Raw genomic sequence first — 144,179 nt, 5'->3', positions numbered from 1 at the left:
TTAACTCCCGAAGGCCATGAAAACCCTAATTTTGATCCGACTTTCGAACAGGTTGAAATCAATGTCATTGAAAATATTATTGAATTCCTTTTCAAACAACCATTCACAGGTCAAAATCAGAGTCAAAGCAATCGAGATATCTTGAAAACCGTGCTAGGTGCATCAACCTATTTCCTAGGACCATAACTTTTACTCCAACTATTGGATTTCAATGTTCTTTAGCTTTCCAAAAACTACACATCCAGAAATTTCCAGGGACACCAATATCGACCCAATCCAAGCTCGGGAAGGCCTCCATCAAGCCATTAGAACGCGGCGGCTACTAAGTGGCCGCCGAAGCTGAAGAGTCACAAAATCATTATAAATACTCCTAGACCCCCTCAGATCATAAAAAGAAGAAAAATTGGGCATTTTGGAGCTGGGTTCTAGTCAGATTCTCTCTCTTTTCTCTACATTTCTATCCCAAAAACACATAAAGAAAAAAAAAAAAAAAAAAAAAAAACCTTTGATTTCTCTCTTTTTCCTCCCCTTGGCTTTATCTTGCTTTATAATATGCTTTATTTCTTTCCCTAACATTTTCTTGCTTCCTATCATGTTCTATAGCTTTCCTAGCATGTCTCCTTACATTTTACCATGTTTTAATGCTTTGATGATGTTGGTGTAGCCTTTTTAGGCTAGGATATGCCTAAATATTGTGTTTGTGCTTAGATCCATGTGCGTAGATTTCTTTTAGCATGCTTATGCTCAGATCCATGTGTTTATGTACTCCTTGCCATATTTTTGCTCACTATATCTTTGTGTGCTCCCTGCCATGTTCATGTGTCTAGATCTACATGTTGGTTGCTATGCCATGTGCTTCTGAAACCTTTCTATCTCTTGTTATCTACTTTTTCTTGTGTTTTGGCCCTTTTGGTAGGGTGTAGATCTAGATCTTGTGGTCTCGGCATACATCCATACACCTAGGCCTATATCAAAGGGTTTGGATCTTTTCCTTTATGCATCTCTATGTTTGTTTGCTTGCTTCTATTCTTAATCTCGATGTTTACCTTTCTAGATCTAGGCTTTGCCATGCTTTGTGCCCTCCGTGGGCTTGTGCTTGTTAGTCTTTGGGGCCACTTGCTTGTGTGGTTACATTCGTCCCTCCTAGGGCTTGTTTGGGTGTAACCACTTGTGAGATACACCTCCATGGTGTTGGTATGCTTGATACACCCCTTTCTCCACTCCATGCAATGTTGATATGCTTGTCTTGCTCGCTTTGTGCCACCCATTTGGCTTACTTCGCTTTTTTGCATCTTTGCACACTTGCCTACATGTTCATGCATGAGTCTATGTGTCATCCATACTCCAACCTCATGGAACTATGGACACCCAATCCAAACCTATATTTGTCCTCCTAGGACACCCCCTTTTTGTTTGATAACATGTTTGTTTGCCCTTTCGTGTGCTTAACATGTTTGTTTGCCCCCGTTTGGCATCTTCTACTAGCTTGTCTTTTAGCATGCTTTCTTCTATTTTTTTTTCTTTTCTTGTCTACTGGCTTGTTTCTTTGTCATTGCATGTACACGCATTGAGCATGGACACTTAAAGCAAGGGTGCAACCTTCTAGGCGCAAGCAAAAAGGGCAAGGACACAAGCAAGAAGATGCAAGCCCATAAAGGGCAATGTTCAGTAGATTAGGGGGCCTAGCCCCTCCAAAATGGTTTTCTCTCTCTCTCTCTCTCTCTAAGCCTCTTCTCTAGAGCATGTATTAGGATTCCTCTTCTCCTTGAACCCTTACTTTTCCTGCTCTTTGCTTGGGCCACATTCCCTGGGTATGGAAATGTCTATTTTACATTTCTTGTACCTTCTTGGGCCATACCCTTGGAATGTTGGTAATGTCTGTATTACTTTCCTTGCTCTGTGTGATAGCATTGTGCATGATGTATGTGTATATATATATATATATATATATTTGCTTGCGTGTGTGTGGGTGATCGTGCACTTTGTATGATGGGCTCTCGTAGCTACGTGAGCGACCCTCTCTAGCCATGAGTGCTCTGGACCTTGTGAAATGAGTATGTGCTCAATGCGACTGCTGTAGGTGCATATTCATGTCGTACTTGTGTGCATAGTCACCATGGTGTGAGCATCATTATCCATGTCACCAAGTGACATTAGTTTCTCCGTGTATGCCACACGTATCAACATGCTTAATGCTTTAAGGGGCTCTGGCTTGTCCTAGCACAAGCATGTTCGCACACGCCATATACACAGGCATGAAACCTTGCCGATAATATGAAACTTTGCCGAATTTTCACCGTGAAAATGGGGCATCCCTATTGCCATATTCTCATGTCGAAAGCTTGGTGAGAATAGCATTTTGTGCGCTATAACGCACCTAAGGCGAAGCACTGTCAGATTTCCGCCATGAAAATAAGGCGAAATGCTACCGGATTTTCACTGTGGAAATTTGGCAACAATTCCAAACACACTTGGGAAGTATCGATTGAGACTACACCTTTTCCGAATCCAAACCTCAAAGCCCAATTCACTTAAAGCCTCAAAAGCTAATGCCAATAACTCATTTTCAACTACCAATGTCCTTATATTATGATTTTACCAAAACAAAGGACTATTTACGGACAGGCGTTGTGGGGTGCCTAACACCTTCCCTACACGTAACCAGATTTCTGAACTCAAGAATCAAGATTTTTTACCCATCTACATTAGATTAGGAAAGATGATCTTTTTCTTAGCCAATGATTGGTAATAAAATCAAATAGAGTCAGGTGACCAATCACACTTTAGAAAAACCCAATGATTGATGGTGACTTCAATTACCCTTGGTAATTTCCTTAAAATAGACTCATATTCTAGTCACACACCCGAGGTACGACATTCCTCCACAGAAGTGTGTGAGCATCGCCAAAATGGGTGGTCAAGCAACCACGAAGCATCGAAAGACTGGCGACTTTGCTGTGGACACTTAGAGAGTTTAGCCTTTAGAACTTTTTATGAGATCCTAATCTTTGGACATTGGCTTTCAAAAATATTGAAATTGGCATTCGCCTCAAGGGTTTTCCTTTTGAAAAATGCTTTTACTATATCCTAATAAACTATTTTCAAAACTCAAAAATATTTTCCAAAAATGTTTTTCAAATGGTTTTCCAAAAACTAGCTTTGAGGTATTTTCGTATGTGTGAAGCTTTACTGCTTTCCTAAATCATGCTTTATTGCTTTCCTTCACATGTGTGAACCTAGGGTAGTAAGATTTAATTTCGGCTACACCTTTATCTGTGCATATATCTGTTATGCTTCGAAAATCTTTCCTCTTTCATTTGAAAATGCATGACATCACCCCACATTGAGTCGAACTCGGGCTCAACGTTGAAGGCGATAGTCGGATGTGCAATTTAGTTAGTTACTGAGTGCCAATTTGTAGGTACTTCTAGGTCCATGGGTGGATAAGAGTAGCTGAAAAAGCCCCCTTGATCTACTCCATCCCACAACTTCTATAAAGGGAAGGATTAGATGATTGAGGTCCCCCCTAATCTAATCTTCCATTTTAATCCATTTTTAGACTTGTAAATGCTTGGGTTTTGTTGTGCGTTGGGTTTAGATGAAAACCTGATGCCTTAGGAAGGGTAGGAATATGTTTCAGATAAGCTTTGATAAAAAGTTGGTCGAAATATCGAGAGGCTCTCTCTGTCTAAGTCCATGTGTCGGGCATGCATGCGTAGCCTGTATTAATGCGTAAGTATGCTACATTCATGTGTACATGTTCGTGTTCATCAATTCATACGGATGCATGGTCCAACATGCATGCGCATGTAGTGACCCTACGCATGTGATAGTTTTTAGACCCCTTAAAAACACAATTGGATTAACCTAGGTAAAGCCAAGTTGTTACTTAGTCCAAATTCCAAATCTAGGTTATCACAATCAAACAATCATATCATGTAAAGCAGTAGAAAGATAAATAAGACAAAGATATGATCACCCAGGAAACCAAACCGGTAAAAACCTGGGGAGAATTTAACCTAACTATCCTCAAGGTAAACCTGAATCCACTATGAAAGAATCGAAGTTGTTCAACAGGACTTAGACTACTAACATCCTATTGTTACCCACCAGTAGAAACTTACTGACACGACCACGTGTAAGCTCCAAAACCACGAACTCCTTCTTTCTTGGATTCTCCAGCAAGTACAAGCACACCCGCTTATGTTTCTTTAAGTTCTTATGGCAGCAACTGAATGATCATCAAGCTCTTAAAGAAATCTCCTTCTTGATAATCCTAAGCTTGTGTAAAGGAAAATTCCTCACAGATCTCACAAGAGATTTACACAAACAGCAATATGAGCAATACAAAAACGTGGCTAGGGTTTGCCTTATATACCTAGGGAAAATTAGAAAACTCTAAACATTTTAAAACAAAACTAAGGCTGAGTTGGAATTCTGCAGAAAACGCATCTGATACAATTTTCGATTGATCGAGCCTAAGTTTCGATCGATTGAACCAGGTCGAGAAGCATAAATGATTCCTACATCAGCTTATTCCAACTTTACATAAATGAACCAATTTTGAGCAAGTCTAAACACGACTAAACATCTTGTTTTGATCATGGTTTGCCAATAACACATTAGAGTTCTAAATACATAAAATCCTAAGTCTTTAGAACCTAACAAACTCCCCCTTTGGCAATCCGTGACAAAACACAACTAAAGGCTCAAAGTTTACAAAGAAAAGCCCTTTAAAAAAATAATGCTCATAAAAACAAATTCAATCCTAACTACTATCCATTAGTTGCAAGTGTAGACAGCAGCTCAATTGAATCAATCTGTATATTTCCTGAAACACTAAACAAAATGCATAACCGCATATGTGGAAAATACAAGTAAACAAAATAATTTCTTGATTTCAAACAACACACAATAAAGACATATATCAATGAAAAACTCATAAATATAAATCAATAAGCAGTTGAAACAAGAAACATAAAAAGAAATAAAAGTATCTCCCCCTAACATGAATAGCCCAACAAAAAGTATGGCAAGAGCTAAAAAGGTAAAATACAATGTGAAGCACTTAGATACAATCTAAACTCCACAAGCTCCAACCAACCAAAAATGCTCTCCCCCTGAAAATAAAAACTCTACAAGCTCAAAAATGTACTCCCCCTTTTTGTGACGAATGCCAAAGGGTAATCAAAATCCATCATCAAAAGGAGGTGGTGGTGAAGATCGTTGAAACTGTGCCAACTCTGCGCACAAAGCACAGATCTCATCGAGCACGTCCACCAAAATCTGTCCATGAGCCGCCTGAACGGTCAAGACATGATCCCACGTACGTCAAATGTCTGAATCATCTGAAGTAGGCAATGGAGGAACATCAGCATCAGCAGCAGTAGCACCAGACGCCTCAGTCGTATCAGCACCTGTAAAAAAGGGAAGAGGAGGAACAACACCAGATGACACACCTCTAGGATGCGTAGGACCAACTCTCAAGTGAGCAGCCCTTTGCCTAAGGAAAGTGGCACTTATGGAAGCAATGACATGAACGGGCTCACCGGAAGGAAAATCAGCTAGACCAAGAAACAACAAAATCCTATGAATGAAAATAGGATGAATAAGAGCATGCGCTATGGTAGAATTCCTATGAACTTCGTTCAAAGAATGAAGAAATAGATGAGGAAAGCTGATAGACACACCAGAACAAAAGTGTACAAAAACACACATCGCTCAAGAAAGATGGTGTGGAGATGAGAAATAGGCCACAAAGAATGACATGCTATCCTAAAGAAAAGATAGGTAGTCTCAATAAGCTCAGCAGACGTGATCCGAGGATCAGAACTCCACTGGATAGAAGACCTAGTGATGTATGACATGACATCATCTAAGGGTGGAGACTCCTCATAGGGATAGACAGGCTCCCTAACGACCGGAACCCCAAGAGCATCAGCCACTACCTGAGGAGTAATGGTGAACTCAACACCTCGTATCCAACTCCCAACAAGGGTGTTGGAATCATAGACGTGGCAAGAGAGATTTGAGAAGAACTCTCTAATCAAGGCAGTTGGGGGTGAATGATCTATCTCTAATAGGGACAACCAACCTCTAGTCTCAAGGTTTGCCCTAATGGCCGGATCAACCTCATCTAATACCACAGAACGCTCAGCCCAAATCTTACGCTTACAGTTTAGTTTCTTATAAACCTCTCTGTTTTTGTGATTCTTAAACACCTCACTCCTAGAGGGAGACTCAGAGGAAGTGGAGGGGGTCTTATGGGCTCTAGTCTTCCTAGGCATGGTGCTAAGATAAGGACAAAGACATAAAGTAGAAAAAAAAAAAAAAAAAAAAAAAAAAAAAAACAACAACAACAACAACCAAGGGCAGAATACAAGTTAGCACAAAAAAATATAGAACAAAAATCTATATGATGCATGAACAGATTAAATGTCATGATGCATGCCTAATGCAGTGAAATTAAGTTCAAGTTCACAAAATTGGCTTAAGCATAGAGTTTCTAAAAAATACCCCAAAAATTTGAAAAACCACTTGTTCAATTTGTAAAAAATTGACCAATTGATCATCACACAAGATAGATTACATAAAATAATGATCAATTACATCAATTCAACAAGCCAATTTCATCAATTAATCAAATTGACCATTATAGATCATGAATATATCAATATAGCAACAAAACCCATTGATCAAATTCACAAGACAAGACTTGATTAATCAAAAATCCCGATTTATGCATAGTCCGAAAATTTACCCAAAAACCATGAAATAATGCATGAAAACATGAAAAACAATGCAAAAGCAAGGGTAATAAGGACATACCGGCTTATGGAGAGAGAAACCTTGCAAGATATTTGAAGGAAAACGACAAAAAAATCGTTGTGGAGCCTTGCCGAGTCGAAGAGAGAGAAAAAGTTTTGAAAATGTTGGTTTGAACAAGTCAAATCTGATTTTTTAAAAACCTGATTCACGAGTTTCGATTGATCGAAACGAATAGAGGCTTTGTTTAAAATTTTAAAACAATTTTGATTGATCGAAAAACAAATTGGATCAATCGAACCAAACAAAGGCTTTCTTAAGACTTTTTAAAACATTTTTGATTGATCGAAAAAACAAATTGGATCAATCGAATTAGACAGAGGCTCACAAAATTTTTGAGAAAAAACAATTATGAAAATAACAAAGACACATTTTAGAAATACCTCAAAGCATTGAAATAGATGAACAAAATGCATGAGTATGTGATGCAATGTATTTCAAAGACAAAGTTTTAAACCCAATTTTCCCAAAGTTAAAATTTCTTGCATTCTCCATAAATTTTCAAGCATCAAATCAGTTTTGCATAAAATTCAAAGTATTTGCAAACTTGGTTGGTCAGACCAAAGACACACACAATAACATGTACAATGTTTAGCAAAGAGTAACTTGTGTAGTGTATGCAACTAGTAAAAGCTTGAGAAACATATGAGGTGATATGTGAACAGCAATTAAATACAAGGTCTACAAAATTCATCACATAGAATTTGAACGAGACTATTACCAAAAAAGTTACATCATATAACTCCCACATCTCCTAAATCATAAGCTTGCAATCATGTAAGTTTCTTGATTTTGTCTCATATTGTACACACAAATTTTAATTATTCAGAAATTTATTAAAATAGTCGGGATAATGTACACACCAATTTTATTTGATTGATTTAACATTCAGTCCAATAATGTACACACCAATTTTAGCATTCAAACCGAGACTACACATTATGTTCTTTTTGTGCATGTGCTACACTTTCTCGAGTACAAAATCTTACGATATGCACTAAGGTATTCATGATTGGCTAGTGAACAGTGGTGAGATGGTTATTTATGCCTTTCTCTAAAGGTTTAAGTCTGACAGTCAAAGACATGTGACTTTAAGATCAAGACAAAGTATTCAAAACCGTAAACATCTTTCGCACACAACATGCACTTTTTAGCTTCAACTAGTAAAGTGCAATAAGTAAGCTCATCAAGGCTAAACAAGGTACAAAAGACATGTTATGTGAAAATAAATTGACCAACCTTGTTTTCAAAAACCAAGAAAATAGTGCAAAACATAATTTGGTTCCTTTTTCCTTTTTTTTTTTTTTAATTTGAAAAAAATAAACAAAAACAACCTAGAATGAAATGCATGAATATTATGCAATGCAAATCCTAGAAACAGAGAAAACAAAAGCCAAAGAACAGCGGTCACAAAGAATAGCAATGAAACACAAGGACCATGTCAGAAGGACTCAATTAAATTGAGCCATTTGCATCCAAAACTTCTTAGATGCACCACAAGCATTAGAGTTCTTATTCACATGGGAATTATTACCAACTCCAGGATTGGAATAAAGGTTTAGAGCCTTTACCAATTCACCAATGAATACCATAGGATCTTGTGCTTGAGGTACAAGTACTTTTGGTTTGTTTGCTCTCTTAGCAGCTTGCAGCTTGTAACAGTTTGGACGAATGTGTCCAGACTTTCCACAAAAATGACAAACCCATGCAGGCTTATCATGTGACTTGTCAATAGAAAGGGTAGGCTGCTTAGGTTTAGACTCTTTCAGATCAACCTTAATCTTCCTAGAAGATGTAACTTCTAAGGGCTTGACAACCTCACTCACAACCTCACTCACAGGGGGTTTAGAAGAAGATGAAGGAACAAAGATAGTGGAATTGGGTGCAGACACATTGATGCTTTCTACAAAACCTAACCCAGTTTTGTCAGAATGAGACTTTTGAACACTCAGCATATGATCAAGTTTGGAACTAGTAGGCCTATTAGATTGTTCTCTAGCAACAGAAAGCTCATGTTCCAAATTCTTAACTTTATCAATTAAAAGCATGTTCTTAGTCTTCACATTATTCAAAAGTTCAGTAGCATCAAACAGTTTAACAAGCAAATTTTTCTTATTAAGCTCAAAAGATGCAATTTTCTTCAAGCCTAATTCAACATTCATAGCATCCTTTGCAGCAACTTTGCAAAGTTTATTATAGGCTTCTTGAAGATCTGCGTCCTCAGAGAGTTCTCCATCAGAAGGGTTCTCTTCAGCAGATATGCTTTCATTGACTACAGCAATAGCAATGAAAACAATGAAGTTTCCATCCTCGTCACAACCAGACTTATCATCAGAAACTTCATCATCACTAAGGGTTACAGCCATAACCTTACCCTTAGACTTCAAGTAGGTAGGACATTCAGATTTCATGTGACCATACCCTTGACATCCAAAGCACTGAAGACCCATAGAATTATTTGAAGATTGACCTACTTTTTCTTTAGGTTTATCAGTATTATTAACCTTAGTGGGATCATTCTTCCTAAAGTTTCTAGGTTCAGTAGTGTTTTTATCTCTTACCCTTCTGTTGTTGTTTCTAAGGAAATTACTAAAGTTCTTGGCAAGGTAAGCAATCTCTGTAGTAGAGAGCTCATCATTAAATCCACTAACATCAACATCATCAACTGACTTAAGAGCCATTGATTTAGATTTGCTAGTCTTAGGTAAGTCCAACTCATAGGATTGAAGAGATCCTACAAGTTCATCAACAGGGATGGAGTCCACATCATTGCTCTCAGTGATGGCAGTCACCTTGAGTCTAAAATCTTCAGTCAAAGATCTAAGAATCTTCCTAACAATTTTAGGCTGATCATAGATTTCACCCAAGTTATATGCAAAATTAACAATATCATTAACTTTAGCATAGAATTCATCAAACGATTCATCATCAGACATCCTAATGCTTTCAAATTTAGAAGTTAATTGCTGCAATTTGTTGATTTTGACAACCTTTATGCCTTCATGCACAATCTGGAGGATATTTCAAGCAGTATGAGCAACCTCCACATTAGATATTCTCTTAAATTCCTCTATAGAAACAGCGATAAAGATAGCATTCATAACTTTGCTATTAAACGCGACTGCTTCTTTTTGAAAAGTTTCCCACTCACTAACAGGAGTAGTGGGCTTCTCCCATCCGTATTCGACGGAGTTCCAAACTCTCTCATCAATTGATTTCAGGAATGCTTTCATCCTTACTTTCCAATAAACATAGTTATTCCCATCAAAGTGAGGAGGAATACAAGAGAATATCCGTGTTCCGTGACAACAGGGGTCAAGGATCAGCTCAGTGATCAAAAGATCAACAACAAGAGAGCAACCCACTCTGATACCACTTGATAGTTTTTTGACCCCTTAAAAACACAATTGAATTAACCTAAGTAAAGCCAAGTTGTTACTTAGTCCAAATTCCAAATCTAGGTTATCACAATCAAACAATCATATCATACAAAGCAGTGGAAAGATAAATAAGACAAAGATATGATCACCCAAGAAACCAAACCGGTAAAAATTTGGGGAGGATTTAACCTAGCTATCCTCAAGGTAAACCTGAATCCACTATGAAAGAATCGAAATTGTTCAATAGGACTTAGACCACTAACATCCTATTGTTACCCACCAGTAAAAACTTACTGACACGACCACGTGCAAGCTCCAAAACCATGGACTCCTTCTTTCTTGGATTCTCCAGCAAGTACAAGCACACCCGCTTATGTTTCTTTAAGTTCTTATGGCAGCAACTGAATGATCATCAAGCTCTTGAAGAAATTTCCTTTTTGATAATCCTAAGCTTGTGTAAAGGAAAGCTCCTCATAGATCTTACAAGTGATTTACACAAACAGCAATATGAGCAACATAAAAACGTGGCTAGGGTTTGCTTTATATACCTAGGGCAAATTAGAAAACCCTAAATGTTTTAAAACAAAACTAGGGCTGAGTTGGAATTCTGCAAAAAACGCATCTGACCCGATTTTCGATTGATTGAGCTTAAGTTTCGATCAATCGAACCAGGCCGAGAAGCATAAATGATTCCTGCATCAGCTTATTCCAACTTTACATAAATGAACCAACTTTTAGCAAGTCTAAACACAACTAAACATATTGTTTTGATCATGGTTAGCCAACAATACACATTAGAGTTCTAAATACATAAAACCCTAAGTCTTTAGAACCTAACAGCATGCATGCGTGGACCTGCATGCGCAAGCTGGCACTCAGAAACCTTAATTTTCATTATTTTGACTATGTTTCTCCTATTTCTTTATCCAATAACAATTCTCATGTTCTCTTTTCATCTTTCTGAAAGTCTCGCCCCCTTTTTCAAGCAAGGGTAGCACTAGTCACATCTGTTCTTGGTACAGGGCCTTAACAGACTACACAAAGGCCTTGGTGCGTGTGGCCGGCTTCGAGCCCATCCTCCATTTGCTCCTGGAGAGTTCTACTAGTGCCATCTTGACAGGCTCTCTTCTATGACTTCGGGGAAGCTCAGAAGGCTATCTGGGGCCAAGCTTGTCTTGCCTATCTATACTCATCCCTTAACACACTCAGCCAAGGGACTCTACGCCAACTGTTTGGACCTTGGAAGCTCCTTGAGGTCAACTCTTTCTTCCTTTTCTTTTTGTAACTCCTTACCAACATGTACTTCATGCATTTGCAAACTATGTTCATCCATATGCCATCTAAGTTTACCAAATTGCATCTCATGCTCTTGCAAACTTTCATCCATATGCAATCTTTCATCTTGCAAACTGTACCTTGTCCTTTTAGTGTTAGGCCATGAAATACGGACTCATTGCTCATGGAGCGAAAGTAGACTTGAGGAGCTTTTCTTCGGTTAGGGCTCACTTTAATGGGCTTTCTCTAGAAGAGGTTAGCAAAAATTCTACCTTTTCTTGTTACTTTATTTTGCATGTTTCCTAGGGTTCCCTTTCTAACCCTAAGTGTTGTCATAGGTTATATGGAATCCCTCGGCTAGTGTTCCTCCTATTGCATACACTGACTTGGAAGCGGTTGCCATCATGAATTTTAGGATTACACAGTCCTTGGAAGGTGCTGATCTAAGGGTGCTCTACCTGGCTGAAAGGGTCTGTTACCAGCTAGTAGGCGCAGATGCGCCATGGGTTCTGATGGATCCTCCACAGTTCATGCTTGCCCTACTTTCCATGACTAATGATGAGTACCAGCTATGGAGGAGCAGCATTCCCTATGCCGAGTGGCTCGTGGATGATCTAGACTATGCCAAGTTCAGCGAGATTCGTCTCATGCCCTCCCTCTCTGCAGAAGTATGTATTCTTTCTTTTTCACTTCCCTTCTCTTCTCTCATACTTTCTTGCACATGGTGATACTCAACTATAATGATTATGTTAGGGTGCAGCTAGTCTTGCTAGTGGTGGCCTTATTGACCCTCCTCGTCTACCTTGGTCAGTCTAAGCTTATTGCCCTGGTGGTTTTGCTCGGGAGCGTCCTTTAGGGCGAAACCCAAATGTCATAAGTTACCCTTTCCTTGATGGCACACAAGTAGTGAGCTCTCTTTCATCTTTGGCTTGTCTCTTCTTTTCTTGCGTCTCTGAAGACCTATTCTAACACTGTCTTCATTTCAAATTCAGCCCACTGTGGAGGAGCATGAAGAGCTTGTTTGGCTTGCTGGGAACCTCAAGCTGGAGTATTCCAAGCAAATCTATGGTCCTGGAGGGTTTGTCCACCCAGGGGATGATGATGATGATGGTGATGACCTTGAGACGACTTCAAGCTACCGCCCGAGGAAAAGGCATCATCGGTGATGATCCTGCAATTCAAACAAACAAACACAAACACAAACACATAGAAAATTTCTAGTTTTATTTCCATTTTTCTTTTTATTAGCATGTATTTTTGCACTTTAGCTTTTATTTGAGACATTGGGATGTATTTAAGAACATCTTTTACATTTCTACTTTTGTTTAGGACATATGCTTATTTTACAACTTATAGGAACTTTTTATATTGTCTTGCTTTTCTCTTTCATTGATGCTTGAAAATTTGAGTTTGAGCATGCCTTGAGTAATCCTTTGGGTCGTAAGAATCATGAGGGAATCCTTGGTGGAGGAACCATACTCAAAAGAGGTTAGTTTCTATCTTTTTTCTCTTGTAGTTCATGCATTCTCATTCTTATAGTCATACAACCACATGCCATATAGGTTAGGACCATGTACTATACTCCTGCTAACTGCATTCATACCCATATCTTGCAAACTATTCTCCTACAAACTGCCAATCTATCTCTTGCAAAATGTACCATATCTGAACCTCGCAAACTATCATCTTGCAAACTGTACCATAATATCTTGCAAACTGTCATCTTGCAAATTATTATTTCTGAATCTTGCACACTATCATCTTGCAAAATGCTATTTTTGAATCTTGCACACTGTCATCTTGCAAACTATCATCTTGCAAACTGTTCTTTTTTGAACCTTGTACACCACCATTTTTTAGCATTCGATCGTGGTGCACGATCCCATTACTAGTGGAGCACCCATTCATCCTTTTAATAATCAGGTCATAGATGAGTCAGATTACAAGGAGTTTAGTGGGACTTGCCTCATGCTTTCCCTCACCATTTTGGTATGTGTTCTTGCTCTTCTTATTTTCCTTTAATCAGTCATCATCTGCATTCTTGTACACTAGTAACACTCAAATGAAACACTTGTGTCAAGAGGGCCTTGCTATAGGTGCTATCATTGATCCTCCTCACTTGCCTTGGTCGGTCTATGCTTATGACCCTGACGGCTTTGCTTAGGAGTGCCCTATTGGCCGCAATACAAATTTCACGAGCTAGCCCTTTCTTGAAGGCACCCGGGCGGTGATTTCTCTTTCATCCTTGTTCTTTTTCCTTTCTATTCTTGCATCTAAATACATGTTCTAACAACTTTTCCTTCAAAATTCAGCTTACTATCCAAGAGGGTGAGGAGCTCATCTTGCTTACGAGAAACCTCAAGCTAGAGTTGACAAGGTATTCCCGACAGCTATATGGAGGTGGGGATGACGAGGGTGATGATGATGGTAGTGGTGGCGGCGGTGGTGGTGGCGGTGCAGGAGGTTTGGAGTCAACTCCAAGCCATTAGCTGAGGAAGAGGCGCTTTCGATGATCCTACAAACAGACAAACATAGACACAGACAGCATAGCATAGCAAACTTTTTTTCTTTTGTTTCTTTTATTACTTTTCTCTTTCTTAGCATACATGCCTGCACTTTAGATTCGGTTTGAGACAATGGGTTGTATTTTAAGAACACCTTTTACATATATGCCTTTATTTGGGACATATACTTAAATTACAAACTTGTGGGAACTTTATGTCATTATGTTGTTCTTGGAAACTTTGTGCTTGAATTGTGCCTTGAGTAGGCCCTTTAGTCTCTCCCTTGTACCTTTCCATATCACTAAATTAAAATGAATGAAATTTTCTTTCTCTCAATCCCTAATTTTTGCCTAGGTCTTTGACCTAGCGAGATTCCTCTAACTTTTGCATGGATTGCCTTTCGATTTTCAACCCATCGAGGCTCCTTGTATCATCTTTGAACTTATTATTATTTCTCTCTCTCTCTCTCTCTCTCTCTCTCTCTCTCTCTCTCTCTCTCTCTCTCTCTTTTCCAAACATGGTCATATGAGATGCTCCAATCACTTCATCTAACTTTAGGATATAAAAATTGACTTAGGGTTGTCATCAAGTGGGTTCACATAGCTGAAAAAGCTTATAAAAGTCCAATCAAAGGAAAGAAAGACTAACCGACCACCTTCATATGCCCCAAATTTTACTTTTCTACACTTTATGATTCTCATGTCTTTTCTTATGAATTTAATAAAGAGTTGGAATGTCCCACATCCCCTATAAAAACAATTTATCATCTTTTAATTTAAGCAATGAGAGAACCACCCATTTATTATCTTTGCAAGAAATTTTGTAATGCAAGTTCGGATGTTCTTTTCAACATTTTCATTAAGATGAATTATGATTTGACTTATTTTGATGTGTCCTATAACATTGAAATTTTGCACTTCAATGATTTTAGTGAATTTGAAAATGAAATTAATAAACAATTGAAAAAGAAAATTGAACCTATGGAACTAACTTTTGAAACTCTTAATTTGGGCAATGATGAGTATCCACGCTTAATTAAAATTGGCTCAACCTTAAATAAAGAAGAAAGAAAAGGTCTCCAAGAACTACTTACAGAATTCCAAGAGGTCATTGCATGGTCTTATGAAGATATGTCAGGTATTGATCCTGAGATAGCTCAATACCACATTGATACCCATGCTCACATGGTGCCCGTTAAGCAGAAGTTGAGGCGTATGAGAACCAAATGGCTCCTTAAGATCAAATAAGAGGTTACAAAACAGTTGCAAGTAGGGTTCATAAAACCCATGCACCAAGCTCAATGGATAGCCAATGTTGTGCCTGTACCCAAGAAGAATGGAAAAGTAAGGATGTGCGTGGATTTTAGAGACCTACACAAAGCTTGCCCTAAGGATGATTTTCCTCTTCCTCATGTAGATGTCTTAGTGGATAATACCGCCAATAGTGCCTTGATGTCTTTTATGGATGGTTTCTCAGGATATAACCAAATCAAGATGGCTCCTAAGGAAATGACCAAGACCACCTTCACCACCGAATGGGGGATTTATTGCTATACGGTAATGCCGTTTGGGCTCCAGAATGTGGGCGCGACCTATCAAAGAATGGCTACAACCCTACTACATGATATGATGCACAATGAAGTTAAAGTATATATTGATGACATGAAAATGAAATCCAAGGATAGAGGGGGGCATATAACCAACCTTAGGAAGTTTTTTGAAAGGATTAAGGAGTATAGACTAAGATTGAACCCACAAAAGTGCACCTTTTGGGTAACTGTAGGAAAATTGCAAGGCTTTTTGGTAAGTGATAGAAGGATAGGGGTTGACCCATTAAAGATTAAAGCCATCCTGGATATGCCTCCACCCAAGAGTGAGAAAGAGATAAGAGGATTATTAGGCCGGTTACAGTAATCAACCAATTCATCACCAAGCTCATCTTTACTTGTGAGCCCATCTTCTAGCTCTTAAGAAAGAATGAACCCCATGTATGGAATGATGAGTGTTAGAGAGCCTTCGAGCTCATTAAGGAGTATCTTCTCCATCCACCCATCCTAGTACCCCCAAACTCCTTTATCTCTCAATCATAGAAGACACAGTTAGGAGTATGCTTGCACAAAAGGATGAGAGCCTTCTATTACTTAAGCAAGAGGTTCCATGATTATAAGACTAGATACAAGCCTATAGAAAAGTCATGCTTTGCTCTCATATGGGCCATGCAAAAATTGAGACACATCATCCTACCATGCCAAATATGGATAGTATCCAGAATGGACCCACTGTTGTATTTGTTTAAGAAGCCCGCCCTAAACGGAAGGTTATCAAGATGGTTAATCCTATTGGTAGAATTTGATTTGAAGAATATGGTTAGAAAAACCATCAAAGGAAGCATCGTGATAGAATTTTGTGCTGAGAACCCTATAGAAGGAGTCATGACAAAATTTTGTGCCAAGAACCCTATAGAAGGAGAAAATGGTAAAGAAAATTTCCCAAATAAGGATATTTTAGACGTCGAACGAGGGGCATGGAAGATATATATGGAGCAAACAATATGGAAATTGGATAGGAGTACTTTTGATTACCCCTAATGCATCTCACATACCTTTGGCAGTCCAATTGAATTTCGAGGCAACCAACAACATGGCTTAATATGAGGCTTGTATTGCCAAAATGGAAACTCTTTGAGAGTTAGGGGTAAAGGAGGCAGAAGTTCTTGGAGACTAAGCACAGAAATTATGGAAGGTGAAGGAAGAACACTTGAAACCTTATCAACAATATTTAGAGGATCTGACCAAAATCTTTGACAGAATACAACATCATCCCCAGAGCTCAAAATCAATTTGTAGATGCTTTGGCTACCTTGGCCTCAATGGTTGAAATACCCGAGGGAGTATAGACACAACCCTTGGAAATCGAGCAGAGCTATGAGTTGGTATACAAGGAGAAGGCAGAGTCTTCAGTTTTGGCTATAGAAGAGGAAGGAGTCCCTTGGTATTAGACATCATGAAATTCCTGGAATTGGGAGTGTATCCCGACGCTGCCAATAAGAGGGAACGTCGTTCAGTTAGGATGATGGCAATGCAATACATCTTATGTGCAGGTTAGCTTTATAGGATGTCCTATGATGGCATACGCCTTCATTGTCTAAAGAAAGAAGAAGCCAAAAAAGTCATAGAAGAAGTCCATCAAGGGATTTATGGTCCTCACGTGAATGGGAGAATGTTGGCCAAGAAGATCCTAAGGATTGCTATCGGAATACAATGGAAATTGATTGCGTGAATTTCGTAAGTGGTTGCCATGATTACCAAACACACCCAAATTTGAACTATGTACCACCTAGTGAGCTATACAGCATGACCTCTCCATGACCTTTCTCAGCATGGGGCATAGACGTGATTGGAAGAATAACCCCTAAAACCTCAAATGGACACGAGTACATCCTAGTGGCAATTGACTATTTCACCAAGAGGGTAAAGGTAGCCTCCTACTTTGTATTGAAAGCCAAACATGTGGCTCGATTCATAGAGAACAACATCATCTGTCAGTTTGGGGTAACACAAGAGATCATCTTAGACAATGGTTCCCACTTTGAGGTAGAGTTTAGAAGGATCATGGAGTCGTACAACACTGAGCATCATAAGTCTTCACCATATCGTCCATAAATTAATGGAGCCGTAGAAGTAGCCAATAAGAACATCAAGAATATCCTAGCCAAGATGGTAGTGACATACAACGATTGGGCCGAAAAGCTTCTGTTTGCCTTATGGAGTTAGAGAACTTCTATCCGTTCATCAACTGGGGCGACACCCTACTCTGTGGTTTATAGGAGTGAAGTGGTACTTTCCATTGAGGTGGAGATATAATCTTTGAGGGTTTTGGTAGAAACCAAAGTCCTAGAAGAAGACTAGATGAGAGAAAGATATGAACAGTTGGCTCTAATAGATGAGAAGAGAGCTAGAGCATAGTACCATGCACAAGGTTATCAAAAGAGGATTGCTAAAGCATTTAACAAAGAGGTAAAACCTAGAAACCTTAAGGAATGAGATCTAGTCCTAAAGGTACTTAGAGATGAGACTTTAGATCCAAGAGAAAAGATGAAACCAAGATGGTCTTTGTGCCTTACTACCGTTTCTCTCTCAGATTTATATCTTAAAATGCATAAATCTTACACCACCACCACAATTGGTCTCCAACCACTGAAAATCTGGCCTCCAACTACCGCCAATACTTTGGAACTGTCACCATTAATTTTTCCAACCAGTAAAAAACTGGCTTCCCACAGCCGTCATACTGTTGGAACCTTCACGAGTATTTTATTTTTGTTTTTTCAAATTGAGCATTAAGTATGATTTATGTTTGGGTATTTGGATGGATTTAGGTATTTGGGTTATATTTGGTTTTGATTCAGGTATTTGGATTAGAAACTTAGAATTTGTTTTGTTTGAGTATTTGTTTTTGTTTTGGATATTAGGAATTGAATTGGTTTTGCGTTTGTTCTATAATTAATTTTACAATCTGCATGGTGAGGCAACGAGAGAATTCAAAGCGTGGCCAATGTTGCCAATCATATCTTCTTTGCTGGATACCGCTTCTCTGTCTACAACAATCTGTCACTAAACATGTATTTATACATTTATGTCTTTCTTATTAGAGTTAATCTGTACTTTTTCCTATTTATTTATAGGTCATCTATTGGATGTTTCTTTCCATATATCTTATTCTAATTTTTTAAAAATATAATTGCTTAAGTGTATATTGCCATGATCAACACAAAGATTAATTAATCTTTCAAATGACTCATGGAAGTAGTGAATCCAACTCTTAATATTTGTGTTTCTCCTCAAAAAATCTAAACATGTGCACATTCTCATGGATTGATTCATTTATGTACAACTCTGCCCAATTTTGAAACTCACTGATAAATAAGGATACAGTAGTGTTTGGTAATAGATGATTTTTATATAGTTCTTGACATTTTTTTTTTTAGTTCCATTGACACTTATAATAGGATGAAAAATGAAATAGTTGGGTATATTTCTAATCAATTAGCTATAGGAAAACAAATTTGATTAATTCTTTCCAATTTAGTGGTATCATCTTAATACCTTTTGGTTAATTTTTTGTTTATAGTTTGTGAAATTTCTATTGCTAAAGATCTATATAGTAGTAGTATGTTTGCTTATTGCTTTAACATGAACTTGCAATTCTTTCATATGAATTTTAATTTTACTTCAATATCACAAGCTTTCGAATTTATGTACTGGTATAGATTGCAATTATAAACTATCTGTTTAGAATTGTTCCTTAAATAATTCTTCAAAATTTATATATGCAGTTATAGAACACAACTTCTTACTTGAGTATCTATTTTTCCATCTAAGAAATTGTTGCCTCTATATCTACCAATAATTGAAGCTGGTTAAGAGAACTTTTAAAACTATTTTATATGTCCCAAGCCTTGCAATTAAGTCCCACCCCTTGCAATGTTGAATGGTTATGATTTGCATGATCACTTACTTTAATAATGATATCTTGATTGTGGATGCAAGCTAATGATAATCTGGTATTGCATGCTTTCTTGACATTTGGTTTTGATCGATGCTAATTTCTATGTTCATTAATTCTTGAGCATATTATTTACAACCTAATCTTGGAATGGTGTATCCTGAATACTTGGACTATTAGCTCCAGGTGTTTAGTGATCTTTATATGATTTAAGGTTCTAATGTTGCATATATTTTACTCTTTTTATAGGGTGGGCAGAAGTCACTTCCATGCAACTTTGAAGGCATCATGCATGAGAGACTATATAAGATTCCAATTGAACCTCAACATAAAACTTCAGATGAAAGTGCAGTAAAAGTGTGTTATTATTTTTAGCCCCTCTTTTTTAAGTATCATTTGCCATCTGCTCTACTTTGCACTATGTTCTGTTTCTTCTCTGCAAAACCTTCCCAATGTCAGCATAGCTTTACCATGCTTGCTTTTTCTATTCAAATTACCATCTAACCTTTTCAGTATGTCTATATTTAAAATAAATAAATAAATAATAAAAAACTGCTGAATGAGAGGGTTTTTCTTGGATTATTATTGTTAATTGATGGGTTGATTCTCTTTCTTGGGATGCTTTTGTTTTAATTACCGTGGTTTGTTTTCATACAACTACAGGATAACTTATGTACCTTAAATTTGGTTTTCTACCATCTATTTGTTTGGTTATATGGTATTGGCCTTAACTCATCATCTATATACAAATTCTTGCCAATAATTGAATATAAAAATCAAGTTATCCTGCACATAGTGCGGGTTGAAGGCTAGTTTATTTAATTGTTGAGGTTGAAAGTTTTGTTTTTCAACTCTCAATCTTGATCATCCAAAACTATTGCATCCGGTGCTAAACTTCTCAATCCTTGCTTATCTACCTTAGATGCTTTACGTCAGTCAAACCTCAGATCTCACATTTGTTTTAATTCCCTACACATATGCCAGCCTATTACATCACATGGATATTCAGATTGATCTCTGTAGTCTGTATCATTCAATCGTAATCTGATGTTCTTAAAGAAAAGGATTTTTTTTTTTTTTTTTTTTTTTTTTGAGAATCTAAAGAAAAGGATATTGAGATTGATTTCCACGATGATATTCATAATCTCACAACATTTTTTTTTCCCGAATGAATACCATTGAAATGTCATTCACATATATAATTAAAAAACCCCAAAGACTAGTTAACTAATATTGGTAAGAGCAATCTCAGCAAAAAAAATATATACATATTGGTAAGAGCAATATTAGCATGGCTATGTATTTCTTAACTCAATCAAACAAAAAAAAAAAAATGTAATTCGCATAAGACTTTTTTCCACTTCCAGAAATCTGTGCAGGTGCAGAAGTAGTACATCAGTACTCTAGAACTAACCACATTTTTGGAAGAACAGAAACTTTTTACCAACTTTAGATGTTTTCATGACCAGGTGGAAACCTTCCCTGGTTAAAATCATATAGTTTCTAACGGTCATTAGCAATGGGGATGTAAAAAAAAAATGCATATTTTATATCCTTCAACACTATTTTATCTATTTTATCAACACATCTAACAATACAACTAACATCCCGGTTTTTATTTTTATATACAATCCAATAAAATAATATAAACTACCCTATCAACTCATTCTCTCTCTTCTCTCCCATCTCTCTTTCATCTTTTTTGTACTTTCATGTACTTTTATATTTACTTTTATGTTTAGCAACCATGAATAGTAGGTTATATATAACATTGGGAGGTGTAAACACCCCGGTTGTTATTTTACAATCCAAGATGTCATAAACTCATTTCATCCGAGATTGTAAACTTAAAAATATTTGCAACCTTGCTACAATAAGAGCACTAGCATCCGGGGATGCAGAAACCTATTTTGCATCCTCAAACATTACTTTATCTATTTTATCAACCCATTTTGTAATTCACCCTACATCCCAGTTTTTATTTTTACATATAACCCAATAAAATTCTATAAATTAACTAATAATATAATAAAGGTGTAAATGCTCTTTTTGTCCCTACATTTTGGGGTCATTTTTATTTTGGTCCCTACATTTCTATTTTACTACTTTTAGTCCTTAATCCAATTAACGCTTGTTATTTTAGTCCTTTCCGTCACTCAACAAACAGAAAAAGCTGACGTGGCAAACGGAGTGCACTGTTGACACAGTAAATGCTAACGTAGCGAATAAAATAATAATAAAAAAATTATTTATTATTTAATAAATGCCACGTCAGCATAAAATAATAACAAATGTCATCCATGTCAGTTTAGAATTTTAAATTTTAATTGATCAATTTAAAAAAAAAAAAACAGAATTAAAAATAAGAAACACATGAATTTGGATCTACTATCCTCTTCATCAAGAACACAGAAGAGCACAACCCAGAAAAAATCATACAAACCCAGAATATCAAACACAAAGAACACAAGAAAATCAAACTCAGAAAAATCATAAATGAATATTGTACAAAACAAAAACCAAACTGACTGTAAGACCAAATGTACAAAATTAACTGACTACCCAAATTAAGAAACTTCACAAAAAATGAAAAAACCCAACAATCCTTAACCATTTGAAATTACATTAAAACACACACACACACACAAAAACTCAAACTACAAACAGAATATACAAAGTTTAGGATTATTGTAAAAAAATTTCAAAATTTTGAAAAAAAAAAAACCCAGTAAGGTTCAAGATCGGATCTTTTCTCATCCACCGCAATGACTTGCACTGTCGAAACCGGACCCGCCTCGTCTTTTTCTGGTCTGGGTCGGTCCTCAACAAAACTTTCAACGCCATCGCTCTCTTTATCGGACATGAACCCATTAGGCTGAAAGGTCTCGAGCTCTTCACCGGGTTCAAATACTACCAAATCGGAGCCTCCACAGTACTCTTCTTCTTTTCCGTCGAATCCAGCGACCAAGCTGCCAAGGCGGTCCGGGAAGGCTCGGCGGGCTATGTCGGGAATAGGAAGCGGAAGCTTGAGCTTGATTTTGAGCATGGTGGTGATAGTAGGTGAGTTGGGGGTGAGTCAAGGGAGGTGAATCGGGCGAGTTGAGTTGGTGGGTGTGTGATAATATTCCATTGAAGTTGGGAAGAAAAGAAGGGTGTGTTGGTTTTTCTTGCCTAATCCAATCCTGAAAAAATGTGGATTGATTTTGTTTTGTACAATATTCATTTATGATTTTTCTAGTTTGATTTTCTTGTGTTCTTTGTGTTTGATATTCTGGATTTGTATGATTTTTTCTGGGTTGTGTTCTTCGTGTTCTTGATGAAGAGGATGTTAGATCCAAATTCATGTGTTTTTTATTTTTAATTGTTTTTTTATGCTGACGTGGTATTTATTAAATAATAAATAATTTTTTTATTATTATTTTATTCGCCACATCAGCATTTACTGTGTCAACAGTGCATTCCGTTTGCCATGTTAGCTTTTTCTGTTAGTTGAGTGACGGAAAGAACTAAAATAACAAGCGTTAATTGGATTAAGGACTAAAAGTGGTAAAATAGAAATGTAGGAACCAAAATAGAAATGACCCCAAAATGTAAGGACGAAAAGAACATTTACGCCTATAATAAAAAGTATTCTCCTCTTTCTCTTTCCTCTCATTATCTTTTTCTCTTCACACAAAACAAGAAGATTAAATATAATTTTTTTTTCTTTACAACTTATGAATAGTGAGCATTAGTTTTGGGGGTGTAAAACCCCCCAAGTTGCTATTTTACCCACCAAATCCACAAAAACAAACTCCAACCAGGTTGCTATTTGCAACCCAGCTACAGTGGGGCTGTATTTTTACAACTCCACTGTAGCAATTGCTTGCCTTTTTTAATTATTTTTTTCTTCTCACTTTCCCCTCTCTACTTCTCTCATTGGCTACCTCCCTTTCTTGTCAACTTTTCTCCTCTCTTCTCTCTCATAAAGTAGTCTTTATATTATTTTATTAAGTTGTATGTAAAAATAAAAAATGAGATGTAAGATAAGTTGTAAATGTATTGGTAAAATAGATAAAAGTGGTGTTTGTGGATGTAGAATACGGCTTGCTTTTTTTTTTTTTTTTGTATCCTCAGATGTTAGTGCTCTAAGGTTGCATATATGCAATCTTACTATTCATATGTTGCAATTTTTTTTAAGTATACAAACCCGGATGGAGTGGGTTTTGACCATCTTAGGTTGTAAAATAGCAATTGGGGATGGGGAGTGTTTACACCCCCAATGCTAGTGCTCTAAGATTGCATATGTGCAACCTAACCTTTTTTTTTTTTTTGAGAAGGGCAACCTCAATGTACATAGGTTGTAAAGAAAAAAAAAATTTAATCTTGTGATTGTGTGTGAAGAGAAAAAGAGTGGGAGAAGAGTTCTTTTTATTATTTTATTGGGTTGTATATAAAAATAAAAACTGAGATGTAAAGTGAATTGTAAAATGAGTTGGTAAAATAGATAAAGTGATGTTTGAAGATGCAAAACAAGATTTTTTTTTTTTTTTTTTTTGGCATCCCCAAATGCTAGTGCTCTTACTATTCATGATTGCTAAAATTTTTTAGCAACCCACACCCGGGTGAAGTTCAATTTGAGCGGACGGGTTGCTAAAATAGCAACGCGAGGTTTTACACCCCCAATGCTAATGCTCAAATAACGATTTAGCATGTTGTAGGGTTGTAGGCATTTAGTAAGATTGTCAACAAGTTAACATTGTTTCAGGTCTTGACTTACACAATAAGCAGACTAGCTGAAAACAACACTTAAAATTTATGCACAAATTCACTAGAATTCTCAGGTGACTACTATGGTCGTAATTGGTAAGTGATCACTTTCAAACCAATGTTGTCTTTTCCTCGTTGCAAATGATAAGGGACCCAATTCCATTAACGATTTTGAACCAATTTACAATACAAATTTGATCCGTATTATAAACTAAAATATCACAGTGCATGTTGTCAGCACTTGAGTTCGATAGCACTTGTTGAGTATTCACATGGTAGAAGCCTTAGCAAAACCCGAAAATCTCGAGAACTTATCTTGTAGGAGAACCTGTGGGTTACCCTGTTCAACCTATGTGAGGGCAGGGAACAAGATTTTAGTAGGTTAATGAAATACAAAGTCAAAAAAGAAATATATAACCAAAGACTAATAATTAGCTAAAACACTAGATGGCATTTTAAGGATATAATCAAATTCATAAAAGATTTGTAAAGTACATACTGAAACTATATATCGACTCTCGATTGTGGGGAAGAATAAAGAGACAGGTCCGTAAATTTGATCACCAATTTGGTTGAAGAGGGCAGTAGAGATATAAGTCAAGCTGCCACTGAGCCACAAGGCTCTTGGCAAGGTTACTAACTTTGATATTAAGGCATAGTACACACAAATTTGTTTACCAATTTTTTAGATGTATTTTAAATCCAGATACCTAATATCTGTACTGAAACTTCTTAATAGAAGATTTCATTGATAAATGATTAATCTACTTTGGATATTTCTACATAATGTAGTGTAAATATTTTTTATTAACAAAAAATTTAATTAACAATGATTAGGTAAGAATTCCAACAACATTAACCAAGAAAATTAATAAATAGATAGAAAAACTATCGCAGTAAACCTGTGACCTAATCCTCACTAAGCAAGTTTTGTACTTGATTTCAGGGAGATATAATGTCTATATACCAGTTGGTCAGAGATACCAAAGCTAGTTTTATCTAATCTCCCCTGATGCATCCCTATAAGACAGCAAATTGAGTCATCAAAGAACTAATAAAAGTTGTTAAAAAGAGAGCCTACTTTCTTCATATCTTCCTCGATTTTAGTAAGGGAATATGAAAACCAACTGTCTTCTTTGAGTGCAATCAAAAAATTTGGTTCATTAAATCCAATAAATTTGTAGTTTCAACCCAGAAGTAGAAAGGAAATATTATGTGTCCAGTTGAGTTCTTAGTTGAACCTAGTCTCATCATTCATAAGCTGCTATCATAGTTGACTCCACAAGATAATGTTACCTAAATTCTAGCATTACAAATAGAGTTGCTGGGTAGAAAACAAATGAATCTGACAATAAATAAATAAAAAACAAACATACAGAGTACACTGACAAATACAGAGATAGAACAAAATGAGTATACCAGGATCCCACGGTCAAGAATCAGGATGTTGTCCATGTTCAATACCATGGAAATGCGGTGAGCAATTGTGATCACTGTCATGCCTCTGCATTCAGTAGATATGGCATTTTGTATTACTGAAGCGGTTTGAGTGTCAACACTAGCTGTGCACTCGTCCAAACACAGTACCTGTAAATCTTAATATTGTCAGTATTTCTCTACATATTATTCTCCTCATCCAACAAAAATATAAAGACACACACACACATGCATAAGCACCATGATTAAGCAATATGAGTGCTCCCACCCTTCCCCCTCCACCACAAACTCTTCCTGTGGTTCCCAATACAATTCCCATCACCATCATTCCCTTCTTTCCCACAACATCCTCTAGCACCACCTTGTCCAAATGCACAAGCCTTCCCTTCCTATGCTCCCCCAAATTTTCTCCCCACCCCACAATATTTCTTCCCTCCTCATCCTATCCCTCTCCAACAACCTTTCTACTGGCCAAGTCAGTTTGGTCAGTACATACCTCACTATACACCGGCCCAACCCTCCCTACCCTTATAAGATTTGAACCCCAAACCTTCTTTGTTACAGCATCCACCAAAAGCTCTTCCCAATCCCCATTCTACACAAGCTAAGCCTTCTCCTAAAACAGGGGGGGACAGTGCAGAACTCTGCATCGCAGAACTCTGCATCTTTTTGCAATGACTCAAAGGCATTCTTCTTGGCTTTTGATGGGAGTCGTATGGATTCATATTCCATCAGTGAAAAATGAGGCAAGCATCATGGTTCTATGTCGTTGGGATTTTAGCAAGCAACATTTTTCAAACGGTTTTATTAGACTTATAAAATCTTGGAGTTTTCAAGTAGGTCGAACACAGGTGGTATTTTGGTGGAAATATCAGAGTATCATAATTGGGCAAGATGTGGTTGTGTGCATGTCCCAGAGAGATTTAATAAGGGAGGCTGACTTTTCTTGAAGTGAATTTACGAGATTTTTTTCTTGAGAAAATCAGCTTCTAGGCCAGGGAAGGAGGTAACTGCTGGTGGTGGTGGGTTTGGAAAATCTACATGCAATCCAAGGAATCAAGTTTGGGAAGAATTTAATAGGCATGTGAAATCAGGAAGTGATTTATGTTTGGAGAAGCAGTTTCCAAATCTTTTTGGCAATATAAATCAGAAGGAAAGATTTGAGGGATTTGATTTTATTCAAAAATAAAATTTTCCAACTCACTTCAAATCTGGGCGCCCCATGCATGTAACATTTGTTAAATGGACCTAGGCCCATTTTTCTTTAAAAACTTCTACACCTTTAGAAGGAGTAGGCCGACGTATGGTTAGTTGGGCCAATTTTGTCCAACCCAAAAATGCAAAGAATGGCCAAGTCTTTAAACCACTGGGCTTGGGCCTACTGTTAATCAAGACCAACATGAGCAACGGGCCAAAACCCAACAGGCCCTACCCGGTGTTTTTTAAATGCTTGGAGAAATAGAACCTTCTAAAAGCTCATATTGGGACAATTTCATGGGTTCAATGGGATCCTAATGGGGGTCTGGATTTAATAACAGAGGAGGCTGACTCTTTTGCGGGGTATGACTTGGAAGCTTCAGTTTACGTGAGAAGGATGATTAAGAGCATTGATAAATTCGTGGGTTTTTCTATTGATACCAGAGAGAGGCAGCGTATTTCTTTCTTTAAACAACTTGAGAAAGTGTGGGAAAGACATGCTGCTGCAGGTAGTCTTTGTTGTACTTTTTCTTCAAATAAAAAAGGTATAAGGGAATTAAGGAATTTAGTTTCTACTATTAATTATGATGAGCAATCTGGTAGACAAACCAAAGGAATGTGAATTCCATTGGGATGGGCTCAGATCGTTGTCCATGAACTTGAAACTCTTATCTTGGAATGTGAGAGGATTAAACAATCCTCATAAAAGGGATACTGTGAAGAATTTACTCAAGGAGTGGAAGTGTGATGTCGTGTGTTTTCATGAAACTAAATTGGACTATACCAATTCTTCTGTTATGAAAAGTTTTTGGGGTAGCCCTTTGGTAGATTGGGTAGCTTTGGATGCTATTCACAAAACAGGGGGAGTTCTCTTGAATTGGGATAAAAGGGTGTATGAGAAAATTGATTACATGATTGGTAGTTTTTCTGTTTCTATCTTGTTAAGGGGTGTATCAGATGGGTTTGTTTAGATTTGAACTAGTGTATGGTCCAACTGTTGCTGGACTTAGGAACGCTTTATGGGCAGAACTTGATAAAGTGAGAGCGAGGTGGAGTTCGGCTTGGTGTGGCTTTGGTGATTTCAACATCATCAGGTATAAAGTAGAGTGACTTGGTTGTATTTCTTTTAGTCCAGCCATGTTCAAATTCTTGAACTTTATTGAGAGGAATTTTTTGGTTGATCTACCTTTGGTGGGGGTGAGTTTATATGGTTTTGAGACTTTGAGAATCCTTCTATGTTTAGAATTGATAGAGTTTTGGTGTCAGCTGACTGGGAGGATCACCTTGGATCTTTACCCAAAGGCCTCTCCCTCGTGTGGTATCAAATCATTGTCCTCTTCTTGTGGAAGCAGGTGGTATGTTGAGGGGGAAGAGTTCCTTTAAAATTGAAAATATGTAGCTTAAAGTGGAGGGTTTTGTGGATCGAGTTCAGTGTTGGTGGAATGGATATCATTTTGTGGGGCCTCCTAGTTATGTTCTAGCCTGTATATTCAAGGCTCTTAAAGGAGACTTAAAACATTGGAATAAACATGTTTTTGGGGACGTTTCTTTTAGGAAAAAATGTTTGTTGTCTAAGCTTCTGGTTCTAGATTCAAGAGAAGTGATGCAAGGTTTGTCTCCGGTAAATAGAACAAGAAGAACTGAGGTCAAGGCCGATATCGCATATTTAGCTTCCTTGGAGGAGATTTCATGGAGGTAGAAATCGAAGGGTCTGTTTTTAAAAGTGGGGATCATAATACAGGGTTTTTTCATAGATGAGCACTAATACTATAAGGGGTGTGGAGGTTAAGGGCATTATGTTTGAGGTTAAGTAAGATATTCAAGATCAAGTGGTGAGTTTTTATAAGAATTTATATTAGGAGTTTGAATCTTGGAGGCCCACTGTTGATGGGTTAAAGTTTGCTAGTTTGGATGATTCCGATCAACTTTCACTAGAAAGGGAGTTTGAAAAGAAGGATATCATTGCAGCTCTTCGAGACGCTGAGGGTGATAAGGCTCCTAGTCTTGATGGCTTTACCATGGCTTTCTTTCAAAAGTGTTGGTGTGTGCTTGAGAGAAATGTTATAGCTTTCTTTGCAGACTTTCACAGACAATGCATCTTTGAGAAATCTCTCAATGCCACCTTTCTATGTTTAATACCCAAGAAGATCAATGCATTTAATATTAAAGACTTTCGTCCTATTAGCCTTGTGGGCAATTTGTACAAACGTTTGTCAATGGTGTTGGCTCATAAACTATGATGTGTTGGATAAACTTATATCCAACTCCTAGAATTCCTTTGTTGGGGGAAGACAGATTCTTGACTCTGTTCTCATCGCAAACGAATGCTTGGATAGTAAATTGAAAAGTGGTATCCCAGGTTTGATTATCAAGTTGGATATTGAGAAGGCTTAGGATCATGTGAATTGGAGTGCTTTGTTTTACCTTATGGAGAGGATGGGTTTTGGGGAGAAGTGGGGGCAATGGATGAAGGCGTGTATTTCTATAATACATTTTTTAGTGCTTATTAATGGGACTCCAGCTGTTTTTTTGGCAATTCTCACAGTCTTCATCAAAGGGACCCTTTATCTCCACTCCTTTTCCAATTGGTGATGGAGGTGCTAAGTAAGCTACAAAAGAGGACAAAAGAGGGAGTTTTATTAGTGGTTTCCAAGCAAGACCTAATGAGCGAGGAGGTTTGCTTATTTCTCATCTTTTGTTTGCTAACTATACTTTTTTGTGAGGCATCCTTGAGAGCAATTATTATATATTCGGATGGTGTTGATTTTCTTTGAAGCTATCACAGGCTTGAAAGTAAATTTTGGTAAGAGTGAGATTGTGCTAGTTGGTGAGGTTGGAAATTTGGATGCTCTGGCTCATATTTTATGTTGTAAGGTTGGTTGTTTGCCCATGACTTACTTGGGTATGCCTATTTGGAACCCTATTATAGAAAAGATGGAGAAAAAGATCTCAGGTTAGAAGCAGTCATTTTTGTCAAAAGGCAGTAGGCTTACTTTATTGAAGTGCTTACTTTATTGAAAAGCACTCTATCAAGCCTTCCCACTTATTATTTTTCTTTGTTTACTATTCAATAACATGTGGCGGACAGATTAGAGAGGATTCAGAGGAATTTCCTTTGGGGGAGATCTACTGAAGTTTTTAGATATCCGCTTGTTGTTTGGGAAAAGGTTGTTTGGCTAGTGGAGGTAGGTGGTTTGGGAATCCGAAGGTTTGGGCTGTTTAACCAAGCTTTGCTTGGGAAGTGGCTATGGTGTTTTGGGAATGAAGTCACCCATATGGAGAGGCTAGTGGAGGTTGGTGCACTAGAGTTGTAGAGGGTCTCATGGCTATGGGATGTGGAAGAACATTAGGAAAGGTGCAGAGAGTTTCTTTGGTCATGTGGTGTATGTGGCAGAAGAGGGTAATCGCATTCGGTTCTGGTACAACTCTTGGAGCGGTCCTGTTTCTTTGAAAGATTTGTATCCAAAGTTGTTTGCTAGTGTCCTAGCTCAAGAAGCTCGGATTTCTGACTTGGTTTTTACTACACCAGATGGGGGAGGTAGGAACCAAAAGATTTGATAAGGAAGCACTAATGAAGAAAACTCAATTACGTTTAACATGACCCTCAAGTACACAGAATTATTGCAAATGAATGCATCAAAAAAGAAAAAGAAAAAAGGAAATAACCAAAAACTCTGGAATTAGCAATTGAATTGAAGCTATCATTTTTCCAGGCTGGGGACAGCCATCTAGGAGACATGGAAACCAAATTTAGTTCTCAATATTATTTTAAATCATACAGGAATGGGGTATACTATCAAGAAAGACTTGGCATAGCCAATCAGAAAAGAAAAATGCTAGGACCACAACAAAGTTCACCACTTTTGCCACAACTCACCAAATGGTGAGTTGTGAGTGGTGGAGAAAGTGGTGGGTCCACACTTCCACCACTCACAACTCACCATGTGACGAGCTGTGACAAAAGTTGTGTAAATAGTTGACGCCCTAACATTGTTCATCAAAAAAATATGACCTTTGTAGACTTGAGAAGTGCTCGTGCAAGGCAAAGTAGCTGCCGCTGCCCAACAGAAAATGATGTCCCAGCTCCCTTTACATGAATATCTAGCCCACCAGCTGCTTCTACATCATCCTTGACATGGCATTTCTCCAGAACCTCCCAAATTTTGAAGTCATTGCTTACCCGGAATGGATCTAGATTATCCCTAGAAATTCGCAAGAAAACAATGGTTGCTATTATCAAATGATAATGAAACCACAACATAAATAATAGGGAAAAATGTAAAAACATCCCCTTAATATTTGGTCAAAATCAAATAGACCCCAAACCTTTTAATTTGAAATTAGAAACCATTGAACATTTGAAACTAAAAACCTCTGAACTTCGATAATTGTACAAAGAGGTTAAATTTTGTAAGGATTTGGTGTAAAACCCATATTTTATCCCTCCAATCTCAACTTGCCACATCATCTTATCATATATTTAAAAATAAGCACAACCACACCCAATTAATTCTAATACTCATATAAATCTAACCAAATTGGGAGTTTATTGAGATGTTATTAAGTGTAGTAGGATAGATTGAATTTTATGTAAAATGTTGATATGACAATCTCTTATTAAATGGTGTAAAACATGGGTTTTACAACCCATCCTTACCAAATTCAGACTCTTGTACAAAATGACATTTCTGTTACTATTAGTACTCCATTACCATCACATGGAAAATGCTATGTGCGAACATAGCATGCAACAAAAATCTAATAAAAAACTATTTTAAAATTTGTTTTTTTTTTCAAGTTGTTTTTAAACTCATTAAATAAAAATTCCCCTTTAATCCCTCTCCCTTATCTTTCTCCTCTTTCCCTCTCATTCCCCCCGCCACCACACAAGCGCACCATAACCACCAACTCCCAGCCAAATTGCCATCTACCATAAAACCCACAGAACCCATAAATCTGGCGCAAACAGTGGACTCATTCAATTATAGTGATGGGGATGGTGTGACACAATAAGTAGCCATGTTTACTACAAAACTACTTGCCAAGGTTCAGAAAAATAGATGGAAAAACAATTACAATTCATGGGAATATTGAGCAACAAAGCTGAAGAAAATCCTGATATTTTCAACTGAAACAGAGTCAAGCTACATTAATGTGATCTTTCAGTGGTTCTTGTTCACCATGGTTGTGTTGGGGGCTTTGAAGTTTTCTCGGGATGGCTGAGGACTGTGAAAAGCAGATTTGATGATGTAAGGGTTTGATTTGGAGTTTTCAGGTTTGCTAGTTTGATTTGTGGGTTTTGTGGGTCTTATAGTTGAGGAGGATTTGGCTGCAGGCTGGAATTGCTGGTTTGGGTGTGGTTGTATGGCGGTGGGACAAAAAGAGAGGGAGAGAGGAAAAAAAATTCATGAGTTTTAAAACAATTTTTTCAGTTAAATTTTAATTAACATGCTATCACATGCAAACCGTCCGTTACATTAACAGGGTGGTAGCAGAAGGATTGATTTGAACCATTAATGAAATTCAGAAGTTTCAAATTGCAAACTAAAAGGACAAGGTTTATTTCATTTGACCAAAATTTCAGGGTTTTTTTTTTTTTTTTTTTTGCATTTTTCTCCAATAAATATAAATATATCTGAAACAGAGAACAACATCCAAGGAACTAAATCAAACAAACAAATGATCAACAAAATTGAATGAAAGGTATGGTAACATTTTTCCAGATTACCTCACTGAACCTTCAAATAAGAATGGACTCTGAGGCACAACAGAAAAATGTGTACGGAGTTCTCTAACAGGAACATCAGCTATGTTTATCCCATCCACCAAAATATATCCTGTACATATTGGGGTAAGACGGAAAAGGGCATTCAAGACACTAGATTTTCCAGCACCTGTTCTTCCAATGATTCCAACCTGAAAAAAGATCAAAGGAAAAGTATAACATCTTGGTAAGAATAATTTTAGTAAAAGGATTTGCGCTTTTTAACTGAAATTAGTTACTAAATCCAAATCCTGCATAAAATTAAATCATCAAGATCTAGTTGGGTATATGATTCTGACCTGCATCCCCTCCCCAACTGTAAAATTAATATCACAAAGTGCAGCCGGAAGAGATGGCAAGTATCTCAATGTAACATTGTGAAATTCAATTACTCCTTGATGTGGCCAATCTGGATTTAAGGTTTGGCATCCATGCAATTCCTCTTGAGGAATGTCCATATACTACAGAATACAATCAAACGTAAGTTGTCAGAAAGAAAGTATCTAATAAAGGAGATCTACCCTAGTACCTCAAGAGCTCTTTCAACAGAAACCATTTCCTTCTCTGTTTCAGTAAAACTTGTTAAAAAGCTCCCCAACAAAGACACAAGTGGAGCTGCATAGGAGAGAGCCAATCCTACCTGTAAAAGAACATAGCATTTTCAATTCTTTGTGGCCTCACAACGTATGGAAATAATTCCAGTACAACACTAATAATTATAGGCTCTAAAAATAAAATAATAATAAAACAGAATATTATAGGTACAAGGAATTGAATTGTAAAAGGACAAGTTGAAGAATTATGAGGGGCAGAAGAACATACCAGTCCTGGGGTGCCAAAACTAATTGGTAAACCACGATGAGATCCAATAACAGCCATCAGGGCAACAAATGAGATGATAGATGCTGCTAACAACTGGAAGAAGATGACCGGTCACATATTAGTCTATTATCCCACCACCAAGCAACATTGCATGAAAATTTTCCTTTTCTATTTTAATTGTCTCATGTTTTTTGAAAAGTCAATCGCAAGTTATAACTATCATTCTACACCACATGATTGAGATCCTCTAGAATTCTTAATTCCACCATAGACTTTTTAAAATCCTAACCGTTCTTCATTAAATAAGTGGGTTAGATTTTACCACATCATCAATAACTTAAGTAAGTACCAAAATAGTATCGATTAATGTTTGCTTAAATGCCAACGTCTAGACAAGGTCTAAACCACGCATTTAACAATGAATGTTTACAATTTATGAGCTCTATGGTTGAATTATCCTAGGAACTCTAGAAGATCCTACTCTTACACAAAAAGCATATATTTCTCTCTAATTATTCCTCCAGCCATTCTTAAGTTACAGCTATGGCAGGTATTCAAAAGATAAAGCAGGAGAAGCCAGTCTTAAAGCATTTATTACAATCTCCATAATTATTGACTTTCTGAAAGAGAAAAACTGCCATGGGACAGAGGGAGTATTATATAGGACAAAAAGCTTCAGTTTATGGATGAAGTCTCTAATGAATACAGATTCAGAGTAAATAAGATTTTGACCTTATTCTACCAGGGGGTATTCCTTTGATGTGAGATAGAAGGGTAGTGGATAAGATGGAGGAAGCTGTGGGTCAATTTTCAAATATCTTGTAGATTAAAAAATGGTGAATCAATTCAAATGGGCATTTATGGATTTATGGGCCTAATACATATAGGGATAGGAGGTTTCTTTGGGAGGAAATGTCTGGATTAATTAGTTGGTGGAACGTATCATGGTGTGTTGGAGGTGATTTCAATGTGATTTTCTTTCCTACGGAACCACTGGGAACTGAGAATTATTCTCAAGCTATGTTTGATTTTTCTGATTTCATCTTAGCTCATGGTCTAATTGATTTACCTTTGGAAGGAGACTCTTTCACTTGGTCTAATACCCCCTAGGATGCATGGACATAGACACGATACGACACAGTGACACAAGTAATTTCTAAAAACTTATAACATGAAATAGCCGGTACTACACCGGTATGACAAGAACACGACACAAGTACGGCACCCTAAATGAAGTATCCATGCTTCCTAGAATACCCCTGCACAGGTCTCAAGATCTAGAATTAACCGCTTTCGTTCTCAACAGATTGGGAGGTTCAATTGCCCAATGTTTATCAATGAAGGCTGCCCAACCTTATGTCTGACCACTTTCCAATTCTCTTGGATTGTGGTAGTTTCCAAAGAAGCTACCGTCCTTTCAGATTTGAAAACATGTGGCTCAAGGCTGAGGGTTTCATGGAGAAAGTAATATCCAGAACTGAAGATGTTTTTTCTTACTTCTCTATTTTCTTGGCTGCATTCATTGGGTTTTTATTCTTTTTCTTCTCTTGTAGATTTCATTGATCATTGTACTCTACACCATGATTATGTTGGTCTCTAGTATACGTCCTGTATACATTGCTTTTTTTTTTCCTCCCATAAATTATGTTATTTATATAAAAAAAATAAATGAAGTCATTTCAAAATCTTATGATATACCTGAAGGCGCAGGGAAAGCCACAAACTTGCGGTTAATTCTGAGTATGAAGTTTGCTGATACATCAATACATGCTGAGTGAAAGTGGCCAAGAAAAAGTCCTGTCCAAAAACCAGCATTGATTGGTTTTGAAATTCAATTAATTGTGATCATCATAAAGAATCACTCATCAATAATCCATATGAATAAATTTGAAAACAAGATTTGCATAATAAATTAATAAAATACAGGGCCATTATCTGCTTTACTAAGAAGAATAAGAAAAAAGGAATAAAAAAACCATTTAGTACTCTTGGCATTTTTATAATTGTTAGCATTAGTGGTTACTTTATAATTGGCTTGTTATTCTTATATTAGCTTAAGGATATTCTTGTAATTGTGTCATATCAGGCTAATATAAACAAACTACAGTGATTCAGCGAAGGGACAAAACAATTAAGTCATAAACCTTTCTAGTTTTTTTTTCTCCCCTTTCAGTATTCTCTCTCTCTCTCTCTCTCCTGATTATTTTTCCGTCCTAGTGACTGTTCACTACATGATGTCATTAGATATACAATTTGAAAAAAATATATAAATATCTACCTCTGACTTGAATGCCCTTATAGTTGATGACCCATCGAGTGTCTCTGTGAAGGATGCATATATAGGAGAACGAGAAACACTGTCCAGCCTCCGCAGTTCTCGTGATGTTGACCTGTAGAAGAACTGAAGAATTTCTACTAAGCAGACAAATCATTAGTCTAAGTTTTAATCTTTCCTTGTACGGATGGCCAATGCTAATGTCGTTTTTTGATATGTATGGCCAATAATAATATCATAAAATTCAACCATCACAAAACATACAATTCTTTTCCTATTATTTAAATTTAACAAGCTATACAAGTAGATCAATATTCCAGCCACTGATATATCAATTCCTATGGATTCAAGTATGCTACATCTAATTCTCATTCTCAATAACTCAACTGTGCAGCAGCAACCAATATGCTTACGTAAGAAAGCAACATTAGAATGCATCTCCTATAGTCATAATCTCGTATATTGAAAACCTTCTAGTAAATCAGAATTACAAAGTGAAGTGCAACATCTATTAATATTAGTGGGCTATAATATACTTCTACGCCCATTAGAAAACATGCTGGTTTCAATGTTTTTATCATTTATCCTACGTAGTCCCAAATATATATTCCCTACAAAGCTTGTAAGAATTTACAATCACTGATGTAAATAATATTTTTTTTCTTTTTTTCTCCTAGTCCTGTTTTTAGGGTTCCCCACCAAATCCTCATAAGTAATACTTGGTGGTAAAAAGATCACAAGGGATTAAGCCAACAAACTCTACCTCAAATGACACCTCCTCTTGTAGCAGCAAGGTCATGGGTAAGGTTGTGGGTTTAAAAATAAAAAATAAAATAATAATAATAATAAACTCACAGGATTAAAATGACAAATATATAAAACTTGTTGGATACCATGTGAAAAGCTTTAAATGTTTATCAAACATTCAAAATTTCAGATTTTGTGGAGGCAATGTACTCTACACAATTTTATAAAAATTTGGGTAAATTGCATAATTCCTGCTGGAAATCAGCCTACATTTTGGGCCGATTTCCATTTTGGTCCCCACTTTTTTTTTTCCTAAATGCAGTCCCTAAAATCAAAAAATCATTCTCATTTTAGTCCCTACCATAATCTCACTAACAAAATTGTCTACGTGGCAAACGAAGTGCACTTAGACACACTAAATGCTGAAGTGGCTATTAATATAATATTAAATTTTTTTATTTAAGCATCTAGGTCAGCATATAATTTAAAAAATAAATTTCTCAATTTTAACAAAATAAAAAAAATAAATAAATAAGAATACATAAGAACACAAACCCAGATTTAAACACAAACACAATAAGAGAATTTCTTTTATTTGGCATTTTCTTTTTTCCTTTTTCTCAGAAAACAAACACAAAAATAAACCCACACAAACCGAACCCACTCGACTTAAACTCTCAAACTCTCATGTAAATTCTCAAACTCTCTCTCGGCTTAAACTCTCTCTCTCAACACTCTCTTTTCCTCCCTCACTAAGCCCAATCTCACCTTCTCTACCTTGCCCTCTCAAACCCAAACCCTAGGTGGGCACAAGCAAGAAGAAAGTGTGGCGGCCGCAAAGAGAGGAGGAAAGGCCACCACAAATCTGGTGTGGCTGTTTGTGTGGCAGTGGATCAGCTTGGGTTCGAATTTATGGGTTTAATTTTGGTTGGCATATGTTGATTTCTTGGTATGCAGATCTGTGTCGCGTGTTTTGTATATGTAGATGTGTATGTAACCATTTGTAGATGTGTACGTAACTAAGTGGGTTTGGATAAATTTTTTTATTTGAATTTGATTGGAGTTTGGTTTAGATGAGATAGACTTCAATGGTGCTGTCTAAATTTTTTTTCTTTCATTTTCTTGGCAACCAAACAAAGGCTGGAATTTGTTTTTTATCCGCTTTTTTTTTTAATCTATAAATTTAAGAAATGATTTTTCTTGGGTTTGAGAAAATGGGGGTTTTGGGATTTATGATTTTGCCTATAATGTTGTTTTTAAGCTAAATTTTCTGGGTTTTTTGTATGTTTGTTTCCCAAGAAAATTTCCAATAGGAGTGTGCAACCAACCCGCCAAAACCAACCCAATTCAATCCAATCCAACCAGCTAGGTAGGGTCAGTTTGTAGGGGTTGGTGGGATGGGTTTGGTTGTAAGTTTTTTTTTACAATATGTTGGGTTGGATTTCGGTCATAAGATTTACAATCTACCTAACCTGATCTGACCCACCTATATTTAATATATATTTAAAATTTAAAAAATATATTTAAAAATATACTAAACAATTTTGTTATTTACTTTTTTCCCCTTCTCCTAAATAAAACCCAAACCCTAAGTTCTACTCACATAGTTTGTGTTGGTGTGTTATGCCAAGGATTATTTGGTTATAAATTTGCTTTTATTTGTGACGGTGTTATTCTAAATTTCTAATGTTCAATTTAATAAAAATAATAGTAATTAAAAAAAAAAAAAAACTGTCCAACCCAGTCCACATGAGTTGGGTTGGGTTGGGTTGGACTCCTGTGATGGGTTGAGTTGGGTTGAAAAAACCCCTTAACCCAACCCATGCACATCAATTTCCGAGTTTATAGGTTTCGAAGATTGGTTTGGTTGCTAGGTTTATGGGTTTGATTTACTGGAGGCTTCGTTGTTGATTGTGTTAGAATTTGCTAAGTATGATCATGAGTGGGTTGGCCGGCTGGGTATGCATGATTTGGGGATGAACTAAGTTCATGTTCTTCATGAACTGGGAGTAGAACATGTTCTTACAAAATACATGTTCTTCATGAACTGGGAGTAGAACATGTTCTTACAAAATATATATATATATATATATATATATATTGTTCTTATTTTTTTCAATTTAAATTAAAATTAAGAAATTAGAAGTTCTTTGTTTTTAATTTTTTTAATTATAATGCTGACGTGGCAATTTTTAAATACCGAATAAAAAATTTTATTATTATTTTAATAGTCACATCAGCATTTAATGTGTCAACAATGCACTCCGTCTGCCACGTAGGCAATTTCCGTAGTGAGATGACGATTGGAATTAAAATGAGAATGATTTTTTTTTTTTTTTTTAATTTTTGGGACCGCATCTTAAAAAAAAAAAAAAGAAAAAAAAAGTGGGGACTAAAAAGGCATTTTCGCCTAGACTTCAAAAAGTCTCACTTAAAGCTGTGAACTTTCTAAATCATTACAATTTTCCCCCTTAGTGAGATATTATTAGCAAAAAGTAATAGAAATCCACATAAGTAGTAATCCTAACCTGATTAGACACATGAACAAGAAAAAAGGTCTAACTCGATGCGCAAAGATCCTACTTTTGCGAGATCTAGGAGAGATCCCCAATATTTTTTGAAAAGGCTAATTTCCAAACTCGAACCCATGACATGTCGCTTTTGATGGAAGACACTTGTCATTGCACTAAGGCCCGATCCCTTTTTTTTTTTCTTTTTTTGTTTAAAAAAAAAAAAAAAATCATCCATGACATTTAGTATTTTGGTACCAAAAAAGCTTACAAAATAACTTAAAATCCTAATAGATAAATGCAATTTAATGAAGAAGACGTGATTTGCTTGTTTTATTTATTTATTTTTAAGAGTAAAATACCACTTTATTTTCATGTGACAGGTCTTCTAAGTCTCAAGTGCAATCCACTTTATTTTTCATTACTTTTAGTTAACAACGACCTTTTTTTTTTTTTACCAGGGTTAACAATGACTCTAAAAATAATCTATGGTTTTAATTGAAACATTTTTAAATTTTGGGTTTAATTTGAAACCACTCCCAAACTATTGGAGTAATTATACAATTTTCCATAAAATTTAAGAAACGAATAATGGGGGTACAAGATGTACACTCCAATATAAAAATTAATAATTCTACATAATAATATAGAGAAGTACCTGAAGCTTGCTGTAGATGTACCAAAATGGCAATAGCAAAAGCAAGAAGAAGACCTACATATATACATAAAACCCATTGAACAACATTTCAATCCTGAAGACAGTGAAATGTAGATTTTCGGAAGAGCATAAAAGCAAAGTGAACAAATTAGATAGGTACCTGTACACAGGACAAAACTATAGCAATTCCCAGTAAGCCAACAAAGTTGGCTACGAGAATGTTGAGAATAAACGGAAGAGAGTCATCAATTGTATAAAGATCTGAAGACAACCTACAAATATAAGAAAGGGAAGAAAAAAAAGTCATTTAGCATTAGCATTGGGGTGGGTAAAAGCCCAAATAAGTTAAATTTTGAAGTTACTGTAGCTGTGTTTGTAAAAAATAAAATTGCTTATTATATTGAATCTCTCTCTTCCTATAATGCCTTTTTATTCTCTTCCCTTAACTCAGTCTCCCTCTATCGGTAGTTTTTGATGTGGTATTTTTTTTTTTTTTAATAGAATGTGGTTATTTTTTTATATGAAAAGTAAGAGTTGTAGTGGTGGCTGGTGGGTTGGATCTATGCTTAGTGGCTGGTGAGTTGTGGTGGTAGCTGTTTTTTGGTGACTGGTGAGCTTTTAAACAAAGAGAAAGAAGGAGATAGAGTATGATGGAGAGGAAGAGAGATAGAGAGAAAGAGAGTGAAATTAGTAAATAAATGAATAGATGTGATAAATAAGAAATGGGATGTTGGGTGAGTTGTGAAATAGTATGTAAAAATAGATAATGTAGATTTTTAGAATGTAAAATTCCTTTTCTTTTAGACTTCCAGATGCTAATGCTCTAAAGCAGTGTATTATGCGCCTTAACTGAATTTTGTTCTAACCTGTTTAGTATCCTTCCAGCAGATGTCTGATCAATGAATTGAACAAGTGCATTTACAAGCTTATAAAGCACAATAATATGCACCTTCACTGTAGTTTATTCTAACCTGTTTAATATCCTTCCAGCTGGGGTCTGATCAAAAAATTGGACAGGTGCACTGACAAGCTTATGAAGCAGTGTATTATGCACCTTAACAGCAGCTCGTAAGCCCCCAAATGCAAATGAGAATGCCCTCACCAACGTTAGAAAGGAGTTTATGATACAAAAGATGAAAAGTATAACCTGCACAGTCAATTGATAAGTCAATTACAACAGGAAAACAAACATTCCCAATCACAAGTTCCCCAGAATTGTTGCTTAAATGTTCTTTTCAAAAACAATATATTATATTGAACAGAAAGCAGAGATGTTATGTTGCAATGTACATATATTGACTAAAAAGTATCCAGATTATAACATAACCAACTTCATTGTCCCTTCCAAGTTCCACCCCCTGGGTGCAGCTGAACTAGTGAAAAAGGACATACATAATTACATAAATTTCTCAAATTCAGGTCTATGTTCCTATTTGCTACAAGCCAAAGCACTATAGTTTGAGGCTCTCTTGACCCAGCTTAGCATATTCCACTAGATAATACACTTTTACTTTGAATGAATTTCTAGAAAATCTGTCCAATTTATTACTTTTAAGTTCTCTACCTGAACTCTTTTCAAGTTTTAGTTCTGATATTTACATGTACAATTAAACTTAGCTTCATTAATAATTTCAACAATTGCCTTGAAGATTTTTTTTTTTTTTTTTTTTTAATCTAAACGACCACATAGAAAGCCAGACAGCTTGCAATTATAAGGAAAAGTGGGGAAGCTGAATACCAGATAAAAGGAGATGGAGTATTCTGTCTGACTGCTTCCTGTTGTATCAACCCAATATGACAGCCACAGATCATTTCCATTACGAGAAGCTTGCATTAAAATTGCCGACAAGCATATCACAACTGTGATACTCCAACCAGAAAATGCTGCATAATTTCTGCAAAAAAATTATACACTTAATGTATGTTTACTTATAAAGTGTTCAGTGAGAGAAATTTATCAAGAGAAAAGCCCTAAAAACCTAGGATACACAGACACGGACATGAACACAGGTACAGGTACGGGTACAATACGGCAACACAGGCAATTTCTGAAAAATTAGACACTATTACAACATAGATACAGGTACAAAACCCCAAATGCAGTGTCTGTGCATCCTAGCTAAAAACTGCACTTTCAATAAATTGTTATCTCCTATATGCAGTACAATATTTAACAAGAAATGGTTTTACTTGTATACAGTAAGTTCAACTCTGCCCTCTTTTCGTAGCTCAACTTCAATGATCTCTTCTGCTTCCTCTGAAACATGAGCAGTGCTTTTTTCTAGGAGAGATTGTTTGCCTTCGGTATTAGCAGCCATGCTGCATTCTTGTCTTTGAATGTGCAAAGATGTATCAAATTCATTTAGTGGAGAGAATGCTGAATATGAAGAAACTGACAAATCAGCTGAACTTCCCACCCACTTCACATGCCCTTTTTCCATCAAAACAACCAAATCAGCAGAAGATATTGCCTGTCAAATGCAGAAACACAAATCAAACTCATCCACAAGAGAAAATGTTAACTAAATTCTTAAACTGTTTAGCTATGACCATTTGCAATGGTGTGTCAAGTCATGCATTGCGTTACAATGACTACCATAAACCAGAAAATACTCGGAAAACATTGATCAATAACAATATCATGAACACATAATGCAAATAAGCTATGTCCAAGTCAAACACCTATCAAATGCCAAAATTTCTCACCATCTAGACACTTGTTTGACGCACACCAAAAGTGTCTATGTCTCACAAGTACAGCATCTCAACTAGCGTGGACCAGTAAGAGTTTTAATAGTACACTACAGTCTTTTAACTTCAGTGTAACTTGAACAAAATTTAAAAGTTCATTGGAAATATCATTTGTAACCTTTGTATCTTATTCACTCTTACAAATTCATTAAAATTATTGGACAATGAATTGCTAAGACTATCATTCAGTTAGGTTAGTGATGCAGTCATCAAAGATTAGTCTGTTACTACTTCACAAATTTGTTTATTCAAGAGTTATATTATGAGGTCCACGTGTGAAGTCCAATTGAAGTAAGTTGAGGTTTTAAAGTTCTAGTTATGTATGTCCTAGAGTTAATACAGTTTTTTATTTGAGTATTCCTTTAACAAGTTATGGTCAATTTTATATTCGGGGGAAAATTTGTTATTTATGCCATCCCTAAGAATTAAGGGTATTTTGATAGTTTAGTTGAGTCCAGAATTTTCTCGACAATCCTAAGTATGTTGGACTTTATTTTCTTTGCGTCCAAAATAGTTTTTATTAGATTTGTCTCTTTACTAGTGGTTTTCATTCTGTCAGAATCATAGTTGCCTAGATCCTTTGTTTGTGAATTTGCAAAAATTTGAGGTTTTTACTCTGTTGTTATGGGAGGTTCCATTTTCTTTTTTGTTGAGTCCAAGACTTTTGAATTCTCTATTGAGGAGGGAGGTACTTATTATATGTTACGTATTTATGAAAGAAATCGATTCGCTCCGATCAGTTTTCATGGGCAAAGAGAGTGCAAAGCGTTTGCTAGCTATTGTGGAGGATCTCATGTCCAATGTAACTACAGGTAATTTTGCACGAACCTTCAGAGATGGTGATAAAGTATTTATTTTGCAACTAGGTTCCAATGCACATAGCAGTTTTTTTATGATCTCGGAACTTGTCCATGGCCGTCGGAAAGGCTTTATCGTGGTGCCAGAAGGTAAATTGGGTAGTGGGTGTCGAGGGTTTGGATTGCATCTGCGGAATGCCATTGCTCCTGATACACTAATCAGCAAACAGCCTCAATATGACCTGAAACCAATAGTGGAGAAGTCCAAATCATTACTGTTGGTGACGGCGGAGGCTAATTGGAAAGATGGTGGTGGTAGCAAGAAAGGAAAGCCATCAAATTTTGAAAATACAAACAAATCGAACTTGCGCAATCATAGCCATGATACTCCCAATTTGATCGCTGAGAAAGAGAAACCGATGTCTGAGGCTAAATTCACACATGAGATTAAAGATAGCGTTGGCAGTGGCACTGAACCTCATTTATCATTGGATGTGAGCATAAGAGTGGAGCGTGGGCTGGTTGGTGTGTGGAAAGTTCAGTGGTCCAAAGTCCAAGAAGTGGGCCGAAATGTAAAGCCCAAGGAACAAAGTTTTAAAAGCTTTGATAAGCCTCAACTCCCTTCAAACCAAAGCCCAATCGCCAAACTGATAGAATGGCTAATTCCCATAGAATAAATAATGGTATTAAGAGTCTTAAGGTTGATGGAATCTTGTCTTCAGATCAAGGTATGATTGCTGATTGTATTACTCGATTCTATATGAAATTATACTTTGAGGAGCAAGTTGATGGACCGTTTCCAGAAGCCTTGGTATTTCCTAGGATATCTGGTGATAATGCAGATTGGCTAGATAGACCATTCGATGAGGCAGAAATTTTGGAGGTCATACAGAATCTTAATGGTGACGAATCGCCTAGACCAGATGGGTTTCCAATGGCTTTCTTCCAAGCTTGCTAGGGAATTCTCAAAACTGATCTTATGGCTGTTTTTCATCATTTTTTTGCTAAACGTCAGTTTGAGAAGAGTTTAATGCAACTTTCATCACTCTCATACCCAAAAAAAATGAAGCAATTGATGTTAAGGATTTTCTCCCCATTAGTCTTGTTGAGGGGGGTGGGTTTATAAAATCATTGCTAAGGTCTTAGCCAACAAACTTCGCACAATCATGGAAGATATAATTTCGGCTTCACAAAATGCTTTTGTGAGGAACCGGCAAATTCTTGACCCTATACTTATTGCTAATGAATGCCTTGATAGTAGATTAAAAACTGGGTTGCCTAGGCTACTTTGTAAATTGGATGTTGAGAAGGCCTTTGATCATGTAAATTGGGGATTTCTTATGCAGTTACTAGAAAAAAGTGGGTTCTCTGCTAAATGGCAGCAATGGATATATCTACAGTTCATTTCTCTATTATGATAAATGGCTCTCCTTATGGGTTTTTTGAGAGTTCTAGGGGGTTGAGACAAGATGACCCATTGTCCCCTCTGCTGTTTGTACTGGTTATGGAAGCTCTTGGGAGAATGTTGGATAAAGCTGTCCATGATGGTCACATGTCAGGCTTTGGTGTGGGTTGTGAAGAGGGAAGATCATTGGTGGTGTCTCATCTTCTCTTTGCGGATGACACTTTGATTTTTTGTGGTGCTGATCTGGATCAAGTTCTGTTTCTCCGGATGATCCTCATTTGGTTTGAGGCAGTCTCTAGTCCAAAGATAAATTTGGGTAAGTCAGAGTTGGTTCCTATTGGTATGGTGGATAATTTGGACTTATTGTTGATTGTCCTTGGCTGTAAAAAAGGTACTCTTCCAATGAAGTATTTGGGTCTTCCTTTGGGAGCTAAATTCAAGGATAAGGCAATATAGAACCCAATTCTAGAGAAGATAGAACGGAGATTAGCAGGATAGAAACATTTGTAGTTATCCAAGGGAGGTAGAGTCACTTTAATTAAAGCACTCTATCTAATTTGCCCACTTATTTTCTATCTCTATTTCCTATTCCTGCAGTTGTGGCTAACCGAATTGAGAAACTTCAGAGAAATTTCTTATGGGGTGGCTTTAAAGATGAACCAAAATTCCATTTGGTTAAATGGGCTACTGTTTGCAGTCCCATTGCTTCAGGTGGCTTGGGGATAAGGAAGGTAAGACTTTTTAATAAAGCTTTACTTGGGAAGTGGCTATGGAGATTTGGGATGGAGAGGGATGCCCTTTGGAGGCAAGTGCTAGAGGTGAAATATGGCAGTGAATGGGGTGGCTGGTGTACTAGGCCTGTTAATGGTCCATATGTCGTTGGCTTGTGGAAATATATTAGTCAGGGATGGCCTTCTTTTTCTCACCACATTCTATGTGATATTGGGGATGGGTCTAGGGTGCAATTTTGGCAAGACCATTGGTGTGGTGAGACTTCTCTTGCAGTCAACTATCCTGAATTGTTTAGAGTTTGTGGAGACAAGGAGGTTAGTGTGGCTAAGCTTATGAAGCTAGATAATGGAGTCCTTTTTTTGGGATGTAAGTTTCTTTAGGGGTGTGCATGCTCGGGAATTAGAGGCACTGGCTGGTTTCATGGATACCATTTATGGTGCTTCGGTGAAAGGGTTTGGTGAGGATAAGATGTGCTGGAAACTTGATAGAGAGAAGGGCTTCCTAGTTAAAGACTATTATAGTCTCTTAATGGGCTCTAATGACTATTGCTTTCCTTGGAAAAGTATTTAGAAACAGAAGATTCCTTCTTGAGTGGCTTTCTTTGTTTGGACTGCTGCTTTGGGGAAGTGCTTAACGATTGACAATTTACGAAAAAGGAAGGTTTGGATATTGGATTAGTGCTACATGTGCAAGTGTAATGGTGAATCGGTTGATCATCTTTTTCATTGTCCGATTGCAATGGATATGTGGGCTATGGTGTTCGGATTGTTTGGAGTGAGCTGGATTATGCTGCAATTTGTAGTGGGGCTTTTAGCATGTTGGCAAGGCAGATTTGGTTATCATCAAAATGGGTATATATGGTTGATTGTTCCCCACTGCTTATTGTGGTGTCTTTGGAGAGAGAGAAATAGTAGGTGCTTTGAAGATAAGGAGAGATCAAGATCAGATTTGAAGCTATTTTTCTTTAGAACTTTAATGGATTGGTTGGCTGCATTGCGGAACCAATCATTTTTATCTTTTCTTGATTTCCTAAATTTTTGTAATTTTTATTCTTGATTGTCTGCCCCCTTGTACACTCCCTGTGTACTAGGGTGCTCCCCTTTTTTATATCAATAAACTTATTACTTTCAAAAAAAATTACTACTGGTGTAAATAGTGTCCTTTATTGTTTGTGCTCAATGCACTCAAAGAAGAGATGCAGTTGATTAATAAACATATTAATATTCATTAACAAAAAAAAAAAAAACATATGGAGTATTTTGAGTGTTGAAGCATGCTGGTTCTTTCTCTTCTCTTTCTTGTGGTGTTCTTCATACAACCCCTAAACACCATAAACTTCTATCATTTTCTTCCTCATTAAAATCCCAAATCAAGCCTTTCTTTTACCTATCGAAACCCTAAAACCACCTACATACTTTCTTCTACCAAGTAGGCATCAAATAACTTAGCAAACCATCTTTTAATTCCTAGCACAACCCAATAACCCTTTCTTCAACAATTCTAAACCCTAGATCCACAAATTCTCCTAACTCTTAACCTACCACACGCACATGTAGACAAATTCTCCAATTCATCCTACGTCAGTTAATTATCTCTATATTATTGACTTGAACGCGTAATCACTCCCTTCAATCAGTTGCAACTTAACAAATAAATTTTCCATGAGTTAAAGTTGACTAATAATATGTATCATTGTTATGAAGTAAAACAATATGTATATAAACAATATGTTCTAAGACAATATGAGAAATTTCTTTCATGGAAAATAGTCCCCTGATTGGCTGATCCTGTGGCTAAAATATCAACTTAATGAAATCCAAACTCATGTAGATATCATGAGAAAGCCATATGAACTTCAAGGGAATCACCTGCACATTATGGGTACAAAGTACACGAGTGCATTGCTTCATAAGAGGACCCAGAATGGCATTATATAAAATCCACTGAGCAACCTGAGCATCGATGGCACTGAGGACATCATCAAGCATAAAAATATCGGAGCCATGATAAATAGCCCTGTTCACAGCACAAATTTCCAAGAAATATTTTGATAAGAATCCCAAAAGAAATTTGAAAGGTAAAAAGAAATCATAAGAATTGGGAGCTAGCCACAGTGGAAATTGAAGATGCTATAACCTCGCCAAAGCAAGACGAGCTCTCTGTCCACCTGATATGTTCACTCCTTTTTCTCCAATATAAGCCATGTCTCCTCCAATCATTAACGAAATATCAACATCCAGTGCACATGCCTGTAAAGTATCTGAGTATCTGCTCAAGGAGAGAGAAGCATATATATCCACAATTGTCAGCATGGATAAATACAATTTCAGGGTTTCTGATTGTCAAAGACATGAAAATAAGATTTGTAAATAAGAAGACTTTTATTGATCATAGATTCAGCAACATATTTTTAAGGGGAAAAAATTGCAATTAATGTATCAGGAAAAGCGGGAAATGTTTATAGTTGATAGAATTACACCTTCTGGGATCATAATTCTTTCCGAACAAGATATTATCACGTACCGTTCCAGAGAGAATCCATGGTACCTACAGTTTTAAACAGCAAATGCCAACGTAAGAAACATTGATTCAGCTTTAGACAGGCCAAACCAATACAAAGAGAAGCTTTGAACCTGTGGTACATATGCTATAGATCCACTTGAATGTATTAATCCATGTAGAACGTGCATTTCTCCCAAAATTGAATTTAACAATGACGATTTACCTGAACCAATCTGAGTACAAGCAATTCACTGGGTGAAGGTAATGCAGTAAATCTCAACATAAAATTCTTCACAATGGACGATATTTATACTTATCAGAGTGCTAATCTTAGTGTCATTTGCATATTATACATATTCACATAATATAAAAGGGGTAAAACTTAGATAAAGTACCTTAGGTGCAGTACATTAGGTTTCCCAATTAAATTCAAACACCAAAATGGATTGACCAATAAAACACAAATAATGTTGTCTTTCCAAGGATAATTAAATTCAATCCATCCAAGTGTTTAAATTTAATTAGGAATCTAATTTATTGCACATAAGGTACCATACCAAAGTTTTACCAATATAAAAGCTATTGCTAATACTATCATTTTAATATTCCATATGTTGCACTGGAGTTGTTGGCTAAGAAATTTCAGACAAGTAGTATGAAACCACTGTTTTCCAGATGATTGGCAACACCCAGGTGTCTAAAATACCAGCACAAATTGCCTGAAAGTAGTATTTTTAAATCCATATTTATTGTACTTAGCTATCTAAATAATCTGTCACAACCTAGAAAAAGAGGATTTTCCTTGCAAACAATGGAAAGAAAATGCAGAGTATTTACAGACCATTATAACAAAATTTAACAATGGGATTGAAAATTATGGTGACAATTTAATTTTAAGCTATTAGAACAAATTGATTTTAAACAATTTAACCATTATTCTAATACCAAGCCTCATGTGTCTGCCCAAACTCTCCCTCAATAAGCGGAGCCCAACACATGAAGTTTTTAACTCTTAAACGACGGATAGAGTGGATAAGGTTCCAATTCTGAACTACATACTTCAATACCATGATAAAGTACCATTAATCCCAAATTAGGAATAAAAGAATCATTTAGAATCAAATAGAGTAACTCAGTCAATAGACTCTCTACACTATGTGCATATACAACACTAGTCTACCAAACAAAATCATCACTTGTGAAGATTATCCATGATTAGAATTTTCACCCTAACAGCTGTGCACGCAAAAAAAAAAAAAAAAAAAAAAAAAAAAAAAAAAAAAAAAAAAAGGGAAAAAGCTACCTTGGTGCGAACCTTCACCTTCCAAATACTTTTCCACAAAAATGAATGAGAGCCTTAGGAGAAATAACTTTATAAAAGTTGTAGTGCATGGTGACACAAGACAAACCAGAACAATTCAAAAGGAAAAAACAAACATCAAGAAAATAAATGATAGAACCTAGGAGTCGGCACCTAAACTTGTTTTGAGTCATCATTGTTGGAAAACATAGTTTTGTACCTCATACAAAACAAGCAACAGAAGCAAATCAAGGATCTACTTTATTCATGAGAGATAACATACAACTTTGAATTCTAGAACAAAGAATAGAAAGCGTACTTTGATGTAGTGAAAATAAAAAACAAGAAGTAGATAGTATCTTAAAAAGACCTTCAATCTTCTTCCCATTTCACATGATGCCCAAGATGTATGGTCTCTTAATCAGTTCTTACATACATTTATTTTCCTTTTTGGAAAAGTGTATTTGAGAGCTATTACAAAGAAAGCTATTTTCTCTTCTTTTAATTGTATGCACATTTTAACTACCTAGGCAGTTATTTTATTTAATAACTCTTATTAAATATACAATTGATTATCTAATTGGGTTTGCCTTTTAGGCCAGCCCAATTGGGCTTTAGTGTGTGGCTTGGGATGGGCCCAAATGAACAAATAAGGCTCTAGTTCCAATGGGCTTTAGGCTTCATTCAACTCTTGACAAGCTCAAAGTTACCATTAATTATATAACAAGTACCACTATAGAAATATAATTGCACTCTAAGCCTTATTAATAAATTATATCCTAAGACTCTAATGCAGTATCATTTGACCCCCCCATGAAACATCCATAGTGAATAAAGTCATAATAAACTGTCACTTTGTAAATAATTATTTTATTCCTTGAGTCTCCAGTTTAATCTTTTAGTTATTCATATATTTTATGAAATCTACTTTCATTATATATAAATTTTATTAACTCTTTACTAAAGTGGCCGACCTTGAATAACCAATTCCCAATAAACTTATCTCAAAGGGATATTTCATGTCTATAGAAAGAGATTATAGATTCTGTTTTTTTCTTCTTCTTTTTTGATAAATAATCGGAATTATATTAAAAGAGAAACCAGGTACACCGGGGGTGTACATGAAAACAGTACATCAAACATTTAAATTACAAAGATCAAGCATTTCTAAAAAATTAGAGCAAAGAAAAAGACTAAAGGACGAACTCCACTCTAGCAAGGTGTGAAAAAAGAGAGATTTAAGATCTAAAGTAGACCATTCCTTCCCTTCAAAACATCTTGAGTTCCATTCTTGCTAAATACACCACAGGACACAATGAGGGACAACCCTCCATAAATCAATGCTCCAATGCCCACCAAAGGAACCTTGCCAACTCGAAAATAAATCAATAACACTATGAGGCAACTTAAAGGAGACCAAAAAGAGTCCTCATGAGCAAAAGGACAATGAAGAGAAAGACGATTCACTTATTCCCCATTATTTTTACACATATAGTACAAATCTATAACTGCAACACCCTTATACCATAAGTTCTCAAGAGTCAAAATCTTACCTAAAGCGGCAGTCCAAGAGAAGAAAGCAACCCTAGGAGGGATCTTTGAATGCCACACAAATTTCCAAGGGAAAGAGGTTATAGGAGTAGAGGGAAGTTACAGGAGTAGAGGAAAGGGAGAGATAGAACTCACTTACTTTAAAATTCTTATTCCCTGCTAGTTTCCAACATAGTTTGTCCTAACCTTTTTTGGTAAGTAACATAGTTTGTCCTAACCTTTACCATTAAAAGGCATAGAATTGATAAGATCTAGAAAGGTGTAGAAGTGTTCTATTTTCCAATCTTGGGGAGCCCTAGAAAATTGAATATCCCAGTGAAACCTATGATTAGGAAAGTGCATAATATCCTCAATATAAGACTCCTTATTACAACTAATGTTATAGAGTTTCGGAACTGCCTCCTAGAGAGTACAACCCCCACACCTCACATGATGCCAAAATTTAATTCTATTACCAACGCCAACCTCAAACTGAATGGATTTTGAAAAGGCTAGCCAGCCTTGTCTTAAGGTTCTCCAAAGACTAACACCATAAGGATTAGAGACTCCATTTGTACACCAATCACCCCAATTATTCCCATATTTAGTCTGAATGAGCCGCCTCCAGAGGTGAGTTGTCTCTCTTCCATATCTCCACAACCATTTCCCCAACAAAGCTTGATTGAAGATTCTCAAATTTCTAATGCCCAAACCGCCGAACTACAAGGGAGTACAAACCTAGGCCCACTTAACAAGAAAGAATTTAAGGGACTCATCTATCCCACCCCAAAAAAAAAATTCCTCTAAAGCCTCTCAATTAAAATTAGCAATATCCACTAGAATAAGGAAGAGTGATAGGAAATAAGTTGGCAAGCTTGAGAGAGTGCTTTTAATTAAAGTAATCTTACATCCTTTTGATAAATATAACTACTTCTAACTCGATAACCTTCTCTCCATTTTTTCTAGAATAGAGTTCCAAATCGCCCTATCCTTGAATTTAGCACCCAAAGGGAGTCCCAAGTAAGTCATTGGCAGAGAAGACTGTCTACAACCTAGCAATGCCACAAGCTCCCCCATATTAGACACCTCTCCAACTAGAACTAATTCTGACTTACCCAAGTTAATGTGCAGCCCTGACACCACTTCAAAAGAGGATAAAATCCCCTGCAAATAATCAATCTAACTAATAGAAGCACCACAAAAAATTAACACGTTATCCGCAAAGAGAAGATGGGTCTCCATCAGGGGAGTATTTGTCCAAGTGCCAACAATGAAACCCGAGATGTGTTCGACCAGAACCGCACCGTCCAACAAGCGGCTAAATGCCTCCATAACAATAGCAAATAAGAGCAAGAAGAGAGGATCACCTTGGCGCAGCCCCCTAGAGCTTCCAAAGAAATCCTTAGGGATGCCATTTATCATGATAGAAAATCTCACCATGGAGATACAAAACAAAATCCACTTTCTCCATTTCTCATAAAAATCCACAGCGTTGCAGCAAATAAAGAAAATCCCAACTGACATGATCAAAAATCTTTCTCCACATCTAACTTACACAAAACCCCTGGAATCCCTGCCTTGAGTCTACTATCCAAACACTCATTGGGAATTAAGACAGAATCTAGGATTTTCCTATCCAGAATAAAGGCATTTTGAGACTCGGAGATAATCCCAGTAATCACCCTTCTTAGCCTATTAGCCAGCACCTTGTAGATGACTTTATAAATACCACCCACTAGACTAATGGGTCTAAAGTCTCACATTAACCACATCTACTTTCTTTGGAATGAGAGCAAGGAAAGTTGCATTAAGACTTTTCTCAAGGACAGCTTATGAATGAAAGATTGCAAGAAGCTCCATAATTTCAAGTTTTAAAAAGCCCCAACAAACCTTAAAAAAGCCATTGAGAAAACCATTTGGCCTCGGAGATTTATCACCATCACATCCTTGGATGACACCAAATACCTCCTCTTCCTCAAAGGGTCTATCTAACCAAGTAGCCTCCTCCTTAGAAATTGTAGAGAATTCCACTCCATCTAGCATAGGTCTTTGATCCTCATTTTCAGAGTACAATTGTTTGTAAAATTGAGAGATGCATGCTGATATAGAATTTGGATCCGATGACAACCCACCATCCACCAAAAGATTGTTAATGGTATTAAACCTTTTGTGGGAGTTCGCTATTTTGTGAAAGAACTTAGTGTTTCTATCCCCCTCTTGGATCCAAAGAGCCCTTGATTTTTGTCTCCAACATATTTCAACCATAAGAGTGACCTTTAATGCAAAATCGTTCTTTTTCCAAAGTCTCATCATTGGTTAAAGGACGGGTATCTTCCAACAAGTCTAGAATTTCAAGATCCTTCCATAACTTGTTCATCTTATCCCCTACATTGCCAAATTCTTCCTCATTCCATTTCCTCAAATCTAGCTTCAAAGCTTTCAATTTGCTTGCAAACAGAAAGCTAGGGGAACCTTGAAAATGATAGGACTCCCACCAGGTTCTCACTTTCTCCACAAAACCCTCGGCCTTCAATCACATATTTTCAAAGCGGAAAGGGCGGCTACCCCTGTGAAAATTTCCCCCTTCTAGAAGAACTAGAAAGTGATATGAGAGTAATCTATGCAGTCTTTTTTTACGAATGTTAGGAAAGTGCTCTTCCAAATTAGAAGATAGAAGAAACCTGTCAAGCCTAGACCGTGAAGCCACCGCTCTAGAATTAGACCAAGTGAAAGTACCTTCTTCAAAAGGTAAATCCATAAGACTGTGTTCAAAATGAATCTAAAAAATCAAGCATGGCTGATGAGGAGTCTGCACCAAGCCACTCTGAAGGAAATCGAACAACGTTAAATCCACCACCAAAACATTCCACCAACTATGAATACTAGACAGCTCTTCCCAAAGCAGTCGTCAGTCACAATCATAGTTTGGTCCATAAACACCAGTGAAAGCCCATACAAATTGATCTACCACATTCTTAAAATTTGCATGAAACAGAAAAACGTCCCACTACTTCATCAATTTTTTCCACCATCCTTCTATCCCACATCACCGAAACACCTCCCAAGGCACCAATAGAGCCCAAATAAAGCCAATCCAAATGTTGACAACCCCACAAGCTCTGTATCTCCCTCCTTGTTATCAATTCCATTTTTGTTTCTTGAAGACAAATAATGTCAGCACCCCAACTTCTGATCAAATTCCAAACCCAAAGTCTCTTCTCACGATCATTCAACCCCCTAACATTCCAAGAGATAATTATCAAATTCATTGATGCACCAATGAATCCCTTTCCCCACTATCACTTCCTAACAAAGCAGATTTTTTCTCAAGATTCCAAGAATTTAGCAGACTTTTCAATTCCTAACACCCTTTAGAACCTGTCTTAGCCTCTTTCTTTTGAGAGCATTAGCTTTGCATTATTTATTTCTTCCTAGCCTCCAAAGCTAAAAAAATCACAGTGATTTCCGCTTCAAAACCTTCGAAGGAAGTACCCACAGATTTCATAAAAGCTTTAAATCTTTTTTCAACCCACGGTAATAGTTGCGTGGGAGCACCTGCCACCTCAACAAGTGGAGCAACTGGGTTAGCCATGGCCAGAGGTTGCACAACCAACAATTCTTTTGTCTTTTTCCAGTTTACAAGACCCCCATCAGAGTCCCCCCACTCACAATCTGACCCTCATACTGCAAAAACATTATCCAGAGCACCATCACATTCATCTGCCCAACTAACAGTATGTCCTTCCTCCTTGCAAGTGTGATTACCTTGTCCCTCAACTCCCTCAAGCTCTAAAAAATCTAACATGCTCCCAAGTGAGAGGTATATTGAGAGAGGGATAGCTATTTGCCTCCCACCACGAAGCTCCAAAACCCAATCCTTTGAATTACCCCAGGTGTGCTCCAGATTCTCAACATAACTCTTAATTGAGGGACGAGGCTGAGCATAGGCATCCTTGGCCAGAACTAGCATGGGAAGCATATGCAAAACAGGTCATGAATCCAAAGAATTGACCCGACGCCTCAATAGAACCGAGAGCTCGTAAGAGGTGGAGAGCTGCTGTCGTTGGTGATCATCGGTAGAGGAGTGGGATTGTTCATCACAGGTGGGAAGATGTCGATGTCAGTCTTTGGTTGGGTAGTGGAGCCAATATTTATAGTACCGTTACTGGGTGTTTCAGACAAATTGATGTCGTTGCTTAGTTGGGTATTGGACTTCAGAGACAAATCAGTGCCTTTACTAGGAGGCTGAGAGGTGATGTTAGTGGGGATGAAAGGCAGAGGATGCATGGAGGGAGAGAAGTGCTTCATCAGCAATGTATTGATGTTCTGGTGTGAGTGGGTGAGTTTTGGATTAGAAGAACTAGGCTACTAAGAAGCAGATTGTATCATATTAGTGTTCTAATGCGAGTGGGTGAGTTTTGGATTAGAAGTGCTAGGCTTATGGAAGACGGGTTGGGCTAAGGGTTTAGCTTTGGGTTTGGGGGCCCAGTTGTGGTCATTGCAGCCCTTGAATTGATTCATGTTGGGCCTCTTACCATTATTATGTGGATTGGAGCCCACATCTTTAATAACAAAAGATAAAACAACCCACTGCCCCTCTCTGCCTCTCCACACATAAAGAGATATCTAAAGTCAGCAAATCTCTTTCGGCAATCACATTAATGTTAGACAATATATTCGCCCCAAATTGTGCCGCATCCTTCCCAGAAAATTTATGGCCTTGATCACGGTGTAAATTACTGGGATTTGAATATTTCAAATTTTGAAAGACCGTAACTTTCTCCTTTCCATTATTTCTTGCACCACCATGATATTGATGTCCATCAACCACCACCACCTTAGCCTTCGGTGCACTCTGAATTCTATGGAACGATCTCTGATTGGTAAGAGAATCTGGTTTCAAAATTTTCCTCAGGTTAAAGCCAAAGCCACGCTAGCCACTGCCCACCCTTCCTTAAGGTATCACTATGTTACCCTTCCGTTGACCATGAAGAAGTTCAAAAACCATTAAAAACGTGCCATGGGCATTGGACCCCAATTGAAGGATGAAAACTATGTCACCCTCACCAATCGTTCTTGCAAAATGACTAGGAGAGTGCTTAGAAATCAACTCCTCAAGGTGGGACAAAAAACAGTTTGCACTCTCTTTCCCCAAAAAAACAAAGCGCACTAAGGTATGACCTCTCTCAAATATCCGTAATAAGAAAAAAGAACCCCCTTCCTCAATGGAAAACTCAAACGGTGTAGATTCAATGAAGAAAAACGTGGAACCACCCATTGTGAATAGAAGCAAAGCAGCTGCAAACAAATAGAAAAGATGAAAAACTATAAAGAAAACATAAAATCTATGGCTAATTCAAGGTAGCCAGGCCTCATTCAAAATACTTACATACTAAATATGCTACCCCCGCAGCTTGAACCCACGCCCTAAGTACTAAGTACTTGGAAAGGTACCAACTCACCCAAACACTACTGAGGTTGTGGAGGTATATGGAGGAGAGGGATAGTGTCTTTGGAGTAGAATAATTAATTATAAGTATGGAGAGTCCTTTATGGATTCAGTCATGAGATTTATTATCCAAGTGATAATTATTAATTGAATAATTAATCTTACAGCGGTTCAGTTCAATGTGTCTTAAACACTTGAGACACATAACACATCAATTAGAAGTCTTCACTTCCATAATCAAGACAAATCATCTTTGTTAACATGTTATAGTCTTCGTAAATGAAACACTCAATTTCATCATAGACTACGAACTACGTTTTTTAGTTTACAAGAAACTTGTGATTTATATCTTTTGTAACTAAATCACATATAATGCATCTCAAGGACTATATGATAATATCCAATTAGTTCATATACAAATAGGCTCATATAATTAAACAATTTAATTATTTATAACATGCTAATAAGTTGGACTTTATGGCACACATCCTAACAATTGCGAAGTGAAGGAAAACCACTAGAAGTCAAAACCTAGGAGTTCTTTATTATCAATCAAAAACTTTCTTACAAAATTAAAACCAGGGCTTCTTAAATAGAGTTACAAAACTTTTCTTGCAAGAAAAGAAGGAAAAGAAAATAAAAAAAATTGCATAAAATAAAATCCTAATTATTAAGAGATTGGACTTAGAGATTTAGGCACAATAGATGGTAGGCTCTTTATATCTTATGTCGACATCATGCGATCGTTGCTATTCCTTTTAATATCTACGGAATATAGATGAGCAAAAAATAGATTGCAGAATTCCCAATTCCCAATCATGACAGGATCTAATGAACATCACATCACAATAAACACTAGAATTGTGGTTGCATGTGTAATCTGCCATGGAAGCTTCTTTAGCTCAAGCTATGCCAAAAAAGCTTGGAAAGGCATCCATAAGAATTACACCACACCAATCTCAAAAGTAAGAAAGCTTGAATAGTATTCCACCGACATCTAATTTTTTTCCACACGATGACATGTGATTCATTTAGAACCCCTAAGGTCCACCCATCCCAAACACTTCCATGTTTCAAATCAGTCACCATGCGCCATAGAGCATCTTTTTCTATTACATAGCACCAAAACCATTTCCTAACAAAGCTTGATTGAACAGTGCAATACTTCGAAGGATAAAGTTTCTCTACAACCTAAATTGGAGGAACTACCTCCAAACTACTATGTGTCAACACCATTGAGTGACAAGTGTCCTGGCCCAACTAAAGCTCAGATTCAATAAATAACCCCACTAACCCTAGATGATTGACCACTTTTTTTCTCTCTTTCTACAAATCAGTCAAACCTAGGTTAATGGCATTATTTTATAAGTAGAGCTTCAGCGGGACCAAGATACTTGCCACTCTCTAGAGTGGACACGTAGTCGTTCGGAGAGAGTTCCTCCTATCTAGGATGTAGAGAAACTTTATCCTACTTTGAATACCCAAACCTCCCTATGGAATTGATTCATAAATTGTCTTCCAACTGACCAAATGGAATTTAAAAGCAACTAAACCACTCCATAGAGAGTCAATTTTCAATTTTTCAAAGCGATGTGCATGCAAAGTGACTTGAAAGAAATATGTTGGTAAACTAGAAAGAGTACTCTTGATCAAAGTGACTCACCCTCTCTTTGAGAGATCCTCTTTCATCCCATTAATCTCCTTCCCATCTTTTCTTCTCCTTGAGAACTCCTCTTTCAACCCCTTAATCTCCTTTCCATATTTTCTAAAATCAGATTTTAAATAGACTTGGACTTGTATTTTTCCCCCAAATATTTTATAGATAAACTAGATATCTTACATCTGTTAATATCAACTAGTGCTTCAATCTTTTTTCCTCTTCTCCCTACGGTACTGGTAACATGCATGGTTCACAGATTGTGAAGAAATTTGATTTGTGTTTCTTCTTACCTCTTTTCATCCCTAAATCAAAACATTTCTCTTCCCTACAAAACCCTTCTTTAAAAATGGTTCTTAACCCTAGATCAACAAATCCTCCAAAACCATTACCCACCACAAGAACATGTAGATAGATTATCCAATTTGTACTACGTTAGGTAACCAATGAATTATGAAAATTATTGTCCACTTTTTAAGCACATAACTAAAATTCTTCAGTGCACTACGTTAACAAATATTTAAGAGTAGATAGATATGCAGTAATGATGGACAAACAGAATTTTGAAACTTATCAACAACAAAAAAATAATAAAAAAAATTTGAAAAAATCAAGGCACGTCTGACCTCTCCAATTACTGCAACAAAGGAACCCTTTGGGAGTTCTAGAGTCACATGATTCAACACCATATTCCATTCTTTCTCATTACTGCATGACCAAGCACAACATGCATCATGGATAGCTATAGACATATCTTTAAAGATGGCTGCAGACTGTTCATTCAATAAATCTGGTGAAGAAGAATCAGCCATCAGTTCAACTTCATATTTGTGCTCAGAACAAGAGAGAAATCTGCTCAACCTTCTGGTAGATATAACGGCCTGGCATAAAGTAAAGAGGCTCAATCAACAATTACTGACTATAAAAGGGTCCATTTTGAAAACTGACAGCTTGTGGAAAACTCACATCAATGAGTCCATTAATGACCCATGGGAATGAATTTAGGGGGGATATCAAGGTGTTAAACAGAGCAAGACAAGTGAAGACCTGCAAGTAAGGGTTTTTAGAAAGAAACTCCATTTATAATAACCACATTCATAAAGGTTCACACAAAAAAAAAATATAAATAATGATAACAAAAACGGAAAGGAGGAAACAACACTGTCACTGAGAGATCAGATGTGTGGGAGAAAGAGTAAGCAGCATACCGTTGCAGCATCAAGTTGATGTCCCATGAGTGCGAAGAGTCCAAATGTGAACAGCGAGAAAAGAGCGGGTGTTGCCGCCCAAAAAAATACACACCACGCATCCAAGTACTTCCGAGTCTAATAAAAATGGTTCAAATTAATACAATTCAGATTTTGTTTGGGCATTGGAAAATGGAAGTTGTCTAATCAGTTGCATAAATTTCAGGTACTCAAAGAATGTGACTACAGTCATACACTTAAGTGTGCCACTTCTGAAGATCTTGTCTCCATCAACCAGCTAGAAAAAAGAAGCTCCCAGCCGTACATCTTCAAAGTCCGAATATATGTCAAAAGTTCATCCGTCCTTCTTATCCTATTGAGGATCACAATTATTTGAATGTAAAATATTTTAAATCATAAACTACACTCTTTTTTTTTGATAGGTAATAAGATTATTATTAAAACAAACTGAAAACAAATGCAAGCCAATACAAGGTGTTCATGATGGTGAACACAAGGAAAAGCAACAAACACACAAACAGCAACAAAGAACAAGAACAAACTTAAAGAGCAATACTAAGAGAAGAAATAAACTCAAATATAGTGGAGCAATCCGAGATGCCCCAACACCTAGACCAATCAAACAAGGTCTTCTGGCATAGAGCTTGTAATTGAACCAAGGATTTCTCGGTATCCTCAAAAGAGCACCGATTTCTTTCCATTCAAACAATCCACATCAAACAGGCAGGAACCATATTCCAAATGTCTGAATTAAATTTTCCCAACCCAAAACTCCAACAATACACCAAGCTTTCCACAGAGCCTGGCATGACCCATTGTGTCCCAAAGATCTGAAGCATATAAACCCACAGAGAGTGAGCTACCGAACAATGGAGGAGAGTAAACTACACTCTAAAACACATTATACTATATTCTATAATTGCAATTACTAATGCTACTATGAATGTACTTGTCGATGTTGTCATGGATATTGCCAATTCATCCAGCTACTTGAGCCTGACAGCCCAAATGAAGCTATAGAATTCCATTTACCAAATAAAGAATTAAAATATCTCTTAACAAATATGCAAGCACCAACCTTCCTTTGATTTTCAGCATAAAAGCATATAAGATTTTGGGCATTCCTTTAACCACTAGAGAAAGAAAATGATGCAGGCAAACAAAGACAATGTAACAATAAAATTGAAGAATAGGAAAGTAAAGGATAGGTAACCTAGGATTTAACACCTAGGATTGGCTAGAGTCAGTACCAGATCATTGGGACAATTTTATCAAGAGAAATTTTATTTATCATCAAAATAATGTGTCTCCATAGGAGTACATTATTGTGCTTATAGGCTACTAAACTTTTTTTTTTTTTTTTTTGAGAAATCCTAATTCTAATCGTCTTAGCAAACCTAATTCTAATCGACTTGGGAAATCTCAATTACTAAATTAAAAAAGTAACTATGACTCTAGAAAATTAAATAAAATGCTAATAATCTAAATAATACCTAATAAAACTCTAATTCACTGATAAAAATAAAATTGACTTCCAAAATTAAATAAACTAAATTAAGATAGTTATCTGTTTGAGCATCCCACATCAAAAAACTATAATGTTGCAGCATGTTAGAGTTACTCCTAGTTATTGTTTTATATTAACATGCTAATATAAAACAAAACTAAAAGTAACTCTAACACAGGGCAAGAACAACGAAACCAGGTTTTGCTAGAAAAAATCACATGCTGGCCTTTCCTCATTAAAAATATACAATTAAATAATCAAGCCAGCTGTATATTAACCTGCTTCCATACCATGTCATAAATTTAGAGATACTATAAACGGTAAAGGAAAAAAGGAATGTTTGATTACTAAAAGTAAGATGAGATTTATAATGGGCAACCACCATTAATGATACATTTTTTATAGGTAATCAAAGTTTTATTGCATAAAAAGTACATCGTGTTCACAATGATAATGAACACTCTATGCTTAGAACAAATACAAGTAACTCAAGAGAGATATTGACATAATGTAGAAAATCATAAATGGAAATACATTGTTTGAAACCCCAAATTCTAGACCATTGAAACAAAATCCCAAATAGCAGAGACTTCATACAAGTCTCTAAGTGTTTTCAAAAGTACGGTTATTATGTTCCCTCCAGATTAACCATATTCCAAATATTTGAAGAATGCTTCCCCAAACAATTCCTACATCCAAAAAAAAGTGAGGCAACCATCTTCGGCATAATCCATTGGATCCCAAACATGAGAAAGACTTCACACCATAAAGCATGAGCATACTTACCATATAATATTTCACATGTGAGGGTTAAAAGCCTAAGAAACCTAATACATGTTTCTTTCCACAACATGGTCTCAAAGAGTGGTTTAGCCTAGCTACCTTCTGCCACTCACCCCACCAGCCACAACCAACAACCTTCTGCCACCAGAGATCAAAATCTTCATCGCCGATCCCTCGCCCTAACTCCGACGACCACAAAAAACGCTGGCTGGAATCATCAACTAGCTCTAGCGACTGCTTTGTGGGTCTCGCAAACACTATTCTATCGTTGCCAAACTGCGTCATGGTTCTAGTCATCTTCTTCCAACGACCCATTAACACACCTTTTAGCACCAACCGTAGCTCTGATCTTCGCGCCGCCAGATTTCCTTCCTTGGGTACTGATATGCTCTTCTATGGTTCAACTCATTGTCTTTGGTCTACTATGACTTGATTCTCAATTTGGGTAATCCTTGTCTGAACCCTTTTCTTTGTTGATTTGGTAATTTAGTTTTGGAACCTGATGTTGTTTGTGTTACTGGAGCATTATTTGGATTTATTGGAGTGGCTATGAATGGCTGTTGGACTTGCTTAGTGTTGGAATTTTTTTTAGGGGTTGCATTTGTTTAGTTGTAGTTGACACTCTGCTTAGTTACTTTCCATGGGTCCACTAGTTTATTGGTTTATTGTGAGTTTGTTAATCAATGGCTGCTATGGAGACCAAAGATAGTATTTAACCCACTAATTATTTCTTGCCTCCAAACATGTTTATCTATTTCTTCCATTCAAACAAATGGAAGTAATTATGCTTAAAGGGCCCAAGTAGTTGAAGTGTTTCTTCTTGGTAGAAAGAAGTTTGATTACATAATTAGTGAACCCCCCATATCTACAACTCTAACTATGCTGATGGGAGAGCCAAAGATGCACAAATTAGGAGTTGCTTGTGGAATAGCATGGAGTCTAAGATCTGTTGTAGTTTGGTTTTCTTACCAATGGCTAAACTTGTTTAGGAACAAACCAAGGAACTTTACTTTGGTGTTAACAGATTTATGAACTTCATGAAGCTTATTTCTCCCTGACTCTCAATGACTTGTCTTTGGAGGACTATTATAACAAAGTTTAGGGTATATGTGAAGAATTCAATATTTATCAACCCATCTCCTCAGATATTAAAACAACGAAGAAACAGCAAGATCATATGCATGTTGCTCACTTCCTCTCTAGCTTACCTAAAATATTGGAACTAGAGAAATCACAAATTTTGGCTAGTAAAGATGTCCCTTCATTGAGTGAAGTTTTTGGTAGACTTAGACAAGCCACATTATCTAACTCTAGTACTACTACATTCCCTTCCTCTAGTACTGATGCATTACCTTCTAATGATAAATCTGCTTTTGCCACTTCTATAGGGAGTGCAAAGGTGGTCGAGAAGGCCGAGGTCATGGAGGTTATGAGCAAGGGGGTCGGCATTCATAAGTGCACCTATTGTTATGGTAAGAATCATATGGCAGACTTCTATTGGGAGTTCTATGGTAAACCCTCAACTCAACAACCTAGCTTTAAGGCAGAAGAACCAACTTCACAGTCACTTCCACCAACATCAAAAGTAGTCTCCATTAGAAAGAGTACAATTGCCACTTGTCTATGCATTCTAATTTTGTTAGGTTTGGCTCTATAGCTATTTTGGCTCGATAAAGGTACTTCCACTACTTGTCATGCCACACAGGAACCTTAGGTCATTGACTCAGGTGATACTGATCATATGACTAGCACCTCAAGTTTACTCTCTGACCTTGAGCACTATAGCAGTCTTCCCAATGTTACTTTGGCAGATGGCTCAACCATTAAAGTTTCAGGTTAGGGCACTGCCGATCTTAATCCTAATCTCTCTCTCTTCTGTCTTATATATTCCTGACTTTCCTTTTAATCTTTTGTCAATTAGTAAGCTTACTAAACTTTTGAATTGCGCTACCATTTTTTTATCCACTCATCTATCTTTCAGGATCTCAAGACGGGGAAGATTCTAGGTGGTGGGCATGAAGCTGATGGTATCTACTACATGGATAAGTGTGGTTCTTCCAGTTTTTTGGCTTCTTACTTGCCTATCTCACCTCTTCAGCATTATTTTCTCCTTGGTCATCCCTCTCCATAATTTGAAATTGTTAATCCCATCATGTCGTCAACTTGAATCTTTACAATGTGAAGCATGTCAATTAGGTAAGCATCATAGGGTGCCATTTGTCTCTAGGCGTGAGAGTTGTGTTAGTGCTTTTCATTTAGTTCATTATGATATTTGTGGTCTAATAAACAATCCCTCCTTGTTGGGATTTAGATATTTTGTCATTTTTGTTGAAGATCATTCTAGGGTCACCCATCTTTATCTTATGAAAGAAATGTCTAAATTGTGCTCAATTTTCAAATCAATTTTTATGGAAATAAAGACTCAATTTGATGCTTCACTTCATATTTTTCAATTTGATAATGCTCATGAATATTTTCATACATCTGCCTCAATATTTTGACGATCATGGTATAATTTACCAATATTCATGTGCTCATACACCACAAAAAAAATAGCGTTACTGAACACAAAATGCGTTATTTGTAAGAGGTCACTCATGCCCTATTGTTTCATATGCATATTCTCAAATCATACTGGAGTGATGTTGTGTTAACTGCTTGTCACTTAATTAATCGCATGTCCTCCACTGTCCTAGGTGGTCAAATCTCTTATAAATGTGCTCTCCCCTAATGCACCTTTGTTTCTACCTCCTAAAATCTTTGGTTGCATGTGCTATATCGTGGGTCAAGGGAGTGATAAACTTGATCCAAGATCAATTAAATGTGTTTTTCTTGGGAATTCTCGCACTCAGAAGGGATACAGATGTTACTCACCTACTCTTCGTCATTGTTACATTAATGTTAATGTCACGTTCAATGAATCTCAATCCTATTTCTCTCATTCGGTGGGTAGTGACAGTACTCTTCCTTGTCTTCCTCGCTTACCGCTTGTGTCTCCTACTGAACCTCCTCAAAAACCACTCCAGGTGTATCATCATCGGCAGGAAGCTCCCACAAAGACTTCTTCCCCGCATAGCGATCCACCTCCTAACCCTAACTCTCTTCCAATTTCTTTGCACAAAGGTAAGCGTACTTGTACCTCTCATTTTATCTCTCTATTTGTCTCTTATTACCATTTATCTTCATCTATCAATGCTTTTACCTTGTCCTTGAATTCTGTTGTTATTCCTAAGTTTGTCCAAGAGGCTATGTCCATCCATGATTGGAAGTCTGCAATGGAAGTAGAAATGTCTACCCTATCTCAAAATGCTACTTTGTCTTTGGTTACTTGTCCTCCAAGGAAAACTACTAATGGTTGTCGTTTGGTGTATATTGTGAAGTACATGCCTGATGGTTCTATTGAGCGATTAAAAGCTTGGTTTTTTGAGAAAAGGTATACCTTGATTTCTTTTGTCCAAATTTTGATCTCCTCAGCTGCTAATTTAGGCTGGCCACTTTTAATAAGTAATAAGTTTATTAATATTAAAAAATGAACACCCTAGTACACATGGAGTGTACAAGGGGTCAAACAAAAATTACAAGAATCTAGGAAATCAAAAAAAGGAAAAAAAAAAAATGATTGGTTTCACAAAGCAGCCAACTAATCCATTAAAGTTCTAAAGAAAAATAACTTGAGTTCTGGTATGGATCTCTCATTATCTTTAAAGCACCTACTATTTCTCTCCCTCCAAAGACACCACAAGAAGCAATGGGGAACAATCAACCATATATACCCATTTTGATAATAACCAAATTTGCCTTGCCAACATGCTAGAAGCCCCACTACAGATTGCGGCATAACACAGCTTACTCCAAACATACCAAACACCATAGACCACAAATCTATAGCAACTGGACAATGAAGAAAGAGATGATCAACCAATTCACCATTACAGTTGCACATGTAGCACCAATCCAATATCCAAACCTTCTTTTTTCATAAATTCTCAATCGTTAAGCATTTCCCTAACGCAACAGTCCAAACAAAGATAGCTACTCGAGAAGGAATCTTCTGCTTCAAAATACTTTTCCAAGGAAAACAATAGTCATTAGAGCCCACTAAAATACTATAATAATCCTTAACCATGAAACCCTTCTCTCTATCAGGCTTCCAACATATCTTATCCTCACCAAACCCCTTCACTAAAGCACCAATTAGACATTAAAATTTCTTCTTGAATGGAGATTTGAAGGAAGAGGTGTATATGGAGCAACCACCCAGGTTTGTTGCTCAAGGGAAGTTTGGAAAGGTGTGTAGGTTGCATAAGGCAATCTATGGTCTTAAGAAATCTCCTAGAGCTTGGTTTGGCAAAATGAAGCAGAGTTAAAGTTTGGATTGCAACGTTGCCAATCTAATCACCCTGTGTTTTCTTATACCTCTGCAAGAGGAAATATTTTATTAATAGTGTATGTTAATGATATTATGATCACAGGTGACTACAAGAAGCATACTGATGATTTAAAGAGATACCTTCAAAACTTTGTACTGATGATTTAAAGAGACACCTTCAAAACTCCTTTCGAACTAAGGATTTGGGCAAACTTTGTTATTTATTGGGTATTAAGGTAGCACAATCTAAAGTAGGCATTAGTTTATCACATAGAAAGTATGTGTTAAACACTTTAGAAGAAACTGGCTTGTTAGGATCTAACCCCGTGAAGACCCTTATGAATCCTAATGTCAAATTGTATGAAGTACAGGGGGAGCTATTTTATCTAATCTTGAGAGATATCGTCGCCTGGTTGGTAAGCTAAATGATCTCATAATTAAGGCGATAACAACCCCTAAAAGTGTACCACATTCACATCATCTAACCAATTTGACAAAGACTCAAATTCACGAATTGTGTAGTATTAATTCAATTTTTCCATCATGCATACAACCTATCTGTAGTATCTGTCATACACAAACATAATTATTTATTTTATTGCAAACTTCAATAGTGCACTAATGCTATAGAGTGAGAAAAAAGATATATCTACCTCTCATCCTTTTGCTTCATCATTTTTTCAGTAGCACTCAAAATTAATTTAGATATCCATTTATTCACTGCACATGAAAAAAATTCAAATATAAAATAAAATTTATGTTCTTTTAAAAAAAAAAAAAAGCTACAACAATATGAAATGAGCAACATCGAGCATGGTCTGTTTACAAAATGAAGATAATTAAACCAAGGAGCCCTAGCTCAAATGGCATTTCCTCTCACAGGTGTGGTTGGAGGGTGAGATCATGAATTCAAAACCCATTGGATACGAGTTTAACATATCAATCAAAACAATAACTAAAAAAAGTGGGACATTGCATATAAATACCTGGTATCAGCAAGATGGTTATTGCAATTCCAGAGACAAAAGCAAATTTGACTTGCACATACAAAAGATACAAAGCCACTCCAATTTGCAAAGGCAAGCTGAAACAGTCATGAAATTATAGTGTTTCAAAAAACTAACAAAAGATGATGGCATAAATTTGCTCATAAATCAGATTGTTTGGGGGGGGGGGGGGGGGGAGTATTCATAACTCAAATTCTAAACAATAGACAAAAGTATAGCCATGAAAAAACTATTCACATATTAATAGTTAATACTACTAGTTCAACCTTTGACTTTACGATCAGAATTATCATAAACAGAGAGAAAATGGGATCACAAGCAGCATTGACAGATCAAAAAAGAATTCATATAATGACAAAACAAGAAATAAAAAGAAAAATATAAAACAAAACTTTCATATGGATATGTGCTGCATTGACTTATTTAAATGGCGAAAACAATGGGTTGTTCTAATACTCTCTGATATAGTGTCTAGTCACCATCATCACCTAATTCTACTTAAATATTTCACTGTAAAGAGACAGACAGACCAGAAATATTTACTTTAAATAGTGATCAAAAGCCATCACCTCCAGAAATCATGGAAACTGTTACACAGGTTGACAGTTCTATCCGCATCTATGGACATGAAAGTCTGAATTTCCCCCTCAGAAAATTTTGATCGCTCTGCTAGGTTGATGTGTAGACACTGTCAAAAAGTATAAAACTTCAAATAAATCAATTATGTGAGTTTTTTCCAAGCAAACTAAGGACCTATATCAATAGCTAGGAAGAAGAGGGAGAGATGGGAATAATTGAAAAAAATTATCCACACACCAAAAAAAATCCGTTTAAGACATCAACAGTAACAACATGCACACACCTTCTCCATAGATGTTTACAAATTGATGTTTAAGTTGTATAAATTGATGTTTACAAACTTTGAAGGGAACATAAAAAAGACATACTGATGCAGGACAAATTAGGGATTTGTCTACGTTTTGTTGTGGAAATTTAGGGTTAGGAATGAAGAAGAATTAGAGAAAAATAAGGGCTGTTTAGGGGCTGTGTGAACAGTACACATCAACAGAAGAATAGAAAAAGAAGAGAGAATGAGAAAGAACCAACAAAGGCCAACAAGCCTATTGCTGAAAACACTAAATTTTACTAATCAACTCATTCTACTTCCATTGAATACATTGAGCACAATATATATAAAGACTCTTACTTGGACTAATAATAATAAGATTCCTACTACTAATAGGACTACCGATAAAACCTAATAAATACTTAACTTGGACCCAAAGAAAATAAACCTAGATACTTAGAATACCCTAGAATATCCTAGACTCAACTAAATTACCAAAATACCCTTAATTCTCAAGAATTGCAAAAATTACATATTTGCCCCTAAATATAAAATTGACCATAATTAATAAAATAAAAACCTAAATCAAAAACTGTTTTAACCCTAAAAGACTCAGACTATTAGAATGACATGACTTTCACCTCAATAGGACTTCACACAAGGACCCAATAAAATAATTCTTGAATAGGCGAATTTGCAAAGTTGTAGCATATTAATCTTCCATAACTTTGTGACATACCTTCTGGTAGATGACAGTCATAATACCAGACCGTAGCTTTAGCTTCAGCTTGGAAAGGTGGAAAGAGTATTGAGTATCAAAAAAGGATCTGCACAATTAAGACAAGCATTCAACAGATATTACTATTAGTAACTAAAGGAGAAAACATATATATGTTAGTTAAATTAATCCTAACATATAACATATTATTGATATATATAGGTATACACTAAGTTTACTCTTTTTCACCTAGCTTTATACCCGTAACACATCCCCTCAAGCTTGAGAGTATATATTATACAATCCTAGCTTGTTACATAATAAACCCAAACAAGTTTTATAAAAAGTTTTGGTAAACATATCAGCAATTTGGACTCTTGTAGAAACATATGGAGTAGCAATTACACCATCTTCTCCTTTCTCCCAAGTAATATGACAATGTACTTCTATATGAATTGCTGCTTGATTATGGAGTAGCAATATGAATTGCTGCTTGATTATCACAATGCATAGTCATAGGCATCTTCACAACAAATTTTAAATCCCCAAGTAAATGCTTAATCCACATAGGCTCGCATGATGTGTGTCATGGCTCTATACTCAGCCTCTACACTAGATCTCACTAAAACAGTTTGTTTCTTACTTTTCCAAGTAATCAAATTTCCTCCCAAAAAAGTGCAGTACCCATTAGTGGATTTTCGATCTAACGATGATCCTGTCCAATTAGCATCAATAAAGGCTTTTGCCAGTAGGTAACCGTTAGCTTTATACAAAAGACTATGGCCTGAATGTGCTTTAAGATACCTCACAATCCAAATAACAGCTTCCCAATTTGGAAGGCAAGGATCTTTCATGTACTGGCTCACAACACTAACTGCAAATAATATATTTGGGCGAGTAATTGTCAGATAATTTAGCTTACCAATATCTCTCAGGATTAAATAACAACTCCTCTTGATCTTCATACAATTTGACATTAGGATCCATAGGAGTTTCCACTGGTTTAGAATCTAACAAGCCAGTTTCTTCCAAAATATCCACCAAATACTTTCTTTGTGATAAACTGATGCCTTCTTTAGATTGTGCTACCTCAATACCCAAGAAATACCAAAGTGTGCCCAAATCCTTAGTTCAAAAGGAGTTTTGAAGGGAGTTTTAAAGGTATCTCTTCAAATCATCAATACCTTTCTTGTCATCACCGGGTATTATAATATCAAAACATACACTGTCAATAAAATCTTTCCTCTTGCAAAGGTAGGGGTGGTAAAATTGGACACGACCCGCAAACCCAACACAACACAACACGAAATTAGCAGATTATGGATTAAGCTTAATGACTTTGTTTCATATTCGGGTTAACACGACTGACCCGTTTAATAAACTGGTTGGATTAGTGTTCAACACATAGAACCTGTTTAACCCATCTGACCCGTTTAATTAAATGACATTTTACCAATATACCCTTCAAACTCTAGGTATATAAACTTATTAGTTATTGTGATTTATTTTATTTGACATATTGTGATTGATTATTTGTGATATTGGGATATACTTTAGTTTTGAATGATTATTTGTGATGCAGTTACTCGTTAATTCTAAATTTTATATTTAAAATATTTATTTGTTTGTTTTTTCATAAATGTTTTTTTTTTTTTTTCATTTTGATAAAATCTGATAAACAAGTTGACACAGCTGACCCGTTTAATAAATGGGTCGTGTTAGGGTTAAGGAATCTTGACACGTATAATAAACATGTTGGGTTAGTATTGACCTATATAGTCGAACACTCATGAGTTGACATAATATGAATCCGACATGCGAACACGAATTGCCACCCCTATGCAAAGGTATGAAAAAACACAAAATGATCAGATTGGCAACATCGCAATCCAAACTTTAACTCTGCTTCACTGAATTTACCAAACCAAGCTCTAGGAGATTGTTTAAGACCACAGATGACCTTATGCAATCAACATACCTTTCCAAACTCCCCCTAAGCAACAAACACGAGTGGTTACTCCATATACACCTCTTCCTTCAAATTTCCATTCAAGAAGCCATTTTCAACATCTAGATGAAACGGTGGCTAGCCCAAATTAGCAGCTAAGGAGATCAAAATTTGGATAGAAAAAATTTTAGTAACAAACAAGAATGCTCTGCATAGTCAACGCCGTATGTCTGGGTATACCCTTTGGCAACCAAGCAATCCTTGAAACACTAAATATAACCATTAGGCAAGTGCTTCACAATATACACCCAACAAAGCAAACACCCAATGACAACCAACTGTAGTTTTCCCTGGAGGATGAGTACTTAGAGACCAAGTAAAATTTTGAGACAAGGAAGACATTTCTGCTTCCATAGCAGACTTTCAACCAGGGATGGATATAGCCTCCTGGAGAGACTTAGGAATAACAGCAAAATTGGAAGAGGTAAATGGTCATAAGAGACAAATTGAGAGATAGGATGAGAGGTACAAGTACGTTTACCTTAGCATAGATAAATTGGAAGAGAGTTAGACTCAGAGGCAAATCACTAGGCAAGGAAGAAGTCTTAGTTGGAGGTTTCTACCGACTACGATATAACCTAGAGTGGTTTCTGAGAAAGAGATTCAATAGGAGACACAGGCGGTAAGCAAGGAAGACAAGGAAGAGAACTGTCACTACAAACCAAAGGAGAGAAATAGGATTGAAACTCATCAAATATGACATCAGCACTAATGAAACAACAACAAAGAGTAGGCAAGTAACATCAGTATCCCTTCTGAATACAAGAATACCCAAGAAAAACACATTTAGTAGCACCCAAGTTTATCACTCCTTGATGTGAAATGGTCAAACTTAGGTACAGTTCATTATGTGTTGTACCTTAAGTTCCCTGATTCAATGCAATCATGTGGTTGCATTAACCAATAAATCACATGCTTGAATTTAATTATCCTTGAAAAGGGTAAAATACTATTTTTACAGCATTGGTCAATACAACCATGTGGTTGATTTTGATTGGAGAACCTAAAGTGCCTAAAGAACTGTACCTATGTTTTTCCCTAAATGAAATATATGGTTGTAAAGGTAAAAGAAACAACATGCGAGTCACTAAAAAAGATTTCAAAGGAAAACAATATAATATTTCTCACATTGTTGGTGTCGTGCAGAGAAGAATCATAATGCATTAAAATATTGTCTAAATGTAACATATAGCTAATGACTGCCAAGAATAAAGATAATAAAGGCTAGATCACACACTGATATTCAGTACTCCAGAATCAATAAAAAATAAAAAAGGAGCAAGGTTGATGCAGGAGGTAGTGAGAAGACAAATTTATTATATTTTATTTGATTTTATGTATCAAGGGCAATTCTATAATTTCTTAATATTCTGGAATGGGCTGTGCTTATAGTCCATTGGGTTTTATTTAAGTTTAGTTATTTAATTTGGGTATAGTATTAAAGCCCAAGGAGTCCCAAGTCCAAGTCTTATTAGGGTTTTAAGAAATTCTAGTTCTACTAGGATTAGTTTTAGTCTTCTATTTAAAGAGGTGTAGTATCTTCTATTGAGGTGGTGATTAATAATATTTTCACATTTTAGAGCTATAAGCTTGTTACGGTTTGTGTGATGTAGACTACTCTTGGGTGTGACTCCAAGGAACCCTAGGAGTGATGCCAAGGAACCCTAGGAGTGATTTTTAGGAATTTATCTTTTATCAAGTCCAGGTCCCCTATGGATGTTGATATTACCATTTCAACTGAATTTGACTTCAGAATTATTACTTGGCCATAATTGTAATGAATACATTTTTCTTTTCCTAAAAATTTATTGTAGGAGAATTAGTCTCTCTTCTAAATTGATAGTACAATTAACATTAATAATTAAGACTGGAAAGCACTAAAAGGAAATGTGAGGCACAAGAAAAGGGAAAACGAAAGGAAAATTTCTAAAAATATCAGTAGAAGTCCAAGAGAGAGTTACTTAAGGACAGATGTCAGCCCCAAGGACATTGCAAGAACATAGCCATCTAAATGCCCAGAACCTGATATAAGAAAGTGTTAATAAAATCCATCATAATAAGTAACCTCATCAAAAAATGATTACTAAGAAATATTAGTGAAACACTAAGTGCCTAAGAGATGCAAGAGTTCTTTGAAAACTTCTTTTCCATTTTCTAAAATATGCAATAACAGCATTGCTAACCAATGAATCAGCAGAACCAGTTGCAAACCAAACTGCTTATGTTAAAGCCCTTGCCCTTTTCTTAGTGATGGTTCATAATCAGTAACCTCATTCCTTAGTTTAGGAAGTGAATAACCCTCCAACAGACAAGTGGGCATTTGGAAGTGAAATTCACTCGGATTGAATTACTTTGCAAGCAGAATCTGTACAGCTAATCAAAAGATTTTGAAGAACTGGATTATGATAGAAAATCTACAATTCTTAGATTTTCAATGACTAAAGTGTGATTTAGATATAAGATGCAGTTGGGTGGAACAGATAACAATATCAATAAAGTGTTTACAGATAGTGGTAACAAATGAAATTAAGCTTCACTCCAAATTACAAATGAAATTAAGTTTCACTCCAGATAAAATTAATTTCCACTCAGATTGAATTACTTCGCAAGCAGAATCTCAGAAAATACACAACTTTGACATTTTAATGATTTTCATGTGAAGTGTGACTTAGATATGAGATGCAGTTGGGTGGAATAGATAACAATACCATTAAAAAGCATACAGCATAATAACAAACGAAATTAAGTTTCTCCCAAAATTGCAAAGAAAATTTCTAGAAAAACAAGGAAAACAAAAATCATGCAACGATGCAGTGGATCCCATTATAACCACTTTTTCAACAACTAGTTACCTTTTTGGGCTTCTATTAATGAAATATTTACTTATCAAAAATTACATCTGGAAAATCACAGCTAAAAAAAGTGACCATTTGCAGCAAAACCTTGTTGAAGAAATCGAATCAGCTTATTGAGAAGCAATGGTCCCGCAAAACCAATACAATCATTAAGCACCTTGCAATATTTCAATACAATTACATTATTATTAAATTGAAATCTGTCGAAGAATAATAATTGAACAAATAAACGAACCAGAAAGAACAAAACTATATGCTACTATGTTTTCTTCTCTAACATCACAAAGAAAAACACAACAGGAATAAGGGGCAGGATCAAAATAGAAATTAAAATATCTATAAACTCATATTCTTGTAAGTTTCAGCAAATGATAAGAAAACTTTCTCTCAGATAAATGAATACCTTTAATAATCCTAAGCGAACATACGGCCACCCATATGCAGAACAGATTGCTTTAAACAATGAAGGATTAGAGCAATTTTTAATCAGCTGATCTTGCCAACAGCTTAACAATCTATTATGACAGGAAAGTGGATCCATATCAGCGGGTAGACGAAGCAAATCTTCAAAGTCAAGCTGCTTTGTCACACCATGATTCATCACAGAAGTGATAGATTTGAATGTCATAAGATCCCAATAGCTTTGCGAATTTCCCTTTCACAATCAAATTAAACATAAACATTTAGTATGAACTGGTCAACTTTGAGAAATGGAAAGAAAAAATTAATAATAAACAGCATCCGAAAGAAGATTTATCATTTTGGACTGTAAGCCTTAATTTCTGACTTATGTGCAATAATTGCATAAGACAGAAATTGTACTTTCCATAATAAATGATTCCTCTGAAAGGTAAAGATTGACATTGTACGCTTCATTAAAAAGTAAAATAAAATAAGCAGTTAACTGGAATTGTGGGTGACATCATTGTAACAGTTTATCAGTTAATAAACTATATGAAAGTTGTGGAGCATTGAAGAAACTTATAAGCATTTCACAAATTGAACTTGTAGGACAAAAGAAGCTTATTATAGAGCTCTTCCACAAGCTGGACTTCTAGCTGTCAATGTTCGTCAAACCCAGTATGCTTGGATGAGGCATGAATGTAAGCAACATGTCCTAACTATTTGTTACCTTCTGAAAATTAAAAAGTCATGCTAATCTGGTTGGGATTAAATACCAGGATTCTTAGCTGCATTTTCTCATAATGAAATTAGATAGAGCACTACCAAATTATAAACAGAAGAACAGAATGGGACAGAACCTTGAACTTTCAGAGTCATATTTCATTAACAATGGCACAAATTTTCTATTATAAAAAAACTAGAAGAGAGAAGTAAAAATGAACTAAGATAATTCTTTGGCAATTGCTTTAATCAAGAATCTTTGTCGTTTTATAAAAGTACAAGTCTACTCATTCGTACTTGCATAATGCAAGCAAATAGAAAGATAAATATAAATAAAAAAGCAGCCAAATGCGATACTACCCTCACCCCAAAGTTTTTTTTTTTTTTTTTTTTAATAGGTAATAACAGCTTTATTGATAGTAAAAGTACGATGAATTTACGATAGTAAACTCACTACACTGAAAAGAATGCAAACCAATCAAAAAGAAAGACTAACAGAATTAAGAAAGTCAGACAAAGAATGACAATGCGTAAACCATGGGGGTCCAACCCTTCACTAATCTGGGTTCCCACCGAAGAAGCAACAGTAAGGGGTGTCTATTTATAGGGTGTTTATTCGAATTTTGAAATCCCCCAAAACTCTCCTTCTGATTTAAATTCCCAGGAATATTTGGAAACTGATTCTCCAGACATAACTCCCTGCCTGATTTCACGTCTCCATTATGATTTTTCCAATCTTGATTCCTTGAATTTCAAGTGGACTTTTCAAGGCCACCACCGCCAACAACCGCCTCCTTCCCCGGCCTAGAAGCTGATTTTCCCAGAAGAATTCTCGTAGCTTCAAGGAAAGCCCAACCGCCCTTATTCCTCCCTTCCCGGACACACAAACAACCACGTCTTGCCCCATTATGATACTCAGAGATCTCCAAAAAAAGACAACTCTTGTTCGACCTACTAGAAAACTCCAAGATTTTATACTGCTCATGGAACTGTTTGAAAAAGTGTTTCTTGCTAAAGTCCCACCGGCACAGCTCTACCAAACAAGCAATGGTCCAATCCAATCCCGATCTACCGACCCAAATAGAGCCATGATGCCTACCCCTTTTTTCAGTAATGGAATAAGCATCCATACATCCCCCATCAAAAGCCAAGAGAAATGACTTTGAATCAATACGAAAAGAAAAAGAATGCTTCCCCTCTGGTACCCCTGGTTTGGGGTAAAAAGGCTTGGAAGTGGGTTTAGGCAGATGCTGTACAGGCCAGGGATTTGAGGGTAAAGAGGGCTGGGTTTGGGTATAATGAGGAATGTACTGAACAAATTGAATTGGCCAATAGAAGGATTGTGTGAGAGGGCAAGGATATGAGGGAAGGAATTGTTGTGGAGTAGGGAAAAAGTTTTGGGAGGCTAGAGATAGGATTGGATATGTCGTTGGTGGAGGATGGGTTGGCAGGGAAGAAGAGGGAGGGGGTAGTGTTTGTGGTGGAGGGAAGGGGTAAGGTGGAGGGGGGAAGTTGGTGGGGGTAAGAGCCATAAAGTCTAGCTAGGGTGGAGCACAACCTCAATCTATCTAACCAAAAAAAGGTTAAGGAAACCAATGTTATGAATACCGTTCCAGACCCGTTTCGGTTTATCCAATGGAATGGAATATTTCGGTACCGGCCTATTTCGGCGTACCGTTTCAAGGTGTTTCGGGTTGCCTAAAATAAATATATATATAATTCCTATACAACATAAAATTATCAGTTCAAAGAAGTAAATAACTGAAGAACAAAGTTTAGTTACAAAATTGGTTGTAGCTTAAGGCAACAAACTCACTCAATAAAATAAATATTACTATATATTTTGAAAATCTAACCGTTAAATTACATGTTCTTTATGTTTTTAATACACATGTCAAACTTTGTGTCAATTGAATATTATTTATTATATAATCTATAAGTTTATATTTTATGCATAATTTTAAATTACAGAAATTTGCAATTTAAAAAATTTATTGATGACATAGCTATTGATCTAATTTTCTTGAAATTTTGCAAACATAGAGGATATAAGAAAAAGATGTAATCCAATAGTGGATTGTCAAAATTCACTTCTAATAAAAAGATATTGAATAAAGTTGTAACCTAATTTTGTAACTAAACTTTGTCCACAACTAAATATCAAATAATACAAATAATTTAGTCTTAAGTCTTAACATCAAAAAAAAAAAAAAAAATGTATTACATATTTATTTATTTTTTTAGTTAAATAATAATACAAGTTAATGAAAAAAATATTAAAAAAATGCTTAATTAACTGATCAGAATCATCATATTAGTTTTTTTTTTTTTAATATCAAGATAAAGCTAAACAACTAAATAGCATAAAGCATATTATTGAGATTGTTCTTCTCTCTTCTTTCTTATTTTTTTTTTCCCTGAATAACCCACTACATTCATCATTGAGATTGTGTGAAACATAAGCTACCTACCACGTGTGCAATACACATCCCAATAATATAATTAAAAAAATAGATAAAAGCTCTTGAAGTAATAAATTGTTGAAAAAATAAACAATAAATTTGTCTAAATATCTTCCCCCATTTATTACCCTACCTACCCCACTACCCATTCCACACATCTCTGCCTCTCTCTCTTAACTCTTTCAAGTTCAAAGTCCTGTGTCTCTCAAAAATTTGAAGAACAATTGAGAACTGACCAGCTCTCCTTCTGCTTACCGCCTCTTTCTTGATGCCGAATGCAAATAAGCATGTTTTAAACTTGTTTTCCCCTTTTGTTTTCTCTCTATCTCACACAAGCACTCTCTCACATCACACCCATACCTCAAAACCTCTCTCTTTCTCTCTTTGTATCTGGACCCACAACCTCAACTCATACCGGCCAAATCTTGTATTTCGGCCAAAATTGACCGAAACAGCCCGGAACACCCAAAACTCACCGAAACAAGCTGAAATTTGATCCGAGGTGGAACAGGGGGACTATTGTTCCATTTTGTATGCCAGTATGAAATTTTCCGGCCATTCCGGCCAGAATGGAATGGAATTAATAACAATGAAGGAAACATATAAAAAGTTAGGAAGATATTTGTAGGCAACACAAAAGGAACTTGTTAATAAATGTTTAAGAAAAGCCATAAAAGGCAACATAAACATGCAACATAATAAAATTGTTAAAAACAAGTTTCCCATGAATTTCCTGAAGGATTACATTCAAAGTTCTCCCATATGCCTTAGTGTGCTTCTTGAAGTGTTGGCTAGTTATTTTCCAATAGACATCCATATCCATTTTGAAAAAATGTTTGCAGGGAAACATATTTTCATCCTAAGACTATGTTCTTTGATAACCCATGCCCAGATATTAAGTTTAAAAGGTAAAAATTTAAAATTAAAACTTCAGGACTAGGCATACATAGGAGTATCTTTCAAAATGTGCATTCCCAATTAATAATTACAGATCGCTTCTTACCTTGGTTGAAAATTATCACCAAATATACTCAAAAAAGGCTAAGAATAGAAGCAATTAAATAATGTAAACAAAAATAAAAAGAAATCTCTCAGAGATAAAATATGAAGATGGCAAAATACTTACAGAATCCCTATGACAACCTTCCTCTAGGTCCTTGTCAGTGGAAAGAAGTGACTCTTCTATTGAACTATAATTTGGGCAAGAGATAGTGTTGTCAATGGATCTCAAAAATATGGAAACAATAAGGATCAAGTGTTACATCTATATGCTTAAACTACAAATTGATAGTCCAATGGGTAAATGATGCTTGCTGTAATAACATTACCAATTATACATGCAAGAATTGGAAAACTGATACACATATATTCTTGAACTTAAAGCAAATAAGACAAGGAATAGAAAGTGACAGGCAACGCCTAATGCATTTTAGTGTAAAAATGTGGAGCTCAATGAGAGAGAGAGAGAGAGAGCACGGTTAATAAATTTCTATAAATCACTATATGGTAGATTTCGCCGTGTGGCATAGTTGTTAGTATCGAACAATATGTGATATAGATGCAGGATCTTTAAGAAATTCAGCACTATACTAGATTTCTTGAAGAATTCTTGAATAAGGATTGATGTTTAAGAGTTTAGATTAGAAAAGAATGACTGTTACTGGCTGTTTTGGGGCTGAAACAGGGGATAAACAGAAATAACACAAATAAAACACTAGGCAATCACACCGAGGTCATCCTAAGCATCACACCTAGGGTTCCTTGGCATCACACCTAGAAAAAGTTTGCATCGCACAAACAAAGCTTAAAATAAGCTGCTGAATTTTATTAATCAATCACTATATTCTGAAATAACATAACCACAAAAGAGTCTTTATATAGAGGCTATAGTTATCCATTTCCTAGTAGGACTTGGACTCTAAATAACTTATTCCTAGAATGAATAGGAATACTAACAACAATTAAATAAAAGACTTAATAACTCCTAAACCAAATAGGAAAAGGACTCTAAACATAAAAATAAGACTCTTGGGCCTTTGGTACAGCCAAGGACAGCCCATTCCAGATTTCTAGAAATTACCAAATTGCCCTTATTCTAATAGAACTTAATTAAATCCTGATCCAGCAGCTTCTCAACCTAAAAAAACTCAATACTAATAACTAAAATGACCTATCAAAGGTGCTAAGAAGGTCCAACATCAAAACTAGACCACAATTCTTGAATCTTTGTATATTTAATCTTCTTTTTGCTTGAGCTCTTTCTTGTCCTCATCAGATACATATCATACGATATGTATCATATCATGAACAAAAAGCTCCGTATCATAAATGCTCGTGAATTGTACGATACATAAAAATGTAGGTTTAAAAAGAGCTTTTTGTTAAATTTTTTGTTTTTATTTGAGTCCAACAAGTTATTAGACTTGTTTTTATCACAAAATTATAGGACTACTTGATTGAACCTAATAAAATAACATGTTCATGAGTTTGTTTTCCCCCTTTTCTCTTTCTCCTACAAAATTTGGATTACACACTTGACACTACTTTCATATTTGCAAAATATATATATACACACACATACACAATGAATAAGGTATTAAATGAGAATATAATTATTTTTATTTTTGATATTATTGTTACAAGCCTATAAGAAGCTAGAATGCGAAGAAGAAATATAAAGAAAAATCATTAAAATAAAAAAGAACTATAAGAGATACTAAATGTTGATGATGAAAAAGAAAATGTCAATAAAGAAATAATTTTGCAAGATGATAAACATAGTGATAACATTGACTTAAATGGAGTTTATTAGGCAAGATGATGAATATGATGAAGTATTATTTTGGCTCATATGTTATATATTATCACTTTTGAGATTTTAATCAATTTAAATGTGTATGTTATAAACATGTGTTAATTTGAATTATTTGGTTAGAGTTGTTATATTATTAAATAAGTGATGATTAAATTAGTCCTAATTTGAATATATTTCAAATTTATAATGAATATATATATTTAATTAATTTTATTAGGTGTTTGTGTATCTTATGATACATAATATGATACTAAACACGATTCAGAAAAATCAAAAACCAATTCACAATATAATTCACGTTTTAACAACTATGTCATGTGGTAGTTCGAAATCTACATTTTTTACTGAAACAAATCCCTTAAAGGTCTTCAAACTTCTCTCTAATCCAACTAAAATTTTGGAAGAGCAGAGGCTATAGCCTATAAATTAGGACATTCACCAAAAGACTCAGTACACGGTAAGCCTCTATTTTCTATGAATATCTACAATTCCACATGGACAATGCATAAACATACATCTTACACATCATTTAATAATTTTCATCAACGATTCTAAACAATAGTTAGGACAAAACAATATACCCTTGATAATTACACATTGCATTGCAATCACAGCCCATGACAAAATTATATGCCAAAATCGGTAATCTGCCATGTTACTAGAGGAAAAGTACTTATCAAAAAAAAAAAAAAAAAATTAGAGGAAAAGTTGAATAGTGTGGGCAAGCACACAAGAAAATTCTGATGGCATCAATTGAGCTGTAACATGCTTAAAAACTGCAGAATGAAAGCACATGCCCACCCCCAACCAAGGAGATTGTGGGGGTCGAGGCTGCTGACCTCACCATCCAGCTAAGTGATATTAATTATGAGGAGAGAAAGAAATAATCTAATCTCTAGAAAAAACTGTTTTTCTATCCCTTTTTGGGGTTGGATAGGAAGCAAATGGAAACCAAACTCTTCATATTGGAAAGAGAATTGTATAATCCACTTATTTAATACTGTTCTAAGTCATAATCTTGCTTTCATTCATAACTGGGTCTTTTACAAAAACTATCCACATATATAAGGTTTTTTCCCTGCCAGCCAAAAAAAAAAAAAGTTTTTTCTCCAAAGACGGCCCATAGTGCCACCTGAATTCTACATGATAATGTTCTAGATATAATTATGATCCACAAAAAAGGGAGACAAGAAGAGAATGATTAAACAGATATACCTGCTTCTGGAAGATGTCCGCTTTATCCTGATAATGTTAATGGATAAGCCAAACATGATATCCAACAAAACAATACAGCTCTCTTTAAGACATCTCAAAATCTGTCAAATGAAACTTGTAATGAATTGTGATTCCATCTACCAGAAAGATTCAGATGTCAAATAGTTTTACAGTATCTAAGCAAATAATTTCAAGGAGTTGAAAAGACTTCAAAGGGACATTAAGATGAATGATTTCAATCACAACATAAATGGCTTTCGGGTAAAAGGTATCATCTTTCAAATACTCCAAGATTGTATATAAGTTTGTTATTACAATAAGACCTTAAAAGTTTAAACATTAAATGTTTGTTGCTAGAACATACAAGGAAGGCTTTTCATCAAAGAACAGCTCCAAAAAGAATTTTGAGCCTCAAAATTTCAAAGAAAAAGTTTCTTAGTTTTTCTTTGTCATGGGCACCAGAAACAACAGTTAAAACAAATTCTTCTTCAGGTCTGCTTCAGGCAAGTGTTAGCAAGGCTGTTCCGATTTCTTATGGTCCGTTTGTGAAGGATGTAGCTTCTCTACACTCTTCGCACCATACAATATTGTTGAGGTCAAATTTAGAGGAGGGTGAGGTTGTTTCGGTAACATCAACTCGAAGTTCAAAGCTGCTTGACCGTGTTTCCGATGATGGGTTACATAACCAATGCCCATCAATTAGGGATTTTGTTGGTGATTTGGGAAAAATATTGGGAAATTCTAAAGATTGGGTGCTTCAACTTTGTGATGGGAGGCAAATAGCAATTCCACTTTCTCTATACAAGTCTCCAGAGACATTGTAGGATTACTCAGGCTCAGAGGGTGGAAATGTTCCAGGTACAGATTTTTGTCTTGGTGATGGGCAAATTACTAGTTGGGCCGATGAGCATGATGGCGCAGTGGATTTTGCTTCTGCTGATATGGGTTTGGAGTGTGAGGTATGGAAATCTGATGAGGGTATTTTGCCCTTCGAATGTAGCGGTGAGCTATTGGTTGTGGCTCCATTGGCAATTGAAAATCGTGCGGAGTCTGAGAGTAAGCCTATGGAGGTGTCTGAGAGGAACCCAATAAAGGTTGGGAGTTTGGAAAAAATTGATAGCAATCAATTATCTCTTTAGGTGATCAATAGGATCAAAGCTTTCAAGAAATCTATGGGGACTTCAATGGAGGGCTTTGAAGAGCAGGTTACAAGTTTGTTCTTAGCTCTAGAAGATAGGAGAAAAAAGAAGTTGCAGGAAGAAGGTGCACAAAAGAAAATGGTCAAGGTGGGGCAAAAGGGTCACCAGGAACTTAAAAATTTGGCAAGTACCTAAAGTGGTGAAACTGACTCAGCTAGAGGAAGATGGATTAGTAGGGATCGGGCTATTGTGGTACATCAATGCATCTGAAAATTCTTTCATGGAATGTTAGGGGCATGAATGAGCAGGAAAAAAGGCTCCAGTTTAGAAATTTGATTAGGCATTAGAAGGCAGATATTGTCTACCTCCTAGAAACTAAATTGGAGCTTATAACTCGAGGAATTATTCATAGTCTATGGGGTCGTCAGCATGTGGATTGGGTTTATTTCAGTTTTGTGGGTGCTTCTAGAGGGGTACTTGTGATGTGGGATAGAAGGGTGGTGGAGATTGTGGAGGAAGTAGTGGGTCATTTTTCAGTTTCTTGCAGGTTTAAAAATGTGGTTGATTAATTTGAATGGGCATTTACTGGAGTTTATGAGCCCAATTCTGACATGGACAGAAGGTTGTTATGGGAGGAGTTATTTGGTTTGTGTAGTTGGTGGAATGTACCTTAGTGTGTAGAAGGAGATGTTAATGTTGTGCGATTTCCCTCTGAACGTTTAAGCTCTGTCTTTTTTACTCAGGCTATGCATGAGTTCTCTGATTTTATCTCTGAACATGGGTTGATTGATCTACCATTAGAAGGGGGGAGTTTCACTTGGTCAAATTCTCGTGAGGTTGTTTCAAGGTTGAGGTTGGATAGATTTCTTGTGACACCAACTTGGGAGGTTTAAGTTTCCTTCTATTTGTCAAAAGCGGTTGTCTAGGTTGTTATCGGACCATTTTCCAATTATTCTAGAGGGAGGAAATTTTCAGAGTAATGAGGCCTTTTAGATTTGAGAATATGTGGTTAAAGGATGAGGGTTTTGTAGAAAGGATACATTCCTGGTGTGAGTCTTATCATTTTTATGGAGCTCCTAGTTTTGTTTTAGCAAATAAATTGAAGGCTCTGAAGGTTGATCTCAAGAGATGGAATGTGGAGGAGCTCCTAGTTTTGTCTTATCATTTTTATGGAGCTACTAGTTTTGTTTTATGGTTGGTTTTTTTAATAAAATTTCTTACGTTATCAAAAAAAAAGAATGGAAGAGGCAAGTCTAAATGATAAAAATAGAAGCAGTAAAAAATGGCATGTCAATTAAAAAAGTTAGAGAGTATGATCTTGGATAGGCTAGAATGGCCCAAAAAAATACCCGTGGCCAACCTTGATTAATACATTAAGAATCCATAGCTACTCAGAGTATTGGAACTGTGGCTTCTTCTTGTTGTTGGTGATATTCCCCCAAACAAATCACCACCATTACTTGTTAAACCACATTTGCTTTTTTTTTAACTTTCCTCAACTTGGAATCTTGGCACAACCATTGTTCTTCTCTAAAAATACTACTAGGAATCTTGAAGGTTTTCTTCAGATTTGAGATTGGTTTTGAGAAGAAAAGGAAAGAAGCTTAGATTGTTGTATAGGGAAATTGGGAAAGGTCTTTGAGTTGAACATATTGGAATTGGGGATTGGCAGGTGATAGGCAGAAGTAAGCCTAACATGTCTTTGCCAATCCAATGGTACAAAGATGGAAGAAGTCAAAAAAGGCCAATACTTGAACCCTTTGTTGGAGCTGAAATTACATATACATCCACAATTGCAATGTTATACGAGAAAATATATCAGTTTGGGACCTTGAAGGTGAAGGAGGAAGATCGGCCACAATTCTTCAATGGCATCACCTTATTTGGCATCAGTTAGTGATGCGGGAGACGCAAGAAGATTTTTATTTAGTATATTTATGTTTGCAAGCCAATTATATTTTTATATTTTAGGTCCTAGTAGTTTATTAGACTATTAATATTTTAATTTGGAAGTAAGGTTATTTTCGTAATAAGACAATTAGGATTTCCTAGCCAATTAGAACTAGAGTTTAGTAATCCTTTATAAGCAACTTATTGTACTCCTTGAGAAGATAGTTGATATTTTAATGAATGAAAAAATGGTCGTTGGGCTTTTCTTTGGTCTGGTGCTGACTCCAGGTATACCCTAAATACTGACTCCTAGTGATTTCCCCGCTTGGTGCTGACTCCAAGCAAGGCCTAGGTGCTGACTCCTAGGTTATATATTTTATTTTTCCGTTATTTCAGTTTTGTTCTAGTTGTCCTGCGTCAGTTTTGGTATCAGAGCAAACACCAATTTGTTTGAACTTAGAAGCGCAGTCAACCCAGAATTTGGAAAAATCACAAAAAAAAAAAAAAAAATCTAGTGCAATCATTATTTCCTAACCATCGGAATACCAGCCACTATAGTAAACCAGATTTCCCATCCAAGTAGAAAATAACTACAAAACCACTGCAGCAGATCCCTTTTGCACCAGCAACCCACTACGAGCACCTTCCATCCTCGCCTTACGCCACCATGACCTTCTCTTGCTCACTGCCGTTGATCTCAAAGGTAACCCAGTACAGCCCCTTCTGCGTTATTCACTTCCTTTAGCCAAAAAAAAAAAAATGTTACCAACCCATTTTAGAGACAAACCCTTGCCTGACCCATTTGTTAACAAGCCCAAAGCCCACATTTTACAACACCAGTTTTTTTTTTTTTCTTTTTTTTTTTTTTTTTTTTTTTTAATACAAGACCCAGCCCACAAAATCCAAACCTGTCAACCAGCCCAGTTCCAGCAACTATTTGAGAGAATAGTCTTAGAAGCCCATTCCAACGACCTGTCCAGAGAACATCATAGTAGCCCAGGTTCTTGTTCCAACTTCCAACCATTTGATGACACACTATTTTAGAGAATCATGGAAATATTAGAAACACCTTATTTTGATGGTTATGAAACTTATCCACGAGATTTTGTCAACTGGATGAATGGGATGGAGCAATTCTTTGAACAAGCAAATTTTGCAGTTAACAAAAAGGTTAGGTATGCCAAGTTGAAGTTAAGAGGTAAAGCACAAAGGTTTTGGGAGAATCTTGAATATTTCCGCTATATGAAGTATGAACCTGCCATTAGTGTGTGGGAAGATATGAAAGAAAAGCTTTGTGATGAGTATTTGTCACCATACTATCGAGCTAAGTATCTACCCCAATCTCAGTATAGTACTTTTCAAGTTGAAGCAAATAAGATGAATCCTCATCCACATCCCATTTCATGTCCTCAGCGCACTTTTGAATAATCTATCAAGGAATTATCTACCAAGGAATTAAAGGAATTATTTGTAAAGCTCATGAAAAATGTTCAAGACAGGATTGCTCAGATGAAGCAAAAGAAGACTCAAACCGATTCAATTGGGAAACCAAGGGTACTAGATCATAATGAACTTATTGCTACCCCAATAGAAGACAACATTGATGATGATATCTTGGTCGTGGAGAATCCTCCAACAACACCAAAGCCTAATGTTGACACAGATGTACATGCCTCGACAAGTGTTGCTTTAACATGGGTGCAAGGAAATGAATCTATTGAAGAGCAGCAAGGTGAAGAGATGATACCTAAAGAGAGTATTACGTTAGAGGGTGCACATGATGTGAAAGTTGAAGTTGTTGAACATGCTTCTAATCAACCCTCCACAGTCCTTGAAGATCTACATCTTGGTGAAGTCGAAGAGGTTAAAACCACAGTGCTTCCCATGGTTCATAAGGTTCAAGAAGAGATTATACCGATTCTACACATTGATTTTGTTATTCCAAATGAGTTTGATGTGGTGGAATTCAAGGCTTTTCTTTTCCTTGTGCTTCCTAAGGTGATTCCAGACTTGAAGCAAGTGTTACTTGTCAGCATCCTAATCCTCCAACGCTTTAGAACTCGAAGTCGAGTTTTCTCCAACCAAAAAAGAATGATGCGGAAGACGCAAGAAGATTTTTATTTAGTATTATTTATGTTTGCAAGCCAATTGTATTTTTATGTTTTAGGTCCTAATAGTTCATTAGACTATTAATATTTTAATTTGGAAGCAAGGTTATTTTCGTAATAAGACAATTAGGGTTTACTAGCCAATTAAAACGAGGGTTTAATAATCCTTTATAAGCAACCTATTGTACTCCTTGAGAAGATAGTTGATATTTTGATGAATGAAAAAATGGCCGTTGGGCTTTTCTTTGGTCTGGTGCTGACTCCAGCTCTACCCTAAGTGCTGACTCCTAGTGGTTTCCCCGCTTGGTGCTGACTCCAAGCAAGGCCTAGGTGCTAACTCTTAGGTCATATCTTTTTATTTTATTGTTGTTTCAATTTTGTTCTGGTTGTCCTGCGTCAGTTAGGTAATGCAAGATCAGTTATAAATATGTTAGCTAATTAGAACAGGAGATTTTGGAAGCAATATAGTGTTTCAATTTTTAAGAATTGTTCTATTAAGCTTATGTAGAGTCTCTAGTTTGGAGCGGAGCTATCACACATCAGAGCATATTTAGCTATCCATGCACACACTAAAGCTACTCTTTTGTAGACCATTTTTCAGCTAAATGTCTATCTCACCTAGCCCCTATTCATCTATTTCATTTTCAGAATTCTTATAGGTTCATGGTCTTTCATGGGTTGTGCCCTTTTGAGCAATATTAAGAGATAATTTCTAGTTGACAACATCCCACAGCTGGTCATAAAGACACCTCTTTTCATTTGTTTGTGTGTGTATGAGAAGTAAAGAACAATGATGCAAAATACTACAATGAAACCATCCCAGGAGTTTGAAGATTTAAAAAAATTATAACCTTCTTCACCCCAGCAAATAATTTAGTGTATATATTTATATGAGAAGATCAAGGTATGAAACTATGGATTATCTACATTAAGCAATGAGAAGGATATACAATATGCACACATATCTAAAATAGGAATAGGCATTTTATAACAAGAAATGGAAAATTTACCAACAAAAAAAGCCATGCAGACAGTAGAAGGCAAGAAGAACTTTTGAGAGAGAAATAATACCCCCAATGAAGATAACGTTGCTAGGAGATAGATGACGCCCAATATTGGTTTCACAATCCACCAAAAACATAGGATCAAGTTGCAAAATATGTAATGATAGTTGGAAGACTTTGAGAACAGTAAGATAGATGTCTACATATTTGTAAAAACAAGACAGAGAAAACTTTTATAAGCTAATATTTAACAAAATTTAAAATATAAATAAATAAATAAAATGTACCCAACAGCTAGAAGTTAGAAAATCTTACCCAAACTGCAAACTGAGAACATTTGAAAAACCACTCATGATGAACAATGAAGTCTCCATGAAGTGCTTTAATTAAAATTAAAACCACGTCCAAAAGAGACAAGCATGCTCCAAAGGCAGGAAGGAAATGCAAGAACAACCTTTCTAGCATGTTTATCTGAGTAATCTTCCATAGGCATCAGTATACCAAACAAACACTTAAAATGAAATTAAAAGAAAAAATAAACAAACATAACGGAACCCCCTGACTTCCAACTATAAATTAGAATCAACTAAAAAATAAAAAGGATAAATGCTGCACAACTCACAAAGAAACTTGATAGTTAATATATACTTCAGCATAGGTCACATATTGGCATATTGGCATATTGCAAACAAACCCTTTTAAGATACTAAGACGAGACAATAGCCAAAAATACTACAAAGACTAGGTAGTAGAAGCAACAAGGCCCTAGTTAAGACATATACAGCTTCTTAGAATGCACAATAGTATAAAATTTTTCTTTGTTAAATAAGGGTATACAGACCTCTTTGAGTATCTGACTATTCACTTAGGCATGTGCGGTCCCCCAATCCTACACACACTGGGTTATTACAGAGAAGAATCCCATGGGGGTGGCCCCAAGATGCCAACAAGAGGTTTCGAACCCAGAATCTCATGCGGCCTTAGGAACCACTAAGCCAACCCCTTGAGGTTACATAATAGTATATAATTATATAATGAGTTTCTTCTAGAGTAAATAAAAGTATAATGAATAAGTTTTATTTTATGCATTTTTATACTAGTTACATCAAACTTATTAATTGTATGCTTCTAACAAGTAAAACAAACAATAAACAAAAACACTAGTTCTAAGATTAAGATAGAATTTACCAATCTGACACTTAAATCTGAGAAAAGTAGCTAGAAGATGACAAAATTGTTAAGGGAGGAAAGAGATGGAAATTAAAATAATAATAAAAATAAAAATAAAAAACATTGGGAAAATGACTAGTGGATTTTAGAGGGAAAATAACCCAATTGTAAATTAAAAGACAATATCACAGATCAATAGAAGATGGGAAAATGTTTTGTGCCTTTTCTTCATGGTCAAGTTGAATCCATACCCTTATATGCTAAAAGTAATAGATCAACTTGTCAAGTTTGAAATGAGATTTCTTGTTCATCAATTTTATACAAGACTAATTTTTCAAGATAAGAGAAAAAGATGGAATCATATTCTAAAGTGCTTTTTCTTAAAAGCATAAAGGGGGAGATATTTAGCTAGTACTGTAAAGGTAAATATGATTTGAATTGATCAACTTATCAATATTTACATGGCTTAAAAATAAGAAATGTGTGTCAATATGAATGCAAACTCCTAGGGAAGAAAAGAGTAACTGGGACAAATAGAATGAGTGTTTCTAGTCTCTCTTATCTTGTGTGTGTATGTGAGAGTGTTTATGCAAAGAAATTCCCAATAAAAACTTAACAAAGTAACCAATGAGATATCAAGCAAAGGAGTAAAATCGAGAGAATATAACCGGTGTGACAATCATTGAACTTTCCATATTTCTTTCCTTTTTCTTACATTCTCAACACAACTAATCAGAGCCTAAATGAGATAAAGGAACAAAAATAAAAAATAAAACTAGGAAACTTCAACTCAACATAGATTATGGTTTTGTTTGCGCTCTAAGCAACCAAATATATAACTTAGAACCTACCCTCCGGCTTCTTGGGGGACTCCTGTGAGTAATTCCAATTATAGAAATCATAACAAGAGTTATGGCATTCACCCCGAAACCTAAAACCGTATAAATCATTAAGGAAAAGCAATTTTAGATCCGTTGAAACAATAACTGTGTGTTTCTGTATTAAAAAATTAAATTAAATTAAAATTAAAATTAAACCAACTAAACAATAATGACTAAACCAATGTAATAGCTATAAGAAGGATATATGTTGTTGAAACACTTGGATAACCGATTTCCATCCCATACCTGAAAATTAAAAAGGAAAATTCCAAGATTAAATGATGAGAATCAAAATCAATCTCTTATATTTACAATTCAAAATTTCAATTAATTTTTTTATGCAAAATGCTTAAGCCAACAAAATTGATTTAGCATCAGTGGTGCTCAAATTTCACATACTGAATTTAAAAATCAAAACTCTGAAGAAGTAGAACTTCATCCCCAAGTCCTTTAAGCAACAAAAGACAAAAAACCAGAAAATTTAACAAAATGAATTAAGAGAAAAGAAAGTTTTTCTGCGTTTGTTTCAGCTTATTTTAAATGCTACATTTTGACGAAGCTTAATTATAGGGGATTGTGACAGTCTATTTATTTCCCGAAAACCAAACAAAGCAGAGCAAAAGGGAGGAAAAGTAGAAAAGAAAGCGAGTGTACGAAATTCCAAATCGCGAAAGGGAAAGGATGATGAGAACTCAGAAATTAGACAGAGAAAGAGACAGAGAGAGAGAGAGAGAAAAAGCATACGGATGGAGAATTAGGGCAAATTAGATTCATGAGGAAGTCGTCCATGGTGACCGATGATGATTGGTGAGGCTTCTCCAAACTCAGAGACTGAAAGAGAGCGCGCTACTGACCGACTGCCTGCCTTCCTTTTCCTCAAATATTCAACGTCTTCTTCTCTAAAAAAATTTAGAGCCGTTTGGTTTTTTCTTTTTTTACATCACTCGTACTACTCATCCCTGGCTCAATTTTCGCCCTTCTTCACTCGTAACTTATGCTTAAATTACTCCAACTCCCTACTCCCTACTCTCCACCCGTTTGACACCGTCACTTAGAGACTATATGTTTGTTTAAGCGTAAAATATTTTTCGAGTGTAAAATATTTTCAGATAAAAATATTTTCAAGAAATGAAAATATTTTCAAGTATTTGGTTTCATTTCAAAAAATGCTTTGAAAAATATTTTCTAATGTTTGATTGTATTCTTGAAAATACTATAGAAAATACACTTTTTACTTATTGGTCACATTTTCTCAGCTTCCAAACAAATATATAATATCATTTCTCAATAGATAAACACAAAAGAAAAAAAACCCAACAAAAAAAATTCATCAAATCCGACAGTCGAGGGAAAGAGAGATAGATCAGCGGTCGAGAACGATGGCAAGAACGGCGACGCCAATGAGCTTTGGGTCAAGAACGAGATCAGTTTTGGGTGGATCGGTCTTGAGTGGTGATGATCTAGGCGGTACTGGGGTGCGACGATCTCATCGGTGCTGGGGTGTGACTCGTCAGTGCTTGGATGTGCGATCGGAGCTCTCACCTGTGCTTGGATGTGCAATCGGAGCTCTTGCTATTTCTCTCTCTTTTCTATTTTCCTAGGGTGGAAATCAATTGAAGGTAAAATACAAGTGTAAAATATTTTATAGGGTTTTGGGGCATGATTTACAGTCAACGGAAATCATTTTCCATTTGACTAAATTTTCCGAGACAACCCAAACACGCCCAGTGGTGTAAAATATTTTCCGAAAACTTTTTACGTCGAAACAAACGCAACCTTAGTTATGTTTTCAACCAAAAAACTAAAAAAACTAGGACTCACACGCTGACCCAATGCCATTTCCTTCTTCTTTTTTTCAACTCTGATCTTTCTCTGCCTCTCATCCTTCACTCACTCACTCACTCCATGGTCATCGACATAGGAAGTGAGCTCTCCTGGCTTCATTGCAACAAAACTCCAAACTTTCCCACCACTTTCGACCCGATCCGATCTACCTCTTACTCTCTAATATCGTGTTCCTCACCCACATGCATGACCCAGACCCAAGATTTCCCGATACCCACTTCATGCGACAAAACACTCACGAACCCAGCCATTGTTAGCAAATCAAGGACCTGCGCGCTACTGATCGCTGTCACCCAGAGCGTCGTCGATCCACTGTCACCCAGTGCGCTGCCGATCCCCATCGTACCTCGTGCGCATCGTCATTTCCTTTTTCTTCTTCTTCTTCTCTTTTCTTTTGTATGGATATTGGATTTTTTATTTTTTATTTTTTATTTTTGATTTTTGATTTTTGATTTTTGATTATGGATTTTGGATTTCCTTAAGGGATTATGGATTTTGATGTTAAATTGAAGGTTGATGTTGCATTTTCGGATGAATGTATGATGTTGGTTTTGGATATGAAGCCGTGTGAAAAAAAAAAAAAAAAAAAAAAAAAAAGACGACCAGACCAGACTAGACCCAGCGTGAAAGGGAAAAGAAAAAAAGAAGAAGAAGACCAGTGTGAAAGGAAAAAGGAAAAAAGAAAAGAAGAAGAAGAAGACCCAAACTCACCGAAACCAATGAAAAAAAAAAAAAAAAGTTACGACTGACCTCTTACTGGTGGGTCCTTTGGTGTTTGTTTAATTACCAAAATACCATTGGAGATTCAGTTTTGGAGACTAAAAACACCTAAATGTGTTTTCAGTTCCTATAACTTATCACTAAAAAATCAGAGAATTAAGCGATAGAAACAAAAATTGGAAACAAAAACCAAACAGACTTGTTTATGAAGATGGTCTTAAAATCATGGCATTTCAAGAAGATGGAAAGCCTTGTTATGAAGGAAAATCATCTTATGGTCATATATGGTGGGATATTTGTAATTGTGCTAATTGCCAAGAAGAAGAAGCTTTTGAAGAAGATTATTCTAGAAGAAAGAAAAAAATCTTCCCAGCAGACACTCAAAGAAAGATATGAGCAAGAGATCTAGAAGTTGATCTTCTTGGGGAACCCTCTAGAAAGTTTGATTATTACATTCTTTATTCTAAAACCAGAAAGCAAAAAACCCTTCCTCCCCACCATGTGCAGAAAATCATGATCTGAAACCTGCATTAATTCCATATTACCAAAAAGACCTTCCCCAAATATCAAAATACCAATCCTTTTCTACCAACCAAACTCAAACAAAAAACCCTTTACCTTATTATATATTTTATCATACTTTAACTTCCTACTCACAGAATTTTCCTCCTCTTGAAAGTTTTGATCATCCCCAAACCAAAATAAAACATGTTTGGAAAATCAAAAATCATGTTGGAACCAATCCAGATGGAACCAAGAAACAGGTCTCTTCAGCAGAAGCAGCTTTAAACTGGTAAGCAGAAAATGTTGTGGCACAAAACTAAGTTCTTTCAAAGATTCTTGATAATCAACAAAAGATGGCTGAGGTTGTTACTCATACCTTCTCATCCTCAAATTCTCTTATTGAAGATTTGAAGAAGAAAATCAAGATGGTTGAACAAAAGTTAGCAACAATTGCTTCCATAGTCAAAGACTTGTCTGTCTCTTTTCCTCTTATTGGACAAAAAGAAAAAGAAAGAAAAAAGTTGTTACAACAAATTCAATCCATGAAAGGTTCACAGAAGGAAGCCACTCAGATTCTCCCGATGCATGTTTATACACCCTACCAACCTCGACAATCACTATCTAAAGACTTGTCCATGCCCTTGACCTCACCATTTACACCAACTTCTCTCTACCAAAACCTACAACCACTAGTCATGACACACCCTAATCATAACCCTTTTAAACCAAGTGGAATTTTCCCTGGCATAACATATTCAATTCCATCTTAACCAAAACCACAGGTTAACCCACAAAATGAATCTTTTCCTATGAAAAAAGACAAAGAACCAGTATACCAACCCCTAGATCCAACTGTAGGTGCTTCTTCAAGACCTCCATATATGAATATATTGGCTGTGGACCTTGACCCCCCAAACCCAATTTCATCATTTCTTAAAACCCTCATTCTTGAAGATTTGGGAGAACCTTTTGTGCTCCCAATAATTGAGGACTCTAATCTAGACTTGTCTAACCTTGGGCTACAAGAAGTGTTTATGGCGAATAATGAGCCAAAGGTAGAAGAAGAAGATAATGTTCTTCGCCCTAAAAAGCCTCACCTCCACCACCACCACCAATCTTTCCTCCAACACCCTTTATTCCTGAATATCAAACAAGATTGACTTACTCATTAACCACAGACTCAAAACATTTGTTCACTCTCGATAATGTTCCTCCTTCCAGATGGCATGATGAGTTCTTTAATATGTATTCTCAGTGCATAGCTGAACTCTAAGCTCCAAATGCCATTGTTTCCCAGATTATTGTCAAATTTGTTGCAAGGATCATATGAAGATTACGAGAATGGTGGATCAATCTAGGAGAATATAGGTAAAGACAGGCAGCTCAATACAACACACTAGAAGACTTCTTCATGATTGTTTATAATGAATTTCTTGGCTCGGTGACCCATTATACGAATGTAGCACGAGAAGAATTCTTGTTGATGAAATGTTACTCATTTGAAAGGAAAGATTTGGAGAAACATTTTGACAGAATGTCAAGGAAATACTACTCTTTTAATGGTATGGATGATGTCAATGCCAAGCATACATTTCTCAACTCCCTCCCAGAACCATTGGGAGATGAAACACTCCATATGATGAATTTCCAAAAAATAACTCTGCAGCAAGCTTCCTTGGGTGAAATTTATCAGCATATGCTCATTGCCCTAGAAAAACTATGCAATCAAAGAAAATTTCTTTCAGAAATTGACAAGATTCATAGCAAACTTAAAGACAATTGCAAAAGGAATGACTTGCAAATAAAGTGCTATGAGAAAAATTGTGTTTGTCCAACAAAGAGAAGAGATCATTTCACTAAGTATTCTTGGAAGAAAAGACATTATGTGGGACAAAAGAAAAAAACTTTTAGGAAGAAAAAATGGAAGTTTCTTAGAAGAAAGCAATTTAAAGGAAAAACTTTAAAAATCTGTTTTGTATGTAGAAGATCAAGTCATTTTGTGAAAAATTGTCCAAAAAAGGAAAAAGCAGCAAAGCTTTTTGTACAAGCTCAGATCCATGCAGATGATACTCCCTTCTCGGATGTGGAATCACTCTTTTCGCTAGATGATGACTACTCTCCCCAAGCTTTGGTAGTTTTGGCCTATTTTACTTCAGGAGATAATTCAAACTTAAACAATGACTCAGACCCAGAGATCCAAACAAGAGTGCTAAAAGAGAGCACTCTTGTTTGGCAAGGGGAATTTATCATCTGCAAGAAAACGATTAAGACCTTGATAATTGAGGGGCTGTTTGGATTTGCTGTTTCCATAACTCATAACTCTGTTTCCATCACCCATAACTCAAAATATGTGGGTTCCATGAAAAAAAAACTCTGTTTGGATTTGTTTTTAGTTTTTGTTTCCATCACTCAATTCTCTGATTTTTGAGCGATAAATTATAGAAACTGAAAACACATTTTAGGTGGATTGGGTTTCAAAAACTCAGTTTTCAATAGCATTTTGGTAAATATTCTGCCCTGTTGTTAGTTGCCTTGAAGTTCAACTTGACTGCCAATGGTATGTGGGATCCATCATGGGTTATCAAAAGTAATCCTATTTTATTTCCATATTGGTTCATAGCTCCATCAACATACATCTTCTATGTCCCTAGCTCGATATCCAAAATATCCTCATCTAGAAATCTTATTTACCATTTTCTCCTTCTAAAGGGTTCTCGACACAAAAATCTAAAATTGCGCTTCCTTTGATGATTTTTCTAACCACATACTTTAAATCGAATTCTGCCAATAGAATCAACCATCTCGATAACCTTCCACTTAGGGCGAGCTTATCAAACAAATACTTCATCAGGTCCATTCTAGCTACTATCCATAGCTGGAAAGGTAGGATGATATGTCTCAATTTCTACACAGCCCACACGAGAGCAAAACATGACTTTTGTATGGGTGTGTATCTAGTCTCATAATCATGGAACCTCTTACTCAAGTAGTATACATCTCTCTCATTTTTGTTAGCATCATCTTATGCAAGCACACTTCCAATCGCATTCTCTATGATCAAGAGGTAAAGTAGTAGTGGATTTCCATGCCTCAGGGCACTAAGATGGGTGGATGGAGAAGGTATTCCTTGATAAGGTCAAAAGCTTTCTGACACTCATCATTTCATGTATGAGGTTCATTCTTCCTTAAGAGCATAGAGATGGGCTTACAAGTAGAGGTGAGTTTGCAATGAATAGCTAATGTAATGTAATCATCCTAAGAATCCTCTTATCTCTTTCTCATTCTTGGGTGGAGGCATATCCAATATGGCCTTGATCTTTGATGGGTCAACCTCTATCCCTCTATCACTTACCAAAAAGCCTAGCAATTTCCCGGCAGTCATTCCAAAGGTGCATTTTTGTTGGTTCAATTTTAGTCTATACTCCTTGATCCTCTTAAAGAATTTCCTCAAATTTGTTGTGTGGCCTTCTCTATCTTTGGACTTCACAATCATGTCATCAACATGTACCTCAACTTCATTATGCATTGTGTCATGTAACAAGATTGTAGCCATTCTTTGGTAAGTTACACCCGAATTCTTTATAAAGCCTTGTTTAGGTCCTTCAAATCCACATACATCCTTTCTTTTCCATCCTTCTTGGGTACAAGCACAACATTGGCTATCCAATCGGCTTGGTGCATAGGTTTGATGAACCCTACTTTCAACTGTTTTTCACCTCTTTTTTGATCTTAAGGAGCCATTCAGTTCTCATCTGCCTCATTTTTTGCTTAACAAGCACTATATGAGAATGGGTATCAATGTGGTGTTGAGCTACCTCGAGATCAATGCTAGACATATCTTCATAAGACCATGCAAACACCTCTTAGAATTCTGTGAGTAAGTCTTAGAGATCATTTCTTTCTTCTTTATTTAGGGTAGAGCCAATTTTAATTAAGCGTGGATTCTCATCATTGCCTAAATTAAGAGTTTCAAAAGTTGGTTTCACAAGTTCAATTTTCTTTTCCAATTTTTTATTAATTTCATTTTCAAATTCCTTAGAATCATTTAAATGCATAATTTCAATATTATAAGATACATTAAAATAAGCCAAATCAGAATTCATCTTATTAAAAAAGTTAAAAAGTGGATTTAAACTTGCATTACAAAATTTCTTTCCCATATTCTTGAAAAACCCAACCCAAGTCCAATTGATAAGTTGCCCCACAGCAGGCGTGATGAATTATGTCCTTCTTTCTCCTTAGGCAGCGCCTCCTTCTTCTTTGTCCTCTTCCTTGAAGAGAGTCTGCAGCTCCACGAACCAGTCTTCATTCTTCAAGGGCTCCCAAACACATAGGGCTTTAGTTATATCCCATGAGATTTTCTCGTTGTTGGAAGGGATATCATCGTCCTTGTCAAAAGACCAGTCACAATCATCCTCACTCCAATAGCTAGTCACCCCGTTGTCCTTTTCCTCCTCCTCATCTCTATCTTGTGCTAAGACAAAGTATTGGTCATCGTCACAGCGCTGGTCCATGTCACGTTCAATTACAAAGTAAGTGGAAGTAATCTAGGTCGTCCCAATTGTTGGGGTCCAATTTGACCAATCATGATCTTTCCACAACTCTGCGTTTCCCATTTCAAAAAAGTCATTGACGTTGGGCCCTTATGAATGTCTATGGCCTGGGAGCGCTTCTTAGTTCTGGTTGAAGCCCTGGTTGAAGAAAGCGGGCCTTCCCTCCAATCATCACATGATCCATATCCTCTTGAGTCATATGGTTAGACATGCATGTGGAAAAGCTAGGAGAGGCCATCAAAGCATTAACGCCTGTCCCCAAAAAAAGGTTCTTTTTTATTAACTTAGATTTTTTTAGAAAATATTTAAGTCTATTTTAATGAAGGCCCATTTACAAAAACCACTCTCATTCCTCTCATGAACCTTGCCCCTTGTTTCATTGGGCTTTAGTCCATGTACAATGAAGCTCTCGTTTTACTCTTGTGGGCTTTCATTAGAATGTGCTTAGAGATTTTCAACTCTTTGTCTCAAATCTGGCTTACAATGTATCTATCACCTTTGGGAACTTCCTTTTTCCATTTATTATCATCATTCTCACTCTTTTTTTTTTTTTCTTTTTTTGGAAATAGCCTTCTAGCTAGAATACATTGTAGCCTTCCTTTCAAAGCTCATGAATTTCTCGTCATTTTCGACCTAGGCATGGAACAAGGAGGCCTAAGATTAGGGAATTTCATATTGACTTTGTAGGATGTTGGATGCTAAGTCCATAGCATATTTGTTACCTTAGGCCCAAGGTTCTCCTTTTTAAAAGGCCTTTTGATTTGGGCTTATGATAGCAACTAGGCTATGGTCTTATGAACCTTTAAGATATACCTTTGGACTTTGGTATAAGCCTCTTACATGCGAGAACTTCTTTTCTTTTATCCCAACATCTTATACCATAACTTTTGTGTCATCTTCAAATTTTTTTTTTACATCTTTTATTTTTCCTTTAAAATTAGGTAAACACAAGATATATGGTTGAGCAAATAGGAGATATAAGGGGTACCCTCTTATTGATAGGATTTAGAATCTCTCTAAGTCTGGGTAACCTCCCTAGAGCTAAAAGTATAGATTAGTAAGTCACTCATGACTAGGTGGGCCATGATTCCAACCTTGGGCCTAAATGGACTGTTGTGGATTGGTGGCAAGTTGTTAATGTACTCAAAATCCATCATAGGCAATGGCATAGATTATGAGTTGGTGGGATGAATTCCGAAAGACTTTGGACTGAATGAAGCGTACTCATCTTCCCACTCATCACCAACCAAGGTGAAAGGGACAAAAGAACCAAGTGTATGCAAACAAATATTTAACAAGCTTTTATCAAGATTAAGAAATAAGACACATTGGAATCAAACTCTCTATCCCCAGTGGAGTCACCACTGTGGGTGCAATGGGAGGGTAGTACGCCTCAACCGAGTGCACCGTAGAGGAGAAGAGAAGTTGGAGTTGCCACCTAAATTAGGTCTAGGAACCATATATATATAGCACTCTTACGTGGAAGGACTAATCTTACTATCAGAGTATGGGTTCGGAGTTTAGGTATGGCTTGGGAAGGTGCTAGGCACCCAAAACCGCCAACCCGTAGGTCGGTTTCTACTCATTGTATTTTACGTCTTAATTTTGTTAAAGGCAAGTTCAACATTCATCATTCTAAACTCACACACTTGCTAACATGCATCTAGCATACAACATGACATTTCATCCCAAACCCTAGCATACATCTATCATGGCATTGCATCACATTACATCCAAGGTAGAAACATGTATAAATAAAATCAAGGCACAAACATTGGCATGGTAAGATCAAAACAAAATGTTCAAATATCCTAATCAAAGAATTTACAAATATTATTCATGTTCATCAAAGTAATAGCAAGATTATATCTTAAACAAATGCATTTTTATATGAATGTATGCCTTACCTTGCTGCATCACAGCACCTATGCATCAATGCATAGTCATGTTATATGCATGTTTATGGCACATCAAAGAAAGAATTGAAAAGAAACCCTAATCTAACAAGTTAAGAACAAATAAACAGAGAAACAGAGACTTCTAAGTATAAAATAGGACAAGGCAAAGGCATGTTAAATAAATAAAGCAGAGAAAAGAAGCAAACAAGGTCCAAATTAGGGTTTTGGGCAAAAGAATGCATGCACATACATAGAGCATGCATGTGCAACTCAGTTGTATATTTACGCATACTTGGCGTATACATGTGCATGCAAAAGGCATGTGTATGAATACTCACCCTAAACCCTGAAATAGAGCAGAAACAAAATCTAACAACCTAGCATGCTTGAAATGATAAGGTGAAGAAAACCTAAGCTAAGCAAACATATTACAACTAAACTAAACAAGAAAAACAAGAATCAAAATAAGAAAAAGCTAAGAAAAGAGAAAAAAAAAATTTAGAACTTATACCTCAAAAACACAAAGCTCCTTAGCTTGATTTTGATCGTTCCTCTTAGTCAAATTTTTTCACAATCAAATACAAAAGTGATTAGTAAGCTTGAAACTCGAAAATCAAGGCTAGAAAAGGCCTTAATTAGAAAAACATTGACTTGAGGATATTTTGTGAAAAACTCCCTCTTTAATTCATTATTTCTAGTGAATCTTGTGTTTTCCCTTAGGATTTTTTTATGTGTTTTGAAAAGCTACTATGTATGGCTTTATATAGTTGAAAAATGGGTGTTTGGAACGGCTCCTAGATGATGTGGGATTCATTCCAAACCTTACACTTAATGTTGAAAAACTTGTCTTTCGTAAATTCTGAAACCCAAACATATGTGTGTAGGCCCGTGTATGCGTACGCATGCATTAGACATGTGTACACAACTTTGGGACATGCGTGCGCATACATGTGTATGTGTATGCGTATGCATGCCCGAAGGTTTATTGGCCTTAATTTTTCAAAAATAGATTTATTTAGTTCATAAAAAAGTTATTTTTTTCCAAGACACTTTCCTCAAGTCAATTTCAATCTGATTGAGCCTTAAACCAACCATGGACTTTAGAATTCCAACATCATTAGCGAATGGAGGCCCGAGTTGTAAGGGGGACAAAATGCAGTGTCTACATTTACCAAGGCCCATCAAAGAAGGTTTAAAATGCAGTGTCTACATTTACTATTGCCTAAAGCTCTTAGAGACGTCATTAACTAGTTTGGTCGTTATCAATTTGAAGACTTTTTTTCTGGCACCTAATTTGCAGACTCAAGAGGGCATAATCCTTCGTGTGCCAAGACCTTTTCCTTATAAGGATGATTACTTTGTTCCATGGAACTATGATGTGAGTATGATTTCTACCCGTAGTAGGCAAGAAGAAGTCTCCAGCATAAATTTCAATTTTGGCTTTGTTATTGACTTCTGAAGTCCACCATGAGGCACTTTTGAGGGTGTTGAAAGAAACACGTCCCTACCAGTATTACCAATTCCTCCTTTAAGAGTATGAACATGCATTTGATTTGTATGATGAGCATGATATGATTAATGTACATAATGAATATGTGTCATGATGCTATGCTTAATTGATTGAGTATACTTGATTAACTGCTTTGTTAATGCCACTGCCTTTTGATATACTTACTAAACAAAATGAATATGTGTCATGATGCTATGCTTGATTATTTGAGTATACTTGATTAAATGCTTAATTATTTGAGTATACTTGATTAAATGCATGTTAGGATAGGCTGTGTGTGTGTGTGTGTGTGTGTGTGTGTGTGTAGAATATTTTATTAAAAGACCCTTTGATGGGATTAGGATTTGGAACACAATAAGTGAAGGCTGACCTACAAGTCGGGTGTGGTTGGGTGTCTAGCACTTTCTTATCCCCATACCTAAACTCTGAATACACACTCTGGTAAGATCAGTCCTTCACATAAGGGCACTATATATATAGTTCCTAGCCTAATCTAGGTGGCGACTTCATTTTCACTCTCCGTCCGATCCACTTTTGGTTGAAGTGTACTTCCCATGAGAAAACCACTCGTCATGAGTGCTTGTGCCCACACCAAGTATAGAAGAAATATGCATGTGCACATTGAACAATAGCCAAAATCACCAAAATTATTGAGGTTGTCCATACTATTCATAACAAGAAATAAATTATAAGGGGAAATTAAAGTATACTCACTTGTGGTTTGGCCCGTTTTCACTTTGCCTACCCGTGGTTTAAAACATAACACTTTGCCCACCTGAACTTCAATCTGTTTGCTCTCCACTATCCACCTTACCCTCAAATGTTAGGAAAACACCCTTTTATTAAAAATAAGAACATAACACAAATCATAAACACGAACCATTGAATCTTTTCCTTACGAGCTCTAGAAACACGAAAAACCCTTGTATTGAGCTGCGGTTTTGATTTTTCTAATTGTGGTGCATAACACTTTCATGTGAGGGTGAGGTTTTGACTTTGGGTTGTCTTAAGGCATTGAATATTCGAAGATACATCATCACCAGGTGCAAAATTTCTGCTTTGTGTGGGTTGGGATTTCAACTTTTGATGGTAGCTTTGATTCACGGGAAATTTGATTCTTACAAAGTTGATAAGTGATGTCTTCTTCGAGTGGAAATTACTTAGGTTCAAGTAGGTATATGTGTACATATGAGACTTATGTGTTGAGAACAAGTCTAACAGTGGATAATTTTGGGATAAGGTTTCTAGGTTGTAGCCAATATAAGGTAAGTATAGTTTTTACTTATTTTAGTTGACTCAAGTGAGTTTGGAATGTAATGTGTTCAATTCAATTTATGAATAGGTTGGTCCTAAGTGCCATTTCTTTCAATGGATTGATAATCCCACTTGTATGCGTGAGAATGAAACTGCCCAATTGGTGCAACAAAAGCTAGATTTACTACGAAGTGAGCTGTAATTTGCAAATGAAAGGAAAAGAGTAGCTATCTTGAAAGCAGCAGAAGCTACCCAAATGGTAGAAATTGCTCATGAAAGGGTAGCAAAAACCACTGAGAAGGAGAGAAAGTTTAGAGCTTTCTCTGTTAAAGCCAAGGAAATAGCAATGAGAGCTTTAGAGTAAGAGAGAAAGTGCAAAATTGCATTAATTTTATCATGGTTTTTTTTTTTTTTTTTTGGTTATGTTGTTTTCATGTTTTGGCTCAAGTGAGAATGTTAGAATGATGAGATTAAGTTTGCTTGGTGAGTTGTAATATATAACTAGGTCCTCAATTGTATTGTAATAGAACTATGTAAGATGGTAGATTTTGTTGGCTTGAAGCCTCTAGATAATATAAGCTTTTTAAAGATAAAGTGCTATTTATATTAGATGTTGTTGGTGTTTTTATTGGCAACTTGTGACTTGTTGTTTGGTTGGATGCTGTAAGTTGTGTTGGTTTGTGCATAAAGTGCATTTGGTGAAGATAATTGTGTTGAAAGTGAATTGTTTAAAGTTTAAAATGCATTGTGTAAAGTGTTAGTGTTGAAATTGCATGACAACCATTTGTCAACTTACAAGAAAAGACAACAAATGCACATATAAACTTGCTACTCAACACATAAGATACTCCAACAAATGCACATATAAGATACTCCAAGAAAAGATAACAAATGCACACATAAACCTGCTATATTCAAAAGTGACTGTTATATTCAATACATACACACATAAACAAACATATATATGTTCAACTGAAATAATCAACCAAATGGCAACAACTAGTCAAAATAATAATTCTGAACACCTGTCATTAAGTTGGGAGATTGTATACACATTTAAGGTGGCATTGAATAGTCTTTCATCAACTACCAGTAAATATAGGGCATTTGGTACAACAACAACCAAAACAGTTGCACCTGCCCTTATTTACAAAACTTACAAAAATACAAATAAATCCCAACAGTATTTTAACAGCATATACAATCAACAATTGTCTGTCCTACCATTGTCTACAAATTACATATAACCCTAACACTACATAACACAGAACCATATTGCTCTAACACAACATATACATAGCAACAATATTCTCTTGACATAGGCTTCATTTACTGCCCTTGCCCCTACCTTTCCCACCACAGCTGACATTTTCACCTCTTATTTTACATTTCTGTGTCCTAGTTGTTAGGATTAGTGCCCTCAAATACTATTGTATGATGCTATGTATGACATTATGTATAACTTAATGTTGTAATTAATAAAGTTGTTTTATTATTATCTAAAATAATGGTAACATGAATATTTGGACATTATCATATAGTTCATGAGATACATAGTATGTGATTTATGTTATTTATTAATAAAGTTGTTTTATTATTATCTAAAATAATGGTAACATGAATATTTGGACATTATCATATAGTTCATGAGATACATAGTATGTGATTTATGTTATTTATTCACAGAAGATATAAATAACAAGTTATTTGTAAACATAGAATTTTAGTTCGTAGTCAGTGATGAAATAGGCATTTTATCTGCGAAGACTATAACATAACAATTAAGATGATTTGTCTTGATCATGGAAGTGGAGACTTCTAGTTGATATGTTTTAAGAGTTAAGACATATTGAACTAGACCACTGTGAGATTTATTATTCTCCTAAGGACTGTTAAATGAATAATAAATCTCACGACTTCTATTTATATGAACTCTTAATCCTAAGAAAATAATGGACCTAATCATGAAGTGTAGGTTCCTTTGATATATCAGGAGTGAGATCTAAAGTCACGATCAAAACCTCAGTATATTGGGCACCACATTTAGTGTTGATGTAACATATATTCTCAAGATGGAATTCATAATCTCTTAATGGAGATATAAAATATTCCCTTGAGATAAGTTTAATGAGTTTGGTTATTCAGAATATTAGGCCTAATTACTTTAGTAAGGAGTTTCCAAAATATATATTTATGAAATTGGATTTCATAATATATGATGAATAACTTAAAGAATTAAACCAGGTACTCAAGGATTAAGATGTAGTGACAGTCAAGCTACATGACTATGTATTACTATGAATATTTTATGAAGGGGTTGCATGTATAATAAAGTCTTAAATATAATTAATGGTAACTTTGGCCTTGTGAAGAGTTGCCAGAAAAGCCCAAGGCCCATTGGAGCTAGTGTCTTATTTGTTCCCTTTTGGTCCCACTCCAAGCCACATACTAAAGCCCAATTTGAATGGCCCTTAAGGCTAACCCAATTAGATAATCAGTTATAAAGAGAGAAATATATAGAATTTTGTAAGAGAATGAAATGGTATGTTTGTGAGTGTAGAACATTCTCTTATTCTCCCTTGAACACACATAGATTAACTGATTGAGAGACCACAATTCTTGGGCACAAGTGGAATTGAATTGAAGATTAACAGTGTTCCCAAGTACTTCTAATATTTGGTTTTGAATTTCACCACACCAAAATACACTCTCTTATTCTTATATTCTAAAATTTACATAGTATATGTTATCAATTGTGAATGAAGTAGATCCATTAATTTTCCACTACGTATGTTTTGTATGCAATACAAACATGTGTTTTTCCAACACTAATTGCATTACCCCTTCCTCTCAAAGCAGCTCCTCTAGTAGTAAGTGGTCTTGTAGGTACAAAGTACAAGAATTCACATGTTAGCTACTAGTATCACAGTTTTATGAATAAAACTACAATACCTGTGATGATGATACTCTAGTGTCCCATGTTTCTATAGGGGTGTGTGGCTTGAAGAGAACCAAGGAACTCGTCTAACTGTGTACTTGAAGTCTAAAGAGTACCAATAACTTGGTTGTTGTGATGATGGAGTCTGAGCTGGTGGCTGTGACATTGTTGTCTGGTTGGATGAGGCCATAATGTAAGGCTGATGTGTTGGTGGGGGTTGAGATGATGCTAAGGGTTGAGATGAGGATGTGGTTTGGGATAAAGATTGGGCCTGAGATGAGGATAGGGCCTGTGATGAAGATGGGGTTTGGGATCCTTGTCTGCATGTAGAAGGCCTTCCAATTGCCTGCAACCAAATATGAGCACGTTTATAGTGTTAGTTATTGGCATTTTGCATATAATAAAAAAAAAATTTGTAAAAACTTGCAGATTTCTCTTTCTGCTCTCTCTTCCCCTTCTCCCATGGTGTCTCACTAGTGACATTGGCTTTGCATCTCCTTGCATAGTGCCCTTCCTTTTGACACCTTCTACACCTCACTAGCCTGTTTGCTTTAGACACCCATATAAAGGTTCCTTGGCTCATCAGCATCTCTCTTCCTCTTTATGGGTGGCCTTCCTAATAGTTTATAGATAGTAGGTGCAACAGGCTTGGGTTGGCCACTTGAGATCCACTCAGACTAGTTAGGCATGGGAGGTATGGGTGTCTTGTATGTCTCTATAAAAACATCCTTGTAGTAGCATGGATGGGTGTAATCCTCTGGTTTCTCATAACTCATAAAAATGGTTGTAACTCATTGCTTGCATGTCCTCCTTGTCAAGTCCCACACGCCTTTTCCTCTCAATGTCAACTTTATACACAAACCTCCCAGATGACATTACATAGAAGTTCTTAGACTCTAATTTCAACTTCTCCAACTTGTCCTATATGATTGGACACAACTTGCCACCATACTTTTCTATGCCAATCTTCTCTATATATTGCCTACTCATAAACCTAACTCTGATCCACTTCAGCATTGATAATATTGGCTTGTCTCTAGCCTTCACAATCACTGAGTTAAAACTCTCACTTAGATTGTTTACTAGACAATTTGTCAAAGCCTTGAAGAAAAGTGGGATCTGGTCCACCGTGCATGGTCTATATCTGCAAGGTACTTCCAAGCTTCTTCATCCAAACTCTTAAGATGCTTCACCCCCTTCTCAAATTCCTTGACTGATGTTGTGCCAGCACATCTCCACAATACACTCTTCAACTCCATGCCCATGTGATTAACCTTGATATTGTTGTATATGTGCTTCACACAATACCTATGCTCTATAGTTAGGAATAGTCTCCATTGCAGGTAGAAGGCCCTAAGTATTGCAAGCAAGTAAGCAAGCATTCAATGTTAGCAAGTCAGCATGTAAGCATTCAAGTAAGCAACTATGCAAGTAAGCATTCAAGTAAGCAAGTAACGAAGTCATAAACATGAGCTAGATGATAATACCTTATGCCTGTCATTGATGAATACCATATTGAGATCCTTTGGCCTGATAATGTCATTTGCAAATTGCTCTAAGAACCAAATCCAGATGTCCTTATTCTTTTGCTCAACCACAGCCATTGCTACTGGGAATATATTTTCATTTCCATCTTTGGCAGTGGCAGACAATAATTGCCCACCAAACCTACCTTTCAAGTAACATCCATCCAGCCCAACAAAAGGTCTACAAGCACCTAGAAAGCCAACTTTCTGAGCATTGTACCTAATGTACATCCTTTTAAACTTGGGTTCTGCATTCTTACTTTCCATCTCTATTTGCAATATCACCTTGCTTCCAACATCTGCCCTTCTTACCATTTCTACATAATCTCTAAGTAGACCATACTAAGCCTCTTCATTCCCAATGATCAAACCCCTAGCAACCTTCCTTGATCTATACACTGACTAAGACTTAAATCAACTAAAATTTGCTGCATCACATGGTGCTTAACACTTGATACCTCTCAGTTAGGATTCTTACTAAAATCCTCCAAATACCTGTTTGCCACATAGGCAGATGTAACTTACCAATTTTGAAATGTTAGGGGGCAGGTACACTTAGGATTAAGTTCCTTGATCTCAAATGTGCACTCTCCAATCACCATTGAAGCATAACACCTTCATCCACAGTTGTTCTTACAATGTACAAAAATCTTCTTCTTCTTATTCAACTTTCACTTGATATCAATGTGATGCTGAATCACATACTCCCTTAGAGCCTTCCTAAAAACCTTAGAGTTTGGAAACTTCATCCCTTTTACCAACTGAACATTATCATATCAGTCCTCTCATTGAATTCTGGGTTGCCAGGCCTCTGCTCATCATCATAAACATCCACACTTGTAATATTATCCTCTAAAGCTAGTTCAGCCCACTCTTCATCTAAATCTATGTTTAGCTGAGGTGTATTTGTGTTTGGCTAAGGTGTATTAGTGTTTGGCTGAGGTGTATTAGTGGTTGGTTGAGGTGAAACAATGTTAGGCTTAGATGGAACAGTGTTAGGCTCAGGTGGAACTTTGTGAGGTGGAGAACCAAAAATATCATCATCAAAGTCTTCTCATTCCAGACCTTCATTCAACCAATCTAACTCCTCCTCTACCTCCACACTAGCATCACCCCCTATAGCAACCCCTGTAGGAGCCTCTGTAGTAGCTCCTACACTACCCTCTACACTAACCCCTGCACCCCCTGTAGCAGCCCCTACACCACCCCCTGCACCAACCCCTTGGCCAACCCCATCAAGAACTTCAATTACAAGTGGAGCATGACCACTCTCCACATACAATATGATGGTGTCTCTTGGCCCTCCCTTATTAAGCTTACACATGGACACCACATCTTTATCATCTTCTATGAGCCTCAAGTCTTACTCCAAGTTGCCTCCAAGAGCTAAATAATGAACCCTAGATGATTCATCAATCCCCAATTCCTCACATATACCTTCTATTTCAAAAAAAAACTAAGCCTAACCAGGATCCTTATACACTATTTCAACTTTCCCACCAAAGTATTCTAAACTTGGGTTCCACAGAAAAATACCCCCATAATGAACCTTGAATTTCACTTCCTCATCATCCATCACGTACATAATTAACAATTAAAGAATTGTAAACAATAGACACATAAAGGGTAAACACTTGTATGTTGCTATTTTTCTTTCGGGATGTAACACACACATCAGAGGGACCACATTTTCTGCTTTGTTTTTGTTTTTGTTTTACTAATAAGTACATGCAAACACTAAAATTTGAACCCAACAGAAACTTGGGTCCACTATAAGATACAATGAACATAACAAACAAAATGCCCATAAACAAACACAAATCCAAACACCAGGTGGTCACATTTTTCATAAACATCAACAAACATAGCCAATCTTCTCATTCCTTTACATGTAACATTGACCATTGACTAATTACTCAAAAAACTATAAAACAACCACAAACCTAAATTAAAAACCCAAACATTGACTGATTTCTTACCAGGATTTTAGTCCCTCGAACAACTCGTTGCTCGTCTAGGTTTACACTTGCAACACGATTTCAATATCATACGTAGAATGGGGTTTTTCGTGTTTCTAGGGCTCATGAGGAAATGATTCAATAGTTCGTGTTTTTGATCCGTGTTATGTTCTAATTTTTAATAAAATGGTGTTTTTCTAACATTTGAGAGTGAGATGGGTAACGCAGAGCAAACAGATTGAAGTTTAGGTGGGCAAAGTGTTAAGTTTTAAACTACGGATAGACAAAGTGAAACGGACCAAACTATAGGTGGATTTACTGTAATTTTCCCAAATTATAATGACCATGTTGAGTGGTTGACAGCAATGGAAAAAGAGAACCTCGATCCAACAATTAATGGAGGCAAAAGCTTACTATACACATGTAAAAGCCAAAGAAATAATCTGATTTTACAAAAGAATGGCACAATAGGCATACCCATGTCCCATATAGGAAGAAACCGTTAACCAGTGAAGCAACCAGTAGACCATGGATTGCCACAACATAGATTGGACCTTCTAATGTTTAAAGCCCAATGAGAATTAACCACACATGAATATCTTGATTCCATATTCTACCAATTTTATCTAGCCAAATATGTTCTAGTTGTGTTTGTTGTAAACGTTGTAATTGAACACATGTTCGCAATTAGGGTCTTATGGTACAGTGCAACTATGGTTATGGCTATGGTAGGGACTTGATAGGTGTTGAAGAAAATGAAACCAAGATAGTATTTTGGCTTTGTGATGATAACTCTGAAAAAGAAAGTGGTCTTGTGGCAGTGTGACTGCTTCTAGTGGTAGCTAGCTAGACCAAAACACGTAAGGTAAAGGTGGAAGGATGCTGGAGAGTTTTGATGGCAGCAATAATAAAGTCAAAGAAGACTGAGGCAACAAGAAACGGCTAGGATGACAAGGACTACTTTTTGAACATGTAAGGACAAAAACCATGGCTACAGGAAGGTGGTTCTAATACCATGTTAGATTTAATGAGAGTGAGAGAGAGTGTAGAGAGAAAAGAGGGACAAAATTGGCAAATGCCATTTTCAGGCAAAAAAAGCAGTACTATGCCCCCTTTCCCAAACGAATTAGGGAAATGCCCCTCTTTTGAAACTCAATTTTCTCAAAATCGAGTTAAGCCCTATAATCTCACAACTTCTAATTTCATAGACTCTTAATCCTAAGAGGATAGTGAACCCGATCATGAAATGTAGGTTACTTTGATATATCAGGAGTGAGATCTAATATTTATGGTCAAACCCTCAGTATGTTGGGTAACCACACATAGTGTTGAAAGAACACATGTTCTCAAGATGGAATCCATAATCTCTTTTTATAGAAACACGAAATATCCCCTAGAGATAAGTTTAACGGAAATTGGTTATTCAGGGCACCTACTTTAGTAAGGAGTTACTAAAGCTTATATTTATTGAAATTAGATTTCAATAAATGTGAATAACTAAAAGATTAAACTAGGTACTTAAGGATAAAATAGTTATTCACAAAGTAACAGTTCATTATGACTTTGTTCACTATGGATATATCATGGAGGGGTCAAATGATATCATTAGAGTCTTGAGATATAATTTATTAATAAGGCCTAGAGTGCAATTATATTTATATAGTGGTATTAAATATAATTAATGATAACTTTGGACTTGTCAAGAGTTGACAGAAAAGCCCAAGGCCCATTGGAGCTAAAGTCTTATTTGTTCCCTTTGGTACCATCCCAAGCCATAAACTAAAACCCAATTGGGCAGGCCTAAAAGGCTAACCCAATTAGATAATCAATTATGTATAAGGAGAGAAACATACAGAATTTTCAGAACAAGAAAAAAGATTATGAAAATGGTGTGTATGTGAGTGTAAGCCACTTTCTTATTCTCCCTTGAACACAAACATGTAAACTGATTGAGAGATCACACTTCTTGGGCACCATGTGGATTTGAGATGAAGATTAAAGGTATTCTCAAGTCTTGGTTTTGAATTTCACTACATCAAGGTACGCTTTCTATTCTTTGTTCTAGAATTCAAGGTTACATATTATCTCTCATGAATGAAGTAGATCCGTGATTATTGCTTCTGCTGTGTGTTTTGTATGAGATGCAAAACCAGATTTTCCAACAATTGGTATCAAAGCGAGGTTTTCAATATCATGTTTGTATAACATGTAATTGAGTTTTAGAATTAAAGAAAAACCATTTTCTTGATGTTTTTATTTTCTGCAGTAAATTTTCTACATAATTGTGTTTATTAATCCATTTGCTATGTTTTATATATGAGATGTATATAATGGATTCAGTTTTTTGAAGTGGACCATGGTATATCTTTTAGTTACGGTACCAATTTTGCTAGTTTTTGTATTAGTAAGATACACCATTAATGTTCATAAAGGATTGATGGTTTGAATTCATTAGGATGAGATTGATTAAACAGTATGTTAATGCTAGAATTAAAGTATTTTGATTACTAGTTAAAATCCTTTAATGAAATTTATTCCTAATGAGATTAGGATTACATTTTCAAAGTTTCTAGCATTGTTATGGTTCTTGATAATGATCTTGAAAACCTTAATGTTTGATCTGTGAATCTTCATTCATAAAATCAAAAGGTGTTTTTGATGGAAAATAGCAAAAACTGTCAAAAACGGTTGTTGGAAAATTCTGAAAAGTTCAGTTATGCGAGTTTTGAGAATGTACTTTTCGATTGATCAAGGAGGAATCAAGAACTGATCAACTCAGTTAGAAACTCTATGATGAAATTCTTCATTGTCTCGATCGATTGAGAATTCCTTTCGATCGATTGAATGTTATTTTCAATCGTTCAAACAAGAATCGAGAATCAATCGAACAAGGCAGAAGCTTTGTGATGAATTTCTTCATTTGTGATCGATCAAGTAACAGGTTTGACCGATCGAAGGTGTTGAATTTTGAATTTTCACTTGCCTTTTTGATTAAGTGTTAAAACTTTGATAAAAGGCAAAGTAATGTGTGATGAGATTACACATGGTTCTATATATAGTGATTAATTTTATAGTCTTTAAAAGTTAAGGACATTTATTAATCATTATCTAACTAAAAGACCTAATGATATCAAAGATGTTAGTTAAATAGAACTCTTAGTCCTAATTTGTTCAGGGCCTTTCTTTTAAGAAACATTCTAATGAGATTGGAATTGTTGTATGATCCACAGTCCTTAATTTATTTTAATTAGAGGTTTTTAATGAGATTAAAATTCTAATTAAAGTTATATAGTTTCTAATGAAATTAGAATTATTAATCAAATAAGTTAAGGATAGAGTTCTATATAACTAATTTGTGTTCAAGGAATCCAAAATAGTTTAAGACTTCCATTTTAGTTAGTGATTCTAATGAGATTAAAGTCTTCAACAAGTGCAAGGTTATTAGTTGTGATGGGATCACAATTATTTAAGAAAAACCCAAATAACGAGTGGGAGTGCTTAAATAACCATTTTGTTAAGTTTATTATAATGTGAATAGATACCTTGCCTTGACTTCGAGTCTTGCATTCCATGCGGAGGGTATTTATTTCATGGATTACATGATTAAACTTCTTTGTTGTTAGGTTCTAAGACTTTAGGAACTAAATGTATTAGAATTTCAATGTGTAATGTGTTGGCAAACCATGATAAAAACTTAGAGTCTAGATTTAGGCTGCTCAAAGTGTGTTTATTTGAAAAGTTGGAATCGAGTGACTGTAGGTCTTATCAAGGCTCAATCGATCGAAAATTAGACTCGATCGATCGAACCTCATGCAAATTATTTTTTCTGTAGAATTTCCAACTCAGCCCAAGCCGGGTTTGACATGTAGGGTTTTATATTTTACTCCAAGTATAAAAGGAAAAACCCTAGCTATGTTTTAGATGTTGTTGATGTGCTGTGTGTTGAATCTCTTGTGAGATCTAGAGGTGTTTACCTTCATACACACTAGGGTTATCAAGATCAAGATTATGTCAAGAACTTGGTGATCGTTTCAGTTGCTGCATAAAGAATATAAAGAAGATCTGAAACTTTTGAGTGGAGTCTCAAAGTCATAAGTGGGAGTACTTGTGGTTGTAGTGGATCAAGGAAAGAAGTAGTTCGTGGACTTAGAGCTGTCATGTGGTCGTTGTAGTAAGTTTTCTACACGAGGTAGCAATAAGATGTTAGTGGTCTAAGTTCTATTGTAAAAATTTCAATTCTTTCATAGTGAATCTGTTTTACCTTAAGGATAGCTAGGTTAAATCCTCCTCAGGTTTTTTACCGGTTTGGTTTTCCTAGTTATCATATCGTGTGTTCTTTATATTTTTGCGTTATTTACATGATATGATTTAATTGTGTTAACCTAGATTTGAATAATTTATCTAAGTAATCACTTGGCTAAATAACTAGGTTAAATAACTTGTGTTTTAAGGGGTCTAAAAACGTACATTTATGATTACGCGAATGTTAGTTACGCTACTATAACGTGACTTAATTAGATCACATTGAATTTAAACAATTAAAAACATCTAATGTGTAGGGTTAAAATTGTGATTAGATCACAATGATTTCAAGACAATCCATTTGTTTTAAAATTTCTGGTGGGAGAGAGATTCAAGGGTTAATTCTCATGCCTCCATTGTTGGTTTATAGTAATGTGATTAGGCACCTTGCCTTGGCATATATGCCTTGCTCCCTACAAATGGTGTTTAATTCATGGTACTGCAGATTAAACTTCTTAATGATGGATGAAGTGTGTTTTTACATTGAGAACGACTATGCCACTGTGGAGTTACTTGGTGACTCATATAGAGTCAAGGCAATAGTGTACACTAGACTAAGTGTAATGTTAACCTCCCAATGAAGCTATGTCATTATTACTTAGAGGCTAAAGGAAGAGCGGCAAATTATTTTTGTTTGGTAAAAGTTATCATGATAGCATTAATAATGAAAATAGTTCTCACCTGATCATAGTGATTGGTATGACCTCGCTATTGAGGAATATTAATTGCGAGATTGAGTTGTCGTTGCACCTAATATAATATGTTTTTTTATGGGTTCCATATTATATGGTTGTGGTTGCAAAATATAATTTCCTTGTAATTAATTTCATAGTCTCAAATTGAAGTTGTCATAAATTTTTGTTCTCTAGCTACTCTATTAATTGAATCACATTGACTGAGAAACAATTTTGGACAGTGTGATTAAAGGAGTTGAAGTACATAAATATGTTTCGATTTAGCATTGTCATAATTTCCTATACATGATGCATTTATGGAAGATAGCTTATCATATGTTCATAGTCTCCATTGAAATGCTAAAATGTTACATTGGCTTCTATCTTAATTGTACTACAACATGAGATGCAAGAGTTAGTACTAGACTTAGACTTTATATTAAGTCTAAATGTTTTGAGTGCTAAGAAAGGCTTAAGGAGTTCCAATTCTATATCATTTTATGAAAATGTTTTATTTCAAATGAATTGGAATTCTTGGATGTAGAGATTAAATGTTAATCTCATATGGATATAATCCACAAGTCCTTGTTAGAATCATCTGATCAATTCAGATTGTTTTGAAAATAAATAAATTCTTTTTATTTTATCTAAGTTAATAAGTGAATTCTACACAATGGAAGATATCCTAAAAGCTAAAGCTAGGATCAATATGATTTAATTCAAATTCTTAGCCCGAATTGAAAGGTAATGGTGGTAGGAAGAGGAATTATAATACCAAATAGTTGGACTAACTAGTTGCCCTAGTAATTGCCAAAAGGAAATTAGACTCAAAATTATGACCAAAAGGAAAGTGTTTCCATTTTGGTAAAGCTAAGCATTGTCCATGATTATTTTCCAAATGGAAATTTACATGTTTTACTTTTTAAAAAGAAAATTTCCATCATTTGATATTGTATGTTTTGGCACTTATGTCTAGATCTTATTAATCTAAATAATATTCAAGATTGGTGAAAGATGGGCTTTTAGAACCATTATTTTGTTATATTCTTAGTCTATGAATTCTATTTAGAGGATAATATGAGCAAGGGCTCCTTTTTATAAAGGAATGAAGTTCCAATGACTTCTTTAAGTCAGTGCATACATAAAGGAGGAATAAGGCTCTTTTAAATGTAAAATATTCTAGATGAAAAATGTCAGAATTTGTTGTAGGACAACTATAAAACACATTTGGAAATGAGATGGTTCTATTAGATACACCACAAGACATTATTCTACAGATAACTATTACACCAATACAATATCGTAGTGGAAGGATTATCAATTACCTAATAAATTCATACTTTTGGAATAAACTTTTGAAGTTATTCCACAAGGATATGAATTTGAGCCTCAATCCTACGTAAAGGCAATAGATGATATGAATATGAATTACTGGATCAAGGTTATGTGAATAGAATTAGATTCTATTTAAAGTTTAGAGCTTGTAGAGGCACCTAATAGCATTAAGCCTATTGTTTTCAAATAGGTCTACAAGTAAATGGGATTGATAGATTTGAAGGTGCAAACCTTCAAAGTCAAGACTAGTGGCGAAAAGATTTATTCAGAAAGAAATGGTTTGACTATGAAAAGATTTTTTCACCAATAGTCAAGTTTGACTCTATTTAGATTCTCTTATTCGTATATTTCATTTGGATGAAATATGACAATGGATATCAAGAAAGTTTCTTTTAGTAGCAATCTTGAGGAAGACATCTATATGATGTAACTAGACTTGTTCATAACAAAGAACCAATAGTGTCTAGTATGCAAGTTGCTTAAAATCCATTTATGGACTAAAGCAAGCATCTAGATCATACAATATCATCTTTGATCAAGAAATCAAGTTGTTTGATTTTGATCAATTATTAAAAGGCCTTATGTGTGTAAAAGCTATATAGAATAATAAATTTTTTAATATATGTTGATGACATTCTAATAATTTAGAATGATGTAGAGTTATTATCATCAATGGAGTTTTTCGTTGTCTAGTCCAGTTTGATATAAAGTGCTTGGAAAAGACCAGTCACATCCTAAGAATTAAACTTTGTTAAAATTCATAAATTAGGATGTTGGGTCTATCTCAAACTGCTTAAATAGATTAGATTCTAGCCAAGTATAGCATGTAATACTTCAAGAAAGGATTCTTTCCTTTTAAGTTTGAAGTTCCTTTATAGAGGACCATAGTGCTAAGACATATAAAAGGAAAAACATATTAAGACGGTTCCTTATACCATATCAATAGGAAGTCTTTATGCTATGCTATATACTAGGCTAAATATCTATTTTACGGTGGGCATGGTATGCAAATATCAATTGAATCAAAGATCACTTAATTTAGTGGGAGTAATGCATATACTCAAATATCTTAGGAGAATGAGGGATTATATGCTTATCCACCAAAGTGGGGATTTAATGGTTATTGGTTGTACAAATACTGTCTTGTAGTTTGATTGTGATTCATGAAGTTGGACTTCAAGATATGTGTTCATCCTAGATGGTGAAGATACACATTAAGCATAAGTATCATCTCATTAGAGAGATATGATTACGTGAGATGTAGTAGTAGAAAAGACAAATTTATGTAATAAATTTGGCTGAAACTTGTTTCTAAACCTTGCTTTAGAGTGACTATGAATTACTCTAAAGGGAAATAAGTGTCGGATATATGGTAAATTGTCTTTGAGGGCAAGTGGGAGATTGTTAGGGTTTATGCCTTAAAATCCAATTTATTGGCATGTCATAAATGATTAAATTGTTTAATTAAATGAGACTATTTATAAGTGAACTAATGGGACATTATTAAAGTCCTTGAGATGCATTATATGTGATTTATGTGATTTGTCATAGAAGATATAAATCACAAGTTCCTTGTAAACTCAAAACATAGTTCATAGTCGGTGATGAAATTGGGCATTTCATTTGCAAAGACTATAACACATAAACTAAGATGATTTGTCTTGATCATGGAAGTGGAGACTTCTAGTTGATGTGTTGATGTGTTGATGTGTCTTAAGAGTTAAGACATATTGAACTGGACCGCTGTGAGATTAATTATTCAATCAACAACTGTCACTAGAATAATTAATCTCACAACTTCTAATTGTTGGAAAAACATGATTTGTATCTCATACAAAATATACACAATGGAAAATTAACGAATCTACTTCACTCGCAATTGATAATATATACTATGTAAATTTCAAAATATGAGAACAAGAGAGTGTACCTTAGTGCGGTAAAATTTAAAACCAAATATTAGAAGTACTTGGAAACACTTTTAATTTTCACTCCAGTTCCACTTGTGCCCAAGAAATGTGGTTTCTTAATCAATTTGTATGTGTTTAAGGGAGAATAAGAGAGTGGCTTCCATTCATATACACACCAATTCATTCTCATACAAAATTCTGTATGTTTCTCTTCTTATAACTGGTTATCTAATTAGGCTAGCCTTTTGAGTTATTCCAATTGGGTTTTAGTATGTGGCTTGGAGTGGGATCAAAAGGGAACAAATAAGACACTAGCTCCAATGGGTTTTGGGCTTTTCTGTCAACTCTTGACAAGCCCAAAATTACCATTAATTATATTTAATATCACTATATAAATATAATTTCACTTTAGGCCTTATTAATAAATTATATCTTAAGACTTTATTATACATACAACCCCTTCATTAAAATATTCGTAGTAGTACATAGTCATAAATAATGATTGCCACTTTAAAGATTACTACATCTTAATCCTTGAGTACTTGGTTTAATCTTTTAAGTTATTTATTATATATTTATGAAATCCAATTTCATAAATATATACTTTAGTAACTCCTTACTAAAGTGGTTAGGCCTAACACTCTGAATAACCGAACCCATTAAACTTATCTCAAGGGAATATTTTATATCTTCGTTAAGAGATTATAAATTCCATCTTGAGAATATATGTTCGTTTAACACTAAATGTGGCTACCTAACATACTGAGGTTTTTATCATGATTTTAGATCTCACTTCTGATACATCAAAGTAACCTACACTTCATGATCAGGTTTATTATCCTCTCAGGATTAAGAGTTGGTGTGAATAGGCCAAAAACGAATTAACTCCTTGTGATAAATTAATTAGCCAAGTTTATTAATTAATCAAATTAACATGAAATGTACGTGGCAGCACAAACAAATTACCAATTAAACTAAGTATGCAACGGAAAATAAATCGATACGGTGATTTGTTTACGAATGGGAAAAACCAACACGACAAAAACCCCACCAGGTGATTTTAAGGTCACCACTCCCAAGAATCCACTATTATCAAAACAAGCGATTACATGTAAAGGAATTTTAGTACCTTATACCAGCCTATAGTTGAAACCTTACCTCGATACCCAATTGGACTTGTTCTGTAGTGACAATCTCTCCTTGTAATGCACGGCTCCCAGTACGTGACTAACCAATTGAGCGGATCCTAGTACACGACTTCAATCACCAACTACAGAAGGTTGTTAGCTACAAAGTTCATCAGTTCATCACAAGTTGAAGATCGAGAAACTCCTTGATTACAAAACCTTACAGTGCACAAACACAATAGCTTCTTCACAAGAAAGATGAACTAGAGCAAATTCTGTCTCCGGTCACAATTTGCTTGAACAAACTTTGCTCAACACTTGTGCAACTTGTGTTACCCTTGACGGTCCTTAAAATAATCATTTTACATGTCTAGGGTTGTGAGAAAAGAAAGTCCAAACATACAATCATGGATTGAATGAAAAACAGTCTTGAAAAACTGAACTTCATAAACCTCAATAGATACCTATCTGTCGAGCTGCTATCGAGCCACGGGCTGGAATAGCTCTTTAAGGCTCAATAGATGCTAGCTGTCGAGTTTTAATGAATAACACTTTTCTCACTTGAATCTTGGACAAACTTGCATGGCTATAACACTTGAACTTGAAACAAGGTTTCTTGAAGAATTACACACATCCTAGATCTACACAAATACAAGTAAAGTGTGTTTTGTCAAAGGATTAGCCAATTACATAAAATAGTGACATATGTTCCTAACAAGTAAATCGCACATGTCCTAGTAGAAGTTGCGAGATTTATTATTCATTTAATAATCGTTAGTAGAATAATAAATCTCACAGCGATTCAGTTTAATATGTCTTAACACTTAAAACATATCAACTAGAAATCTTAACTTCCATGATCAAGACAAATCATCTTAATTAATATATTATAGTCTTCGCAGATGAAATGCCCAATTTTATCACCGATTACGAACTAAAATTTTGAATTTACAAAAAACTTGTGACTTATATCTTTTGTGACTAAATCGCATAAATCACATACTATGCATCTCATGGATTATATGATAATGTCCAAATATTCATATTACCATTATTTTATATAATAATAAAACAACTTTATTAATCATAATATAATGTCATACATAATATTATACATAGCATCATACAATAGGATTTAAAGGGCACATATCCTAACAATCTCCCACTTGCCCTAAAGACTATTGTGCACTAATTTAACTCCCATTCCCTCCAAGTGTGACTCAAAAGTCCTTTGGGGCAAGGTTTTGGTAAAGGGATCTGCTAGATTACTTGCACTATCTATCTTTGCTACTATTGCATCTCCTCGAGCAACAATGTCTCGAATGATGTGGTACTTTCTTTCAATGTGCTTTCCTTTCTTGTAATTTCTTGGATCTTTGGATTATGCAACTACTCCACTATTGTCGCAAAACAATGTGATAGGAACTTGCTCCATTCTCACAACACCAAGATCAGAAATGAATTTCTTGAGCCAAACAGCTTCCTTTGCCACTTCACAAGCAGCAAAATATTCAGCCTCCATGGTGGAGTCAGCAATACAAGATTGCTTAACACTACTCCAACTTATGGCTCCATCTCCCAAGGTGAATACACAACCTGAAGTGGACTTTCTGAAATCAAGATCTGACTGAAAATCTGAATCCATATAACCAATAGGTATCAAATCCTCACACTAGTAAACAAGCATATAATCTCTCGTTCTCCGTAGATACTTGAAAATATGCTTTACAGCTTGCCAAGGTTTTGGTCTTGGATTTGATTGATATCGGCTGACCATGCCAACTAAATAATAGATATCGGGCCTAGTACAAAACATGGCATACATGAGACTTCCTACTGCAGAAGCATAGAGAATTTGTCTCATCATATTTTCTTCCTTAAGAGCCTTAGGCCTTTGGTCATCAGATAGAGGAACTCCATGTCTGGAAGGAAGTAATCCTTTCTTGGAGTTTTGCATGCTAAACCATTCTAGAAACTTATTTATATATCCAACTTGTGACAAACCTAATATTCTATTCTTGTGATCTCGCCAAAACTTGATCCCTAGAATGAAGTTAGCTTCGCCCAAATCCTTTATATCAAGTTGGCTTGACAACCAAATCTTTACTTATGACATTACCCCTACATTATTTCCAATGAGTAGAATATCATCAACATAAAGCACTAGGAACATTACTACTTTATATCGATGTTTTTTGTACACATATGGTTCATCAAGATTTTCCAAATGACTTGATTGCTTGATCAAATTTGATATTCCATGACCTAGATGCTTGCTTAAGTCCATAAATGAACCTTCTCAACTTACATACCATATGCTCTTAGTTTTTGCGATAAAAACTTCCGGTTGCATCATATAGATTTCTTCTTCAAGATTGCCATTTAAAAATGTAGTCTTGACATCCATTTGCCAAATCTCATAATCATAATGAGCAGCAATGGATAAGAGAATTCTAATAGATTTAAGCATTGCTACTAGTGAAAATGTTTCTTCATAATTAATACCTTCTTTTTGTATATACCCATTCGCCACTAGTCTTGCTTTAAAGGTTTCAACATTTCCATCTATCCCTCTCTTCCTCTTGTAAACCCATTTGCAACCAACAAGTTTAATGTCATTAGGTGCCTTTACAAGATCCCAAACTTCATTGGAATACATAGAATCTAATTTAGATTTTATAGCTTTGACCCAATGATGTGCATCTATATCATTCATTGCCTCTTTATAAGTGTAAGTATCAAATTTGGCCTTTTCTGAGATAGCTTCATAAATTTCTCCCAGACCTATAAATCCTATAGGTAGCCTTATAATCCTCCCACTATGATAAGGCACCTGTGTACTAGTCATCTTATAAGTAGACTCTTGTGGTGTATCTAATACATCCACATTATCCCCAATTTCATCCATTGGTTGTTCAATTACATGTTCATCTAATTTAGCCAGGAAAACTTTACTTCTAGGATTAAAATTATTCACATAATCATCTTCCAAAAATTTGGCATTAGAACTAACAAACACTTTGTTATCTTTATGATTATAGAATAAATAACCCTTAGTTTCCTTTGAATATCCTAAAAACACGCATACTTCTGTTCTTGCTTCTAGCTTATCAGACTTCCCTTTCAACACATGTGCTGGACATCCCCAAATGTGGAGATATTTCATACTAGGCTTGCACCCACTTCACAATTCTTTAGGTATGTTGGGAACTGATTTTGATGGAACTAAATTTAAAATATGCATTACAGTTTTTAGTGCATATCCCCAAAAGGAAATTGGTAAAATTGAATAACTTATCATGGACCTAACTATTTCTAAAAAAGTCATATTCCTTCTCTCTGCTACACCATTTTGTTGGGGAGTTCTAGGTGCAGTCAATTGGGGTACAATCCCATTTTGAGTTAAGTAATCCTTGAAATCCCCAAGAAGGTATTTGCCACCTCGATTAGATCGAATGGCCTTTATGTGTTTACCCAATTGATTCTCAACTTTAGCCCTAAACTCTTTGAACTTTTCAAAGGCTTCAAACTTCCATCTCATTAGGTACACATAACCATATCTTGAGTAATCATCCATAAAAGTGATAAAGTACTCATAACCTCCTTTTGCTTGGGTTGACATAGGACCACATACATCCGTATGAACTAATTCAAGCAACTCTTGGGCTCTTCTACCTTTTACACTAAAAGGTCGATTGGTCATTTTGCCTTCCAAAGAAGATTCACAAACTAGAAATCCATCAAAGGTCAATGGCTCTAAGAGTCCATCTTTGATCAGTCTTTGAATTCTGTTTGAATTAATATGACCTAAATACAAGTGCCAAAGATATGCATCACTAGTAGAAGGAAACTTTCTCTTTAATGATTTTACATAAGAGTTATTATCTAATTCAGAATTGTACAATTCATACTTATTAGGAGTTAAAATGTAAAGACCATCAACAATATTGCCAGAACAAATAAACACTTTAGCCTTCTTTATTACAACATTGTCTTTCAGGATAACACAATATCCATGCTTACCAAAATAAGTTGCAAAAATTAAATTCCTACAAATATTAGGTACATACAAACAGTCTTTCAATATTAAAAATCTAGAATTAAAACACAAATTAAACACTCCAACAGCTACAACTAGAATTCTGCTCCCATCAGCCAAAGTAAGAAACAATTCCCTTTCATTCAGCTTTCTGGTCTCCTAGAACCCCTGCAAAGTATTGCAGATATGGTTAGTACAACCTAAATCCACACACCAAGAATCTGAGGGATTTTGAACTAAACATATTTCAAGAAGGAATGAACTTTTCATACCCTTATTCTTGGCAACTCTAAATATTGGACTATTCCTCTTCCAATAACCTTTCTTGCCATAATGGAAACACTTTCCTTTGGCGTACTCCTTTTTCTTTCCCTTGTTGGCAACTCCTAAGGCAATTTGTTTATCATCTTGCTTAGTGAAGTTCTTCTTCTTCTTCTTCTTTTTACCCTTGCCTTTCGACTTAGGTTGAAAAGTAGAAACTTCAACCATATTAGAATCAACATTGGATGTACCAAGAATGCCTTCCGCCGCTACCAATTCATCAATTAATTCAGACAATTAATAAATCTTTTTGTTCATATTATAATTAAGTTTGAATTCCTTGAATGATTCTGGTAGTGACTGGAGTATCATATCCACTTAGGATTTTCCATCAATTTCGGCACCTAAAACTTCTAGTGTATTCAAATTAGAGATCATCCTAAGACAATGCTTCTTCACTGAAGTGCTTTCAGTCATTTTGGTATTATAAATTTGCCTTATAGTTTCTTGCCTTACAGAACGGCCTTGTTCACCAAACATCTCATTTAGACATAGCATTATGTCTAAACCTAGTTCTACATCCTGCATTTGATACTGTAGAACATTTGAGATAGATGCTAGGATATATCACTTGACCATCTCATTAGATTTCTGCCAATGATCATATCGCTGTTTTTCCTCAAGATGAACATCTAATGGTGGAAAGTTAGAATAAGGTTGACTAAGCACATACTTGTGCTCTTCAACAGTGAGAACACTGTCCAAGTTTCTTTTCCAGTCAACATAGTTAGATCCAGTCAGTTTGTTTTGATTAAGAATAGCAACAAGTGGGCTAAAAGATGCCATGATTAAATCTGAAAATAATAAACATGAATATAATAAGTAAACTAGACATTATCAATTTCACATATAAGCATATAGTATGGAACCTTAATAAAACCATAATATAATATATGCAACGACAACCCAATCCATGTCTATAATTCCTTGGTAGCAAGTATATTATAAACATCATGATTGATTGAGAACTATTCTCATTATTAGTGCTATCATGATAACTCTTTTCAAACACTAATAATATGTTGTATTAACTTTAGCCTCTAAGTAATAATGACATAGCTCCTTTAGGAGGTTAACATTATACTTAGTCTAGTGTACACCATTATCTAGAATCATGTGTAATGATATTTCATCTCCTTTATAGTGTTTAAACTTGTAGTACCATGAAACAAAACACTCTCCTTTGGGATCGCGAGGCATATACGCCAAGACGAGGTGCTTGTTCACATTACTTTAAACGGGTAGTTCAATCTTGTAGTATTATGAAGTAAACACCCTCCTTTGGGATCACAAGGCATATACACCAAGATGAGGTGCTTACCCACACTACTATGAACCAATAATGGAGGCTGTGAGATCCAACCCTTGTATCTCTCTCCCACTAGATATTTAAAAAGAAAGGTTTTTATTTAGAAAACGTGTGTAATCTCATTACACATAGCCTTGCACATTTAAATGTGAAAACACCTAGTGAAAATTCAAAACTCACAACTTTCAATTGATCGAATGAATCCCTCAATCGATCTAGATCATGAATAAAATTTTAATAAACAATCTAGATGACACAATCAATTCTCGATTCCTGTTTGATCGATTGAAAGGAATTCTCGATCAGTCGAAATTTTAATAACTTTAGCACAGACTCTCGGGTTGACTCGATCGATTCTCGATTCCTATTCGATCGATCGAAAAGGAACATTTGATTGATCGAAGGGAATTCTTGATCGGTCGAAACTCATGAAACTGAATTTTCACCAAGTAGTTTTTAATGGTTTTTCATGAACAAACTACCATTATATGAACATAATAGATTGAGTTTGAGATCAAAATTGAATTCCATTGATGCTATAGCCTTAAATTTCAATTTAACATACTTAATATCAAACTTAAACAACATCACAACATCAATATCAGTCTTTATAAAATAGTAATTTCAACATCTATGCAGAAAATTGATTGTAGAATCTTTTAACATCATGAAATTACTATGTCTAATTCCAAAACTCACAAAACATGTTATACAAATTCGGAATTGAAGACTGCTCTGATACCAATTGTTGGAAAAACATGGTTTGTATCTCATACAAAGCATACGCAGCGGAAAATTAAAGGATCTACTTCACTCGCAATTGATAATATATACTATGTAAATTTTAGAATATGAGAACAAGAGAGTGTACCTTGATGTGATGAAATTTAAAACCAAAGATTAGAAGTACTTCGAGACACTTTTAATCTTCACTCCAATTCTACTTGTGCCTAAGAAGTGTGGTCTCTCAATCAGTTTGTATGTGTTTAGGGGAGAATAAGAGAGTGGCTTCCACTCATATACACATCATTTCATTCTCATACAAAATTATGTATGTTTCTCTCCTTATAACCGATTATCTAATTGGTCTAACCTTTTAGGTCATTCCAATTGGGTTTTAGTACGTAGCTTGGAGTGGGACCAAAAGGGAACAAATAAGACACTAGCTCCAATGGGTTTTGGGTTTTTCTGTCAACTCTTGACAAGTCCAAAATTACCATTAATTATATTTAATACCACTATATAAATATAATTACACTTTAGGTCTTATTAATAAATTATATCCCAAAACTTTATTATACATACAACCTATTCATTAAAATATTTTTAATAATACAAAGTCATAAATAATGACTGTCACTTTGAAAATTACTATATCTTAATCCTTGAATACCTGGTTTAATCTTTTAAGTTATTCATCATATATTTGTGAAATCCAATTTCATAAATATATACTTTAGTAACTCTTTAATAAAGTGGTTAGGCCTAACACTCTGAATAACCAAACCTATTAAACTTATCTCAAGGGAATATTTTATATCTCTACTAAAAGATTATGAATTTCACCTTGAAAATATATATTCCTTCAACACTAAATGTGGCTATTCAACATATTGAGGTTTTGATAGTGACTTTAGAACTTAGTCTTGATATATCAAAGTAACCTACATTTCATGATCAGGTTCAATATCCTTTCAAGATTGAGAAACTATGAAATTAGAAGTTGTGTGATTAATCATTCAGGTGACAATTGTTGATTGAATAATTAATCTCACAGCAGTCCAGTTTAATATGTCTTAACACTTAAAATATGTCAACATATCAACTAGAAGTCTCAACTTCCATGAGACAAATCATCTTATTTAATATGTTATAGTCTTCGTAGATGAAATACCCAATTTCATCACCGATTACGAACTAAAATTTTGAGTTTACAAAGAACTTGTGACTTATATCTTTTGTGACTAAATCACATACTATGCATCTCATGAACTATATGCTAATGTCCAAATATTCATGTTACCATTATTTTAGATAATAATAAAACAACTTTATTAATCATAACATAATGTTATATATAATGTCATACATAATGTCATACATAGCATCATACAATAGGATTTAAAGGCACATATTCTAACACTAATTTCATAGACTCTTAATCCTGAGAGGATAGTGAATCCGATTATGAAATGTAGGTTACTTTGATATATCAGGAGTGAGATCTAATATTCACAGTCAAAACCTCATTATGTTGGGTAACCACATGTTGAGGGAACACATATTCTCAACATGGAATCCATAATCTTTTTTTATAAAGACACGAAACATCCCCTTAAGATAAATTTAATAGGAATTGGTTATTCAAGGCACCCACTTTAGTAAGGGGTTACTAAATCTTATATTTATTGAAATCGGATTTTAATAAATGTGAATAACTAAAAGATTAAATCAGGTACTCAAGGATAAAATAGTTGTTTACAAAGTGACAGTTTTGAAAGTTCAATATGTGTATAAAACACCCTTGAACGTTTAGACTCCCAATTACAAAATAACCAATTCAAGCTTTATGTCAAACAACTAGTGTGCGGAAAATGAACAAAAACTATAAACAAAATTGGTAAACAATCTAAGCCAATTAAAAACACATCCACAGCAGAAAATAAAAGGTAAAGATAAAGTAAGAGAGATGCAAACACAAGGACAATACACGATGTGTTATCGAAGAGGAAACCGAAGCCCTCGGCGTAAAATCTCTCCGCCTCCCTCCAAACGGTCAATTATCCACTAGAAAATATAGTTGGGATACATGAACAGCAATAGACCCTCCAAGCCTAATCTACCCGATGTACCTAAGCCCTCCAAGCTTCTTTTTCCAACGAGGTTGTGCCGAACCTTTTTCTTTTCTAGCTTACCGGATTCCGCTATAATCCATAGCATCCGCCATCCTTGGCATCTTCCAATACTTCCCAAAGCTCCAAAAACACTCAACACTTTAAATGGGTGTGGGTAGTGTTTGGATAGAAATCTCCTCTCAATAGGTATGACAATGAGAGATGGAATGAGAAGAGACTTCAAAGATTTCTCTCTAAGAATGAGTAGCTCTCTCTAATTGGGTGGGTGTTTTAAAGAAACCTCTCTTAGGGTTTTTCTTTCTGAATAACCACACATATTTTGTGGGAATGAGGGTATTTATACTGGTGTGAGAATGGAATGCGAAGAGTCAGTTTTTACAAAACAGGGTTGGCTGGCGACTTAACCTCGCGACTTGACTAAGTCGCGAGTTCAAGCCGTGAGTTAACTGAGTGGCCAGTCTAGATTTTTGTCCTGTAGTGCTCTAGCTGGCATGATTGTTCAGCTTCCCTGCATGCTCTATGCGTGTGTAACTTTTGGCGGCTTGCAAGCTGCGAGCCTCCCGCGAGATCCAACTGCAAGTCCCTGCTTCACTGCACAGTCTTAAGCATTTCTTCACACTCTCTCACACACTACCCTTACATGATTCCCACCTAAATACAAGGTTTCTAAGTGCTGTATTACAAACAAATTTGTCACGGAATAAAGCCAACACATGGTTGATTAAATTCAACCTTACAAGTTCATTATGACTTTATTCACTATGAATATTTTGTGGAGGGGTTAAATGATATCATTAGAGTCTTGGGATATAATTTATTAATAAGGCCTAGAGTGCAATTATATTTATATAGTGGTATTAAATATAATTAATGGTAACTTTAGACTTGTCAAGAGTTAACAGAAAAGTCCAAGACCCATTGGAGTTAGAGTCTTATTTGTTCCCTTTGGTCCCATCTCAAGTCACAAACTAAGGCCCAATTGGGCAAGCCCAAAATGCTAGCCCAATTAGATAATCAGTTATGTATAAGGAGAAAAACATACAGAATTTTCAAAACAATTAAAAAGATTATGAAAATGGTGTGTATGTGAGTGTAAGCCATTCTCTTATTCTCCCTTGAACACAAACATGTAAACTGATTGAGATACTACACTTCTATTGCACTATGTGGATTTAAGATGAATATTAATGGTATTCTCAAGTCTTTGTTTTGAATTTCACTACATCAAGGTATGCTTTCTATTCTTTGTTCTAGAATTCAAGGTTGCATGTTATCTCTCATGAATGAAGTAGATCTGTGATCGTTGCATCCGCTGTGTGTTTTGTATGAGATGCAAAACAAGATTTTCCAACAGAGAAAGCCATGATGGCTACATTTTCGCTATAATCTTAATTCACTTGGTTACAATGAACCTAAGTAGGGTTTATATAGGAAGAGAAAGTTAGGGTTAGGCATACATAAACTTTCAATAGAATTGGACCTTTTGGGCCTACACAAATAACCCTAGCACCTCTAACAAAATGCATCATTGTATCTTTGTTATGCAATAGAAATGCCAAGCTCATATGGCACCATTGTTCTCACTTACCAATAAGAGTGTCCCTTTCAACACATAGATCAAAAGATATTTTTATCATTAAAAGTTATCAAGTTCTTTTGTGAGTCCCAGAAGAATTTCTCAAATCACATTTTTTTTTTCCAAACTAATTTTTCTCAATTTTTAATTACCCCACTATTTTAGAAATTTTTTTTACATGAAAAAAATGTGTCATAAAATTCTCAATTTCCAACCTCAAAAATTGAAAGGCACATGAACTCTTCTTAAAATAAGTTTCATAAAATAGAAGGACCATATTTTGTAGATTTCATAAAATTCAGGAGAATTTTCATTGCCCCATAAAAACTTATCAAATATTTTTTCTTGCATTAAAAAAAGCATTTCTCAATTTCATATCTCTCAATTTTTTTAATATTGGTTAAAAGAATTCAACAAATAAATCAACTCAATATTATCATAATCATAAAACACTTTCTGGGGAGTTGTAGACACCTCATTTTGTACACCTTGCAACTCAATCCTCCATTCCCTAGTGATGATATCACTAGACAGGACATGAATGGTGAAGGGCGTAGCTAAAGCTCTCTTTTTTCTTAGAAAGAATGGTTAAGAAGAGTGATGTGTAGAGATTAGGTTATACTTAGATCATTCCCTCTTCTCACGTGTGGATAGAAAACTTTAGAAAATAGAACAATTTGAATTGTATAGTTTGCGACCTAACTGGTCGCAAGATGGCCATGACTTGCCTAGTCAACAATCTGTTCTGGTTCTTCTGCCACGTGTCCTTCACAAACTGTGCAAGTCACTTGAGGTCATGAGTTGGCCCAAAACGCAACTTTCACAAAGATCACATGGCTCAAGGACTTTCTATCGCAAACAAAATTAAACACAAAACGATACATCAAAATGGGAAGAAAATACATATAAATTTGTTATTGAATAAAACCAATAAAAACATGGACTTTACAATAAATAATAGTCTCATGGCTTTCATCAATATTCTCACACACTATGTTTGTGCTTAAAGGTTCTTTTTGTCGTTGTTATTTATTTATTTTTAATTATATATATATATATATATATATATATATATATATGTTTATTAGACAGCATGGTTTAAGACCTCCCTCTTCTAGAACGATAGGATTAGCACTCTTGGCTTTTCTTTTTTGTTCGATATCATGAAATCTCCTTTCTTCCTTGATGGTTCAATAAATGTTTGTCACATTTTCTACCTAAATCAGGGATACTACCTTCTTTCTATAAACAAAGGATTTGAAATTTTTGAAAGCCATTATCCAATACCACCACAATTCTCAAATTTCCCAAAATTATTAATTTATTATATTTGTAAGGGTCATTTTTTTTATGGAATTGGCATATCTTTCAACAAAATGTATTTTATGTGTAATTGAATCTTAGTTTCTAATGTGTTTAAGAAGACCCTAAAGTTGTGAACAAGTGGTATGATTGAAGACACAAGAATGCTCAAGAAACTGCTTAAGAGGAACTGCATTGGCAAGTCTCGATACTTGGTTCAAAACCTATCGATCTATTGAGATTTAATGAACCTTAATACCTATCTTGACACCTCTCGATCTATCGAGTTTTAGAAAAACTGAATTTAAAGTTTTTATTTTTTTCGGCCTATGATGACTTGACTTTCTAGGGATTTATGTACTAGGGTTCCTGAACATATAAAAGACATATTTTAAAATCGTCATCATAGAGGTAGAGAGTTACAAGCATAATAGGAGTTGCTGTGACGTTTATGCTCCTAGGATTTTGTGCCAAGCTACTTCCGATTCATCCAAACGTGGATTGAAGAACTCTATAAAGTTGCAACAATTAAAAAGGTTGTTGTAGAGTCAGTCATGAATAGGGAGATTCATGCAAAGGAGAATTCTTCTACAATATCAAGTCCAATTGAGGATTGGAGATGAAACTGGTATAACTCAATAGGTTAGAGTAGGTAGATACCTTGGGATAGACCTGTAGGATAAGTATTCTTGTACTTGTAACCGCTTTTTCTTGATTAGTGGATTCTCTCAAAATGGTGACTTAAAATTCACTCGGTGGGGTTTTGCTTGCAAAGGTTTTCCCCATTGTGATCAAATCACCATGTCAAACTTATTTTCCGCTGCACTCTAATTTAGTTTGATAATCTGATTGTGCCTTAATATGATTTGCATATAATTTGAATAATTAATCAACTTGGGTAATTGGATTAATTAGCTGAGGTCAATCTATATTTCAACAATGTTCATAATGGACTTCCACATGGGATTATAGTTTCTTAGAATCAAAAGGAATAAAATATGTTATCAAAAAACCCACAATAAGATGGTGGCCAAGCTTTAAAGGTGATGATATTAAACCACAATAAAAGATGAATTATTTTCACAAAACCAACATCAGTTTCACAATTATTTTGCATCAAGACACGTTTTCCTTTAGCAAAAGTATTAGTCCCATGAAGCACAAAAATCAGCCATATTGTTCAAATTAGAAAATTTTAATTTGGTATGAGTTATTCTGCAAAAGAATCAAACTTTTTAATTGTTTAATATCAAAAGAATCAAAATTATTCAAGTTCTCCACTATTTGGTATTAGTTTTGCAGAAGTATTAGTCATCTTTTTTGGGTGGGGAGAACTGTTACTGGTGCTTTTACTTTTATAGTCCTAGTATCAGAAATTATTGAAGACTTTGCACCAAACCACTCAAACCACATGACCGCACCCAAACTGACTAAACTACCCACAAAATGGAGTAATTGCGCCACACCGCAAGTGACAATGAATTGCACCACACTATCTGGTACAGTGTGTGGTTTTATAATAGAAAAACTACACAAAATTGTACAAAAATGCACCGCATTGCACACACACACACATAAACACATATTTTATACTAAATATATATAAATAATTTAATATTATATAAAATAAGTGGTTAACCTAGAGTTAGTTTGTTCCAGTTTCATGTTAAAAACAATTGCATTTTGGTTAAATACAAAATCAAAAGTCAAAATAAATTAAAACAGAGTATGGAATATGAAAATTGAAACAAATAAAATCTTACTTGAAAATACTTCTGTCTTTGATTAAAACTGAAAACTTCTGTCTTTCTTACAAGTTTTGAAAATAAACACTGTCTGAAGAATTACAAGATTACAAAGTAAAAATCTGTAAGGGGTTACAAGATTATCTGTCTAAAGGGAAGGTTACAAGATTACAAAAAGAAAGTAAAGTACAAAAGTCTTTTGGAGAGGGAAAGGGAAAGCTATAAAGTCTTTCTAAAGCTTGGACCTTGGAATTAAACTGGAAACTTAGACCTTAGAACTGGACCTATCTTCTGTCTTCGGAGTCTGTCTATTTATAGATAAAGTGAACCATGGTAAGTCTTCAAAAGTAACCTGAGTTAAATAAAGTGAACTCAAGTTAATCTGTCGGTAGAATCTTGAACAGTAAAAGTCTATCTTGAACAGTAATAGTCTATCTGTATGTGAATAATGTTCTGTCAAAATATCTTTCAAATATATTTCAAAATATCTTTCTGGTTCTGTCTGTATTTGTCTGGACTATAATGGATCTGTCTGGAAGCTATTCATGCATGTCGGTGAATAGTGATCTGTCTCCAATGAATAGTGATCTGTCGCCGTTGTCTGTTTGGAAGAGTATTCTGTCTGTCTGTGCCTTCTGTCTATCTATCTATCAATCTGTATCCGCGTAGTTATCATAATCTAGCGGATCAGAGTTGTCCTCATCATGCTCGTGGTACACTCCATAACTATTACATAGAGCGCAATATGAAATAAGACGGTAAATAGGACTACGATCCTTTGCTGTCATTAGTCTGGGATCCTTAACAATCTTTCTTTGCCCAATAAGCTTTCTTGCTGAAGGTCTTGGACCATATACAGCTATCTTGTTGGTGTAGCCATATAAGTGGAAACCTTCTTTGTCTAATTCTTTCTGTATGTCATAAATTTTGTTACTCATGAAATTAGACCATTCTTGAGCCAGAGCACCTGGATCATCAAGTGATAAATAAGTATCTCCGGTATACCAATTGTGTTCAGGGATACAACCCCAATCATGGATAAGAACTAAAATGTGAGCTGGCTGAGCTTCCATATAATAGCTATTATCCTAGGCTAGAAGAGTACTCCAAATTAGTATTTTCATATAATTAAGTCCTCCAATCTATGCGGCTGCTTCTCGGATGACATTGGGAAATAAACTGATCTGATCTATAGAAGTTATGGTTAATTTGCTGATAAACCCTGCTTCTAGCATTTCAGATAGCCACAAAGGATCACAAATTACTGGATCTTCTATCTCTGTATTGATAAGTAATCCCGGATAGGGATTGTATCTATCTCCTAGTCCTTCATAAACTCTGTCTGCATCCCCAAAACTTTCATACCGTGTAGCTTTATGAGATAGCCATGTATCATCTGTCATATCTTCTGTCCTGATAATTGCTATAGAAACTAATACCTTAAAAAGATGCATCCATCTGTCATAAGAACTTGTTAGGGCTTTATGAGTCAATATCTTCTGTTGAATTTCAGGAAGTAAAGCTGTGATGGCAAGTCTCGTATTTTGCTGAATCTTAGGGTGGAGCTTTGAAAAGCTTGTTCCCATAAGATAGTTTTTTAGAGACTGTGATTCTGTCATTGTGGAGCTTGAATCTCCATCCTCCTTACCAGGGAGTTGACAACTAAGTGCTTCAATGACTGCACCAGTGTTAACAAGATGTAATTCCAAAGCCTGAAGGGTCATTTGGAATAAGGGTTTCTGTCTGAGGATAAAGGCTACCTGTAAATTATCAAGAAGTAGTTTAATATGAAAAGGAAGGTCTATAAATTCTCCGTCTTGAAACATGAGATCAGTGTTGGGCACCTTTTGCAGAATTACACTTTTATCACCACATGAATACATTGCCTCTGCTAGCAACGTATCTTGAAGGGATATTGTCTCTAACGAGACGCCTTCATGCATATCCAAAATTTTTACTGAAGGTTTTCGGATACCTTTGGGTTGCATTGCTGGTGCCTTGCCCTTGTCTTTCTGAGAGAATCTTTTATTCATAGTAGTCTGCAACTGGGTTTTGGGAAAAGGATTATGTTTGGAACAAATATTTTCTGTCAAAACTTCTTTTGAAATTCTTTTGCCAATGTCTTTTTGTGAAATTCTTTTGAAATCTTTTATAAGAAGAACAGGAAAAGCATTTATAAAACAAACAACTTCTATAGAACACACTTTTGTTTGTACACTTTTGTGCTCTTGCTGAGTAGCAACAGTATTAGAGTAGTCATAATGGGGTCTGTCAAAGTAAGTGAGATTCAGAATATTTCTAAAATCTAGTATGATTCTATCCATAATTCTATCCATACATGTACTACTATATATCTCATCTTGTGAGAATATGTCAAATAAAATTTCTTCTTAAAGTCTTTCATTAATAAGACAATCTATCAAGGGATTATAATTAATTCTATCTGTTGGGAAATTAAATCTGTCATTATTCAAGAAATTACCACAATTAATGTTTTCTTTAATGAACAATAAAGGAGAGTTTGTCAAATCTTCTTTTATTAAAATATCTGTTATATGAATATTTAAGGATACAATAAAGGGTGTAAATATGTCATTTATTATAATTTTGTTCGGTAGTACTTCTATCATACTGTCAGTCCATATACTGTCAATCCATGCATATTGATTAAAAAAGATTGTATCCATATTTCCGTCTTTTATGCCTTTTCTACTGAGTTCTTCTGTAGATTGGACTTTATGCAAAGAAGCAATAGGAGAATAAAAACATATCTCTGTCTCTTTGTCTTGTCTAACTTTCTTTTTGTCATTTTCTGTCAATTGATTAACAAGTAATATTTCTGTCTTTAAAGATGACAAACTTCTTTCAGTTCTATAGATTCCTCTTTCGTTGATATCTGTTAAAATAGTAACCTTTTTGGAAGAGTATTTTTCTTTCAAGACAGGTGGTACAATGAATCTAAAGAATATATCTTTTCTTAACACATTAGTTTTAATTCCTTTATCTGTCACTAAAAAGGGATAAAGTAAAGCCATAAAAGGAGTTCCTAAAATAATTTTAGAAGGAAGGTCTTTAATTAAAACAAAGATTGTCTCAAAATATATTCCGCCATGGCATATATGAACATTAAGTATTTTATAATTAATTATCAGTTTTTCTCTATTGGCCTGAATTAGTCTTTCAGATGATTTGTCATAATACTGTAAAGGTATCAATCCTTCTTGTATACAATTCATATCAGCTCCTAAAGCAATTTTTGTCAAAGAAAACTCTTTATTAATTACAAAATTAATTTCTGTATGCCATTTTTGGACAATTACTCTGTCAATAAAACTTAAGAAATTCTGTCTATCGCCATCACTACCATCAAATTTTCTGTCTGTGGGATTTTCTTCTTTAATTTCCTTTTTTACTATTTTTGCTTCTGTCAGTAGAGCTATTGTTTTTATCTTTACATTATCTTGTTTCATTTTTGTCTTTTCTTTCTTATCTTTTTCTTTCTTGGCTTTTTCTTCTTTTCTACAATCCGTAACATGGTGTCCATATTTTCTACACCTAATACAAGCAATAGGTATTTCTATAGAGTCTTTCAATTTTAATAAGTATTCTTTCTTGTCTTTATGGTGATTTGGTAGATTTTCTATCAATTTTATTATTATGTCTTTTTGTTTTCTTTTTCTTTTATTAATTTTAAGTGGGTTGGTTGATTTTAACTCTTTCTTAACTTGATTTACTTCTTTTTGACTAACATTAAATATTTCCATTAATTCATTTATTATATCTTTCTCAAATTCTAATTTACTAATTTGTTTAATAATTCTATTATGTTTGTCACATTGCTTTTTAGTATGTCCATATCCTTTGCATTTATGACAAATAGTATTGTTAACATGTCTGTCAGTTTTCTCATTATCTGATATCTCAATAGTATTTAAAACTGTTATGTCTCTTTTTCTGTCTATTTCTAAAGGTAAATTTAGAATTTTCATTTTTTTAGTTAATTCTGTCAAACTATCATTTTGGGTATCTATTATAGATCTTTCAATTAATTCTAGTCTTTCTTCAATTTTTTCTCTTAAACTATTACACTTTTTGTCTTTTCTATTGACTACTTCTTTCACTATTTCCTCTCTTGCTTTTACTACACTATCTTTTTCTATCTCTTTTGTATCTAACTTCCTACGTATTATTTCATTCTTTTGTCTTTCATACAATTCTTTCAAACCATCATCATTATTTCTAGGACTATCATCTTTTGTCTCTTTCTTTGTCACATTTCTTTGTTTTACTATGTCTTTTCCTATATCTAATCCTTTACGTCGAGTTTCATCCTTTGAATTGGTTTGTTGACTTTCTATTCTTTCATACATTTCTTTCATGTCTTTTACCATTCCTTTTTTTATTATTTCTTTATTATTATCTATTAACTTCTCATGTAGAGATTCTTTCTTGCTTGTCTTTATTAGGCTCTTTTGTCTATCTGTGTCTAGCTTTTTACATATAATTTGTACTGAACTAGAAACTTCTCTATTATTTTGCTTTTCCACCATTTCTTTTAGTCTGTCATTTTCTATAGTACTTCTTTCTTTTGTGAGATCTTTTATTTTGTCTTCTATTCGTGTTACTCTTTCCTTAATTGGGTTAGTTTCTTCATCAACTCTTCTGTTAGTTGCTTTTAACATCTGTAAATTCTTATCTATATATTCTTTTAAACTATTATTTATACACCAATTAGCTGTCATGGTTTTTGTAAAAGATGATCTTTGATGGGTCCAAATTCTATTTCTTTTTTAAAATGTGAATTTAAAGCTTTCATTCTTTCATAGAGGTCCAAAAAACTATCACTTTCATAGAGGTCCAAAAAACTATCATTTTTCTTTTCAACTTTAGTATATATAGTGGATCTGTCCATATTTTCCAAAGATTCTAATTTTCTATTAATTCTATCTAAAAAACTATTATTGTGTTTATCAGTCTGTCGGTTGATTTTATCTCCTGTTAAATTACTCCAATTATTTGTATTATTATAGTTATAATTATCCATTTCACTGTCAGAATCAAAATCTGTTTCATATTCCATATAACTATTTGACCAATTATCATCTATATCTTTCATGCTATAACCTTCATCATAAATTATATCACCATAGTCCATGTTTCAAATTAGTGTGTGCCTAGCCTAAGTGTGAACAAACAAACAGATGATGAACTGATAAATGTATTTATTCTCTTTCTAAGCAATTAATAATTACTGGCGAAACTATTACTAACCACTGGTTTCCTTGCTATCGGGACCACCTCCTCGGGAAACTCCATGGCGGGACCACCCAAACAACGCCTGTCCAACGGCTACAACAAAGGGGATGACCAATGCAAAACTATGGTTTGCCAACGAGTCTCTAGGCTGACCAACGCTAACAAGGAGCAAGTAGTGACTATGTAGTAATATAAGTTCCTAGTAACTTCTTAATTGCAAAGAAATAAAACTCATACACCTACCATCCATGGCTCTGATACCATTGACTACCCAGGAGAGAGCACAGCAAAAATATGGAAGCATAAACAATGATAAACAATGATAAAATAGTTGATAAAGAAGAAAATAGCAAAATAAATATAGTTAAAATAAATTAAAACAGAGTATGGAATATGAAAACTGAAACAAATAAAATCTTACTTGAAAATACTTCTGTCTTTGATTAAAATTGAGATGCTGTGCAGTGATGGTTTTGGCCAAACTGCACTGCAAAAAACGGTGCTAAAAATGACCCAAAATCGCACTGCGAATACCCCTACTATCACTATTTGAATGTATTTAGAAATTATCTTCTAATAGATTTTGTGGGCAGTGTTCATTCGTTAGGATACAATTACTGTTCAAAGAATTTGAAATTATTTCAAACAGTTACTGTGTGAAACTATTCACTACTCTGTAGAACTATTTACTTTCACTATTCACTGTATTATGTTGAACTTACTACTACTTTTTTTTTTTTTCACTTTTGTATGCTTTTATATATGATAATTGTATAAATTGGAAGCAAGCAAATCCTTAGAGAAGAAAAAATGTCAATCCCTTTGCATTAAAATCTCCCTCTCAGTCCCTTGTTAGTCCCCATAAAATCATTCCTTTGTATTAGAAAAAATTATCCTTTATCAGAAAATTATTCTTGTATTGTTTTCAAGAATTTGAATGAGTATCTTTGTTTGATATATTCTTCAAGTAAGTTTCTAAGCTTTTCAAAATAGATTTTCATTTTCAGTTTTTATATTAGCATGCAATTTCAATATATTGTTTTGTCATTTCCTTCAGTTTACAAGATTTTATTTTTGGGTATGAAAATTGGAATGAATGAGGTTTAGTGGGGGTAAAACTCTAATTCTTCCAAAAGTAAAGCACCCAACTGAACTGTAAGAACATTACATAGCTAGTCTTCACTTCAAGACTTCCAGTTCGTTATCATCTAATCTAATCCACTTTCCCACTCTCTCTGTCTCTCACGCAAACAAACCACTCTGGGAGACGGCCATGGCCACCTTGATGGCCTTGTCATCTCCAGTTTGCACTACTAGTCTCTTCCGCCCTTCTTCTTCTTCTTCTTCTCTCTCAACACCACTCTTCTCTCAACATTTATTCTCAAAACTCCCACGTAGTAATAATAAAATCCAATGTTGTAGTAGTATTAACAAAGAAGAAGAAGCTCCATCTACTACTAGTACTAGTAGTTTGAAAAGCTTGGATCCGAAGAAAGGCGTGTCAGTGTACAAGCCCAAGTCCTACCAAGTTTTAGTTACTGACGCCGCTATTTCTCTTGCTTATGCTCTTCAGGACGGCTTCACTCGCTTGGAGATCGATTTCCCGTAACTTCTCTTATATTTCAACTCTGTCTCTCTTACTTCATTCAAAATTCTATTCAAATTGTTGTTATCTTCTGGTCTTGAAATTTTATTTATTTATTTATTTTGGTTTATCTTGGAAATGAATTTCTATAAATACCCACTTCATAATTTGCAATATTGAGAACGTTATTTGTGTTCTGTTAGACCACATACTCATGACATGTAGGTTTTTGATTTATTGGTTTTCTTTGTGTTTCTTATTTTTGTTATTTACATTTATATAAATTGTATCCTTCAAGTTTTAATGTCGTTTGGTTAATGTTGGAATGAATATATATATAGGTAGAAAAGGAAATAACATTAAAACTAAACAGCAAACAAGGTTCAGGACAAAGCCTGTTAACGAACAAACCATGGCAATCAGCCTCCAAAATAGAAATAAAATCCACAGGCGGACTGGAAAAAACAGCAAAGTCTATATCAAGAGAGGGTCCTGATCTAGTTAGGAAGTCTGCGCATCTGTTTGCTTCTCTCTAGACATGTCTAAAACTCAATTGTGGAACCTGGGTAACCAATTGCCTGCAATCATTCATAAGAGAGGAGACAATAGTGTTAGAATTAGCTTGATGGGAGAAGGCATGTACTATTGCTTTAGCATCCATTTCAATCATAACTGCTTGAACATGAAACTGCAAACATAGCAGCAGCCCATCCCGAAGAGCCCATAATTCAGCCAACAAACTACTAGCCACTCCAATTTTCCTTGCAAACCCGACCACCCAACTACCATTTCCATCTCTAATTAGGCCTCCAGCTCCAGCCAGACCAGGATTTCCAAGGGATGAGCCATCGGTGTTAAGTTTCATCCATCCATTACTGGGCTTTTCCCATTGGATATTCTTCAGAATTAAACGTTTGGCAGCCAAGGGACTACAAGCACAGTGAAGAAATTCAGAGGCTTGGGCAAGGATGTCATTAGCAATATATATATGTACTTATGCTTTCCAGCTTATTGTACAGGTTTTCTGACCATTATCTATGCTAACATGTGATTTATTTTATTTGCTATGATTTTTCTTGGACTTCGTTGTGTGGACAGGCCCTTGCCCAGCAACGTTTCTTCCTATAAGGTACATCTTCGTTCTAATGCATCTCACTTTGGTACAACATGTTTTTCAGGTTTTTTTCTTTTTTTCTTTTTTTCTTTTAACAATTAAGGTAGTTTGATAAAGTGTAAAAAAGCTCTACTTTGAAAAGGTGCAGTTTGAAATCATTTACCGAAAATATGTTTTCTTAAACTATTTGTGAATTGCTCTCTTGTTTTTTGTAGAGATTACTTCTAAATTTTGTTTTTTATTTCAGTATCTCAATGTTGGGAGAATCAATTGGATAAAAAAAAATTTCAAAATGATACTATTAATAGGCCACTATTAATGTTATTCTTTGATGAAATCTTATTATTAGACACAATATGTCTTGTGAATAAAACAAATTAATCTGAATACGTAATACATGATTTTCTTAATTCCTAAATATGTAAAAGGGATCTTCAGATGAGTTCATTGATGCCAACATTCAACTAGCCTTGGCTGTCGTGAGGAAGCTCCAAGAAAGAAAGGAAACTAGAGCTTGCATTGTAAGAAAGGGACTTCATTTCATATGGCATGTATATCTTTCATTGGTAAAAAAAAATCTTAACATTTTGTTTCTGATTTTAGGTGTTTCCTGATAAGCCTGAAAAGCGGAGGGCCTCTCAGCTTTTCAAAGCAGCTCTTGACTCGGTAAAGAAATAACCCATAATGAAGTTACCAGTTCTTTTGCTATGCTGCTGTATTTTTCCAGGATCAATTGTTCTTTAGGGCTGTTTTTTATAGTTAAAAATTGGTGTTAACTCCACCACGAAGGTGCTCACTAGTCTTGCCTTAGCCTGGGGTCTGGATATGGGCTTGGTGATCAAGAAAGTGTACCAAAAAATTATAATAAAAGAAGAAATTTGATTCACAAATAGTGATACATATATTTAAATTTTTAACATAAGAAAGTAAGAAACATATAACCAAGAAAAGTGGAAATTTAATACATATTACCAATTTAGTTATAAGTTAAATATTCATTTAGGAAGTGCTTATTTTTCTTAATTTGGTTAGTTAGACTGTACAATTTATTATAAGTTTTACCTATATTTTAAATTCCTTGGAAATTTATTTATTTTAATATATTTATTCTTTCTTGCTTCAGATTGATGGTATAACCATAGGTTCCCTGGATGACATCCCTAGTGGTCCTGTCAGCACATTCTTCAGATCTATAAGGAACACACTTGATTTTGATTTTGAAGATGACAGTGAAGGTTGGTTCTGTACAATCAAATGATGTAAATAATTCACATGGGCCCAATTATTTTGAAAGGTGTTTACTAATGGACTGCTTCTGAACCCTTTCCTACCATTAATGCTATACCATAAAAGAAAACTTGGAACTATATGCTTACATGAGTTTGTCTCTTTTGGAATATATATTAATCAATATCTGCAAAGCAACAGGGTATTCAAGAAAAAGAAAATTTTAGTTCTGATTTGAAAATATACAATTAGCTATAATCTTCAAAACTCTTTGCTGTTATACCTTTAGCATTAGTCTTGTTAATTTAATAAGATGCAATTTGTTGTTTTAAGGTCCTATGCATCATATGTAATATTTTTATGAGGCCATGTTAATTGCATTGTTTGTACATCACGTGTATGAATAAGTTAACTTTCCACTCTCTGGCATCTCTTACAAATGCAGGTCGTTGGCAGTCCAATGAGCCTCCATCACTGTATATATTTATTAATTCTAGCACACGAGAACTTGCAACCATTGAGAAGTATGTGGTAGGGCATCTTTACTCTTGGAAATTCTCTCACCGACTTTTGAATCTTTGGCATGCAAACTTGATTTCAATATCACTTTATGGATACACATAACTGGATCCTAGCATCAAGGGAAAAGGTAAAATAAAAATAAAAATAAAAATCATAGGCGTACCTCTATCCACCTGTCCATAACATCTTTATTCATTTTGGTCTTTTACTTGATCCTTGTATTAACTATACTTTCACAACTTGATTCATACTCTGTTGATTTTGTGTACATGGCAGCTTCTAAATATTTTTTTTTTGATAAACCTTATATCTAATGTCATTTGTCATATTCTTTTAAAGAGTTAGATTAGTAATCAGTAATTTAACCCAAAAAAAAAAAAAGATTAGTAACTAGTAACTTCTGAATATGTCTTTAATGAGTTAAACGCTATACATTATTGGACATTGACAATGACACTGTAAAATGTGAAGAACTTCAAAAAAACATCATTACACAGATACATGTTTTCATGTCAATTGAAGTCTAAACATATGTTTGAACAGGTTTACTTCTGTAACATATATCTGCCGACCTATTTCAAGATTATTTTTAATCGGAATTTACAAGAATATACTAAAGTTTAGTATATTCTGGTCACCTTCCCTTCTTCTCTTCTCTTTCCCCATCTTCCATTCCAAACATAGGGTAATGGATTGCATGCTGACTTTCACAGTGCTAATCTGGTGGGAGTGACACAATGATTGGGTATTTTTATCCATAACATATAGATTTAGTACACTGAATTACTATCTGCACTTTGAATGTAGTCTGACAGCATCATATTGTCACCAAAGTTTAGAGTAATGCTCTAGAAATTTACATGGTGATCATAACCATTTAGACATTATTCATTTTGCAAAAGCATTTGGAGCTGCGGTTTCTGTTCCTTTCATGCCTCTATTTTGATGTGCAGGAAAAATTTGCTCAATCAACTCCTACGCTTCTATTTAATCTGGAACTTGACACATTGCGGTATGATTTGTGCCTTCTTGAGCTTTAATGGTCACTTAATTCTGTTATTTCTGAATTCAAGTTTCATTGTTAAATGAAAGCTGTTAACTTGGCAGTGCTGACTTGGGCATTCTGGGATTTCCAACAAAAGATTTGCATTACCGATTTCTCTCTCAATTCATTCCAGTGTTCTATATTCGAATCAGAGAGTACTCAAAAGTAACTCTTCTTTTGTCAACCTTCTATATTCATTAATTTTATTTTAATCCAAGTTTTATGTAAACATTTGATTTTTAATTTGAAGACAGTAGCAGTAGCACCTTACATTGTGAATTACAATGGAGCACTGTTTCGCCAATACCCTGGTATTTAAATTTTTCCCTGCGAGAATTAAAACTATGCCATTAATATTATATACTGTTTCAGTACTTTACATCTGCCTTCTAGGTTCCATATCTATTTTTGTGTCAATTGGAGCTTATGTCTAACTTTATCTAATGTTGAGTTCTTGATGAGAACAAAATGAAAAGAAAGCTGCGGAAAAGATGTCTATAAAAGAAATTTTTGTGAACTCAGAGTTCTTTTGACATTTTCAGTAGTTTGGGAGAAAAATAATGTTCTTGTGATGCTGATCCACTCTTGTATTTCTTGAGAACTACATTTTCACTTTGTGCTAAGCAGGGGTAGTACATATGTCTGATATATTAGTTTTTTATTTGATTGCTAAGAGGACTGCACCATCATGTTGGTGTAGCATTAAGTCACATAGTTATGTGTGAATGGTGGTGAGAAAAAAGGTTGAAGCTAAGAACAAGAACTTCATAGAATCCATAGAATCCACTAGGAAGTACTTTATTATCATATTCTTTTGCATAGCTAGTCCCAAGGCAAGATAGAGGAGGGAGGTTATAGTCGGTTGTCAGTTAGTGTAAATTTTTATTTTTTTTACACTGTCTTATGAATGTAAATCCTAATAGATCCTATTGGTATAAGAGTGAGCGAGGGATTCCCTAATAGTGGCTTAAAAGGATACATGTAGCTGACCTCTGTTAGTTGAGATTATGGCTTAATTAAGCTGATTTATGATTATAAATTAGTGGATGACTTAAGAAGATCTATTCTGATTTGCTTAAATCTCTTAGTCTTGGAATCTTTGTAAATTTAATCAATTAACCTAAAAATGTCAAAACCAAAATAATAAATATCCTAAAAATCGATGATCACAAGATCCATCGAGATTATCCCATGGTCCTAAATGCCCATTGCTTGGTTGGGTAAGTTGTGTTGCATGGCTCCCTACACCATTGGATCACTCAACCAAACAATAACAAAGCCTAAGTCCCAAAGCTGTAGGGGTTGACTATGGATCCTCAACAAACCAATTGGGGTCGACCACATATATTCTTCTCCACCATTCCATTCCCTGCAAAATCATACTTTGTCACCTCCTTATTGACATGTCCTTTATTACTACTTCTACTGGTGTTAGTTTAAGTTTACCTCTATCTCTTTTTGTTCACTTGACATGAATTAAATCAGTCTTCCTCATTGGCGCATTAATTGTTCTCCTTTGTACATGACTAAACCATCTCAAGTGACTCTCTCTCTCATCTTTTCCTTGATAGGAGCCACCTAAATGGGGTAAAAAGAATGCTACTTTGGAAAATTAAAAACAAATAGATTGTTCTTTTCTCAGCTTAATCAACACAGAAACTGTACTCTAAGACTCAATTTAATCATAGAGTCAAGGATGCAGTCTAATTCTGTAACACCAATCATCCAGCCATGTTAAGTCCCCACCATCAGCTTACTGGTGATTGTTAAGCCCTATTTACTGCACCTGCTCATTTTTTCTGAAAAAGTCCTTTGTTTTTTTACAATCCACTTGTCCCTGATCAACATATGGTGCTGAGCCCCTTATACTTTTTAGAATTGGTGCAGGGCCTTGGCAGGTAATGCTTAAACAAGCGGATGGTTCTTTTGCCTGCATAGCTGAGAGTGCTACACGTTTCACGCTGGGTGAAGTATATATTTGTTTTAAACCTTACGCCCCAGTTCTTCTTTTGGTTGTTATAAACATTGAATATGCTTTTGGACTAATTATTTGGTGTGCTCTAGACCAAAGAAGAACTGTTGAGAGTGCTGGGACTGCAAGAGGAAGAAGGAAGCTCACTAGAATTTCTTCGCAGAGGCTACAAGGTTCCTCTCATTATCATATTAGTTTCTTTCATTTGTATATAGTTCTACACTTGTACGCCCCACAACCCCCCCCCCCCCCCCCCCCCCCCCCTCGGTTAGCAAAATTATTAGTTTGATTTTGGTAGCCTTTTTCTTTTCTACAGAATGACTTCAGATGTGATACCCGTTCTGCTATCCAATTCAATGTGTTACTATATTGCTCAATCTCCTATAATCCAAGTGTAGGATAGAACAAATTATAGGTAATATAGTGTAAAAACCACTCAGTCCATCCATAATGTGCAATCGTTCGGTTTGCTCTGTCATACTCTACCTTCATCATCCTTCTTGTTCTTTGAAAGCTTGTCGACCTAATCACTAAATTGTTTTTGTGTTCTGATTTGTGCATTGTCATGCATCTTGTTCTATACAATCATATACTCATCTGGAATTTTTTTTTTTTTTTTTGCATTTAGCATTAATTTTATAACAATTTCATTAGTTCTCATGTTTCTAAAACTATTTGGGAAAATAGCATCTCAAGTTTGTAAGTTGGCACACAGCTGGTGTGGAGAATGTTCCACGTGGAACTCGAGCCTTTTAGGCTTGAGTTCCATAAAGAAAATTTGGCTATGAAGCATAGGTGCGGATTCGGGTTCGGGTGCAAGTGCAGGTGCGAGTGCGAATGCGGGTGTGAGACTCGGCAATTTTTGACAAAGTAGGGTACAAGTGTGGCAGGATACGTTTACTAATAAATTATTAAATATATTTTTATTTACAAATTATTAAATATATTTTCATATAATGGTAAACATATACCAATTTAAGAGCAATAATAACTACAAATAATTCAGTAATTTCAATTTAAGTTGTATAACCTACAAATAATTTGACAAATATATAATAAGTTAATAACTAAATAAAAAATCAACTCAAGTTTTATATATATATATATATATTATTATTATTATTATTATTTTAACATGTATTTCGGCCAGTTTTTCGGCTAGTTTTGGCTGATTTCGAATGATTTCAGCCCAAATCGGTGTGAATAGGGAAATGAAAAAAAAAAAAAAAAAAGCACGCGAATCAGCGCGTCAAGTGCAAATCAGCGCGTCACCGAGTGTCGGGTGCAAGTGTGGCGGCCCTGGAGCCACACCTGTGCATTCTAGAAATTTGGGTTTTTGCTGGGTTTGGGTTCTTTCTTCTTCTTCTTCTTCTTGT

At 35.3% G+C, this 144,179-nt stretch overlaps 2 protein-coding genes across 7 annotated transcripts in view; one reads left to right on the top strand and one right to left on the bottom strand.

Annotated features, from left to right (window-relative positions):
- Positions 1-24,162: 24,162 nt before the first annotated feature.
- On the bottom strand, positions 24,163-89,902 carry LOC115991804 (ABC transporter C family member 13). 4 transcript variants are annotated; one of them, XM_031115734.1, is made up of 37 exons: positions 89,626-89,902; positions 89,087-89,127; positions 88,852-88,939; positions 87,146-87,310; positions 86,898-87,029; positions 80,690-80,790; positions 77,786-77,849; positions 73,476-73,727; positions 73,160-73,229; positions 72,179-72,239; positions 68,231-68,318; positions 67,214-67,332; positions 66,624-66,721; positions 66,291-66,357; positions 59,213-59,330; positions 58,979-59,095; positions 58,737-58,817; positions 58,397-58,651; positions 47,966-48,067; positions 47,812-47,879; positions 47,469-47,600; positions 47,201-47,348; positions 41,838-42,118; positions 41,627-41,695; positions 41,386-41,542; positions 40,619-40,794; positions 39,808-39,919; positions 39,648-39,701; positions 35,736-35,858; positions 35,156-35,254; positions 33,458-33,550; positions 33,165-33,275; positions 32,935-33,096; positions 32,600-32,787; positions 30,884-31,073; positions 25,657-25,824; positions 24,163-24,586 (listed from the first exon to the last, which is right to left on the bottom strand). In XM_031115734.1, the coding sequence occupies exons 1-37, from the start codon at positions 89,668-89,670 to the stop codon at positions 24,506-24,508; spliced, it is 4,476 nt and encodes a 1,491-aa protein (XP_030971594.1). In that variant the 5' UTR covers positions 89,671-89,902; the 3' UTR covers positions 24,163-24,505. The 4 variants fall into 4 exon arrangements, with proteins under 4 accessions (XP_030971594.1, XP_030971595.1, XP_030971596.1 ...); XM_031115735.1 differs by having other exon boundaries at positions 87,146-87,301; XM_031115736.1 differs by lacking the exon at positions 41,627-41,695.
- Positions 89,903-136,520: 46,618 nt separating this feature from the next.
- LOC115989535 (protein LOW PSII ACCUMULATION 3, chloroplastic) overlaps positions 136,521-144,179 on the top strand; it is a 9,208-nt gene continuing 1,549 nt past the window's right edge. The window contains exons 1-12 of one of the 3 annotated variants that reach the window (XM_031113242.1): positions 136,521-136,943; positions 138,022-138,052; positions 138,466-138,558; positions 138,641-138,703; positions 139,161-139,272; positions 139,710-139,795; positions 140,740-140,798; positions 140,894-140,996; positions 141,082-141,142; positions 142,719-142,801; positions 142,896-142,976; positions 143,120-144,035. In XM_031113242.1, the coding sequence (XP_030969102.1) occupies positions 136,612-136,943; positions 138,022-138,052; positions 138,466-138,558; positions 138,641-138,703; positions 139,161-139,272; positions 139,710-139,795; positions 140,740-140,798; positions 140,894-140,996; positions 141,082-141,142; positions 142,719-142,801; positions 142,896-142,976; positions 143,120-143,206 (1,191 nt within the window). In that variant the 5' untranslated portion in view covers positions 136,521-136,611 and the 3' untranslated portion in view covers positions 143,207-144,035. Of the gene's footprint in view, positions 136,944-138,021; positions 138,053-138,465; positions 138,559-138,640; positions 138,704-139,160; positions 139,273-139,709; positions 139,796-140,739; positions 140,799-140,893; positions 140,997-141,081; positions 141,143-142,707; positions 142,802-142,895; positions 142,977-143,119; positions 144,036-144,179 lie in introns of those variants that run through there. The other 2 variants (XR_004091979.1, XM_031113243.1) reach the window with 2 other exon arrangements.

This window comes from Quercus lobata, chromosome 5, assembly GCF_001633185.2.
Source record: "Quercus lobata isolate SW786 chromosome 5, ValleyOak3.0 Primary Assembly, whole genome shotgun sequence".
NCBI classification, from domain to species: Eukaryota; Viridiplantae; Streptophyta; class Magnoliopsida; order Fagales; family Fagaceae; genus Quercus; species Quercus lobata.
The sequence above is the reverse complement of the archived record's forward strand: the minus strand, read 5'-3'. Positions and strand labels throughout refer to the sequence as shown.

Excerpts from the sequence above, each read along its gene's own strand:
- LOC115991804 (XM_031115734.1), bottom strand. The coding sequence starts at position 89,670 with ATGGACGACTTCCTCATGAATCTAATTTGCCCTAATTCTCCATCC. Across the intron at positions 40,795-41,385 it reads ACTCCATCTCCTTTTATCTG|GTTATACTTTTCATCTTTTG; the intron begins GTATTCAGCTTC and ends TTGACTGTGCAG. Across the intron at positions 35,255-35,735 it reads TAAGGGCATTCAAGTCAGAG|GACTTTTTCTTGGCCACTTT; the intron begins GTAGATATTTAT and ends GTTTTTGGACAG.